Below are 144,179 nucleotides of genomic sequence, written 5' to 3'. Positions count from 1 at the left end.
TGAGTGGTTAGGATGTAGTAATGAGTGGCTAGGATGTAGTAATGAGTGGTTAGGGTGTAGTAATGAGTGGTTAGGATGTAGTAATGAGTGGTTAGGAGGTAGTAATGAGTGGTTAGGTGTAGTAATGAGTGGTTAGGATGTAGTAATCAGTGGTTAGGATGTAGTAATGAGTGGTTAGGATGTAGTAATGAGTGGTTAGGATGTAGTAATGAGTAGTTATGATGTGTAGTAATGAGTGGTTAGCATGTAGTAATGAGTGATTAGGATGTAGTAATGAGTGGTTAGGATCTAGTAATGGGTGGTTAGGGTGTAGTAATGAGTGGTTAGGATGTAGTAATGAGTGGTTAGGATGTAGTAATGAGGGGTTAGGATCTAGTAATGGGTGGTTAGGGTGTAGTAATGAGTGGTTAGGATGTAGTAATGAGTGGTTAGGATGTAGTAATGAGGGGTTAGGATCTAGTAATGGGTGGTTAGGGTGTAGTAATGAGTGGTGAGGATGTAGTAATGAGTGGTTAGGTGTAGTAATGAGTGGTTAGGATGTAGTAATGAGTGGTTAGGGTGTAGTAATGAGTAGTTATGATGTGTAGTAATGAGTGATTAGGATGTATTAATGAGTGGTTAGGATGTAGTAATGAGTGGTTAGGATGTAGTAATGAGTAGTTATGATGTGTAGTAATGAGTGGTTAGCATGTAGTAATGAGTGATTAGGATGTAGTAATGAGTGGTTAGGATCTAGTAATGGGTGGTTAGGGTGTAGTAATGAGTGGTTAGGATGTAGTAATGAGTGGTTAGGATGTAGTAATGAGGGGTTAGGATCTAGTAATGGGTGGTTAGGATGTAGTAATGAGTGGTGAGGATGTAGTAATGAGTGGTTAGGTGTAGTAATGAGTGGTTAGGATGTAGTAATGAGTGGTTAGGGTGTAGTAATGAGTGGTTAGGATGTAGTAATGGGTGGTTAGCATGTAGTAATGAGTGGTTAGGATGTAATAATGAGTGATTAGGATGTAGTAATGAGTGGTTAGGTGTAGTAATGAGTGGTTAGGATGTAGTAATGAGTGATTAGGATGTAGTAATGAGTAGTTATGATGTGTAGTAATGAGTGGTTAGCATGTAGTAATGAGTGGTTAGGATGTAGTAATGGGTGGTTAGCATGTAGTAATGAGTGATTAGGATGTAGTAATGAGTGATTAGGATGTAGTAATGAGTGATTAGGATGTAGTAATGAGTAGTTATGATGTGTAGTAATGAGTGGTTAGCATGTAGTAATGAGTGGTTGTGATGTAGTAATGAGTGGTTAGCATGTAGTAATGAGTGATTAGGATGTAGTAATGAGTGATTAGGATGTATTAATGAGTGGTTAGGATGTAGTAATGAGTGGTTAGGATGTAGTAATGAGTAGTTAGGATGTAGTAATGAGTGGTTAGGGTGTAGTAATGGGTGGTTACGATGTAGTAATGAGAGGTTATGATGTAGTAATGAGTGGTTAGGATGTAGTAATGAGTGGTTGCGATGTAATAATGAGTGGTTATGATGTAGTAATGAGTGGTTAGGATGTAGTAATGAGTGGTGAGGATGTAGTAATGAGTGGTTAGGTGTAGTAATGAATGGTTAGATGTAGTAATGAGTGGTTGGGTGTAGTAATGAGTGGTTAGGATGTAGTAATGAGTGGCTAGGTGTAGTAATGAGTGGCTAGGATGTAGTAATGAGTGATTAGGGTGTAGTAATGAGTGGTTAGGTGTAGTAATGAGTGGTTAGGATGTAGTAATGAGTGGTTAGGTGTAGTAATGAGTGGTTAGGATGTAGTAATGAGTGATTAGGATGTAGTAATGAGTAGTTATGATGTGTAGTAATGAGTGGTTAGCATGTAGTAATGAGTGGTTAGGATGTAGTAATGGGTGGTTAGCATGTAGTAATGAGTGATTAGGATGTAGTAATTAGTGATTAGGATGTAGTAATGAGTGATTAGGATGTAGTAATGAGTAGTTATGATGTGTAGTAATGAGTGGTTAGCATGTAGTAATGAGTGGTTGTGATGTAGTAATGAGTGGTTAGCATGTAGTAATGAGTGATTAGGATGTAGTAATGAGTGATTAGGATGTATTAATGAGTGGTTAGGATGTAGTAATGAGTGGTTAGGATGTAGTAATGAGTAGTTATGATGTGTAGTAATGAGTGGTTAGCATGTAGTAATGAGTGATTAGGATGTAGTAATGAGTGGTTAGGATCTAGTAATGGGTGGTTAGGGTGTAGTAATGAGTGGTTAGGTGTAGTAATGAGTGGTTAGGATGTAGTAATGAGTGGTTAGGTGTAGTAATGAGTGGTTAGGATGTAGTAATCAGTGGTTAGGTGTAGTAATGAGTGGTTAGGATGTAGTAATGAGTGGTTAGGGTGTAGTAATGAGTGGTTAGGTGTAGTAATGAGTGGTTAGGATGTAGTAATCAGTGGTTAGGATGTAGTAATGAGTGGTTAGGATGTAGTAATGAGTGGTTAGGATGTAGTAATGAGAGGTTAGGTGTAGTAATGAGTGGTGAGGATGTAGTAATGAGTGGTTAGGTGTAGTAATGAGTGGTTAGGATGTAGTAATGAGTGGTTAGGGTGTAGTAATGAGTGGTTAGGATGTAGTAATGAGTGGCTAGGATGTAGTAATGAGTGGTTAGGATGTAGTAATGAGTGGTTAGGATGTAGTAATGAGGGGTTAGGATCTAGTAATGGGTGGTTAGGGTGTAGTAATGAGTGGTTATGATGTGTAGTAATGAGTGGTTAGCATGTAGTAATGAGTGATTAGGATGTAGTAATGAGTGGTTAGGATCTAGTAATGGGTGGTTAGGGTGTAGTAATGAGTGGTTAGGATGTAGTAATGAGTGGTTAGGATGTAGTAATGAGGGGTTAGGATCTAGTAATGGGTGGTTAGGGTGTAGTAATGAGTAGTTATGATGTGTAGTAATGAGTGGTTAGCATGTAGTAATGAGTGATTAGGATGTAGTAATGAGTGGTTAGGATCTAGTAATGGGTGGTTAGGGTGTAGTAATGAGTGGTTAGGATGTAGTAATGAGTGGTTAGGATGTAGTAATGAGGGGTTAGGATCTAGTAATGGGTGGTTAGGGTGTAGTAATGAGTGGTGAGGATGTAGTAATGAGTGGTTAGGTGTAGTAATGAGTGGTTAGGATGTAGTAATGAGTGGTTAGGGTGTAGTAATGAGTGGTTAGGATGTAGTAATGAGTGGCTAGGATGTAGTAATGAGTGGTTAGGGTGTAGTAATGAGTGGTTAGGATGTAGTAATGAGTGGTTAGGAGGTAGTAATGAGTGGTTAGGTGTAGTAATGAGTGGTTAGGATGTAGTAATCAGTGGTTAGGATGTAGTAATGAGTGGTTAGGATGTAGTAATGAGTGGTTAGGATGTAGTAATGAGTAGTTATGATGTGTAGTAATGAGTGGTTAGCATGTAGTAATGAGTGATTAGGATGTAGTAATGAGTGGTTAGGATCTAGTAATGGGTGGTTAGGGTGTAGTAATGAGTGGTTAGGATGTAGTAATGAGTGGTTAGGATGTAGTAATGAGGGGTTAGGATCTAGTAATGGGTGGTTAGGGTGTAGTAATGAGTGGTTAGGATGTAGTAATGAGTGGTTAGGATGTAGTAATGAGGGGTTAGGATCTAGTAATGGGTGGTTAGGGTGTAGTAATGAGTGGTGAGGATGTAGTAATGAGTGGTTAGGTGTAGTAATGAGTGGTTAGGATGTAGTAATGAGTGGTTAGGGTGTAGTAATGAGTAGTTATGATGTGTAGTAATGAGTGATTAGGATGTATTAATGAGTGGTTAGGATGTAGTAATGAGTGGTTAGGATGTAGTAATGAGTAGTTATGATGTGTAGTAATGAGTGGTTAGCATGTAGTAATGAGTGATTAGGATGTAGTAATGAGTGGTTAGGATCTAGTAATGGGTGGTTAGGGTGTAGTAATGAGTGGTTAGGATGTAGTAATGAGTGGTTAGGATGTAGTAATGAGGGGTTAGGATCTAGTAATGGGTGGTTAGGATGTAGTAATGAGTGGTGAGGATGTAGTAATGAGTGGTTAGGTGTAGTAATGAGTGGTTAGGATGTAGTAATGAGTGGTTAGGGTGTAGTAATGAGTGGTTAGGATGTAGTAATGAGTGGCTAGGATGTAGTAATGAGTGGTTAGGGTGTAGTAATGAGTGGTTAGGATGTAGTAATGAGTGGTTAGGAGGTAGTAATGAGTGGTTAGGTGTAGTAATGAGTGGTTAGGATGTAGTAATCAGTGGTTAGGATGTAGTAATGAGTGGTTAGGATGTAGTAATGAGTGGTTAGGATGTAGTAATGAGTGGCTAGAATGTAGTAATGAGTGGTTAGGGTGTAGTAATGGGTGGTTACGATGTAGTAATGAGAGGTTATGATGTAGTAATGAGTGGTTAGGATGTAGTAATGAGTGGTTGCGATGTAATAATGAGTGGTTATGATGTAGTAATGAGTGGTTAGGATGTAGTAATGAGTGGTGAGGATGTAGTAATGAGTGGTTAAGTGTAGTAATGAATGGTTAGATGTAGTAATGAGTGGTTGGGTGTAGTAATGAGTGGTTAGGATGTAGTAATGAGTGGCTAGGTGTAGTAATGAGTGGCTAGGATGTAGTAATGAGTGATTAGGGTGTAGTAATGAGTGGTTAGGTGTAGTAATGAGTGGTTAGGATGTAGTAATGAGTGGTTAGGTGTAGTAATGAGTGGTTAGGATGTAGTAATGAGTGATTAGGATGTAGTAATGAGTGATTAGGATGTAGTAATTAGTGATTAGGATGTAGTAATGAGTGATTAGGATGTAGTAATGATTAGTTATGATGTGTAGTAATGAGTGGTTAGCATGTAGTAATGAGTGGTTAGGATGTAGTAATGGGTGGTTAGCATGTAGTAATGAGTGATTAGGATGTAGTAATTAGTGATTAGGATGTAGTAATGAGTGATTAGGATGTAGTAATGATTAGTTATGATGTGTAGTAATGAGTGGTTAGCATGTAGTAATGAGTGGTTGTGATGTAGTAATGAGTGGTTAGCATGTAGTAATGAGTGATTAGGATGTAGTAATGAGTGATTAGGATGTATTAATGAGTGGTTAGGATGTAGTAATGAGTGGTTAGGATGTAGTAATGAGTAGTTATGATGTGTAGTAATGAGTGGTTAGCATGTAGTAATGAGTGATTAGGATGTAGTAATGAGTGGTTAGGATCTAGTAATGGGTGGTTAGGGTGTAGTAATGAGTGGTTAGGTGTAGTAATGAGTGGTTAGGATGTAGTAATCAGTGGTTAGGTGTAGTAATGAGTGGTTAGGATGTAGTAATCAGTGGTTAGGTGTAGTAATGAGTGGTTAGGATGTAGTAATGAGTGGTTAGGGTGTAGTAATGAGTGGTTAGCTGTAGTAATGAGTGGTTAGGATGTAGTAATCAGTGGTTAGGATGTAGTAATGAGTGGTTAGGATGTAGTAATGAGTGGTTAGGATGTAGTAATGAGAGGTTAGGTGTAGTAATGAGTGGTGAGGATGTAGTAATGAGTGGTTAGGTGTAGTAATGAGTGGTTAGGATGTAGTAATGAGTGGTTAGGGTGTAGTAATGAGTGGTTAGGATGTAGTAATGAGTGGCTAGGATGTAGTAATGAGTGGTTAGGATGTAGTAATGAGTGGTTAGGATGTAGTAATGAGGGGTTAGGATCTAGTAATGGGTGGTTAGGGTGTAGTAATGAGTGGTTATGATGTGTAGTAATGAGTGGTTAGCATGTAGTAATGAGTGATTAGGATGTAGTAATGAGTGGTTAGGATCTAGTAATGGGTGGTTAGGGTGTAGTAATGAGTGGTTAGGATGTAGTAATGAGTGGTTAGGATGTAGGAATGAGGGGTTAGGATCTAGTAATGGGTGGTTAGGGTGTAGTAATGAGTAGTTATGATGTGTAGTAATGAGTGGTTAGCATGTAGTAATGAGTGATTAGGATGTAGTATTGAGTGGTTAGGATCTAGTAATGGGTGGTTAGGGTGTAGTAATGAGTGGTGAGGATGTAGTAATGAGTGGTTAGGTGTAGTAATGAGTGGTTAGGATGTAGTAATGAGTGGTTAGGGTGTAGTAATGAGTGGTTAGGATGTAGTAATGAGTGGCTAGGATGTAGTAATGAGTGGTTAGGGTGTAGTAATGAGTGGTTAGGATGTAGTAATGAGTGGTTAGGAGGTAGTAATGAGTGGTTAGGTGTAGTAATGAGTGGTTAGGATGTAGTAATCAGTGGTTAGGATGTAGTAATGAGTGGTTAGGATGTAGTAATGAGTGGTTAGGATGTAGTAATGAGTAGTTATGATGTGTAGTAATGAGTGGTTAGGATGTAGTAATGAGTGATTAGGATGTAGTAATGAGTGGTTAGGATGTAGTAATCAGTGGTTAGGTGTAGTAATGAGTGGTTAGGATGTAGTAATGAGTGGTTAGGATGTAGTAATGAGGGGTTAGGATCTAGTAATGGGTGGTTAGGGTGTAGTAATGAGTGGTTAGGATGTAGTAATGAGTGGTTAGGATGTAGTAATGAGGGGTTAGGATCTAGTAATGGGTGGTTAGGGTGTAGTAATGAGTGGTGAGGATGTAGTAATGAGTGGTTAGGTGTAGTAATGAGTGGTTAGGATGTAGTAATGAGTGGTTAGGGTGTAGTAATGAGTAGTTATGATGTGTAGTAATGAGTGATTAGGATGTATTAATGAGTGGTTAGGATGTAGTAATGAGTGGTTAGGATGTAGTAATGAGTAGTTATGATGTGTAGTAATGAGTGGTTAGCATGTAGTAATGAGTGATTAGGATCTAGTAATGAGTGGTTAGGATCTAGTAATGGGTGGTTAGGGTGTAGTAATGAGTGGTTAGGATGTAGTAATGAGTGGTTAGGATGTAGTAATGAGGGGTTAGGATCTAGTAATGGGTGGTTAGGGTGTAGTAATGAGTGGTGAGGATGTAGTAATGAGTGGTTAGGTGTAGTAATGAGTGGTTAGGATGTAGTAATGAGTGGCTAGGTGTAGTAATGAATGGTTAGATGTAGTAATGAGTGGTTGGGTGTAGTAATGAGTGGTTAGGATGTAGTAATGAGTGGCTAGGTGTAGTAATGAGTGGCTAGGATGTAGTAATGAGTGATTAGGGTGTAGTAATGAGTGGTTAGGTGTAGTAATGAGTGGTTAGGATGTAGTAATGAGTGGTTAGGTGTAGTAATGAGTGGTTAGGATGTAGTAATGAGTGATTAGGATGTAGTAATGAGTGATTAGGATGTAGTAATTAGTGATTAGGATGTAGTAATGAGTGATTAGGATGTAGTAATGATTAGTTATGATGTGTAGTAATGAGTGGTTAGCATGTAGTAATGAGTGGTTAGGATGTAGTAATGGGTGGTTAGCATGTAGTAATGAGTGATTAGGATGTAGTAATTAGTGATTAGGATGTAGTAATGAGTGATTAGGATGTAGTAATGATTAGTTATGATGTGTAGTAATGAGTGGTTAGCATGTAGTAATGAGTGGTTGTGATGTAGTAATGAGTGGTTAGCATGTAGTAATGAGTGATTAGGATGTAGTAATGAGTGATTAGGATGTATTAATGAGTGGTTAGGATGTAGTAATGAGTGGTTAGTATGTAGTAATGAGTAGTTATGATGTGTAGTAATGAGTGGTTAGCATGTAGTAATGAGTGATTAGGATGTAGTAATGAGTGGTTAGGATCTAGTAATGGGTGGTTAGGGTGTAGTAATGAGTGGTTAGGTGTAGTAATGAGTGGTTAGGATGTAGTAATGAGTGGTTAGGTGTAGTAATGAGTGGTTAGGATGTAGTAATCAGTGGTTAGGTGTAGTAATGAGTGGTTAGGATGTAGTAATGAGTGGTTAGGGTGTAGTAATGAGTGGTTAGCTGTAGTAATGAGTGGTTAGGATGTAGTAATCAGTGGTTAGGATGTAGTAATGAGTGGTTAGGATGTAGTAATGAGTGGTTAGGATGTAGTAATGAGAGGTTAGGTGTAGTAATGAGTGGTTAGGATGTAGTAATGAGTAGTTATGATGTGTAGTAATGAGTGGTTAGCATGTAGTAATGAGTGATTAGGATGTAGTAATGAGTGGTTAGGATCTAGTAATGGGTGGTTAGGGTGTAGTAATGAGTGGTTAGGATGTAGTAATGAGTGGTTAGGATGTAGTAATGAGGGGTTAGGATCTAGTAATGGGTGGTTAGGGTGTAGTAATGAGTGGTGAGGATGTAGTAATGAGTGGTTAGGTGTAGTAATGAGTGGTTAGGATGTAGTAATGAGTGGTTAGGGTGTAGAAATGAGTGGTTAGGATGTAGTAATGAGTGGCTAGGATGTAGTAATGAGTGGTTAGGGTGTAGTAATGAGTGGTTAGGATGTAGTAATGAGTGGTTAGGAGGTAGTAATGAGTGGTTAGGTGTAGTAATGAGTGGTTAGGATGTAGTAATCAGTGGTTAGGATGTAGTAATCAGTGGTTAGGATGTAGTAATGAGTGGTTAGGATGTAGTAATGAGTGGCTAGAATGTAGTAATGAGTGGTTAGGGTGTAGTAATGGGTGGTTACGATGTAGTAATGAGAGGTTATGATGTAGTAATGAGTGGTTAGGATGTAGTAATGAGTGGTTAGGATGTAGTAATGAGTGGCTAGAATGTAGTAATGAGTGGTTAGGATGTAGTAATGAGTGGTTGCGATGTAATAATGAGTGGTTATGATGTAGTAATGAGTGGTTAGGATGTAGTAATGCGTGGTGAGGATGTAGTAATGAGTGGTTAGGTGTAGTAATGAATGGTTAGATGTAGTAATGAGTGGTTGGGTGTAGTAATGAGTGGTTAGGATGTAGTAATGAGTGGCTAGGATGTAGTAATCAGTGGTTAGGTGTAGTAATGAGTGGTTAGGATGTAGTAATGAGTGGTTAGGGTGTAGTAATGAGTGGTTAGCTGTAGTAATGAGTGGTTAGGATGTAGTAATCAGTGGTTAGGATGTAGTAATGAGTGGTTAGGATGTAGTAATGAGTGGTTAGGATGTAGTAATGAGAGGTTAGGTGTAGTAATGAGTGGTGAGGATGTAGTAATGAGTGGTTAGGTGTAGTAATGAGTGGTTAGGATGTAGTAATGAGTGGTTAGGGTGTAGTAATGAGTGGTTAGGATGTAGTAATGAGTGGCTAGGATGTAGTAATGAGTGTTTAGGATGTAGTAATGAGTGGTTAGGATGTAGTAATGAGGTGTTAGGATCTAGTAATGGGTGGTTAGGGTGTAGTAATGAGTGGTTATGATGTGTAGTAATGAGTGGTTAGCATGTAGTAATGAGTGATTAGGATGTAGTAATGAGTGGTTAGGATCTAGTAATGGGTGGTTAGGGTGTAGTAATGAGTGGTTAGGATGTAGTAATGAGTGGTTAGGATGTAGGAATGAGGGGTTAGGATCTAGTAATGGGTGGTTAGGGTGTAGTAATGAGTAGTTATGATGTGTAGTAATGAGTGGTTAGCATGTAGTAATGAGTGATTAGGATGTAGTAATGAGTGGTTAGGATCTAGTAATGGGTGGTTAGGGTGTAGTAATGAGTGGTGAGGATGTAGTAATGAGTGGTTAGGTGTAGTAATGAGTGGTTAGGATGTAGTAATGAGTGGTTAGGGTGTAGTAATGAGTGGTTAGGATGTAGTAATGAGTGGCTAGGATGTAGTAATGAGTGGTTAGGGTGTAGTAATGAGTGGTTAGGATGTAGTAATGAGTGGTTAGGAGGTAGTAATGAGTGGTTAGGTGTAGTAATGAGTGGTTAGGATGTAGTAATCAGTGGTTAGGATGTAGTAATGAGTGGTTAGGATGTAGTAATGAGTGGTTAGGATGTAGTAATGAGTAGTTATGATGTGTAGTAATGAGTGGTTAGGATGTAGTAATGAGTGATTAGGATGTAGTAATGAGTGGTTAGGATGTAGTAATCAGTGGTTAGGTGTAGTAATGAGTGGTTAGGATGTAGTAATGAGTGGTTAGGATGTAGTAATGAGGGGTTAGGATCTAGTAATGGGTGGTTAGGGTGTAGTAATGAGTGGTTAGGATGTAGTAATGAGTGGTTAGGATGTAGTAATGAGGGGTTAGGATCTAGTAATGGGTGGTTAGGGTGTAGTAATGAGTGGTGAGGATGTAGTAATGAGTGGTTAGGTGTAGTAATGAGTGGTTAGGATGTAGTAATGAGTGGTTAGGGTGTAGTAATGAGTAGTTATGATGTGTAGTAATGAGTGATTAGGATGTATTAATGAGTGGTTAGGATGTAGTAATGAGTGGTTAGGATGTAGTAATGAGTAGTTATGATGTGTAGTAATGAGTGGTTAGCATGTAGTAATGAGTGATTAGGATCTAGTAATGAGTGGTTAGGATCTAGTAATGGGTGGTTAGGGTGTAGTAATGAGTGGTTAGGATGTAGTAATGAGTGGTTAGGATGTAGTAATGAGGGGTTAGGATCTAGTAATGGGTGGTTAGGGTGTAGTAATGAGTGGTGAGGATGTAGTAATGAGTGGTTAGGTGTAGTAATGAGTGGTTAGGATGTAGTAATGAGTGGCTAGGTGTAGTAATGAATGGTTAGATGTAGTAATGAGTGGTTGGGTGTAGTAATGAGTGGTTAGGATGTAGTAATGAGTGGCTAGGTGTAGTAATGAGTGGCTAGGATGTAGTAATGAGTGATTAGGGTGTAGTAATGAGTGGTTAGGTGTAGTAATGAGTGGTTAGGATGTAGTAATGAGTGGTTAGGTGTAGTAATGAGTGGTTAGGATGTAGTAATGAGTGATTAGGATGTAGTAATGAGTGATTAGGATGTAGTAATTAGTGATTAGGATGTAGTAATGAGTGATTAGGATGTAGTAATGATTAGTTATGATGTGTAGTAATGAGTGGTTAGCATGTAGTAATGAGTGGTTAGGATGTAGTAATGGGTGGTTAGCATGTAGTAATGAGTGATTAGGATGTAGTAATTAGTGATTAGGATGTAGTAATGAGTGATTAGGATGTAGTAATGAGTAGTTATGATGTGTAGTAATGAGTGGCTAGGATGTAGTAATGAGTGGTTAGGTGTAATAATGAATGGTTAGATGTAGTAATGAGTGGTTGGGTGTAGTAATGAGTGGTTAGGTTGTAGTAATGAGTGGTTAGGTGTAGTAATGAGTGGTTAGGGTGTAGTATTGAGTGGTTAGGATGTAGTAATGAGTAGTTATGATGTGTAGTAATGAGTGGTTAGGATGTAGTAATGAGTAGTTATGATGTGTAGTAATGAGTGGCTAGGATGTAGTAATGAGTGGTTAGGTGTAATAATGAGTGGTTAGGATGTAGTAATGAGTGGTTAGGGTGTAGTAATGAGTGGTTAGGATGTAGTAATGAGTGGTTAGGATGTAGTAATGAGTGGTTACGATGTATTAATGAGTGGTTAGGATGTAGTAATGAGTGGTTAGGATGTAGTAATGAGTGGTTAGGATGTAGTAATGAGTGGTTAGGGTGTAGTAATGAGTGGTTAAGATGTAGTAATGAGTGGTTAGGTGTAGTAATGAGTGGTTAGGATGTAGTAATGAGTGGTTAGGATGTAGTAATGAGGGGTTAGGTGTAGTAATGAGTGGTTAGAATGTAGTAATGAGTGATTAGGATGTAGTAATGAGTGGTTGCGATGTAGTAATGAGTGGTTGGGATGTAGTAATGAGTGGTTAGGATCTAGTAACGAGTGGTTAGGATGTAGTAATGAGTGGTTAGGATATAGTAATGAATGGTTAGATGTAGTAATGAGTGGTTAGGATCTAGTAACGAGTGGTTAGGATGTAGTAATGAGTGGTTAGGATCTAGCAATGGGTGGTTAGATGTAGTAATGAATGGTTAGATGTAGTAACGAGTGGTTAGGGTGTAGTATTGAGTAGTTATGATGTGTAATAATGAGTGGTTAGTATGTAGTAATGAATGGTTAGATGTAGTAACGAGTGGTTAGGGTGTAGTATTGAGTAGCTATGATGTGTAATAATGAGTGGTTAGTATGTAGTAATGAGTGGTTAGGATGTAGTAATGAGTGGTTAGGATGTAGTAATGAGTGGTTAGGATGTAGTAATGAGTGGTTAGGATGTAGTAATGAGGGGTTAGGTGTAGTAATGAGTGGTTAGAATGTAGTAATGAGTGATTAGGATGTAGTAATGAGTGGTTGCGATGTAGTAATGAGTGGTTGGGATGTAGTAATGAGTGGTTAGGATCTAGTAACGAGTGGTTAAGATGTAGTAATGAGTGGTTAGGATATAGTAATGAATGGTTAGATGTAGTAATGAGTGGTTAGGATCTAGTAATGAGTGGTTAGGATCTAGCAATGGGTGGTTAGATGTAGTAATGAATGGTTAGATGTAGTAATGAGTGGTTAGGGTGTAGTATTGAGTAGTTATGATGTAGTAATGAGTGGTTAGGATGTAGTAATGAGTGGTTACGATGTAGTAATGTGTGGTTAGGATGTAGTAATGAGTGGTTAGGATGTGTAGTAATGAGTGGTTAGGATGTAGTAATGAGTGGTTAGGATGTATTAATGAGTGGTTAGGATGTATTAATGAGTGGTTAGGATGTAGTAATGATTGGTTAGGATGTGTAGTAATGAGTGGTTAGGATGTAGTAATGAGTGGTTAGGATGTAAGCTTGAATGAACTGATGAATTTAAAGGACGCACCGAGACATCCCACCCCTTCCCCTCCCTCAAATTTAAAAATATGAAGTTTGGGCTCAAGTTTCGTTTCTGCTTGTCAACAATTTCAACGATGCTGGTATCTATGAATGACTCTAAACTCTTGTAAAAAAATAAATAAATAAATAACTCAGCAGTACGTAAATTGGCAGCCGCCATATATGAAATAAATTATAGTCGCCAGTAAAATCTGTGTTGATTTTATATTCTGCCGGCTACCTTCTTCCATAGTATATATGTGGAATTGATCACGTGAACAGATATTTCAAGCACGGGATTACACGGAAGGTCGAACAATCACGGAAGCCATGTTGGATTTTTAGGTGAGACAAAATTATATACACATTGCAGTGTCACCACATTGTTTTGAATACACAATATAATTTATTGAATGATCAAACGCATCGGTAAAACAGTACTTTTGCTTACAATGATGGTTGTATTATCTCAGTGAATTTTAGAATTCAGGGGGAAGGGTATATTTAACGATCCTGGCGTCATTCTAGTATGTAAATTGTTTTAACCTGTTACATGTAACTTGATTATTGAAATTCACATCTAAATAATTTATTTTAAAAGTTTATTTTATATCATGTCATTCAATCGATAACTTGATCCTAAAATTAATTTCTTTTAGTGACAACCCAGAAAGCAAAAATGCTGCAGCCCCGGCGCAGTGTCCAGGACGTCCTGCTGTGTGACTCCTGTGAAACTTTCCCCCTACAGTGTCTCTGTGAACTTTGTCAAATCAATCTCTGTACTAACTGTGTAGGAAAACATCTCTTGGATTCGTCAAAACGACACAACGTTGTGCCCTTTAAACAAAAACAGTCTACCCCTAACTACCCAGAATGCCCGACACATGCCGACAAACACTGTGAAGTTTACTGCGAGGAATGTGACGTTCCTGTCTGCATTAACTGCGTCACTACGGATAAACACAGAGGTCACAAAATATCGGATATTTTAGAAAAACTCGGCTCTAAAACGCAAGGATTACAAAATGATTTAGTAGACCTCCAGACCAGAATTTATCCCCGATATGAAGAAATGGCGTCCAATGTCCAAACTAAGAAAACCGAGTTAAAAACGCATTACAAGAAATTGACAACAACTGTTGACCAACAAGAAGAAATCTGGCACCGAGAGATCACCGCCATTGTCAACCAACGGAAAGCTTACATTGCGGAGATGAAAACTAAACATATGGCTGCCTTAGATAAAAACACAGATGAAATCACGCACAGTATTACTGAACTCAAACAAATCATTCTAAACCTGAAGGCAATATTAGAATCCAATGATATCTCTCTAATCTCTACCTACAAATCTAGGAATAACGAGTTCAGAAGATTGCCTCCTAAAGTCCGAGTTATGTTACCAAGTTTCTCTCCTCAGAAAATAAACACAGACCAGCTCCGTGAAATGTTTGGTTCTCTGTCACCATTATCCATTAACACAGAAGAACATGGCGACACAATGAAGTCACCAGAAGCTGTATCATCTCCTCCAGTCAAACCACTGCTTGATGAACCCCGACTCACCTTCACCACAGACACTGGGTATGAATATCTACGCAGTGTTAGATATCTCAATGAAGAACAAATCTGGACGTGTGGGAATAACAAAACCATGAAGCTCCTCAACCTCGCGGGTAACAAAATCATGCAGTTCCTCAACCTCCAGAGTAAACTACTGACATCAATACAAACCGAGTCAGGGAAATCACCAGAGGACATAGCAGTGACACGGGACGGAGATCTTGTTTATACTGACTATATAAAACACACTGTAAACCTAGTTAAGAATAAACAGATACAGACCATGATCACACTACAGGGGTGGGTACCTCTTTTTGTCTGCAGCACCACCTCCGATGATCTCCTGGTCACCATGATCAGTGATGATCATACACAATACAAAGTTGTGCGTTACTCTGGCTCCACAGAGACACAAAGCATTCAGTTCGATGATCAGGGTCGTCCTCTCTATTCATCTGATCCTTACACTAAATACATCAGTGAAAACAGGAACCTGGATATCTGTGTGGCTGACCAGTCAGCTAAAGCAGTAGTGGTGGTCAATCAGTCAGGAAAACTCCGATTTAGATACACTGCTCATCCCTCTAATACCGAGCAATCATTTACTCCAGTCGGCCTCACTACAGACAGCCAGAGTCACATCCTGACAGCAGACCGTTACAATAACCGTATCCACATCCTAGATCAGGACGGACAGTTCCTCCGTTACATTCACTGTGATTTACACCGTCCATATGGTTTATGTGTGGACATCAGAGACAACCTCTTTGTGGCCGAGTATTTCACTGCTAAAGTGAAGAAAATCCAATATCTATGAAGACAGTGTTAATTACACATCTTAACACTGTTAATTATATCTACCAACACCATGTTAATTATAGCTCTGTGTAGATTAAATATATTAAACAGTGTTAAGTACAGCTCTGTAGATTACAGCTATTAAACAGTGTTAATTACATTTACAAAAATGGTCAATTACACATCTAAACACTGTCAATTACAGTTCTTTGTGTTAATTACAGTTCTTTGTGTTAATTACAGTTCTTTGTGTTAATTACAGCTCTGTGTGTTAATTACAGTTCTGTGTGTTAATTACAGCAGTGATTGTGATGTGTAACTAACCTGTGTATTGACACAGTAGATTTGTGGTTGTTTGTGTCTGATTGAACATTATTCTGTTTGTTTATTATATCTTTTAATATCTGCTTTATGTTTGAATGTATATAGATTCTAGATAAACATTTAGATTTGTAGTACATCTGATCTTACATTATTACTGAGTACTTAGATTTGTAGTACATCTGATCTTACATTATTACTGAATACTTAGATTTGTAGTACATCTGATCTTACATTATTACTGAGTACTTACATTTGTAGTACATCTGATCTTACATTATTACTGAGTACTTACTTAGATTTGTAGTACATCTGATCTTACATTATTACTGGGTACTTAGATTTGTAGTACATCTGATCTTACAATATTACTGAATACTTAGATTTGTAGTACATCTGATCTTACATTATTACTGAGTACTTAGATTTGTAGTACATCTGATCTTACATTATTACTGAGTACTTACTTTGATTTGTAGTACATCTGATCTTACATTATTACTGAGTACTTAGATTTGTGGTACATCTGATCTTACATTATTACTGAGTACTTAGATTTGTAGTACATCTGATCTTACATTATTACTGAATACTTAGATTTGTAGTACATCTGATCTTACATTATTACTGAGTACTTAGATTGTAGAACATCTGATCTTACATTATTACTGAGTACTTACTTAGATTTGTAGTACATCTGATCTTACATTATTACTGAGTACTTAATTAGATTTATAGTACATCTGATCTTACATTATTACTGAATACTTAAATTTGTAGTACATCTGATCTTACATTATTACTGAGTACTTAGATTTGTAGTACATCTGATCTTACATTATGACTGAGTACTTAGATTTGTAGTACACCTGATCTTACATTATTACCGAGAACTTAGATTTGTAGTACATCTGATCTTACATTATTACTGAGTACTTACATTTGTAGTACATCTGATCTTACATTATTACTGAGTACTTATATTTGTAGTACATCTGATCTTACATTATTACTGAGTACTTAGGTTTTTAGTACATCTGATCTTACATTATTACTGAGTACTTAGATTTGTAGTACTTCTGATCTTACATTATTACTGAGTACTTATTTAGATTTGTAGTACATCTGAGTTTTATAGTACAGTGAGAGTAAATGGCCTCAAAATCCATTCTTCTTCACAGAACTCCAGGTTCAAGGTCACAGTCTTCTGTTTATCATCAATAACATCACAACAGTTAGACAGTCCTACAAAATCAAAACAGATAAATAGAAATCATATCAAACTGAATTGTCAAGAATTTAACTATAGTCATTGATAAAATTAAAACTAAGTTCAAGATTTTATCAAAATAAAAGATTTCGGTTCATTTGAATATATAGCATTATATGGAAATAAATGTTTGTACGGAAATACAATAATGTAATTTTTAAACTTCGTTCAGAGCCTCTGGATAGGTTTACTAACACAGATATTGATAAAAGTATAGAAACCTTATTCTTTCTGTCACTGAAATAGTAAATCACAATTTTGAAACCCACATTTTCGACACCAAAATGAGAGCTACTTTAACAATTGAACATTTTTGACTTCTTCTTAACTATCTTTCCGATTCTTTTCAAATTTGGTATGAAGCATATTTGAGACATAAATTGTAAATTTTTGGACCCCTGTATGCCAAGGGCCTAAGGGGCGGAGGAAACACTGACCAATTTTCAAAAAATTTCTTCTTTACAACTGCACATGTGTAAGAAAAACTATATGCATAGTAATGTAGAGCAGAAAGGCCCCTACCAAAATTGTAAATTCACGATTCCCAGGATAGAGGTTTTGACGTCAGACCAAACAGCAGGGCCGTAAATTACATGGAGGCGGAGGAGGCAGCTGCCTCCTCCAACTTTTGAGCCAAAACAAAAATTAAAATTTAAAGTTCATTAGAATTTATGTTGTTTCCAATAACTAAGAACATGATACCTCCCTTAAAAAGCATTCCAAATCTTTCTTTTAGAATGAGTTAGTCAAGTAACATCTTAGAAGGCCCTAGAATCAAGGATTTTGCACGAAACGTGTTCAGTGTGCACAAAATGTGCTCAGCGTCTGGGGGCCTGGGCGGCCCCCAGACCCCCGCCTAATTTCCTGCCTCCTCCAAATTGAAGGTTAATTTACGGCCCTGAACAGTATAATATATAATGTAATATATGTGTAAAACATTTAAAAACATCTTCTTTAATGTCATTGATACTAAATGGATATTTAGAATGTGAACATAGCCCTTTATCAATATCGTAAATTTCATGATCCCAGGGGTAGTGGTTTTGATATGAAGGTGGGACCAAAATGGTCAGTGATTAAACATTTCTACCTTCTTGATAATCACCATTCCAATTCTTTTCAAATTTGGCATGAAGCATATTTGGGACAAAATTGTGAATTTCAGGACTTCTGAATTCCCACGGCCTTAGGGGTGGGGCAAAAAAAATTGCCTAAATTTGACCATTTTTTTCACTTCTCTACAGTTGCACATGTGTAAGAAAAACTGAATAAATAGTGATGCAGAGCAAGAAGGCCAAAATTGTAAATTTCATGATGTTTTTAAATGTTTTACACATGTATACATTATATATACAGAGTTTGGTTCCGCACTAGGTCAGAACCTTTACCAAAATTGTAAATTTCATGATCCTAGAGGTCAGAGGTTTGGTACGTATGTATCGCGGTGGGGTCAAATTGGTCAGTTATTAAATGTGTAAACAATAGAACATTTATAACTTCTTGATAATTACCATTCCAATTATTTTAAAATTTGGTATGAAGCATATTTGGGACAAGGTGGAGATAAATTTTAAATTTCAGGACTCCTGTACCCTGGGGTAGGTAAAAAATTGTCCAATTTTCAAAATTCTTCTCTACAACTGCATATCTTTAAGAAAAACTAAATGCATGGTGATGTAGAGCAGGGGAGCCTCTATCAAAATTGGTTCATGATCCCCGGGGGTAGAGGTGCTGGGCAGGGCCAAACTTGGTATATATAACTGTTTGTAGTAGAACATTTAAATATTAATGTTTTCTTTAATGTTATTGATAGTAAATTGAAACTAAATAGATATTGAAAAGGAGTAGTAAATCTTTTTATACCAATATTGTAAATTCCATGATCCTATGGGGAAAGACTTTGGTTCCAGGGTGGAGCTAAAACTATTATAGTGATTATTGTCTTTATCACTTGAAATACTTCTTTAAAGGTTTTTAATACAGCATAAAAACTAAATGCATATTTAGAGCAAGAGGCCCTTGGGCCACATCGCTCACTTAAGTCATATTGGCCCATATCTGAAGACTTTCCATATATATTTGCATGTAAAACCTTAGTCCCTATTGTGGCCCCCAACCTACCCCTGGAGGCCATGATTTTTTACAAACTTGAATCTGCACTATGTCAGAAAGAAAGTTTTCATGTAAATATCAGCTTTTCTGGCTCAGTGGTTCTTGAGAAGAAATTTTTTAAAGATTTTCCCTATACAATGTATATTTGTATGTAAAACTGTGGCCCCATCCAACCCCGGGGGTCATGATTGGAACAAACGTAAATCTGCACTATGTTAGGAAGCTTTCATGAAAATATCACTTTTTCTGGCTCAGCGGTTTTTGAGAAGAAGATTTTCCCTATATATTTGTATGCAAAATTTTGATCCTCTATTGTGTCCCCATCCTACCCCCCGGAGGGCATGATTTGAACAAACTTAAATCTGCACTATGTCAGGAAGCTTTCATGTAAATATCAGCTTTTCTGGATCAGTGGTTCTTGAGAATATTTTTCAAAATTTTCCCTATCTATTTGTATGTAAAGCTTTGATCCCCTATTGTGGCCCTATCATACCCCCGGGGGGCATGATTTTAATAAACCTGAATCTGCACTATGTCAGGATGATTTCATGTAAATATCAGCTTTTCTGGATCAGTGATTCTTGAGAAGAAGATTTTTAAAGATGTTTCCTATATATTTGTATGTAAACTTTTGATCCCCTATTGTGGCCCCATCATACCCCGGGAGGTCATAATTTGAACAAACTTGAATCTGAACTAGATCAGGAAGTTTTCATGTATATATCAGTTTTCTGACTCAGTGGTTCTTGGGATGAAGATTTTAAAAGATTTTTGCTATATATTTGTATGTAAAACTTTGTTCCCCTAGTGTGGCCACATCGTACCCCCCGGGGTGGGGGTATCATTTGAACAAACCTGAATCTGCACCATGTCAGAAAGCTTTTATGTAAATATCAGCTTTTCTGGCTCAGTGGTCCTTGAGAAAAAGATTTTTAAAGATTTCCCCATTATACATGCATTTATATGCAAAACTTTGTTCCCCTATTGTGGCCTTATCGTACACCGGGGGCCATGATTTTACCAAACCTGAATCTGCACTATGTCAGGAAGCTTTCATGTAAATATCAACTTTTCTGGATCAGTGGTTCTTGAGAAGAAGATTTTTAAAGAGTTTCCCTATATATTTGTATGTAAACTTCGATCCCCTATTGTGGCCCCATCCAATCCCCGGGGGCCATGATTTGAACAAACTTAAATCTTCACTATGTCAGAAAGCTTTCATGTAAATATCAGCTTTTCTGGCTCAGTGGTTCTTGAGAAGATTTTTAAAGATTTTTCCTATATATTTCTATGTAAAACTTTGATCCCCTTTGATCCCCTATTGTGGCCCCATCATACCCCGGGAGGCCATGATTTTAACAAACTTGAATCTGCATTATGTCAGAAAGCTTTCATGTAAACCTCAGCTTTCCTGGATCAGTGGTTCTTGAGAAGAAGATTTTTAAAGATGTTTCCTATATATTTGTATGTAAAACTTTGATCCCTTATTGTGGCCCCATCATACCCCGGGAGGTCATAATTTGAACAAACTTGAACTATGTAGATTTCGAATTAGTGCACATGACCTTCGAATTGAAAGAGGAAGATATGAATTTACAAAAACCAATTCTGGCCAGAAGATTTCTTTAGAAAGAAACAAAAGAATATGTGAATTATGTAACCTTAATTGTGTTGAAGATTGAATTTAATTTCCTTACTGATTGTCCATTCTATGTTGAAGAGAGAAAAATGTTTTTAAGGGTATATACAAGCTCAACAAAAAATTTATCTATCTAACAAATAAGGACAAATTTACTTGGTTGATGATTAATGAAGACAAACCAGTAATTGTCAAATTGAGTGAATATTTAGTGCAAGCTTTCAGAAAAAGAAGTGATGCTTTAAAACTGCAAAAATCATTATAGTTTATTATTCATATATTAGTATAATACTGATACTGTCCATCTACTTGTATATATACATGATTAGCAATTCATATATGTATGTACTTGTTTCCCCAACATGCTGCATCCACATGCAGTTTGCAGTCTATGTAACCTGTAGTTAATGTTGTAAACTTTCTTTCTTTTTTGAATTTCCTTCTTTATAAACTGTCTTACTGTTATGCCCTCTGGGCCCAAAATTGGAATAAATTTATCTTATCTTATCTTATATTTGCACGGGCACTGGAAGTTATTGTAAATATATAGTTTGTGCATGTATTTATACATGCACATACTATATATTTACATTAACTTCCAGTGCCCGTGTATATTTGTAATGAAGTTGTCTTTTCACTGCTGTAATTGAATTTTAGGTGGACTTTTCTGTTTTCTAAGAATATGAAGGAAACGAACGACAGAGACCAAATTACACGAAATTTTCTAACTGTGTTGAAATATTTGAGCAAATGGTAGGGGATCTGACCGAATGCTATATATCATTCGAACCAGAATTCATTGCTTCACCTGATAGGCTATATAATTCTTAAGAATTGTCTTGTCTAAAGAAAACTATGGGCCACTTTGTAACCCCTCCTCACGGACATCTACACTCTCCATGGTAAATTGCCTTAAGGGTTGGTTGTACTCTGCGTTAAAAACACGATTATATCCTGCGTAGGAATGGTTGTATCCAAATGACGTTTAGCCACGGTCATTTAGGTAGAGGCTTCCTGCTCTACATGAGTATGCATTTAGTTTCTGTTACAGATGTACAGTTGTGTATAAGAAGATTTGAAATGTGACCTAAACATTTTTCATCAGTGTACAATAACCTTTCGGCAGGTAGACATGCATGTACCTCTATACCACACTACTGGCTTGCAAGGGGGGGGGGGGGGGTTAACCCTCGTCACACCCGAGTCGAATTCTCACTTCCGTAGCAAACAATATAAATCTGTCTTTACCTCGTTTGGATTAATGTGAAGACAAGTCAATGATAATGCAATAACAATTCATTTATTCTCGAAAAGACAAATTCAGAGCACGATGAAAACAATACTGTCCCAGGTGCAGTAAAAATCGGATAATAATGTTTCCCGGAACGAAGTGAAGATAACGAACAGTGATTAATCTCGTAATTCCTGTAAAGAATACAAAATTAAGAGCATCCTGAACACACCAGAGGTGGAATCAGGTGCCTGGTAGTAAGCATCTCCTGTCCTCCCGTCACACCCGCCGTGAGCCCTATATTTTGATCATTTAGACGTTGTAAGCTTTTTAAATTAAAAAAAAATATTTATGAAAATTATAAACGTTATTCGTTTATAAATTTTAAATGTGCGACTAAAGAATTGAAGAAACATTTCCTTTGGGGAAAATTATATTAGACAAATGTAGCAATAATTTACGTAACAGTACATTGTTCACAAATCATTGCCCCAGTTGAGCAATGGGTATTTGTTTACATTGCATTACTCTACGAGAACAATGGATTTAGAGTAACTTCAGTTAGTGGGTCAGTCTGTTTTATATGTGGATACGTTCTGCTGTTAGGAGATTTTTGTTGTTGTTTTTTTTAAATTTATTTATCATTTTTATTTTATCTATTTATTTTTTATTTTATTTTTTTAAAATTATATTTATCTAATGTGCTGTGCTTACGTGGATTTTTAAACTTTGAATAAACCATAACCTTTATTTCTCACGGAGACGGAAAATACTGTGAGTTATCCCTCTTAGACCGTCATTGGGGAAAACGTTACAAAATTTAGTAAGTGAGAGTTTCCCAGTTTACTTTCGGAAGGTTGGTGGTCTCTTCCCAGGTACATTGTATCTGGGTTCTGTCTTCCACCAATAAAAACTGGGCGCCACCAGATAACTGAAAAATTGTTGAGTGTGGCGGAAAACATCAAAACAATCAATCATATAAAGGAAAATGAAATAAAATAACGCTATATTTTTCAGATTTGAACAAAACCAGAGAAAAAAAGTAACGATCCCGAGAAAATCTTGAAAGAAAATATTGAAATTTTATGTACTTTTCATCGTGAAATTAGTTCACTTTATGTATACATCATACCAGTGTTTAGAATTCATATAAATTTAACAGGCGGCCGCCACTCAATTTATCAGACAATTGCCAGTAATTCTCTCTCTCATTCTCTCTCTCTCTCTCTCTCTCTCTCTCTCTCTCTCTCTCTCTCTCCAAAAATGAAAGGGGTACAAATGAGTTTTATGAGCATCATCATTTGTGCTACTAAATTACACCGTCATTGATAACAACTGTACTTAATATACATGTACCAACGTGTCAGGTATGTAGAACCACCCCACCCCCTACTTTTCTGACAATATTCTCTTTATTTTTCCAAATTAAGTTATTTTCAGCGGAAGATAAGATATTGATGGATTGGCTCCCCACCTCCCGCTTTTGGTGGTAGTAATGAGTGGTTAGGGTGTAGTAACGAGTGGTTAAGATGTAGTAACGAGTGGTTAGGATGTAGTAATGAGTGGCTAGGTGTAGTAATGAGTGGTTAAGATGTAGTAATGTGTGGTTAGGATGTAGTAATGAGTGGTTAGGGTGTAGTAATGAGTGGTTAGGATGTAGTAATGAGTGGTTAGGATGTAGTAATGAGTGGTTAGGATGTAGTAATGAGTGGTTAGGATGTAGTAATGAGTGGTTAGGATGTAGTAATGAGTGCCTAGGATGTAGTAATGAGTGGTTAGGTGTAGTAATGAGTAGTTAGGATGTAGTAATGAGTGGTTAGGATGTAGTAATGAGTGGCTAGGTGTAGTAATGAGTAGTTAGGATGTAGTAATGAGTGGTTAGGATGTAGTAATGAGTGGTTAGGATGTAGTAATGAGTGGTTAGGATGTAGTAATGAGTGGTTAGGATGGAGTAATGAGTGGTTAGGATGTAGTAATGAGTCGTTCGGATGTAGTAATGTGTGGTTAGGATGTAGTAACGAGTGGTTAGTATGTAGCAATGAGTGGTTAGGATGTAGTAATGAGTGCCTAGGATGTAGTAATGAGTGCCTAGGATGTAGTAATGAGTGGTTAGGATGTAGTAATGTGTGGTTCGGATGTAGTAATGAGTGGTTGGGATGTAGTAATGAGTGGTTAGGATGTAGTAATGAGTGGTTTGGATGTAGTAATGTGTGGTTAGGGTGTAGTAATGAGTGGTTAGGATGTAGTAATGAGTGGTTAGGATGTAGTAATCAGTGGTTAGGATGTAGTAATGAGTCGTTCGGATGTAGTAATGAGTGGTTATGATGTAGTAATGAGTGGTTAGGATGTAGTAATGAGTGGTTAGGATGTAGTAATGTGTGGTTAGGGTGTAGTAATGAGTTGTTAGGATGTAGTAATGAGTGGTTAGGATGTAGTAATGAGTGGTTAGGATGTAGTAATGAGTGGCTAGGTGTAGTAATGAGTGGTTAGGATGTAGTAATGAGTGGTTAGGTGTAGTAATGACTGGTTAGGATGTAGTAATGAGTGGTTAGGGTGTAGTAATGAGTCGTTCGGATGTAGTAATGAGTGGTTAGGATGGTACCTTGAATGGACTGATCAATTTAAAGGACGAACTGAGACATCCTAGCCCCTTTCCCTCCCTAAAATTTAAAAATATGAAGTTTGGGCAAGTTTCGTTTCTGCTTGTCAGCAATTTTAGAAGAGAAGTTCTCCTCCTCCTCCTTCCTCCCTCCCCCCTTCCCAGAAAAACGATGCTGGTGTCTATGAACAACTCTAAACTCTTGTAAAAAAAAAAAATTACTAAGCAGTATGAAGTAAATTGATTTTTGAATTGGCAGCCACCATATATGAAATAAATGATAGCCGCCAGTAAAATTTGTGTTGATTTTATATTCTGCCGGCTATCGCCTTCCGTAGTATATATGTAGAATTGATCACGCGAACAGATAGTAAAGCACGGGACTACACTGAAAGTCGAACAATCACGGAAGCCATGTTGGATTTTTAGGTGAGACAAAATTATATACACACTGCAGTGTCACCAAATTGTTATGGATGCACAATATAATTTTTTGAATGATCAAATAAATAGGTAAAATAATTTTTCTTACAATGATTGTTGTATTATCTTGAATTTTAGAATGGGGGGGGGGGGGGTATATTTAACGATCCCGGCGTCATGCTAGTGTATAATTTGTTTAACCTGTTACATGTAACTTGTCAACTGAAATTCACAATTAAATAGTTTATTTAAAGAGTTTATTTCATGTCATTCAATCGATAATAATTTCTTTTAGTGAAAGCGCCGTGACACAGAAAGCAAAAATGCTGCACCCCCGGCGCAGTGGCCAGGACGTCCTGCTGTGTGACTCCTGTGAAACTTCCCCCCTACAGTGTCACTGTGAACTTTGTCAAATCAATCTCTGTACTAACTGTGTAGGAAAACATCTTTTGGATTCGTCTAAAAGACACAACGTTGTGCCTTTTAAACAAAAAAAAGTCTACCCCTAATTACCCAGAATGCCCGACACATGCCGACAAACAGTGTGAACTTTACTGCGAGAATTGTGACGTTCCTGTCTGTTCTACCTGCATCTCCTCAGATAAACACAGAGGTCACAAAATATCAGATATTCTAGAAAAACTCGGCTCTAAAATACAAGGATTGCAAAACGATTTGGAGGAACTAGAGACCAGAGTTTATCCCCGCTATGAAGAAATGGCATCCAATGTCCAAGCTGAGAAAACTGAGTTAAAAACGCATTACGAGAAATTGACAAAGCTGCCGACCAACAAGAAGAAATCTGGCACCGAGAGATCACCGCCATTGTCAACCAACGGAAATCCGACATTGCGGAGATGAAAACTAAGCATATGGCTGCCTTAGATAAAAACACAGATGAAATCAAACACAGTATTACTGAACTCAAACAAATCATTCTAAACCTGAAGGCAATATTAGACTCCAATGATATCTCTCTAATCTCTACCTACAACTCTAGGAATAACGAGTTCAGAAGATTGCCTCCTTAAGTCCGAGTTACATTACCGACTTTCTCTCCTCAGAAAATAAACACAGACCAGCTCCGTGAAATGTTTGGTTCTCTGTCACCATTATCCATTAACACAGAAGAACATGGCGACACAATGAAGTCACAAGAAGCTGTATCTTCTCCTCCAGTCAAACCAATGAAGTCACCAGAAGCTGTATCATCTCCTCCAGTCAAACCATTGCTTGATGAACCGCGCCTCACCGCCACCATAGACACTAGGTATGGATACGGACTAGGCAGTGTTAGCTGTCTCAATGAAGATCAAGTCTGGACATGTGGAGATAACGAAACCATGAAGCTCCTCAACCTCGCGGGTAACAAAATCATGCAGTTCCTCAACCTCCAGAGTAAACTACTGACATCAATACAAACCGAGTCAGGGAACTCACCGCGGGACATAGCAGTGACACGGGACGGAGATCTTGTTTATACTGACTATCATGATAACACTATAAACATTGTTAAGAATAAACAGATACAGACCCTGATCACACTACAGGGGTGGAGACCTCTCTCTGTCTGCAGTACCACCTCTGATGACCTCCTGGTTACCATGATCAGTGATGATGAAACACAATCCAAAGTTGTGCGTTACTCTGGCTCCACAGAGACACAAAGCATTCAGTTTGATGATCAGGGTCGTCCTCTCTATTCATCTGATTATAACCATAAATACATCAGTGAGAACAGGAACCTGGATATCTGTGTGGCGGACTGGTCAGCTGAAGCAGTAGTGGTGGTCAATCAGTCAGGAAAACTCCGCTTTAGATACACTGGTCATCCCTCTAATACCGAGCAATCATTTACTCCAGTCGGCATCACTACAGACAGCCAGAGTCACATCCTGACAGCAGACTGGATACATTACTGTATCCACATCCTAGATCAGGACGGACAGTTCCTCCGTTACATTCACTGTGGTTTACGCTATCCTCGCGGTTTATGTGTGGACATCAGAGACAACCTCTTTGTGGCTGAATTTGTCACTGCTAAAGTGAAGAAAATTCAATATCTATTATAAACACAGTGTTAATTACACATCTCAACACTGTTAATTACATCTACCAACACAGTGTTAATTACAGCTCTGTGTAGATTACAGATATTAAACAGTGTTAATTATATCTACCAAAAAAAATGTCAATTACACATCTAAACACTGTTAATTACAGTTCTGTGTATTAATTACAGTTCTGTGTGTTAATTACAGGTCTGTGTGTTAATTCCAGCAGTGTTTGTGATGTGTGACTAACCTGTGTATTGACACTGTAGATTTGTGGTTGTTTGTGTCTGATTGAACGTTATTCTGTTTGTTTATTATATCTTTTAATATCTGTTTTAAGTTTGAATGTATATAGATTCTAGATAAACTTTATCTAAAGCACAGTCTTACATTGTTACTGAGTACTTACTTAGATTTGTAGTACATCTGAGTTTTATAGTACAGTAAGAGTAAATGGCCTCAAAGTACAGTCTTTATCACAGATCTTCAGGTTCAAGGTCACAGTCTTCTGTTTACCATCAATACACAACACAATCCTACAAAATCAACACAGATAAATAGAAATCATATCAAACTGATGTTGTCAAGGATTGCCTCCATTTATTAATTTAACCATAGTCATTGATAAAATTAAAACTATTAAAGTTAAAGATTTTATCAAAATAAAAGACTTCTTTTCAATGAAAATAAATTTTTGTACGGGAAGACAATAATGTAATTTAACTTCATTCAGAGCTGGTTAACACATCAGATAGGTTTACTAACACAGATATTGATAAAGTATAGAAACTTTATTCTTTCTGTCACTGAAATAGTAAATCACAATTTTGCAACCCACATTTTCGACACCAAAATGAGAGCTACTTTACAATCGAACATTTTTGACTTCTTAACTATCTTTCCAATTCTTTTCAAATTTGGTATGAAGCATATTTGAGACAAGAGAGACATAAATTGTAAATTATAGGACTCCTGCATGCCTAGGGCCTAAGGGGAGGAGCAAAAACTGACCAATTTTCAAAAAATTTCTTCTTTACTACTGCACGTATAAGAAAAACTAAATGCATAGTAATGTAGAGCAGAAAGGCCTCTACCAAAATTGTAAATTTCACGATTCCCGGGATAGAGGTTCTGACTTCAGACCAAACATGGTATAATATATAATGTAATATATGTGTAAAACATTTAAAAACATCTTTAATGTCATTGATACTAAATGGATCATATGCATTGCAGCATTAAGTACACAATTTTCAGACTGCTATAGTTTAACCAAACCTTGAATTTAACATTCTCAAAATACGAACATGATACAATGGTAAATGCCCTGTTTCAAAATATATCATGGTTGTATTAATGTTTTTACGAACACCAAGTGCAAATTTTTTTTTTAAAAATCCAGTTAAACTTTTTCAATATCAGGTCCTTTGTGTATTCCCCACATTCAAAATATGCTAGACATAAGTATCGAAATGGAGAATAAGGTACAGTGATTTGAATACAATTAATTGTTTTATTGTTGACTTTGGGGCAAATAATGCTTTGCGACCTTGTGATGCTAACTGTTTCTGCGTTACCAAAAATTTACCATTAAAATCAAATAAAACACCCAAGTAAACAAATTGATCTAACATTTCTATACTTTTACCCTTATACCCCCATTTTTCATCTGTACGAATCTTCCCACCAATTCTAAATGCAACAATTCAATTTTTGCTATACATGTATTAACAACTAAAACTCCATTTATCTGTTTAATGTTAAGGTGCAGCGTATTTAACATATTTTGTGGTTCAATAACGCAAACTGGTCCTGCAAGCAACACCATGTCATCAGCATACATCAAAATATAAAAACTTATTAATTGTAAATCACTCGGTTGATTACCTTTTTTGATAAATTCAGTTTCAAGGTATAATTTACATGTAATACAAAAAATAAATAAAAAATAAAACAACAACAAAAAACAAACAAACAAACAAAAAAACCAGGGGAATCAACACCTCTCCTTGTAATAGACCATTGTAATTTTCAAAACATTTTGAAATGTGACCAGAGGATTTTACACAAGTTCTAATCCTAACATACATGGAGCGAAGAATGGTAAGCAGATTCCATTGTATACCGTAAGGTTTTAATTTTCTATACAAAATTTCCCTGTCAACCGAGTCGAACGCCTTCTTATAATAATCCACGAAACAACAATATAAGTGTTTTTTGGACTAGTCACACCCGTCCTGAGTATCTTTATTGAATATCTCAAGTGAGGTATGTCGGCGTGAAGCGTTGCAATTCATGCCTACTCCATGTGTTTCAAAACATTCTTATATTTATATTTCACTTTCATTTCTTTCGAAATTCCCGTTGTTAAGATAGACGCATTTCAGTTACATGTATATTCATCAAGATTCAAACACGCATGGTTCACAACTACATCGATCGCAGTCATGAGAAAATGTCCATCAGTATGAGTTGTAGAGATACATGTATCAATTGAAAGCGAAAACATTGGAAATGTAATATTCGTCCTATTATTAAAAAATATCATCTGCATTTTAATGAGTTCTGTCATAAATTGTGAGGTTAGACATCATTAATTAAATATATAGTTATAGTATTTTTATTTTCAGTATATACGGGTGCGGATTCTGGCGGGAACCCACGTCCCCAGAGAGAGAGAGAGAGAGAGAGAGAGAGAGAGAGAGAACTTGTAAAGTGAAGACAATTTTTAACCATTTGACGAAAGTTTTGAGGACAGAATTACTCTACGAGAACAAAAACTCAGTCCTCACAGTTATGTCAACATAAATGTGACTCACAAAATGTGAAAGTTTTAGATACAAGATATTAGATTAGTGACCCACAGAATGTAAAAGATTTAGATATTAGATTAGTGGGGACAAGTAGTGTGGGGACATGTAATAACCAGTTTTGTAGTTGATATTCTTTCACAAAACCAGTTTTCCACAATTCGATCGAAAGATACTTTTTGTAAAACTTTATAGGTGTCGGCTTATGCCGCGCCTAATATATGCCTTTACAATAACGTGCATGTTTATTGTGAGAACGGGTTGAGAGAGAGAGAGAGAGAGAGAGAGAGAGAGAGAGAGAGAGAGAGTTACATGTATTCAATTTCATTCAACCTTTAAAAGGAAGTCAGTAATGATGTATCATTCCTCCTTGATTCTGTACTTTGGTTATTTAAAAAAAATTGCTGGAATGCGTTGAAGAAGATGAAAAATAAATCCGAGAGTTGAACACGACGACTTCCAAACAAATTTTATGAACATATTACGTAAAAAAAAAAAAATCATACAACAATGGTTCAGCCATTGTTTCTATATAAACAAGATGTATAGATTACAATACATGTATATAAGTCAGTGGTGATTTTTATGTACTGTAAAGCTGTTTTAAAACATTTTGGTAACAATCGGCAAACACATGTACATGACTTGAGCTAACGCCCCCTCCAAACACATATCTCGCCTCTAGATATGAATGGATATATCATTCACGTATCAGTGTTGCTTTTCTTTCACCAATATTCACTCCAAGCATGAATTGTGGGCAAAATTTGGTTCTGGTTGGATGATATAGAGCTGCTTGTCTTGGTGAATATCTCCTCGGCGTAGATTGGATATATTGAGGTGTCTATCTCGTATATATTTAAGTTAATAACTATTTTCCGATTCGAGGTGAGCATGTGTCCCAGCTGCAGGCACGGCTAGGAGCTTGCTCCCGTTTTAAAAAAATGTAAACGATACTATATTTTACGAAAGCCGGATAGGTTCATTTTTGAAAGAGTAAAAAATATCTTAACTCGGTATAACCAGTTAATTATCTCGTTATAACAAGTTAGTATTTCGATATAACGAGTTATTTATCTCGTTATCACGAGTTAATATCTCGTTATAACGAGTTAATATCTCGTTACAACGAGTTTACTATCTCGTTATAACTAATTAGTATCTCATTATATAACGAGTTAATTATCTTGTTATAACGAGTTAATTATCTCGTTATAATGAGTTAATTATCTCGTTATAATGAGTTAATTATCTCGTTATCACGAGTTAATTATCTCGTTATAACGAGTTAATTATCTCGCTATAACGAGTTAGTATCTATAGAAATGTTATGGACTAATCCGAGATTCCTCTGACTCCAATCTAATTAAAATTAGATCTTTGATCCGCTCATGCAATCGCTACACAAATTAGCGATTGCATGAGCGGATCAAAGATCTAATTTTAATTAGATTGCTCTGACTCTCACCCCCGCTTTTATATTGTGACATGTGCTCCCCCGCACAATATAAAAGCGGGGGTAAAATTTAGAGGAATCTCGGATTAAAAGATGACATGAACATGTTTATTTCTACTTGCGAACAAATGAATGTGACGATATATGAAGGATGTTCGATATGTAATGTGTATTGTACGATATCTCGACAGCATTCGACTCAAATAGTGAAATGAACATTACATCCCTTCAAAGTATTCTCCGCGGTTTGAAATACTCTGAATCCATTTCTGAAATGCGTCACGGTACGCTGATTTAGGTAGACCTCTGAAGCACTGACTGATGGCTGAGCCAAGGATTTGTTGGGACTTGTAACGACGACCAGGTAAGAACTTTTTAAGTTTTGGAAAAAGGAAAAAGTCGCATGGGGCTAGATCTCGAGAACATGGTGGGTGTGGCAAAACGGTAACCTTCTCTGACTTCAAATATTGCTTCACAAGCTCAGATGTATGTGATGAAGCATTATCATGAAGTAGACGAACATGTCTAAATCCTGACACAGGGCGTCGTTTATGATAATATTTCTTGAGCTTTTTTTAGTACATCTCGGTAATACCGACCTGTAACACTTTTGCCCTTCGGCACCGTTTGTACGGCTATACCATCACATGAGGAGAATATGCAATAAAGAACCTTTGTGCTTATGGTTCTTTTTAACCAACTACAGGCCTTCTACCGTGTTTAGTTATCCATATTTTGTTTCCAATTTTTCTTACTGGTTCGAAATAGTGAACCCATGTTTCGTCACCAGTAACAATGTTTGCAAATTTTCTTTGATTGAATTTGGGAAGCATTTTTAATAATTGCTTAACGGTTTGTACCCGTACCCGTTTTTGGTCATCTGTCAATATATGCGGTATCCATCTGGCAGAAATCTTTCGTACTTTCAAAATACGCTTCAAAATGAAATGCACCCGCGATAGTGATATGCCAACAGCTTTGGCAATATCAAGAATCGTGTATCTGCCATCACTTTCAATTATTTCCCTGACTTTTTAAACATTTGCCTTGCCTGTTACAGTCACACTCCACCTACGAACTGTCTCATACATTTGTAAGATACCTTATCAGACCCATAAACTTCCCCCAAATCAGTAAAAATCTGCATCACCGAATGACCGAGTTTTGTACGAACCTCAATATCAGCTCCAATTTCTTCAATATTCTCAACCCGTTTTCCAACCATTTTTACAACACACAGGCACTTATATCGCTTTAAAAATGTTTCCTATACATTTGCATGTAAAACTTTGATCCCCTGTTGTGGACCTACCCTATCTACGGGAGCCATGATTTTAATAAACTTGAATCTGCATCATGTCAGAAAGCTGGCAGGAAAATTTGAACTTTTTTCCCTTTCCCCTTCCTTTCTTGAGGGGAAGATTTTTAAAGATTCTCTATAGATATTTGTACATAAAACTTTGATCCCCCCTTGTGGCCCCACCCTACCCCTAGGGCCATGATGTTAACAAACTTGAATCTGTACTATATCAGAAGCTTTCATGCAAATGTGAACTTTTCTGGTACAGTGGTTCTTCATAAGATTTTTAAATGACCCACCCTATTTTTGCATTTTCATTGATTATCTCCCCTTTGAAAGAGGCATGACCTTCCTTTGAACAAACTTGCATCCCCATTACCCAAGGATGATTTTTACCAAGTTTGATTGGAATTGGCCCAATGGTTCTGGAGAGGACGAAAATGTGAAAAGTTTATGGACAGACAGACAAAAGGTTATCAGAATAACTCGCTCGAGTTTTCAGTTCAGTTGAGCTAAAAATTACATGGTAGTTGTAACATCATCATGTCAGCCCCCAAATGAACCCACTTCTGTCAGCCAGCACAATTTTTTTTTTCTTTTGCATTTTTTAAAAATGTAATCATGTTTACATGGAACCTCTAAACTTCGTTGTGGGGTGTCAAAAGAATAGAAAATGAAAAAAAAAAAAAAAAAAAAAAAATGAACTAGAAACACCCCAACATGATTTTCCCCAACATCACACACTAATATTACTGTTTCAATAGATTTATTTTTATAATTCAGCTTACACAATAACAGTAGCAATAGAACTCTTTCTCATACAGGACATGCAACATCTAGTGGTAAAAAAAGTGGAAAGGGCAGCTCAATTATGACCACGTGACAATCATGCGAAAGGGGGTGGGGCTAAGCCTAACTATAGGTGTAAATTTAAAAAATAAAATACACGAGAAAAAATATGTACTCGTTCCTAGTCAATAAATGCCACGTTTTTCAACCGTTACATATGTAAACTAATTGAACTACATTTTAAATTTAAATCTGTATCAAAATAAATTGGTACATTGTGTAGAACTGGGTCTACAATTCTGAAGGTCACGAACAGGAATTGTGACAGATCTCGATAACCATGGTAACTAAAACTTGTGTATCTTAATATTGTATATCAAACTGAATCAACAATAAGGCTGCGTTATGAAATAATAATATTATGATAATTTAAAATATAATTAATTATACTTAAATAACAAGAAACAGTAATAAAATTACACCTAACAAAGAAAATTAATATAACAAAAAATGACGAAAAACAAATTTTTTTCTTCTTGTTATCTTGCAATGTAATAATTGCACATGAAGATTTTTGAGTAACAATCCATTAAAACATTAGTATTGCATTTGTTAACATGTTATATTACATACCTATGATAGTAACAAGACAAGATAGCAATCACATATTATCATACAGCGTATATATACATAAACTCAACCACTTAATACGCCCGTAATTCACGCCAAATATTGGGAAGCTCGTGTAGAGTTTGATGGAAGGGTATTGCAAAATATGATTTCTAAAATTCATACAAAATGACACAAAATAAAATCATTGGACCAAGTCCAAATGTACAATGTCTAACTCATGTCACCTTGCAGGTCATTAAATGGCAAGATGCACACATAGCACAATTCATATATAGTGCACTGCATATTAATTCGAACAATGCCCTCGACTCCCAAACATATAAATTTCTAGATTTATATAAATATTTGAGCATTTGATATGGATCAAGCATAACTGATAGAGCAGGCATGGAAATAAAAAAAAAATTCCCCACTCATTAAATTTGGGTAATAAGTATATATCCTTCCTACATCAGACACGGTGCACAGTATACTAAAATATTACCAACCTACCTAAAGACTGAGCACGCGCAGATCTAGTGTCTCGATTCGTAAATACTAGTATGCACCTAGCAATTATCAATCCTATGAAAACATATTAACATTTGTTTCAGCACCATTTTGAAATAGGAACTTGTTCTGTGGCTTTCAGATCTGTTGACATTCTTATGAAAATGTTACACATGAGATAAAAAAAAAATGTTTGTCATGTGATGAAAATAAATGAATATATATAATATATATTTTACGCCACACATAATTTGAAAAACCTAGAGAAATCCTCACACACTCTAATCAACATGTACACAAAATGGGCTGCCAGGGATTTGCTGGTCGCCCCACTTGACTATGAGCATGTAATCTCCACGCTCGCGGACGATGTAGTTAATTTTGTACACATAGCCTCCTTGATTTTTGACACATAGTTCTTCACATGGTCCTTTGGGGCCCATCATTCCAACAAACATCATGTTGTTACCTAGGAAACAATTAGCAGTGGGTATTACTAATTATTTACATACAGATGATAATTTTATACACAGAGATTGATGGCCTATCATCAAATGTTACAAGCAATCTGAGCATAAAACAAGATTTTACGTTTCAAAATCTTCTTTCCCAGATTTAACTCCCTGATGTGATGTATAGTGAAACACGGTTAAGTTTCGTTATTTTTTTATCATGGTGGAATAAACATCACATTGCAATAAACATGAATTCATTATAAGTATGAATTTGCTATAAGTGTGTTCGTTATAAGTATGAATTCGCTTTAAGAGTGTTCATTATAAGTGAAGTACTGTGCTTACCAGCTTGTGAGGTGTCCACACTAAACGTGGCCTGTTTTCCTCTGAATGCCTTCTTCAGACCCATTCCTTCAGCCGTGCATCGATTGGCATCTGACTGGAACTTCTGAAGACCACTAAACTTGGACATAACACTGGTCTTAGTGACTGTTTCCACGACAACGGAGGCTTGTTCATGGTATCCACTTGGTTTTCCTGGACCTGAGAAAAATGTCAAACATCTGGTCAATATCATGAATTGTTACACAGCTGACAATACAGTGTTCCCTTCTGTCTATCTGGTCAATATCATGAATTGTTACACAGCTGATAATACAGTGTTCACTTCTGTCTATCTGGTCAATATCATGAATTGTTACACAGCTGATAATACAGTGTTACTTTCTGTCTATCTGGTCAATATCACGAATTGTTACACAGCTGATAATACAGTATTACCTTGTGTGTATCTGGTCAATATCACGAATTGTTACAGTTGATAATACAGTGTTACCTCGTGTCTATGGACAATAACACCAAACAGAAAACATGAACAGTATAACAGAATGTGAATTCATACCTTCAATCTTGGCTTTGAATGGACTGCCAGCTATGTTGACTCCAGAATATCTGATGGTGATCATGTAATCTCCTGGGGCGGTGGGGCTGTACGTGAATTCATAACCCTCATCAACCTCTTTACACTCCAGTTTCACCTTAGAGGGACCCTCCACTGTGACAGCTAAAGCACCTGCTCCAGCATTACAGGTGTTCACCATGAATTTACAGGTCTGTCCTAAATACAGGAGCAAGGAAATCAGTCTCATATACTAAATTCAATTCTCTCTAAACTCAGTCATTTTATGTTGTGAAGGAAATAGTGTAACCACTATAAAGTATTGATATCTACCCCTAAAGAAATAACACTGTTCATTAATAGAAAAAACACAAGGTAGTACAATATCATCACTAGGGAGTATATTTCATGGCTGATTAAATATCAAAACCAGTAATATTCCATTTCCCTGTAGAGTTCTGAATCTGCTGTTGGTCCTACCTGTCTGTCCGGTGCGGAGACCGTCCCCTGAAGCAGTGACCATGCCTGGGTCAGCGTCCACTTTGCCGACCAGGATTCTGAAAGGACTGTCTGGGATATCGCACCCATCAAATGTTACAAACACATTGTGGACTCCATTTTCTCGGGGGATAAATCGGACTGCATACTCTCCTGATAACAAACATAGTTACTGTTACTAAATTGTCATTTTTTTAATTAGTTTACTATTAACGTAAGTAAAGAATTTATAGCAAAAAACAACCCGAGGAAACAAGTGAATTACAAAACGCACTAGACCAGACAGAGTTAGTCTTACCATCATCGATTTCCTGAATCAGAGCCTCTTCCTCAGTTCCTGATGGGGAGACAACTCTAGCTCTGAGTTTACCCTTCGAAGCACCATTATAGTTAACAACAAAAGCTGCTGGTTTTCCAACCTGGAAGTAAAAGTATTTAGGGCTTAAATAAAATCCTTGTCCAGCACTTCAGCATCATACTAAACATCCAGCACACATTTACAAGCCAAGTCTCTGATTCAATGAGAGAAAGCAAAGCAGACATTTGGGATGTCAAGATGATTTCCGCATTGCTCAATTATATCAATGCATTATACAGGAGCTGATGCACTACTTGGTGTAATCATGATTTGTCGTTTTGTTCTGTTTGATAATGGACGAATAGAGATTTTTGTATTTCTAGTGCAACCATAAATCATAGTATTCCTGCTTCACCACTAAATCCACTGACATAAGTACACTAACTCAAACTTAAGTAAAGTTTTAGGATAACAGGATATTTTTATTGGGTGGTTGAAAGTAATAGATATATGTATAATCGTCAGATAATGGTGAGAATGTTTAAGGCTCAAAGTGTATGGAATGATATTACCTGTTTAAAAATTCAGTTTGTACATTTATTGAAACCCCACTCAAACAATGAGAAGTAACTCCATCATGCTACAGCTGAGAGAAAATGGATTTTAAAAACACCTGCCTGACACATTCAATTTCATTTTCAAAAACATTTGGCCTGAGAATCAAACAGCTAATTTTGCCTAGCATTTAACTTATTTTCTACAATTTTCATCCTAATATTTCATAAATCTAAAAAAAAATGTTGAGCAGATCAAGGCACAAAAACATTTCTACTAGCTGACACCAACAACACCTAGCTACCATGTACAGCAAATGGGTAACTAAAATTAGATCCCATTTACTGCAGCAGTTGATTATTGTTCCAAAATTGCGATATTATGCAGACAGAACCTACCTGCAATCCCTTCTGTTGCAGAGCTGCCACGGACAATTTTCGAGCATCCCCAATGCTGGGTGTGACGTACACCTTGAATGGAGACTCGGGGATGTGCTCGTCGTTGAATTTAACTGACACCAGATACTCTCCTGGCTCAGTGACAACGTACTTCACACCACAAGAACCGTCCTTACGGTCATCAAAGTCCAGTTCAGCCTTAGAGGGACCCTCCACGGCGATGGACAAGCCTCCAGCTCCAGCCTCTCTTGTGTAGATGTTAAATTCACCTGGGAATTGAAAATAATTCTTTATGCAAGGCTTCATTATTTACCATTAGAAATCACTTCAAAGTTAAATACATTTAACAAATAGCACACCAAAAACCACTTGAACCCAGTCTGAAAATTCCCATTTCATCTCTGTCATTCTATCAGCAAAATTTTACATGATTACTTTTTACTACAACCGAGAAAATCCTTGATCCACCATAAAAACTTACATGGTTGGTTGATTTCTCCTTTATCCAGACCTGGACCAGCAGCATGGACTTTGTGTGATCCACCTCCAGTGATGGGGCCAACAGTGAACTCAAACGGACTTCCTGTAAAACAAAGCAACAGTGAACTCAAACGGCCTCTTACAAAACCTAGCAACAGTAAAATCAAACAGACTTCCTGTAAAACAAAGCAACAGTGAACTCAAATGGGTTTCCTACAAAATCTAGCAACTGTTACGCAGAGAACTCAAACAGACTTTTTGCAAAGCATTACAACAGTGGTCTTCCATTGAGTCACAATACTAAACATGAATAATATAGACTTTTTTTGGTGGCAAGTCATTCGACATAACTGAGTTAGTCTTACAAAAAACATTATAAAACACCAACAAATTTTGAACTGACAACAATCTCAACAATTTTAGACCTTCAATCTTCTTCGTATTAACGCTTTGGTTAATTCTGATTCTTAGTATAAATGTAAATTGCTAATGATTGGGTGACCTTTGACCTACCTGGGATGTGCATGTCCTTGTGTTTTACACTAACTGTGTGGACACCCATCTCCTTGGGAACAAACTTGATGCTATATTGGTTATCGTCCAGGCTGACTATGTCACACAACTCGGTCACACCAGAGGGACTAGTGACCGAAGCAGTCATATCGAAAGGACTGGTTCCTACAAAGATAGACAAGAATGCATCACTAGATGTATTCATAAAGATCTTGAGTGGTCAAGTTATGAACAAAACACATGTAAATACATGTAGTTCTGTGTCGTCAAGCTATAAACAAAACACACATGGAGTTCTATCAGATCAAGCACTTGCACATAGTGCATTTATTATACAGACAAATAAGTTTGTAACAGGAATATACACCAAATGCAGAATAAAACAAACACTGTCAGAATTCACACCTGTAAATGTAAGGTCAAAATTCACACCTGGAAAGACTAAAATAAGTGGATAAAACTAAACTAAACTAAAAATGGATGACATTATACTCTGCTTTTAACAAAACAAGCACATTGGGTTTCATACCAACAAAATTTGTTTCAGTGCTGGGTTTGAATGGGTTTGATCAGAATTTTTTGTTCCATAGGAGTCTGTATAATTATCTGAATATTGAATTTATCTTTTTTATGTTTCTTTAGTACTCAGGTATTTAGGGTAATTGTTGTCTCAGAGGAAGGAAAACTCCACAAGCATCTCCATGGTAACAACAACAAACTTTACCATGGCAACTAGTTTACCTGATGTAGTTTGAATTTCCTCTTGATAATGAGCGAATCTCGCAAAGAATGCGACTAAAAATAAATAATGCAGAACAGATTTTAACAACTCCTTTATGACAGTTATTTATATCAAATCATCTTCAAATTAGACAAGAAAAGTACTTTGATATGAAAAGAAATGAAATTTGCAGAAGTGCTTTACAAGGCACATAAAAGATTTCAATGAAGATTAACGAGGTTGTCTATGAATATCAGGGTCTGCATCAAAGCCTGCACGTAAATCAGATATGAATGGAATGTTTGCAAAATGAAAGTTAATCCAGGGGGAAGCTGCAAGTAGAGCCAGGCTTCTGATCCTCTGCCAACTTCCTGTGTAGTGCATCATGTAGAAGATCACTACAGCAGACAAAATGTTTGGACGAGATTCTGAACAAACATGCCTGTTCTCCCGCCATCAGTCTGTAGCACACTTAAAGAATTACATTAATTTCCTGATTCCAGATTCGAGGCCCTAAATTAGCGTGCGATTGGTGTTTATTTGATCTCACTTCTCAGCTTGTACACACTTTTAATTAAATTTTCAAATCTGTAGAACTAATGTTTGTAAACAACAAATGTTTCCAATAAAATGTCAATATACATCAGTCTGTCAGGGATTAGTGGAGGCTATACTAAAATACTGTATCTAATGAAACTACCAATCAACACATTATTTTTTCTGATGGACAATTTATCACTAATTATTGACGGTGTACATTTAATATAATTGCAGTATTTCAGATTTATATGTTGTATGTTTAACGTGTGGGATGTTGTATCACATCTTTATCAAAAACAAAGCTACAAAATTCACTTTCTTTAATTAGCTCATAAAGACATAAAATGAAGCATGGCTGCTATTTCTCATATAATATATACGATCTATAAAAATATAAATAGCCCAAGACTGCTGTGTTGCATAATTTGTTTCTCCTCTTCATTTATTCACTAATTTACAATTCTACTTATGCTTTCAACAAAACTGCTCCTCTCCTGACCCAAACAAGATAAAAATCTAAGCTCCACTTTAACCACTTATTTCCAGAATCTCTCGTGTCTTCATTTAAAAGAGAGCATCTCAACACTGCCAGTATCTACCCATTAATGAAATATTGATACCATTTTTCAAAAGAATGTGAACAAGGCAAAGGAACTTCATAGAGAAGACCCAGACTGAGTGAGCAGTTGTGTGAGTCTTTGCGAGTAATACTCGAGTACGGCCATTTATTTACACACAAATCATACATTGACACAAGTCTACGTAAGAACGTGAAGAACGACGTATCTTGTAGAGAAAACTGAGACTGATTCTACTGTATCGTGAGTACTTGTTTGAGTCTTTGTGAGCACGCTCGAGTACCCACCTGGAATCTTGAGACTGAGCTCACACTGACTTCCGATGTGAGTGATGTCGGCTGCCTCACGGTGGCGTGTAATTCTCTCCGTCATTCTGGAAGATGGTTCCCCACCGACGGCGACATTGAAAGGAGAACCTGTTAGAAACAAACAAATCTGGTCAGGACAGTTCTTATCAGCCAATCAAATCTGGTCAAGATAGTTCTTAACAGCCAATCAAATCTGTAAAGACAGTTCTTAACAGCCAATCAAACTTAGTCAGGACAGTTCTTAACAATCAATCACATCTGGTAAAGAAAGTTCTTAATAACCAATCAAATCTGATCAGGACAGTTCTTATCAGCCAATCAAATCTGATCAGGACAGTTCTTAACAGCCATTCAACAAAACAAAAAATATAGAAAATGTGTCATTGCACCTCTATGTGTATTGTCAAATACTGGTTTTCAAATAGATGACTTCCTTTATAATAAGAAATGTCTGCAAATTGTTATAAATTAGTGAGAAAGACAAAATACTCCTATGATTTTAATTTAAAATCAAGAAAAGAATCAACCTTTAATTTTTCAATAGTTGTTTCAAAAGTTCCAGAACAAATTGTCAATGAATAATTTCATTCACCAGAGAGTACCTGGTATATTGCTCACCAGAGAGTACCTGGTACATTTTCATCAAAACTTTATACCTAGTGCGGGTTCATAAGAACTTTATACCTAGTGCGGGTTCATAAGAACTTTATACCTAGTGCGGGTTCATAAGAACTTTATACCTAGTGTGGGTTCATAAGAACTTTATACCTAGTGCGGGTTCATGAGAACTTGATACCTAGTGCGGGTTCATGAGAACTTGATATCTAGTGCAGGTTCATAAGAACTTAATACCTAGTGCGGGTTCATAAGAACTTTATACCTAGTGTGGGTTCATAAGAACTTTATACCTAGTGTGGGTTCATAAGAACTTTATACCTAGTGCGGGTTCATGAAAACTTACCTGGTACGTGTTCATCTGAGAATTTGATGTTGACGATGTAGTTTCCGGGTTCTGTGGGTTTGTAAGTGACACGACATGAACCGTCTTCGTTGTCCAAACATTCGATGTCAGCTTTACTGGGGCCTTCAATGGACAGGCTTAGTCCACCATATCCTGTCACAAGACCAATGGTCAATTTAATCAAAGTCGATAATCAACCCTCTAATCCAAAATCTTTATTTGGTTTAATGTACATGCATGTACCCATTAAAAATAATGTGAATATTTTCATAAAGTCAAATTTTCTTTGTATGAGAAGAAATAGTGTATTGTTTGAATGACATCACCTTTAAAAAGTAGTGATTTAACAAATAGTTAGATTCTTGTGGTAATCTTGTAAACCTAATGTTTCTTTAACAGACCACTGGTCAGCCCCATTCCTTACTAAGCCTAACGTTTCTGTAACAGACCACTGGCCAGTCCCATTCCTTACCAAGCCTAATATTTCTGTAACAGACCACTGGTCAGCCCCATTCTTTACCTAGCCTAATATTTCTATAACAGACCACTCCTTACTAAGTCTAATATTTCTGTAACAGACCACTGGTCAGCCCCATTCTTTACCTGCATCTCTGGTATCCACCATGAATTCGTTCACTTCATTGGCCATGCCATTCTGCAGACCTTGTCCAGCCACCCTGACCTTGCTGGCATTGCCCAGTTCACTTTCTCCAACGATGATCTTGAAGGGGCTGCCATTAATATGTTGTCCATTTCTGAAGACATTGACTAAGTGTTCTCCTACCTCACGGGGTGTGAAAGAAATTCCTGAAATGTACACGTATGCACTATATGTCATGCTTTGATATAAAGAGAGACAGACAGACAGAGAGAGAAAGACAATAGACAAAGTGAGAGACAAAGAAAAAGACAGTGAGAGAAAAACAGAGAGAGAAAGACAGACAGAGACATGCTTCAACAGGAGAGAAACAGAGAGATGGGCAGTGAGAGAGACAGATACACGGAGAGAGATCGTACACGTTTATCCCACGAGTTGACATGGCGAATATGTTTGTCACAGTATGGAAAATAACACAGGTATATTTCATTTCGATGAGTCATACATTTAGCTATAAAACAACACATACGTATTCTAATTGATGTACAGTATACACATATACATTATATTTGTTATATTTCATGTTTTCATTATATGCTGTTGCACAATCTTTTTTAAACTTTCAGTTGCTACTGACAGCATACTCTACCGAACATACCCGAAAATACGCATCCTGAAAATTGTAAATAAACAACACAAAATCAGCACACGTTTTACAGTGCAAATCATCATCACACAATAGCCGTCATAACGGCACTACGGTCATTCCTTACCTAAATGTCCATTGGCTAGTCGTTTCAGCAGACATGGCTCCTCACGTCCAGACGGTGATCGGATGCTGGCCGTCAAGTTGTTGATGTCTTGTTCCATGACCTTCAGAGACACCTCACTGCTGCGGCCGATTTGGGCCTTTCTACGGGGCTCACCAGAAGTCGCTATAAAAAGAGAATGGCAAGGTGTTAATTGAAACTCAGTGAAGTTTACCAAATCAAATGTCAAGATTGTTGTGAATGAACAATTGGCAAATTACCACAATAGTAATAAAACAAAAATCAATATAGCGAACATTTCCTTACTATTTACTTTTTCAATCTTAGAACAGTACTACAGACTACATATATCACATGAACACCTAAACATGTTAACCCTGCATTAACTGCATTACACAAAGACAAAAATCATATTATCCTTTCAGATATTGTACAGCCTATGAGTTTTTAACTTATGATAAAAAATTTGATGGAAATTTCCTCTCCCTACCTGATTTAAGACTAATGTATGAAATATTGAGATGAAAAATTCAATTCCTTCAAAAACAAAACATGGCTCTCCTTCATGGGGGGGCTGTGTGCATGTGTGTGTGTGTGTGTGTGTGTGTGTGTACATGTAAATAGAATATCATGGTGTCATATCCACCCTCTCCTAAATCCCCATGAACAGTTATGCCTAACACTATCACAGTGTTGGAGTGATGATAAAAACTTACGACTGATCTTGGCAGTGAATGGTGACCCTGAGATGTGGCTATCTGCGAATTTGACGGTGATGTTGTACTCTCCTGGGGCGGTGGGGATGTAGCTGACGGTACAGGTTCCATCTCCATTGTCCACACATTTGATCTCAGTCTTAGAGGGGCCCTCAATAGCCAGGGAAAGTCCACCTAACGATTCACACAACAAAAGGTATTCACTAAATAGAGTCTGACATTAAACAAGGAAAGTCAATCTAACGATTCACACAAAAGGTATTCACTAAATTAAGTCCCAAATCAAATTCCTGCAAGGTATCCGTCTTTTAATCCAGCTAAATTGCAAAGGCTTTCAGAAATAAGCTGTTAATATTACACCTCCAGAAATCTCTACAAATATCATTCTAACATGGATGCTAATTTTAAGATCTGTGACAAACTCAATTACAAACCTAATTAAATGTTCATTCTTTAAATAAACATTCATATAAAAAGAAATGTTAAATAAAATCTCCTTTAGAAGTCCTTCTTGTGCAGAAATTCAAAACAAACAAAAGCAATACCCCCATACACCTACATCTATGCCTTTATCTATTGCATGTCAAAGCTTAATATCACTAAATGTCAGGGTGATTAGAGGGCAAATATGCTTCTCCTCAATAGAAAGCATTACATAACTGTTAGATTTCACACAAGAATTCCTCCCTCTCTCTACATCTATAAACCACCAACTTTTTTAAAACTACAATATTTTATGAAATATGGAAAATTTTGGTGAATTTTCTATGCTTTGTTGCTATGACCCCACATGACTTACCTGCACCAGCATCCTTGGTTACTATGGTGAATTCTGCTGGCTCGTTGACAATTCCATGACAAAGTCCTGGTCCATAAGCGGTCACATGACCACTATTAACTGCGTCCACGTGGAACTTGAATGGACTTCCTGTGAGAAACATCATACGCAATCAAGAAAAATATTAAGCAAACTAGAAAAAATATACGTAATCAACAAACCTTATACATAATGAACAAACATCATGCATCATCAGTTTTCAAGGAAAGAAACAAGTGTCTACTCATACTAGTGTTAAATCTAAAGAATTCATGAAAGCAGGTCAATTGAAAATCTTTTGGAACAAGTCACTGGATGAAGTACTAAGCCCATCCGTAAACTTCAACCACGATCAAACTATCACACAATGAACAGTTGAAACTCCCAAGATGGTGGGATGGACACCCCAACACAACATCAAGCATTGCTTGTGACAGAGAACCTGGAAGATGATCCAGCGTGAAACTAAACCGTTGTCTTCTCTTCCTGGAATCCATTTATCCTTCCTCTCCCTACACACAGTCAGAGACTCAGCAAACCTTTCCTCTCCCTACACACAGTCAGAGACCCAGCAAACCTTTCCTCTCCCTACACAGTCAGAGACTCAGCAAACCCTTCTATAGCCTTATCAGTATCATTTGGCAGCTAGCTCTCCCCCCTCCCTCCCTCTTTGTTTCCCTAGTTAGCCAGCAGCCACTGCTAGAGAGATAATGCAGAGGTGAGAAGTAAATTGTATGAATTCTGGGCATTCTGATGAGATATCTGCTTTATCAATAAATTTCTCTTGATCCGGTCATCCAATCTTCTGGAGAATGCGTTAATTGCATAATTACCCTCCTCCTATCTGGTCTACCTCCACAGGATAAAGTTATCTCAAAAGAATTGGACCTCCCTCAAAACACACTTGCAGCAAACTCTTTCAAATAATAATAGTACTCACTTCTGTTAGAGCTATAACACTTCTTTCAGCATTCAAAAAATGAAGTATTGAAGAGCAACCCCGATATTTCACTTCAGTTTAGTGCCCGATCACTTTTTCTATACACACAGTTCTCCAGAAAATAAACCCGACACCAGGAACACAATTTCCAATGACACGTCACAAAATTTCAGTTGATGGCCGTACCTTCAATGTCGTCATTGTTGTACTTGACGAAGAGTTCGTGAAGTCCAGTCTCCGTGGGCTGGTATCTAACGGTTACCGTGCCGTCCTTGTTGTCCTGTATTTTAGGATAAGCCTTCTTACCAGAGGGCATGACTACATATGCTGCAAATAACCAAACAAAATATGAAGGACGCAAATGAAGTGGCAGACTTATATGATATATTACTGTAACATACGAAAACAAAAATGTTTATTGATGGACCACTTTTTTTCCATTCTCCAGGTGTAACATTAACTAAAGTGTCTATCTGTTCTTTTAAAAAACTTTTTCCCCAGTTAATCTCACGAGTCAGAATTAAACACAGATCAATAACTATGTTGTACAGTAAAGCACGCTCATAGTGAAGTACTAGGGATGAACAAATTTTGATTCCTTGTAAACTTAATGCGTTATATCCAAAATTATTGTTTTAAAACTACAGGGGATGAGAATCACTTTGCTGTAAGTGTGAATTCATTATAAATGTTCACTGTCACTGTGTTTCACTATACAGTGTAATCAGGGAATTCTCTGTTTTCAGGATCACAATAAGTAGGTCTGACTGTAACAAAGCGAGTTTGCCAACTTACCAGATACGAAGTTGAAGATAGGTCCAACAGGAATACGGATATCTACAGGTTGGAACAGCCCTGCCCCCGGGGCACCTGCGTGCACAGCGTCAACAGTGTCTGGGCTAATCAAATCTTCAGTGGCACCCACCTGTCAAAAGGGGAAGATAACTCTGTAACATCTGACAAAATTTTAATTACATGTACCTCCCTTTGTTGAATGTCAACCATGCATCAAATATGCAAATAAAATCACTTGTTTCAAACTAATAGAAATCACAAATCTTTGCTACCTTTAAGACATTGTCACTATAGATTTTAAATATTATGTTTGAATGAGAACATTTCATGCTTTCATCTCGCAGTTGCTAATATCATGCTGCTGTCAGTCTGTTCCAGTAGATTTATTAAACACTGGTGTTATACTCACTTGATCCTCTAGGTATTTCTCATATTCCTCAGGACTAACAGCCTAAATAACACAAGAAAGGCAAGTCAACAAACACATGCAACAAATTCATGCAGTCTGGCAGTACAAACAATAAAAGGTTGTATCATCCCATTCCCAATTTCAATTCATATAAATTTACCACCAATTTCAATCAAAATGGCTAATTTAGCTGCAATTTACAAATTTTTCTTGAATTTTTTTTTTCATAATAGTAAAATCAGATTTCGATTTAATATTTTCCCTATGATCCAGTTAAAACAGTCATCTATCAATAAATCAGATAAATTATTCTTTTGGCCTAATTGTCCCACTCATACTGCCAGACATTCAAAGTGAAAGATAAGCCAGCTGTCAAAGAGTGATGTCATAAACACAGCATGTTTATAATGTATTAGATCAGCCAAAAAATATGTTAATTGTATTGTATGATTGACATTTTTTACAACTAAAACATCAGCAGGCGAACATCATCTCAGATTGATAGCTATCTAATTCTCGTAAACATTTATATTTATCACGCTGGCTACTGTAGTAACTTGTTATCTATAACGCCTTCATTCTCAGAGCCCTCAAAATCTTGAAAGATTCCAAACTCCACATTCAATTTTTGACTGCAAACAATTCTGTATTCAAAGCATATAATGACTAGTTAACTCCACAGAACAGCATTCACTGACCCGTATTGCATATCATATTTTCGCTCCTTTTCAAAATATTTTTAAAAAGCATCTACCATTTAAAAAAATGTTTATTATCATAGTAATACACAATATTGGTTTAACTCCATGGGAGCACACAATTATTGGCATCCCATATTTTTCAAAATAAATGTGCCCTGGCTCTTTTAAAGATGATTAAATGAAACGTAAACACTGTTATCACAAATCTTATTGTTTTTATCAGACCTGGTTTACCTTGTTTTGCATTAAATTGCCACATGCATACAAAAGTTGCCTGTTTATCAATCATTTAAACCCTTTTCTTAATGGCTTCATGTTCACTCAAAATAAAACTTTGAAAATTCCTTAATTATGTTCACACTTTGTAAACAGTCACACCTATGTAAAAAACAAAAGCCGAATTGATTAAATTGTGAGATAAATATCGAAACGCCAGAGACAGGAGAGTAATTCTACCAAAAAATACGACACCACGTTACCTCGAGATAACCTCATTATTTGGAGTCCTGTTACGTAAGTGAACCTATTAGTGGTGAACCAGTTTCACATAGAGACTCGAAGACCACCAAACAATCTTCATTTTCAGGAATGTAGAGCTCAATCTTGACCGAGATCTCTCTCTCATCAGAAGACTGTTCTCTGAAGCCCAATGTTGTACAAAAGGGGACATAATTCAGTACAGCTCTCTCCAGAGGCCAAGTACCGGTATGCCAAATATTTTGATAATCCCCCATAGACTTATAGACAAGATGGTATCTGCTTTAATAACCTTATCATACTCTTCATCTTTTTTTTATGTTTCTTTAATGCATCCAACTTATGAACCATATTGATATGAAAATGTAACGCAAGTATAAGGGGGGGCCTCTACATAGAGAGGATTCCTCACTAAGCAGACAGACCATGCCTTATCAGATGGGGGGAAAAGTGTAGCATTATGAAAATGAGAAGGGTTTCACTTCCGTGTGTGTGTGTATCTATCAAAACTCTTTACAGAAGATAAAGGCTTGTTGATGAATGGTTTAGAAAGAGAGCTGTGGCTGATAAACAGCGTCCATGTAGAGACCTAGAGGGGCTGTAAAAACAGAACCCTACCACCACCATAGAAAACATCTTCATACCGAGGGTAATTGCAAAGAGAATGTTACTGCATTCTCTCTCTCTCTCTCTCTCTCTCTCTGCAAATATTATTACAAGATGAAATTATTACAAGATGGAATAGATGATATTATTACAAGATGGAAAAGATGATTATATATTATGACAAGATGGAAAAAAAGAACAAATTTGTACATGCACCTCCTTCAGTGGTCATGTCCATTTGTGACCATTTGACCTTTGACATTGAACTTTATCTGTCATTGTTAAGCTGACCATTTAGTTGACCAAGTTTGACCATCTTACATGGCTCAATAGTAAGGACCAAAGTTTTGGTTAATTAAGATGCAATGCAGGATACATATCACATATATAAGCAAAATTAAGTTATACTTATTTAAGTTGATGGACAAAACACAAACTATATAGCATTAACAAGTTCCTCATTATCTGAAGATCCATCTCTTCACTTAATAGAAACTTACGGCTGATCTTTATGTCCATATAAATAACTAGTCTGCTTAGAGATGTCTGACATGGTGGGGGGACATGGTAGGGGGTGGTGGGAGAGAGGATATCTCAGGGCCCCTGTGGTCTTCATGACCCAGTCAGATTAAACAAGCTCTCAAGGCATATTGAACTACCATTCCAAAATCATCAATCAATCAGACCCCAAAACCTTCAACCCATTTAGATAACGTTTTTAAGTTAATGATATATCTAAGTAGTCTGCAAGCACTATATCATCTTTTATCAGAATGGCTTTAGATGTGTTCGTGATTTTAAGTCATTCTACATTTAAAAAATTTTTCACTCAAGACATAATACAAAACTGTTCAATAACAAATCAATTCAAATTAAGAATGGTGACCCCCCCCCCCCCACCCCACCCTTCCTCAGGTACTTTGGCTGCAAGTTTGATCACTCATTCTGATAACAACATGACATACAGTTGCTTTGTATGCAAGGGTTTTGTCACAAGGAAAACTGAATATAGCCCCGAAGTTAGCTCCTTTTTGCATTGGGGTAAAGTTATTGTCACAAGGGGTTAAATACAGCCCTATAATATAAAGTGAAAAATGTTTGCAATATAAACAGCAGTAATACTAATTATAGACTTAACATACTGAATGAAAAACAAATGATACCATGGTACCTGTCTATCAAATTACTTTCTTATACAGCTGTACCCTGATATATAAACATGTTTGAAAACATCAGCCATACTGTTTCACTATCAAGTGACTTTCATTAGCAGCTCTGAAGTGATTTTATGCATGTGCAGCTCTGATAACTTCTGAATCAGCCATTAAAATGATTGCCATCTTGATTATAGAAGTCTGTATCCACCATCAGAGAGATAACTTAATACAGAGCATATCTCCATCACTAGTTGAAGTTTCATGTTGGGGAGAAAACACACTTGCTGAAGCCGGACTTTTGCATGTCTTTAATAAAAGTGTAATTCTCTTATCTTAGCCAAGTCATGCCAAAACCACGTTAAATCTGACAGAATACTAGAATTCATTTTATATACCTATTCCGTAACTTATTACCTCACCTTAATAAAAAAACAAACTTCCAAGTCTCCTCTCTAATCCAATATGTCCAATTTAGAGAAGAATAAATTTCTAAATCCATTGAAACTCTCAGAACTACATGTAACTCCTCAGGATACCGTTGAACCAAAAAGATTATTCAAAATTAAAAACATATCGTTCCAACACCATCTGAACTTTCCAATTTTTTTTTTTTCATAAAGAAAATATCACCAAAAATAATTAAAGGGAGATAATCCAAGCAATAAAGGGTTACTTACAATCACTTCTGACTAGCACTGTGGAATTTCTGAAGTATCTCAGGAGTAGTTGTGTTACGAAACACCAACCTTGAATTTTACAAATTGAGTAAAATGGTTGAAATGGTTTGGCTGGGAATCTCAGAGTCTGTCAGTCAATTACTAGGGAGGTGTGTTTCATTTCACTGCACTTCAAATATGCAGACCTTTTAAAGCTAGTCTGTGATTGGTTAATATTTAACATGACATGGAACACCCACTAGAGGGCACTACAACTTGATCTGGTCAGCCTCTGTACCAGCAGAGAAACATGCCCCTCAGGTACTTCTGCTTCTGTCATTAAATGATTTAATGGGGTTTGCAAGTACCTTTCTCCCCTACCTCACAGAAGAATTCCCCAAATCTTTGTGAAGTGTATGATCAACATATTTCAGGTGAAAAGTAAAATGTTGATGAGGAGGCAACAAACAATCCCTATTATTTGAATTATACTCCAACAGAAAAGGATTGTATGCCAGAAAATATTGACATGGTTCTGTATCAAAACGAACACATGTATGGTACTTACTAAAAGCATGACCATGGAAACACATAACAAACTTAAACTCAAGTCAAAATTTCTATCATTTGTCTGAAGCTCATTCATTTAATACTGAAATTCAAAATTTGTAATTATAACAGCAATCTGATCATATAATCTAATGAAACACTTAATTATATTTGGACTGCTTAATTACAAATGTACTATACCATTTTAACATGATTTTCAGTTTCTGATGCAAGATGCATGATCCCGGGGCATGAAGATTTAAGTTATACTCAAGTTTTAATCAATGCTTTTTAAATTAACAAATTTAACCTTTATAACACAAAATTCTCAAAAATTTAGAACAAGCAGGTTAAACTTATTAAGAGAATCAACCAATAGATTAGGAATTATCATTGCAAAAATGATGTAATAAACATAAGGTAGTCATAATGCAGCCCATTGGGGTAATTTACTTCAAATCATTTACCGAGACTCAGGCAACAACTAAAATGCAGGAGTCCTGATTGGAGAATTTGATTTTCTGCTGTGAAATATCTCTCTGTAATACCACAACTAGCTGAGATAGGCATTTGCAGCTTTTATTTCCATCATCCACCAGGTGTTCTCTGTTTGTTTTAATCTCTCTTCTGGATTCCAAAAAACTTAATTACCATCAATAATTCTGATCACTGGGGGAGTGCTCATCAGAAGTGCAGGTCTACTGGGTTAGACTGGTGGTCCAAAGGTTTGCTGGTTCTAGCCCCCAAATGTATGATTATGCATTGACAACATAAGGTAATGTATCTGCACTGTCTCACTGTTGGTCTGGTTTTCATGGTTGTGATAGACTATAGGTACATTATTTAAAGTTTCCATTTGCAAGAGGGGGAGGGGGTATATATCACTCTTATCTACCTAAGTACGGCAGAAGCATAATTTTTAACATCTGTATAAAATATTAACTATATCCATTATTACTATTGTTTTGGGGTCTTATGTTCTTCACATTTTAAAATCAAAATTTACATTGCTGTAACATTTATTTCATCATACATGTATATTAGATATTTTCATCATCATATATATCACAGATTATGCTCCTAACTAACTAACACAGACAAATATCTCCCTGAGCAAACGGCAATATGAGGATGAGGTTAATCCTGACGCGTGGTTAGATACAGTGACAATCTGCTTTATATAGATATATATACTTGAGAAGTGGACATCAGTAGAAGCAGTGTATACAAATATATACTGAATTTGTTAGACTCATTCAAGATCAGCAACTGTGAAAAAATGAAATGTAAATGCATCATCAGAAGAGACGTGTATTTTTTTTTCATTTCCAGCCCAACCTCTCCCTTCATGGCGCTTCCCATCTTGTGAATGCAAAGAGATTTTTCCATGCATAAAGCTGACAATGTCCAGATGCATGTACAGGTATAATTTGAATATATACATAATCTCGACAGTTGTAAAAATATTTCTGAACATCTTACCGAAATTTCCCAATCGCTACTAGTAAGGACCTAATCAAAAATACAAATGAAATATGAGCACAGTTTCAACAATAAAACAGCATGCAAACATATAATGATGATGATGAGGAAATAATATTCTACGACATGTCTATATCTACATATGTAAAAGGTTATGTATATGATTATAAGCATGCCCCCCCCCCCCCCCCCCCCCCCCCATATTTTGCATCCTTTCACCAATCCCTCAGCATCAAGTAGGACATCATAACTTTACTTATAAATCCTGGCTCCAGCTGACGTAATGACTGTTGGAAAACAGAGGTCACGTCATGCAGACCATTGACTAGAAACCTTGTTCACAAAACATCAGATAAACGCTGTCCTTTGATCCACATACTATCAACGTGTGCTTCACCAAAAATATCTCATTGACTACTAAATCTATCCCTGTATCTTACAACAGGTACGCCAGAAAAAACCCTTCATCCCTGTATGCCTTCTATCTCTGACAGCAAAACACCTACTACATTCTCCTACCGCAGACCGTGTGAAAGAATTTACGAACATGTCAGCGAGGGTCATTTTGCATTGGATTTCATCAAATACTGGAATCTCATCAAGCTGAAGGGCAAATATCATTTGATATCGGGTTATATTAACTTGTTCCGTGCAGTAGAAACATATATAGGTCCTAGCTTCACACCACAACAGTTCCTTCCTCAACAGTACACTTCTTAACCCCGAACAATACAGGTAGTATCATCACTCTGTACGTCTACTACACACTCACAAAGCAGACAGATTAAGGGTTTATAATGGAATAAAGTGATCGTGATCAAGTGAAACGAACCCTTCACTGACAAAAGAAATCAACGGCCAAAACAAAATTTCCATCCCAAAAAAGTTTGAGGTGCAGACCATGAACTTTCCATGATCTTTAGAAAAGTCCTAATAAGACTATCTTGTTATGTCTCAACTTGACATCAACAAATGAAATTCTGAGTTGAAATTTAAGTTGAAAAAAGGTGGAAATTCGAAGTGTCGTTCATCAGGCATGCCACTCATTAAACTTCTGACAGTGGTGCAAATAGTTAAAGTTTCTTTTTTCATGTAGATGCTCAGGAAATCCTACAGACAGCATGTGTTGTACATTAATCTGTTTCATTAGGCACTTCATAAGACACAATCATCCACGACAATGAAGCAGACAAAAATATCATAATTTCTTTCTCTAGATACTTTCTCACAAATGTCAGGACAGGCTTGATAGACTAACTTGCACAGAAACTTTTTACACTAAAAAAACCCAGAAGATATGATAGCAGCCTATTCACTGCAATATGCCAGAGAATTCACATGATTCATCTATCAACTTGAAAAGCAATGAATTAAATTTTATCAACATGGAGACATACACTTATTTCTGAAAAAGCATGTACCATTTTTCTTTTAGACAAAAAGGCATCCAAACTTAAACAAATTAGCATTTATCTTTAGTGAATTAAAACTATAAAGAAAACTGGTTAGGAATTATAATGCAGTGTCTTCAATTTGAACTTGATACGGCTGAGATGAAGAATATAAGTTCTTCTCTCATTAGGCAAACAGGAAATTCCGGATCTGCAGGTGAACATCATTTCCTCAAACTTTAAAAAGTAACTTGTCATTCCACAGCTCTGCAGATTCATGTTGAAAAATTCCAAGAAATTCTAATGCTTAATATAATTGTATGGGCAAGCCCATCTGTGATTTAAGTTCATGATTGCATTCTTTCCTTGCTGAAGTTACTGATATTTCTACAGTATCAATCTCATTGCATAATGTGAATAACAATGTCCTCACATTTTTCTTAAACCTATCAAGATTTCCGAAAGAATTAAGATTCCAAGTTGTTTCTTTGTTTTGTATAGCAAATTTCAAGATCATTTTGAATCCGTCAAGAAATACAGTCAGACATGGAGGGAAAATTTGGCTGTCTTTTACCACCAACAGTATCAAATACCAGCATCTATCTTCGTCTCATAGATCATTTACAGCACTCCCAAAATAAGCTGTCGTGCTATTTATAGCAGCATACTCTGGAACTCATCCTAAAAGCATGTTTTCATAAAAAAAAATCCTCCTCTTCTCCACGAAAAAATCTCATTTTCTCCCATCCTATATCTTATCTTGATACAATGTTTTCACTTCATCTTATTTCTTTCCCCAAGACAATGAATACAAAAACCTAATTAGCAGTCTGCTTTAATTAGCAAATCCTTCAATGAAAAAGTTAGCTGATGGAATACACCATGCATTCTATAATTAATACATCTTGAGCTCTCTGATAAATCTTTATCTATTATATTAATGTGCATGGGAAACGAAATCCATGAAAAACACCTTTGATTAAATAACGGAATTGCCTCTTTAAGAGGAAGATGCTGTAATTTTAGGCATTTAATTAACGTGCTTTGAAAATCAGGAAAATTAAAACCTCGACAAATCATGCTGGGAATTCTTCTGTATCCCAAATCAAATAGTGTAAAGCCTATCCAATTCTGTCAAACAGTCAACTCGACTCAACACTCTGTTAGTTATCCCCAACCACAACTATTTCATGTTTGAATATTTTTTTTCTGTGTTTGTAAGGAGCTTTGAATAACCATCTGTTTCACTACGGTGCTAATACTCTGTCTCTGCTCTTCAAATTTTCCTCATCATAAATGATATGAATCACCTCTCCATTTTTACACTCAGACTTGCTCATACCTGGCAGTGAGTCTTAAAAACCAATTTATAAAAAACTTTATCACTGTCAGAAAACACCTTTCATCACTTGTTCTCAAAGCAATTAACAAGAACGTTTATGTATTTTCTCTTTGTTTCATTACACCTACAATTGTGCAAGAGCAGTTAACTTATTCCAAAAAGTTTGTCCTAAAAAGTACAGTGCTGTTTTCTACGCCCACGTAAGATTTCCAGTGGTATAAATCTCTTCATAAACAGTGACTCTTAAAACTCTGTTTTAACATTCCATAGCCTTGTTAGACCGATTCTCTTGGCATTTTTACCAGCAATCACTAATTCTAAGTTTATGCTGATTATCTAAAACATCTAACATTCTTTGGTTTACGAGGAATTGACCTCCAAACACCATCCCTAGTCGTGTAAAATTGAATGGAAATATGTTCAGTAAAAATAAATGATCTACTTGCTTATCTCATGCAAGGTCGCAAGAAGAGTTCACTTTCCTAACATGCAACAGCATGCACAACAAAACCAAGTGTTATCTCTCCCAGAAATACACAATATTGGATCTTAGAAATAATACTGTATTGAGACTATTGGATGTCTGTCTTAGAAATAATACAGTATCGGGGCCATTGGATGTTTGTCATAGAAATAATACAGTACTGGGGCCATTGGATGTTTGTCTTAGAAATAAAACAGTATCGGGGCCATTGGATCTTAGAAATAAAACAGTATTGGGGCCATTGGATCTTAGAAATAAAACAGTATTGGGGTCATTGGATCTTAGAAATAAAACAGTATTGGGGCCATTGGATCTTAGAAATAATACAGTATTGGGGCCATTGGATGTCTATCCTTGTTACAGAATAATTGTCTATGAACAATAGATAGCAAATAAGCCAAGTCTCCTAAACTGTTTCACATGGATAACACTGGTGTTTCTGTCAATACCGATACAAAAACTCAGAAATTCACAATATTTCTCTGTTTGTGGCAAGAGAAGAAGTATGACTTCCACTGTTCATTGTCGTTCATCACATGTCGCGTGCTTTACCATTCCTATAGCTCTAAGTTTTGTCTAGTGAATGAGGCAATTCCTGATCCTACCAAATCTAACAGTTCTTATCAGATTACATCATCTTGTGCCAATTAATAATTGCTAATTAAAAACAAATAGCAAATTTTCACAACTCTTTATCTGTCCATCACCTTCTAACCTTGAAGTGTCATGTAATGGGCATTAAAAAAAACCTGTTTCTTCTGTGTATTCAAAAATAATAACCACTGATGTTAACAGTGTCCACTTTCTAAATGGACAGCCACAACAAACTGATCTCTAAATGACCACTGTCCACTCATTACATACCTGGATGTCGTATTCTCCACCCGGCACGCTCTGTCCACCAAACTTGATGTTAATGGTGTAGGCACCCATCATCTGTGGTGTGAACAGGATGCTGAAAGTTCCATCTGGATTCTCCACAATGTCGATGTCAATGTCATTTCCGCTTGGACTGCGGATGCGACAGGTCACCTTTCCATCGCCGGCCTGAGAGGCGTCCACACAGATGACTGTTTCCTTGTTGATGGGGACAGTGGTATTCTCCAGACCCTCTATGAATAAGAGCAACAAATTTCAGGAAAACTTATTAATATCATAAATCAGTGTTCTATAATTACTTCACAATTATCTTCTCATTAATACAACTTCGAATTTTTCCATTGCATTGTTCTTTATGAAATACGATGAAACACTATACCCATCCATCATATTACATTCCTCCTCTATATATTTTCATCTACCTATACACTTTTCTATAAATTTTTCTCTGCATCAAACATGCATTTCTTGTAAGGTTCCAAACAAAATGCAGAGTAGCTGTCTACGAGTCGGGACCATAGACAGTTCTGATCGAGTCACAAGTTACCTGTAATTCGGCATTTAGTGGCGTCACCCACAGGGTAGGTATTGACTTTGAATGGCGTGCTCGGTACAACTTGTCCTCCGAATCGGATCAGGATCTCGTAGGTTCCAAGGTCATCTGGAACGTAGGACACGGTGAAAGTTCCATCGCCATTGTCCACAATATGGGGGTGAGCATAGGTTCCATCAGGCCTCTGTAACCACATCATTACATAATTATAATGACCAATGAATAAAATACCTACTACGTAATATCTCTTTTCATTAAATCATACAGTATTTATCCTTAATTAAACATAAAAAATGGAAGACTGCATTAATTACAAGAGTACACTGCACTCAATTACAACCTCTTTACTTATGAGAGCAGTGCCCCTTCTATAAATGTGAAACACTTAGAATTGTGAAGGTTAATGAACTGTTTCTACAAGTGGGCCAATCCATATTAATTATCATGCTAGTTCTGTACTTCATTACAAATTATATGTCCCTCCTCCATCTCCTTCAAATTGCTTTAGCTACAATATCTTAATCATGCTGTCTGCATAGTTCTGCTGGACCAATGACCAAGAAGTCAACTTTCATTTTAAAATATTATTATTCACACTGTCTGATTTGCAGTAATTACCACATACTTTAAAAAGACAATCAATACAACTTTCAATATCAGTAATTTTTTAAATTTTCAGTTGTAGTATATTTTCTTTCTATATTATATCCCAATTAAATCTGTTTATAAATCTTGTAGTTGAAATAAGTTTAGAATCAATTTACAAACTTTGCAACACTTTCATCAGTCTGAATTCACCCACAAGCTTTTGTATGCAATAGTTGAATTTCTCCATATTCAAAATGGGTTTTTTTTTCCTATTTGTGTCAAGGATATGTCTTATTTCAATGTTAATGTGCAAGTTACCAAAATACAATAACCTACATTTTGTACATTTATACCAGGATCAGAGATTTCCCAGAAGACCTTTATTTCTACTTCCTGTCACTATTAGGTGTTACCATGAGATATCCTGATTTTAATGGACAATAAATCTTTCTCTGACAAGAGACGAGTGTTATGAATTAGGAGAGGCGGGGAGATTTTTTATTTGGGGCTGAGAGCTGAGAGATCCCAGACACTAACAATACAAACACAAGTGTTTAAGTCAAGTTCAGATGAGTTATCTCCCTTGTAAACAACAGCCTATCCATGCACTTTTGTAGATTATGCACTATTCAGGGACAAGTTCATACATTCTCTTCATTCTCACAACAAATTTAGTGCACCTAGTTACTAAATCATTACTGAACAAACACATTGTTTCCCCATAAAATTTACTCATCTTATACAAATCATTAGATCTATCAACGCGAAGTAAATTTTTGTGATTTTTCAGAAGAGTTATTCTTGTATTTTTTTAAAACTAAAGAGTGCAAATGTAAAAGCACTGAGAGTACTGCGTCTAAACGTACGATCTTCATCACCACACTTTTGAACTTTGAGTCTTACCTTGATGAGAACCTCCAGATCAGCAATGCCTGCCTCCCTGGTGTCAATGAAGAAGGTGACCGGTAAGCTGGCAGGGATGTTGTCTTGAACACCGGGACCAGACACTCGGACACGACTGGCATCCACTCCAGGCTCAACAACAGTTGTGAAGGGACTGGTAAACAGAGACAATCTCCAATGAATTCGATTGCCCTCAGTAAGTTTCAATATTGAGGATAAAACTTGTTAATGAGCTGTAAAATCTCTTTTTGCATGGACCTTCACAAGGGGTGTCAATTAAATCCATAATTTTCCTCATTTTTTTAGTACCTTACTTTTTTCTATTAATATTGAATATACTCCACTAATCACTACAGAATAAAAACAAAACTTAATACGGTCACAAGAACACAGAAAGATTATGTTCCAGAAATGCGTTTTGAATCAAAAAAGGAATTCACAGTACTGTCAGAAAAATCTTTTATGGCAGGAAATAATGCATACATAGATAACCAATATAAACTCAGCCTGCTGCCTCATCCTTATCATATACTTACACAATAAAATACTGATTAAATAAAACTTCTCTCTGAACTAGATTTCTAATTCCAAACATTTCACTGACCTTCCTGGTACATGCTGGTTGGCATATTTGACATCGACTTTACATGGTCCTTCCTCCACTGGATAGTAGGTAGCATCGACCACACCCTCTGCTACAGGGGTCAGCTGGGCAGGCTGGACACGACCTCTCTGGTCTGTGCAGGTCACTTCCAATGGTGCCTCTCCTGCCTCGGTGGTGTCCACGGTGAAGGTTGCAGGAGCACCAGTCTTCACGCCCATTGGCTCTATACCAGCTCCGTAACATTTCACTTTCTTGGCATCTACTGGATTCTTCACACCGACACGGAAAGGAGAGTCTGATATCAAAGAAAAATTATCAATAACTTCCAGATACTTTTAGAAGTGGGATGAAAATTGGGATATTGGCAATTTGATTTTCTTTCATAAAAATGACAACAAAGTTTAGAATATTTTTGTAGTGAAAGTCATTTGTGATAAGTAAGTAGATGAAATTCTCTTTGCAATGTTGTACTTTATAAATAAAACATTTGAATGATTGAATGAAAGAAATGTCGACACATTCCCTCAAACACAATCAATATTGTAAGCTTAATATTGGAGCAGTTTTTATATTCGGTACTGATCTAGTTCCCTAAACTTACTAGGAATTTCCTGGTCTGCAAATTTGACTGACACGTCATAATCGCCTGGTTTACTGGGCAGATACTCCACAGTGCAGGTTCCGTCCCGGTTGTCCTTGCAGTTGATGGGGACTTCGGATGGACCATCGATGGACAGTCCCAGTCCTCCTTGTCCAGCTCCCTTAATGTCGATGGTGAAGAGCTGCGGCTTGTTGGTGATTCCTCCCTGGAGACCAGGACCATAGGCCTTCACGCGGCTGGCGTCACAGCCCGGTACCGCAGACACTTTGAAGGGACTGTCAGGAATGGCCATATTGTCGTATGTGACATCCAGGGACATGTTTCCTATGAATACAGAATAAGTACAATAAGAGCACACGTCTGAATAATGTCACAGAAAAAGTACAATAAGGGCACACATCTGTTCATGAATTTATCTTGTCTACAAATAGATTTGTTTAATTTCTTAAAATTTTTCATTTTCAAACCACAGAACCAACTTGTTTATATCTTTTTCCTGTGTAGTAAATTTTTACATCCATACCTAAATTATATTTGTCAGTCATACATCAAGCTGTAAATTATCATAGAAGTGGAAACTGTTAAACATATCAATGTATTTTAAAATATTATATTGCTTCATTATCATTATATAACTTTATCTGTGTGACCTTGACCATGTATTTGTATGGAGAGGGCTTATATAGGCAACGCCTGTTGTCCAATCCTTTTATGTATTATACATAATAAAATATTGTTAAAAAACACGTCTGTTACTGGGATTACAGAATAAGTACCATAAGGGCACACATCTGAATAATGTCAGAGTTAAGACACTGTGTTTACAATGCAATCACTAAATAATATTTGACTAATTTATAAAATTGTAGGTTGCAATGACCTAGACCCTACATGTGGCTTCGAACCAAATACTGAAGGATTTCACGCCTTTCAAAATGTTTCCATGCAGTTTCACAAAGATGTGATACTCCATCTATGCTTAGGTTCCATAACCTGTGCCCACCCACTTACTGGTTTCTCTTTAGAGTGAAGTTTGTTTATTTCATAATTTCTTAAAAAAAAAAAACCAGAACGGTGAATGTCCATTTTCTTTTCCCTTGCTTAGAGTTATTCCCCTTATTTTGAAGAAATGTTTTCAATTATTGGATTTTAAATCCACAGAAGCTATCAGTGTCCCCACCTTCTTCAACCGGTGTGTACAGAACATCGTATGTGCCGTCGCCTTTGTTGGTGACCGTGGTGTCGTTCTTGGTACCGGACGGGTTGTTGACGATGGCGCGGACGTTACCCTCCCCACTGGGGGTGACGGAGGAAGCATCCACGGTGAACTCTGTGGGCGAATCCAGGAACACTCCTAAAAACAGAACAGAGAGACAGTGAGCACCTGCTCGAGTCATTACGAGATTCATTCTCCGAGATGTTAAGATATATATGGAAAATTAATCACTAAACAGTAGAGGTTCGGATAGAATAATTTCTACTAAGTATGTGAAATGTTAAATGCAATAAATCTAGTGATATGATATTTTATAGAAATTCAGGTTGAAATTAAATTGTCTTCACATTAATTACTGGAATGTTAGATAATAACTGTTAGCATACAATTAGTGTACCACTCAAATTCTTTCAAAAGAAAACTTCTCTACCAGTTCGCTAACAAATTAAACTGTCACGATGACATCTAGGGTTTAGGGGAATCATTTCTACAGAATTCATGTCAGTGTATTAATAATTTCATCATGCTTATCAGCTGGAACATTTAGTACGTGTATGTTATAATATTGGTGACATGATACTTACTGAATTTGATATGACGATTATATAATGGAAGACTATATTGACAATGCACAGCTAAATACTATATCATTCTTTAAACTGAAATTCATCTGAATGCAGAGTGGGTGCATATATCTATGTTGGTATAAATTACACATATACCTATGTAGAAGTGTATACATATTGAAAATGCAAACAAAGCTGAAGTATGAATCAATAAGCAAAACCTGCAAAACAGAATTTGATAAAAAATTATCAAGTCAAAGCATGATTAGAATAAAACAGAGAAGGGTAAAATGAAAGTACAGCCATTCAAAGTGAAAGTTCAAAGTCATGCCCACACAGACGTCATAGAAAAGCCACAACACAAGCCGGCTCAAGTTGAGAGTTAATATAAGCCATCAGTCCTGTCAAGCGCCACCTGTTAGATAAAAAAGAAAACAGGGGTGACTGACAACTCGTGTGTATTTTGTTCAGCCATTCTCCATGCTGAGAGAGCTAGATATAAATTACCCTCAGGGTTAAGGCCAGGTCCATACACTTTGACCCCGCTAAGGTCCGACTCTGCGACTGGTTTCTTCTCACCAGCGGATGGTCTGACCCGACATTTAAACGGGGACTCTTTGATGGGCTTCTCGTCGTACGTGACATTGATGGTGTATTCTCCCTGTTCTTTCGGAAAGTACGTCACGGCCACAGTGCCATCAGGATTTGCCTTAGTATCAATGGTTGCCTCCTTAGGCCCTTCAATTCCAACTCCAATGGCTCCAGGATATTTAGCATTTCTTGCATCCACTGTGAAAACAGCTGGTTTCTCGGTGACGGCGTTCTTCAGACCGGGGCCATAAGCCTTGACACCACTGTCAGTTGTGTCAACTGGTTCTCCAGTAGGAGGACCAATCTTGACCTTGAATGGCGATTCTTCCAAAGGTTTGTCATTATGAGTGACATCCACAGTGTATTCGCCTGGCATTGTGGGAAGGTAACTTGCTCCAAAGGTTCCATCTGGGTTCTGTTTGATGTCAATCTTGGCCTCTTTAGGTCCATGAACTTTGACTCCCACAGGTCCAGGGACTGTTGCTTTTCTGGCATCAATGGTGAAGCTACACGTCTGCTGTGCATTTCCTTTCTCCAGACCTGGTCCGTAGGCACGGACACGGGAATCAGCCGCGTCCTTGGAAATCTTGGCTTTGAATGGAGAATCTTTGATGGGTTTCTCTCCATACGTGACATCGATAGTGTAGTCACCTGGTGCAGTAGCGGTGTAGTCCACGTCAATTGTGCCATCTGCTTTTGGTTTCAGGTTTGGTTTGACAGAAGCTGGGCCTTTGACTTTTACGTCCACCTTCTGGCCCTGGGCGGGAGCATTTCTGGTGTCCACAGTGAAAGTGGCAGGAGCATTGGCATTGCCATTTGTAAGTCCGGGGCCGTAAGCAATGACCTTGGTGGCAGAGTCATCAGGCACGATCTTGGCCTTGAATGGAGAGTCCTTGATGGGCTTATCTCCATATTTGACATCGATAAAGTAGTCTCCAGGCTTAGTAGCAGTATAGTCCACATCTACTGTTCCGTCCGGTTTCTTGGTCAGTTTCGGTGTAACCGGTGCTGGTCCATTAACCTTGACATCCACATTCTTGGTGGGAGCTGGTGCTTCCTTTGCATCCACAGTGAATGTAGCGTTGACATTAGCATTACCTCCAGTAAGCCCCGGTCCATAGGCCTTGACCTTGTTAGCTGCATCCTCTGGTTTGATGGTGGCCTTGAAAGGCGAGTCCTTGACCTGCTTGCCACCATAGGTGACATCAATGAAGTAATCTCCGGGTTTGGTGGGGTGATAGGTGACCTCTGTAGTGGTGTCCGGCTTCTTCTTCATCTCTACCTTGGCGTGACCTGGACCATTCACCTTCACATCAATATTCTTCTCAGGCTTAGGTGCCTCTCTGGTGTCCACGGTGAACACTGCTGGCTGCATCGAACATCCAGTGGTCAAACCATCACCGTAACATTTAACCTTATTGGCTGCTTCCTCTGGCAAGATCTTAGCCTTGAATGGAGAGTCCTTGATGTGTGCATTAGCGTAGGTCACATTAATCTTGTATTCACCTGGTACTTCAGGATAGTATGTCACCCCAACAGTTCCATCAGGATTCTGCTTAGTCTCAATCTTAGCCTCCTTAGGTCCTTCAATTGTGACCCCAAGTTCTCCTGGGGAGGTGGCAGCACGAGAGTCGATGGTGAATTGGGCAGGAGTTTTAGCATTTCCTCCTTTGAGACCCGGGCCATATGCCTTAACTTTACTGGCAGAGTCGGGCAGAACATCAACAGTGAAGGGTGACTTGGGCACTGCGGTGCCACCGTAGGTAACCTCCACTTTGTGGGGACCCACTTCTGTGGGGGTGAAGAAAGTCTGGTAGCCCTCAGGAATGGGTTTGTCTTTGAGTTCCACCCTCTTTTTGCTGGGCGTTATCACAATGACGCGGGGCGGTGCAGTGGATTTACCAGCAGCCTTTGTGAGAACCTGAATTTCTCTTTCTTTATTGACCGTCATGGCTACAGAAAAATAGTTGCTATGACAACACAAACATTTATGTGAAGAATAAAAAACACAAACGACAGCAAAAATTAAAAATTCACTTCCATTTAGAAAAGGAAAACAAGCTTATCAATGGAAAAAAAATGTTAAAAATTTCAAAGGCAGATCCAAAGAGTAGGAGTGGATATTGACAGTTACAAAATTGGGTTAAATTTCAAGTTGATTTGCAATCAGGTTCTATTCAAGTCTACAAACTCAATTTTATTTTCAACAATTCATAAGAAACATTGAAATGGAAAGTTGAGATGAAATACGAAACCGCCACCAACCAACTCTAAAACAATATACAAAAACCAGCCCTACACACTTACGTTTATCAAGTCCTACGACCTTGACCTTGCTGAGGTCAACACTGGCCTCCACGGGAACTTTGATTGGACTGCTGGGAATCTCTTTCCCTCCAAAGTACACTGCCACTACATAAGTACCGGGGTTGACCGGTTCGTATTCCACTTTAAAGGTTCCATCCTTCTGGTCAGTGGTCTTCACTGGGACGTCTCGTCCATTTCCATCAGTCAGAGCAATACCGATATCGCCTGGACCAGCGGTGGTACAGTCCACGATAAAGTAGGTCTTAACATGGGTCTTGACGCCCTTCTCAACACCTGGTCCGTAAACCTTGACATTGGCTGGTTTGCTGGGCTCTCCAACTTGTACCTATACAGAAAAAAAATTTGAATTGAAATTTTCTAGTTTAAAACAACCAAAATCTATCCTATATTTTTGATTTACTTACTTTTAAGAATACCATTTAGATGACCGTTTCTTATATACCACCTATATACATTCACATAATATTACATTGTCATAATCAGTGCATGACTTTTTTTAATTCTTCCTGTCAGAATTTGCCACTTTCAATGTCGGTTGGTCAGTTTACAATTTGTAATTCAGAGTGTTCAGTCTTACAATATCTACGCTAGACATTACACAAACCACTACCGTAAAACACGCTTATAGCGGAGCGCTGAGGGCAAACAACTTCAATTCATTATCAACATAATTCATTGAATTGAGCATATCTTATTGACAAAAACATCGAAAGGATTAGGCTCAAGTTATTATCTCCCATAATTTCATTATATCCATTGAGTTTATGATATATGTTTAAAAACAACCGGGAATGAAAATCACTTCACTGTAAGTGTAAATTCATTATATTTGTGTTCACTGTAACCGTCTTTCACTGTAAGTGTAACTTCATTACAAGTGTGTTCACGGTGACCGTGTTTCACTGTACTTACTCTGAACGGTGAGTTAGGGATCTGGACTCCTCCCCAAGTAATGGTGATGGTGTGTTTACAGCTTTTTTTGGGCATGTATTTACACTGGAAGGTACCATCCTTCTTGTCCAAGATTTCTATTGGGACTGGTTTCAGGTCTACGTCCAGACAGCTGACATTCAGGGTGGCCTTGCCGGCCTTTTTGGCGTCCACTGTGAACTCTGTCCACTTGTTCTGGACGACCCCTGTCTTTTCAAGACCTGGGCCAAAGGCTGTCACCTGTTGATATTAACATCAATTGTAAAATTAAAAACCTTCTGTACGTGAACCAAGATTTCACAGATCTATTAAATCAATGTCATAAGAGACCAATATCTTTCATGGTCGGGAAACTTATTAGCTACCCATTATTACAACCAATGAATGGTCCGAGTCTCATACATCCTATCCGTCATTTAGTCTTTACCAGTTCATTTTCCGTATTTATTTTCATTATGTTAGGCTTTGAAATAAGGATATGAAAATTGCTATGTACATATATCTACCAAAGGAACTCTTGTTCTAGATAAAAAAAAAAATTAATAGTTGATCCACTTCTACAACAGTTATGGCCCTTCAGGTGAACTTTATTTTCTGGTCATTCATGCATAACATAACAAGTCAATATTGAGCGTCTCTGACCTTGGAGGCATTGAATGCCTTGGTCTCTGGTTGGATTTGGACCATGTATGGAGACTTAGGAATGTCGTCTTCGTTGCACAGAATGTGGACGGCATACTCTCCAGGAGCTGTTGGGAAGTAGGTCACATCAGCTGACCCGTCCCCATTGTCCTTACAGTCAATCTTAGCCTGAGAGGGTCCCTCGATGGAAAATCCTACAACACAACCAAATTCAACATCAATGCCAGCAGGATGCCAAGAATTTTCATCTATCAAGTATTTTGAGGTTTTTTTTAAATTTCTTTTCCACTAGTAGGTAACATTTTGGAGGATTCAAACAGAAGGCTGCCAAAAATCTGGTCTACACAGACCCTACGAATTGTTCCCTTACCTAAGGCACCGGTCTCTCCCTGGGTCTCCACAGTGAAGCGAGCTGGCTGATTGACCACGCCCCCTTCCAGACCGGGTCCGTAAGCTCGGATCTTTGATGTTTTTGATGGACCCACCTCCACTTTGAATGGACTCTTGGCGATGTGCTGGTCTCCAAATGTGATATTGATGATGTACTGACCTTGCTTCAGGGGGACATACACACATTCATAAACACCTTCTTCTTTCTTGCTCTTGCTACAGGTGCATTTCACTTCTATTCCACCTATCATAAAGGGAACAAAAAAATGTTACTAAAACTTCCATGCCAGGTTTCAGTATCACAGTCAGCACTCTCAAGAAGATGTATGATCTATTTGAGGAGCCTGTACACTGTCAATAAAGCATTGTCTATAGTATAGGGATATGTGTCAGGTCCTATCCTAGTTTTTTAATTTGCACTCTACTTGATTATCACATTTTTCAGCAACATTGATGATTTTCCCTGTCACAACTGTATGAGTTGTAATTCAAAACAAAGATCCCCAGATAACAATTCCTACAAATTTCAGTACAGTCACAGGAGTTACCCATCCATTAATATGGTGCACACAGTGACAAGAATTGTCTGCCCTTTAATTTGGTGCCCAGTGACAAGAGTTATCTGCTCTTTATGATGGCTTACATAGTAAAGAGATAAAACATAAATAGATATTTTTTATTTTCAAAGTCAAACATACAAACAACACTGAACATTAGCGATATACTAGCTATTCACGGACTTCCATGGATTTTGGCATGAGGGGGCATTTTGTGGGACCCAGATGAAACTCACGTGACCAAGTGGGCAACCACCATACTCTCTCACATATAACTACTGCTGATCACAGAGATTGAACTCAAGTCGCAGTGGTGAGAAAAGTGTGTTAACCTCTACGCTACCCGGACACGCAATATAGTGACTTTAATGGGATATTATAGCCAACATAAGTGTACTGATGAGAAATAAATATCATGCGCCAAAACATAGGTCAAATTTAAATTTCTATTCTATATTTCAAATATTACATGAGTATATAATTCTAAATTTATTATAATAAGAAATCTGCCATATATTTCTATGAACGACTTCTTGAATTCACAAAAAAGAAGCAATTAATTCATATAATGCAGTTTTTAAAAGTACTGTCCAAACGAACAGCGTAAAAATTACCCTTCAATAGTAGTTGGATTTAAAACCTTACCTGGACCTATAATGTGAACTTTGACCTCTGCTGCTCCTGCTCCCTTGGTGTAGACTTTGAAGTCGGCATTCTCATTCACTCTAACTCCCTTGGGCTGAATACCTCTGCCTGTGGCATAGCACATCTTGGCATTGGAAGCTGCAATTCATTAATATCCAATGATATTATTAGATGTACATCATCACCGAACGGTAGAGTTGGTCATTTCAAACAACTTCTGTAAAAGGTCATTCACGCTGGGAGTTCAGTACGCATTTTTCCATGTTTAACATTACGTGTGGGTGGAAAATACGCGATAACTCAATATAATATATAACAAACACTTATAACTATGTGCTGGATTTACGCACTCATCTGTAATTAGTGTAAATTACCCGTGCACGTAAATAACCAGTTTTACAGTACTTTAATTATTCACAACTGGTTTTCGATACATCACAGACAACAAGCAATCTATGCACACCTACCAGGTGACACATTGACTCCGTAAGGACTCTTGGGAATTTGGTGCCCAGCGAACATGATGTTGATGGAGTGGAGACCCTGCTCGTGGGGGATGTACTCCACAAGGTATGTACCCTCCTTACCGGGCACAGGGGCAATACTGGGGCGAATTGTGTCCTTCCTGCCATGGGGGTCAAGGATATTCACATCAATGCTGCCTTTGCCTGCCTCTGTCAAGGTTAAATGTCAAAAAATGAAACAAAGGTCAAAGTTCACCATCAGTTTTCAAATAGGCATGCAAGTTGTTACTGATATGCATATATGATATGGATTTATTTCAAAATTATGCTGAGCGAATTCTAGATTAATTAACATTCACTAAAACAATGTTTCTAAAGTTAATTGCACTAGTTTTTTTTATGATCAATTCATGAGAACAAACTTTTGCAAAATCATCCTAATGATAATGAATTTTTTTCTACTCAAGCTCTTCTACATGTATAACTAATTGATGAATATGCTTTTCTGTTTCATCGTATTTCTAGAATAATTTAGTCACCATCCTCCGAATACACATTCCTCTACCAAAACATCTAGGTGAATATTCTAATTCCTTCTAAGTATAAATACAACACCAAATGTTGGATCATGCAAATTTAATCAAGACACTGACTTGTAAGTCTGACCAATTCTGAAATTTTGGAACTAAAACAAAAATTTGAGGAAAATTTAAACAGGTTTTAAAAAAGAATACTTTTTGTTTGTTATTTACACGAGGTACATGTAGTTTAGAAATTTGAACTTTTATGGTCATCAAGGGAAGCATGTATGACATATAAAGCCAAAATGACAACAAAAAAATGAACTAAACGACAAATGTGTTAGTCATACAAAAATGTTTTGCATGCTATTCTGAGCTTGGCACAAAGACTTTACCAATCCAATTTTAATGTTAAATGCTAAAATGAAAATAAATTAAGACAAATGAGAGAATTAGAACAAAGTTCCTCTGGTATGCCTTTGTGCAAACTGAGACATTGGGTGAACAGATTTTCTCAGGAGTTGCTTCCCCTGGGTTGACATGGAGCGTAATTGTGATTCATCCCTCAAAGTAAGGAGTGCAAAGGTCTGGGATTCCAGTGCCGTGTTAAAGGGATCCCCATTCCTCATGGAAGCCTGAAAAATACCCTCATGTCTATCTCTCATTGATGTAATCCGATTATACATATTTTCAGACATGAGAGTATTTTTTCTTTGCCGTGAGCCAAATAGGAGTTGCCGCAGTTATACAGGTGCATTGTGGGAACACTTACCTTTCTTCCCTGGGGCTACTACTATTTTAACTGCATCTATAGTAATGTGAAGTAGGGTATAATGCTGGAGAGTGCTAATATATATCATAGAACTGACCAATCAAAACAGATTTTATGTGAATAGTGGGAGTATACATGTATATCATAGAACTGACCAATCAAAATAGATTTTACATGAAGAGAATGAATGGTACATAAAAGCAGAATTATGTCTGTAGCTAAAGATTACTTATTATCATTTAAATTATTTTCACACTTCGCTGTTAAATTGCTGATGATGTTATATAACATTACAATAGAAAAAACAGACAACAGTTTTCCCAAAATTGATTAAATTAATGCTAAAAATTAATAATTAAAAGCTATCCTGCAGTCTAACACCAAAGTCACCACGTAGCTACACATACCCACTACTCCGACTAAAATTATAATCTGGACACAAATAAAGATCTAAAACACTTTAAATCAATAATCATTTCTTTCAAATTCAATTTTCTACACGTGTAGAGAGGTGTCATCTAAATCCTGAGCTTTTATAGTTCGTAAGCAGAAGTTTAGAGGCAGTGATAGGCTGATAATTTAGTGAGAGATATATTCCCAGTATAGACCGATGTTAGAGAGATTATGTAATGTTACCTATGTCACTTAATAATTCAGCTGGAACTGCATCTAACAAAACAAGTCAGTACACACTCAAAATCTACTCTATCAATTCAGTTACATTCCATCAACACAATGCAGTATGATTGAGTTAACTCCCTTTAACTGTTAACATACACAGTGAAATATCAGAATTCTTTGATATTTATAAATTACTGAATGCTTACAGAGGTTGAATTTACTTATCATTAATTAGAAATACCTGATCATTAATTAGAAATACCTGAATGTAAATAAACATGGAGGCATAATTTAGTTGATATTCATGAAATTATTAAAATCATCCTTACTCTTCGTGAAGACTTCAAAGTAGGTTCTCTTGGTTGCTATGACACCTGTCTTCTCCAGACCAGGGCCTGATGCGGTGACCTTGGTGGGGTCGCCAGCTGCTCCTTCAACCTTGACCGTAAATGGTGACTTGTTGATCTCTTTATCTCCAAATTTGATGATAACCTGCAAAAATTACCAAACTTATCAACAGACATTTTAAAACAGTCACTGTGATAATTCATACTGCGGAGTTCCAAGGAAAATTTTAAGTATGTTGTCGACAGGTGCTTTATTGTAAATGTGGGAATCTATCCTGATAGGTGCGCAAGTTGTCGGATGGACGGACACCAGGGATAATGATTTCTGAAACACGGTTTATGAATTAAGATCAATAATACATGATTTTTTGTGATTTCAGGTACAATTTACTTGCATCCATCTTTTTTTTCTACATAAAAACTTTGAGTACACCATCAGGTCTGTTTTACAGTTAGCATATTTAATAGTTCCTGGTTGTGGCAAGTAAAAAATGTAAACTCAACCCTGACATAACACAGAAGGTTGTTTATATGGATATTTCTGAGTTATTGTAACAAAAAGTATTGAGGAGATGAAAAAACAGTTTAGAAAAAACTGGCAGAAACGTCACTGATGACCACTTCCTGTCCAAATCCGTGAAACACACCCAGGTCAAGCCATGGTCATTATAGCATTTAAACATCAAAATTAAACATAACTAATCAATTTTAACATTATCACATTGTAAATTTTTCTTTTTACGTTTTCTCTTTACTAAGGTAACGTTATATCTCTATGATATTATAACATTAATTATGAAAAGAAAAAAAACAGCGTCACCTTGTCCCTTTTGCTTCTCTTCATATTGACACTAAATTCAAAATGCATTTATTTTGCCAGGAATTTAAAACTACCCTTAGCTGTGTATCTACCTTACATTCTATATCAACTTAAGACCACTTCAGGCTCCAGGATATTGATTTAAAGGTGATTTTATGGCAATAAACAGATTGATGTCAAAACTGCACGGGCGTCTCAGGTCGATAGGTCACAATATATTGATGGACCTTTTATACAACTACCAGGGTCAAGTATTTTCATTATTTAAAAAAGGGAAACCCCTTTAAAATTTTGACAGATCCCTACACTAATAATACCTTGCATAATCTTCTAGATTTTCAAACTATAATAATTGTAAACATTTTCTAATTTAAGATAATTCCTTTCCAAAGAATTTTTCACCCTCTTATAATCTTATGATTAACTACCCCCAACAACTCAAGGAAATGTTCAAGATACAAATACCCAGCGTTATTGTCTCAATTCAAAACACACTGATACAGAGTGCACATACAATAAATGCAGAAGAGAGAGCTGGCACCTCCCACCCCCTTAGGTCCACCCCGATCCCGTTTACATGCACTATTTTCTACAATACTATTAGGCGAGCCTCCTTACCTTGTATTCACCCTCCATACTGGGAACATACACGCACGAGTACGTCAGGTTTCTGTCATTGTTAAACACACTCTCACACTGAAAATACAATACAAGTTATCAGCAATACTCCTCAGTACTGCAGTAATACATCCAGTTTATATATCAGTCTTACTATCACTATACTTTCTTTGGAGGTTCAGGACAGCAATTTACAGAACACCACCTCTCCCCCTTCCCCATTTACTTAGTTTTCTTCTTTCCTTTGGGGTTCAGGACTGATTTACAGAACACCCCCCTTCCCCGTTTACTTAACAGTTTCCTTCTTTCCTTTGGGGTTCAGGACAGTGATTTACAGAACACCCCCCCCCCCCCTCCCCTTCCCCGTTTACTTACAGTTTCCTTCTTTCCTTTGGAGTTCAGGACAGTGATTTACAGAACACCCCCCTCCCCCTTCCCCGTTTACTTACAGTTTCCTTCTTTCCTTTGGGGTTCAGGACTGATTTACATAACACCCCCTCTCCCCCTTCCCCGTTTACTTACAGTTTCCTTCTTTCCTTTGGGGTTCAGGACAGTGATTTCCAGAGTGGCTTTTCCGGCACTGAAGGTTTCCACAGTAAAGCGAGCTGGTGCCCCGACCTGGTTCCCCTTGGGCTCCAGACCTGGTCCGTAGGCACGGACACGGTTTGGGTTAAGGCGTGGTCTGACTGGAGCTCCGGGCTTTAGTTTGGCCTTGGGGAATTGTGACAGATAGGTCATCATGGACATCTCATCCACCTTGGGGTTGGTGATTTCCTCAGGCTTGATGAGCTGTGGAGTTAAAAAATGTTTATGTGAAACAGTCATTTCATTGTTATCAAGTACACATCACATAATGAACATATCATCAACATGTACACAGTATCAACATGTACACATTATCAACATTTACACATCATCAACATGTACACATCATCAACATGTACACATTATCAACATGCACACATCATCAACATGTACACATCATCAACATGTACACATTACAAGATATTGGTCAGTCCTTGTACCAACAGTTGTAGACATAAAATAAGATTTCCCAGGCACAAATTCATACATACACACTATAAATAGTTTTCATCTACGCTACAAGTAATCTGAGATTCCTCCGACTCTTACCCCCGCTTTTATATTGTGACATGTGCGGGGAGAGTCAGAGCGGACTCCATATTGAAAAGTGGGAATTCAGCGACACCAGCTGGTGTCGCTGCTTTACCTACCTCTTACAACTTTATTTCGCAGATCTATTGTCCAAGTCGCAAGAATTCCGTAATTGGAAGATTATTCTACAAATAGATCACGATTAATGTGATGCTATCGCCGTTTAAATGGCCCTAACACCGACAAATGCAGCATCACTTGAATTAGGTCACCGACTCGCCATTCGATTTCTTTGCGATAGCATCGTATTAATCATGATCTATTTGTAGAATAATCTTCCAATAACAGAATCCTCGCGTTTTGGAAGATAGATCCGTGAAATAAAGTTGTAAGAGGTAGGTAAAGCAGCGACACCAGCTGGTGTCGCTGAATTCCCACTTTTCAATATGGAGTCCGCTCTGACTCTCCCCGCACATGTCACAATATAAAAGCGGGTGTAAGAGTCAGAGGAATCTCGAATTACACTACAAGTCTGATCTTCACATTAAGTCCTCATTAACTTCTCATCTAATCTAACATTTTGTACATAAAACAACCTGCTTTGAAATACTGTATGGCTATGTGATCAACAGAGCTCATGTGCTGGAAGTTTTAAGCGATTCAAGCGATCTCCTATGAAATCAAATTTATCATGTAATTTGACAAGATTTCTAATGGTAAAAAAGAATCATTTATCATCTTGTGGTCTATTTTCTTCTTTTATAGACTATGTGTATGTAAACTAAATTGTTTTAATTATTGATTTTATGTGCACATCTTGACCGAGGCTTTTAATAATATCTAACTGATCTTTTGTCACCCCACTCGAAGTGATGTGTTAGAGTTATTCCCCTTTACACACGCCAGACGTAAAGTTTATGAAAACATAAAAACTATAATTGTGTCAGCACATCAAGCTACGATTCATACATCTATATCCGATTATCAATAAAGAATGTGTGTGGCAGAAAAAAATCTAACTTTCTATACAATATTATCAGAATTTAATATTAGACATTCCGCATCATTCAAATTGAGAAGACTGATGGGGTTTTAGTTTTTCTGTTTTTATAAAGGCCTGGAGGGTTTATAACAAGTATGTTATCTTTTGCTGGAGACATTTTCCACAGCAGACAGATATTTATTTCTGTCTTCGCCTATCTGCAGTCCATCGACTGATGAGAAAGTCCCGATAACACTGCCTGCACATCTCTCCACAATTTAAATGTGCCCCAGAACATGTTTTAAAAACATGAAAATCTACTTCAAATTTTGAAAATTATTCAAATCCTTACCAACTCTTTTTTTTTTTAAATATTGCCTAAGAATTTTTTTTCCTTAATCCTTTCTAGGTGATGTTTATCTCGAATTTGGTGCAGATCATTCATTGCTTTCAGTGCCTACACTTGTGCGTGTAAAACTTACTGAGATTTTTTCCCTGCACTAGTAATATGAGCAAGCATAATTTTGTTTTCTATGTCACTTGAGAAAAAACCTTTTTCATTTTTGTCTACCAAATACCAACATTTGAGAGAATTTCACCCCTTACAATAATCACAGTCAGTTTACTCTGTGTCCTTCATTATAAATGGACTCTGGGAACTGAAATACTACCCTGAAATTATCTTCCCCAGGAAAAACATGTGTATATCTACCAATTCTTACATCATCAGAATTCTTACATGTTATTTTAAGTTAACATCTGTTTATGTGATACATTGGAAGATGCTCAAAGCTAACGCAAATGCGCTGCTAATTTTCAAAATGTTAACTAATTTTAGTCTCTCGTATCTCAAAACTAGCTACTTGTTCCCCATTGCATCCTCATTTAGATGAATGCATGCAGAGTTGTGATAGGGAGATGTATTTTGTTGACCCCTGACCCCAAGCTGGAACTGTACCTGAGGAATGTCCAGCCATTTCTCAGCATTGTCCATGGCTTCTTTGGCATTTTTCTTGGCATTCTTGGGATTCCAATCCTCCCAGTCTGGGCACAGACCTGCAACACAGAAGAGAGTGTGATTAAAGAAAGATAACTCTGTCAGACTTGGTGACAGCAACAAGCTGTTGCACACACCAGCATCCTCGAAGTGTCAAGCTAGCTACAGTTATAAAGACAAATTAATGATCCAGAATAATAGTCACCTTGGATCTATATATTACATATTGCATAAATACTAGTGTGAGTAATGTATCTCACAATTAATTCAATTGATTTTGTTTATTAAAATACTCCTGTTAATGCTAATATCAACTGTGGAGTTCGGTTGACAGGACAACAATGATCTTGTAATCCAGCCTTAAAAGGGGACATTTGTACAAAGCCTCATTCTGACACCTGACATTGGGGGGTCGGCTCACGTAAATCAAAGCCTCCATTTATTACTACACATTAACAAACCTGTCAGGGCCTAAAAGTTGTCGTGGCATTCTCAGTTAATTAAATCTATAGTCACGTCATTAAACACACACATTATAATTAATATCAGAGCAAAGTTTCAGCATTAATGTTTTGGGGGGCAAGATTAGTCATATCACCCTTGTCTGTTCTTGCCATGTACTCCTAAACCTTTAAAGCCAGATTCCCAAAAATTCTGTACAGTTTAATAAAGCCAGGTTCCCAAAAATTCTGTACAGTTTAATGGAGTTCAATCTCTGTATCTGAGAAACATTTGAGTTATTTGTGTTTGATTTATCAGGAAACACCCACCCAAAAGATTAAAAGCATTGATACCGAGATTCCTTCCAACTCCCCCCAAAAATTCTGCAGTGGTTCATTTGCACCCATTAGTAAAATCTGTCTTCTGAATCTTAAAAAAAAAAACTTGTGTAAACTTTTTCTTAAATCTGGCCAACCCTTAAAACGTGTGCGTGTCATCTTGTTTCCCCATCTTTTAGACAGTCATACGAGACACATCTTTATGAAGTATTTTATGAATATCAAGTTACATATTTAAGGATTTCTTCTCTGGTAAACCAGGTTACAATGAAGGCATTCTGTCTTCTCTTGTCATATCCGAAGCCTTGAGCAATATTCAGACTGACATTTAAATGCTACTGTGAATAGAATTTGAATCGAGAATGTTAACCCCTTGTTAAACATCTAATGATAATCTTTGCATTACATGGTAAAAAAGTATTTTTCCACTACATTTCCTATCATAATCACCTATCCTAACACAAACACCTACCCACCAACCTGAAACTGGTACCTGTGAACTGAAAAATGCAAATGGCTTGCTAAAGGTAAAACTGCTTGCACAGCATTTCAAGGTAAAGTGTTGGCAAGGCAGATTTTCATAAATACCTTAAAGTGCATTTTAAACATTTATTTTGTAAGCTACCCTGGACTGCAATTATTAAAGTTCAAATGTGATGGAAGAGCCAGGGAGATTATTATAGACATTCTTCCATCATACGGCATTTTGTAGCACCTTAAGAAGTAATTTCTCTACAGGTAATTTCTGAATATTACAGGTAATTTCTGAGAGAGGGCCTACATAAGCTATGCCTGTTGCCTGATCCTCTTGAGTTTCTCAATAGAATATATTTAAATCAAAGTAATTTCTTTACCTTAACAATTTTTCTACCAAACAGTAATTTCTCTACCATAAAAGTAATTTTCCTACCACACAAGTAATTTTCCTACCATACAGGTAATTTCTCTGACTACTATACAGGTAATTTATCTACTTTACAGGTAATTTCTCTACCATACAGGTAATTTCTCTACCTTTAAATTAGTACACAGAAATATAAATTTTACCAGGTCCGACAGCATCCACTAAAGCTCCGATGGCACGTCCGTCGTTCCAATCTGTGGTGAAGTTTTTGATTGGCTGGTCTGGGACCTTGCTCTGTACCCAGTTCAGCAGTCTCTGTTTGGGGGTGGGGCCACCTTCTGAGGGAGTGGGCTCCTCTCCCTCCCACATTGGCATGGAGATAGAATAGTGCAAAATGAGGGTCCATATCAAACCCAGGATAAGCTTGAGCTTGCAGTCCACTATATCTGTACTGTCTGGGGAAGAGAGAGAAAAATCATTACAAAATGTATACCAGTACATTAATACAATGATGTACAGTTTTAATACTGGCAATAGGAAATACATACACTGCAAATACAGGTGCTGATTCTACAATTCAGGTTTTTATGACGTGTTTTCAAGGTGCAGATTCTACAATTCAGATTTTTATGATGTGTTTTTAGGTGCAGATTCTAGAATCCAGGTTTTTATGATGTGTTTTCAAGGTGCAGATTCTACATTTTTATGATGTGTTTTCAGGTGCATATTCTAGAATTCAGGTTTTTGTGATGTGTTTTCAGGTGCAGATTCTAGAATTCAGATTTTTATGATGTATTGTGATTTCAGGTGCATATTCTACAATTCAGATTTTTATGATGTGTTTTCAAGGTGCAGATTCTACAATTCAGATTTCCATGATCTGTTGTTAGGTGCAGATTCTAGACTCCAGGTTTTTATGATGTGTTTTAGATGCAGATTCTACAATTCAGGTTTTTATGATGTATTTACAGGTGCAGATTCTACAATTCAGGTTTTTGTGATGTATTTACAGGTGCAGATTCTACAATTCAGGTTTATTTTATGATGTGTTTACAGATGCCGTCTCATTTTTCACCACTTGGAATAGATTGCATAATAGAGTCAATGATTGCACTGTGTTTTATTATGATACAGACTGCAGTCTGTAAAATGCTGAACAGACAAAGTTTAATTATATAGAATAATAAACCACTGTACAGTTCTGCACTAAATCATGATATCAGCTGATTCTAAATACCAAACTAAACCATAATAATGCAATTATCTATTCAGGATGACATTGTTTTTGAAACAGTCCTGCATAGCTTCAGTACTGCACTAAATCAGATCCCCAACACCCCCTCCGATCTGTTTGACCAGGCTCTCCCTTGGTGTTTGAGCCTGTAATCTCTCAATCTTCATGCAGCATGTTCTTACTGAGATCGGGTTATATTTGTAAACAGTACCGATACTGATCTTCTAAAGAGTCAGAGTCTGGTCGCTCTCTGTTGATCACAACTCGGATAACAACAGATCTGAACATCAGTTTTTCACAAGAACTGCCAACTTAATGTTTCTCTAAAACAATAGATGCTTTTGATATCCTGAGCCTTGATATAATTACGATAACATACAAAAGCTGTTTGGTTATGCACAGTGCTGCCGTATTACGCTTGCAGGAACAATCAAATACGAGTAAACTTCTCATTTAAACTTCTCAATAATGAGTAGATGTTGACCTCATTACAAGACGCATACAGCCCCTGCGCCAATATTTGTCCAGAATTAGCTTTTTAAAATGTGTGTTTACTTTTCAAATAAATAACGATCAATTAATTCATCATTATATATTTTTCATCAGATTCATGAGGAATGAATAAAAAAAAAAACAACAATTGCCTGAATCATTGAAATTTAAAGGTAAATTCTCTATGTGTAAGCACACTTTCAATTAATCAAACCCTTCCCTTAAAATTCAATAAGATAATTCACCAATGTTGTTTTTTTAAAAAGCATGCGACGAATTTTCGTCTGCATTCCACAGGCACACTATGTATGCAGAAACTGTGGTTTATACCATTCCCCAAACCAAATAAGGCAAGAAATCAAATAGGCGTAAAACGTCGTAAACATTTTACGCTATCGCTGGTTCTCTTACATGAGGCATTTCCGATCAGGCTTGCAATAACTATAGTAAACACATTGTTCAAGCCTCTACTCGGACATTCAAGCATGTGGAAAACAATTCTACACAGTAGGTATACAGCTACTTGTGGACACTTGAAATACTATTATAATGAGTCAAATACTCCACTGCCCTGACCTTATGAGTCGTAAGGGGGATAAAACCTGATTACACAGCATATTATTGACATTCTCTTTCTCATTTACTAATACCTAAGGTACAACCTTCATTATGATCAGCTGATTGCTACACAGATACCTGTGTTACTATTCAGGTGTGAAGATTTTACCTGATGGTATCACTTATGTCAAACTTTGAAGGGAGAGTTGAGACACCTTAGAACTGTTAATCATCGACAAAAGCAAAAATAAGCTTGATAAATGAAATATGATTGTGGGCAGGTAATTTCCAAAAATTTCTTAATTGAAACCCATTTAACAAATGGAGCGAATAATTTGGAGAATTTATCTGCAAATTAAGTTAGAAGACAATTTCTGATTTGCGACACTCAGCTTGTAACTCTAAGCTATGTATGCCCCGGTATTACATTCGTTCATGCTGAATTTCTATTAAATAATATCCTCCATTAGGTTCCCTCTATAATGAAGCTTCTTCCCTGTACAGTGATGTCTGCCGTGCAGCTCTAACTATGATCATGTCTGTGCATCAACTTATGCCTATTAACCTGTGTGATCATCCAACCAAACTTCCTAAGAACTCTCTCTCTCTTCCTCCTTCCCTTTCTCTTAATTTCTCTTTCTGTCTCCCCCTCCCTCTTTCTTCTCTGTCTCTCTCTCCAACTTTCTCCCCGAGTATCTCTCTCTCACTCTCACTCTCTCTATATATATTTCTCTATATATATTTCTCTCTCTCTGACTCTCTCTCTGTCTCCCTCCCTCTCTCACCTGTCTCTCTCTCTCTCACTCTGACTCTCTCTTTGAGTCTCTCTCTCTCTCTCTCTTTTAATGACTGTCTCCCTTCCCTCCCTCCCTCTCCCTCCCCCCCCCCTCTCTCTCTCTCTATTTCTCCCTCCCTCTTTCTTTCTCTTTCTGTCTCTCTCCTTTCTCTCTGTCTCCCTCCCTCCCCCTCTCTCTTTCCTCTTTATCTCTGATTTCCAATCAAGTTGTCAAGTGAAGGTTACCTTCTGGCTGAGCTCGTAATGAGGTATACAATTGTACACTGTAAATACCAGTGACATCTCATAACAGTGATTGTGCTTCAGCATTCCTTGGGCTACAACAGGTCTATTGATAATTTAACACACTGAAATAGATTAATATTGATGGCCGCTGTTTACCCCTTACAAAACACCTTTGGTCATTGATAAATTACCGTTTTACTGAGCTCGGTAACAGTGGACATGTACTTTTACAATGCCACTAACATACCAAACAGAGATAGTCATTATTTTTTAACAAACACAGCAATACCTGATCAAGGTTAGATCCATTCATACAAACTGGTTTGTACCTAAACGAGTAACAATTTGTGTCTCTAGTTTCAGCTATAACTGTGTCATATATTTAATTCCACCCCAAAAAAATTCCAGTTACATTAAAAATCTTTTTAAAAATTTGAAAGTTGAAAAACAAACTGCACTGCAGCGTGACTCACACCCTGCTATCAAAAACAGGTATATATAGTGTATACTAGAATTTCATTTGCAATGCATGTAGGTAAGAAATTATCATATTACGTCTGTGTGTTGAATGAAATTCTTGCATGATGTTTCACCATAAAAATATTCTACACACACATTAGAATATAATGTTGATCAGCCAGAAACCGAATTTACAACGTCTGACGTAGGCGGACAGGTACGCTTTACTATGTTATTGCACAACGTGGGCTGACAAAAAAATTCTTATCTCTGCTAAGAGTCTAAGAATGTACCTAATAAATTCTGGAAAACAATTTCAATGTTTTTTGGTGAATCATTGCTAGCATCAGCACTTTTGTGTGCTGTCCTCCTATCGTCTGTTTACTTCATTCCTGCATATTGTTGATTTCACCCTGCAGATTAAAATTCCAGCACTTCCATGTGGGAGAAATTAAACCTATTCTTGAACCAGAATTCACTTAATCAGATTTCAAGTACCTGCAGAATTACCAAAGTTGTTTAGATTATAGCAAGTATAACAATCAAGACTATACAAAGCAGAATTTCATGAAGGTATAAAACTTCATTAAAACCCATCTCTGTCTCTCTTTCTCTCTCTCTTTGTCTCATCTCTATCATCTCTCTCTTTCTCTCATCTCTCCCTCTCTTTCTCTCATCTCGCCCTCTCTCTCACATAAAAAACAGAGCTAGCAGATTGAAGACTGAAATTTAATGGCACCTGCATCCAGTAGGTCCTGCCTCCATCTTGCATTATCCAACACATGACGAGATAGAGACTTATGGTGTAACTGTGGTGTTATGTCTACACATTCCCACTGCAATCAGTAAGGAAGTGGCTGTACTTCAAGATGAACTTTTCCACTGGCTGCGAGCGAGACTGCAGATCAGGAAATCAACCCATTGTACAGTACTTGAGACCTGTGAAATTGTGCCCCGTACTTATATAACACACCACGAGTTCCTATAATAAGCATGGTATTTTGGTCGTGTTGCCTCCGTACATGTAGAAATTGTTTATTTACATGCAACTAACTGTAATTTCAACACTTTAAACATTTTACTGTGCCCTTACTGTTTATTAATGATTATGATAATTTCATTAACATTGAGGCAATTAAATATGGTGGGTGCTATTTATGTCGGAGAAATTTTTTGTGACATTCTGATGAGAACGAACTTTCCTCTATGCATTCTTTACATTATGCAATGAGCAAGAAAAGAAAATATAATGGAAAGCAAAGTCTCGAAAAAGAAAAGTGCAAAAGCTCCAAAATCTGCAGGTAAAAGTGACAGTAACTTCTGATTAACTGCCTTTGTACATGCACCCACCAGTACAATGAACAGGTCAAGGACTCCTTCTGCCCACTAACAACCACAATGAACAGGTCAAGGACTCCTTCTGCCCACTAACAACCACAATGAACAGGTCAAGGACTCCTTTTGATGAAAAATCTCACACTTCTTATGGTTATAATATAAAGGGAAGATTTAACTGCTGATACTTGGGCAGACTAAATGGTGGGTGTAGAGAGGCAGTTAATCAGAAGACGTCAAGGAGATGCTGGACTTCATGCAGTTACTGGTCAACATTGTCTTAATTAGGTTGTGTTGTCTTTAGCAAACTGGGTTTCAATGTCTGAGGTCACTACCTGGGTCATCATGTGCTCTACCAACTGACCAGAGGTTACCATGTACCAACTGTTCTAACCAATAGACATCCCTTCTCCTTAAATTTAACCCCCCCCCCCCTCCCACCCCAAACCCCACCCTCCAAAAACAACCACATGCTCTCCCTTGCAGCAGACATTAAATTCATGTGCAGTTTTAGTGACAACATACAGTACCAAATGATAGAAAAAATACCAGGATTTAAATCAGTTAGGGACCCTCAATTTACCACCCTAGGTATATCTCTTATCACCTTGTAATCAAACTGGTCCAACCACTTCACGACAGTAAATATGAGCATTTATTAACTATACACATATTTTACATGTAGGAGCACATCTCTGTCTAAATTGACTTTTTCCCCCTAAATAAATACTGCACTCCATTTCAAAGTATAAAAGATTTTGAATGGGGTAGTGGGATAATTAACTGTAAATCATGTGGCTGACATTTTCACCAGCAGAGAGACCTACCTGTCAAACACACATTTATTGCCCCTTAAAGGTCTAATCAGTAATTCTTCTGATACTCATCAAACTCAAATGATTTCCCCCTGTTGTCCATCAACTCTCCATTGGGCAATTCATTTGGACAGAAAGTTATCTTCCCCAGATAAAAAAAAAAAATGTTCCTTTCACTGTCTTTGGTGAATAGCAGCCTGTCATTCAAGAGGGATATGGGTCGTTGACCATTCATTCAATTGATTTTTCAGGTAGTTTATTGCCCTCACAATCATATGCCAAAAGATATATTGGGCTATAAAAACAGACCAATAGTTTCATGCATGTTTCTCCTCATTGATTTCAGTTTTTTTTTATTTCCATTCCAATCTGATACAAATATATACATAAAACCACTGAAGTTTGATATTTCAATATTATTCAACAGCATTCCAACTGCAAGTCAATGAACTTCAAACGATGGAAGTTTTTTGGCAAACATATAAACTACTGTAGTTCTGGCTGAAGTTGAATGCTTCTTGCATGGCTAGATGTTCCTATTATTTCTCTCTGCTAGTCTAAGAAAGACTAATGATCAAATCCTTCAGAAATGAATCTTCCAATTTAGTGAAAGCATAACAGCATTTGCAAAACATTAACAACCAACTGTTCGGTTGTTTGGTGTTTTTTTTTCTTCATCATCGTGAAAGCTTTTGAATATAGCTGCAGTTCCTTGAGAAACTGCTGACAGAATGATTTTACTCCGACACTTATCTTCTAGAATGTTTAGAGTTATTTGATATTTTTGTAATACACATGAATAAATATGTTCATCTCTTCATTTGCAACAGTGTTGAAAACAATTTACACTGAGACTTGATCAACTCAATCTGCACCCACAAATATTATTTGAAAAATCTAAAGAACTCATGTTAACTCAGGATTAATTAATAATTATAGTCATGTTCATTAACTTACAGCACATCATTTCCATGGAAACAGGAAGATGCTACAAACCAGTAAAAAACAGATTTGTTTTACTGTGTAAATTCTCTCTATAGGAGATGATCGAAAGCCATCAAATGTACTACATAATGTTTGATGTGCAATTCAGTGTAGATTCGATTTAAACAATAAAATCTCATGACAATTTTTTTAAACTGGAAACTTTCATGACATTTCCAATAAATATTTCATGTGTAAGGGATGGAGGGGTGTGTGTGTCCGTATGTCTGTATCGTTAATTGCTTTAAGGCAAGGACAGTGCACTGAGTGACAGTGTCTGAAATAAGCATGTGCTATGTGACTGAATTCCTATATACTATATATGGTCAAGTCAGTCAGTTGGAATTGAAAATAGAAAACTGGTTGACCAACATTTTTAGTTTATTCTAGTTAAACAAATATTATTCTCTGTGATGTCAACCACCATTGTCACTACAGGACTCTGAATTTGATCTGTTTACCCTATTATTAAGAGTCATAAAAAAGTAATAATTTGACCTCTGAGACACCTTTAATTCTGTGATCTTTCAAAAGGGGGCTATCTCAAAAGTCTCAGTAGATATTCCACAGTCATTATGGATCAAAGTCTTTCTTAATTCACCACTTCACCCTCCCTGTTCAAACACTTGTAGGGGGTTGTCTATTTAATCTGAAGGTGGGAATCTCTGACTGACCTGACCAGGATAAGGGACCTCAGCTGACCTTTCCATGTCTTCTTTAATGCCTGGTATAGACAGGTGTATATTTGTAAATTGAAGATCCATGTCCAAGAGGGATACTTACTGTGAGAAGTCTAGACCGGTTAATTAGTTTGCTATGCAAATGTACAGTCCAAGGTAAATATGTACATGTACACATATGGAAATGTATACAACCAGACATGTTCACTTTTAAAGATCCAGGTCTCCATAAATAAAACAGACGTCGAGACCGATTTCCATATATCAAATGCATGTACATATATCGGCCACAATTGTTACAAGGACAGCAGTTGTAAATGATTCTGTTTAGTGCACTTAATGCACCTGACATCTACCCCCCACTATGATGTTCTCATGGACTCGTAAATTCTCTGCATTACACACAATAGAAATTGTCAACCAATTTCAAATGCTCTGGATCCAGTTTACATGAGGTATTTTTAGTGGTAAAAACCTTGTGAGTGATCTGTCACTAGCCACCCCGCCCACCCTGAATCATAATTCACTTTTGGTGTGATCACATAAACATGTCATTGTTTACATTGAGACACTGTCATGAAATCAATGCATAATTACATCAAGTATTTCCAATAAATTTCGGAGAATTGGAGAATGAAAAACAAAAACCATAATGATATAATCCCATTAATTCTCTATGCTTCTAAGAAATCAGCAAGTTTAATGAAAGATGGCGAGGAAGATGTACAGGCAGCAACAATCAGGATGGACATAGAGCTCACAAATGTGGTGATGTACACATGTAGTTCCACCCTTCCCAATCAATACACCCTTAAGCTTGCAAAATTCTCTTCAACCCCTGATTCACTGAATTTCCTCAAAATCTTCATGTTCAAAACAAATTTCCCTGCATGCCCACACTAATAGGATTTTCGAAGACCCTACATGATACAAGTATTAGGCATTTCTGGCCTTCGATTTTTCTTCTCCTCTTCATTTACTTCAACAGTTCTGAATCAACATACTTTTGACTGCCCTCGGGCTACTAGCCCAACTGTCAACAGACTGCGACTGTGCGAGTGCACCGTATCACCTGAACAACGACATGCTAAAGAACCGCAATTAAATGCAGTCTTGATGCATTTCTTATCCCAGTTGAAATCACTCAGAAGTAGATTTAGAAGTGCATTTAATCTCGATGTTCAGGGTCACACAAGCTGTGGATATAATTCTTTGCCATCCCATCAGGGATCCAGCATTTTATAATCCCCAACAGATAACAGGCCTACCGATCTTTTAATGCATTTTAATGTCCCCATGAACATCATGTTTTCTGCACTCCAGCCTGATTTATCAAAGATCCGGTGTGTTCTTACGCATTAAAACAAGGTCTTCAAGAAATAGTTAAATCTAGAATGTAGCCCTCTTGGGGATAAAAAAAGCTGGAGAGGGCTTAACATTGTTGCAGTTAGTCTATCTCCCTGAAATTATTGAGCAGTGTTTAGAAATTTATCGAAGTAAAAAACAAATTGAGTAGCAACCTTATATTAGAGTGCAATTTTTAGCTTCCAGATTTTAGCTCTTCACTGGAGTGCAATGTAATTTGTCTAGCAATTTGCTGTACCATTTACTTCCCTGCATTCTTGGCCAAGGTTGCACATGCTGTATGTGCACGACTTTCACTCTGCAGTGGCAGGTAAAGAACGGTAGCCATTGTCTGCACACTCACCAACAGAAACAGATGGGCAACGCAGACTAAATAAATAATAAATAAGTAGTGTGTGTAATTAGTGTGAATCTTAAGTACAAGACGGGAGATGCCATGGTTTCCATGATTATGTTAGTACCGGGGAGTTTCCTCAGTCAGCCCTGACTTTGGGAAGACTGGGTATCAATCCAGGCAGATTGTGATTAATGAGTAGATGAGCAATTAGTCACTGATAATCAACACCCATCATCTGGTGGCCCTCAGCAACCTCCTAAAATGCTCCCTGCTGGGCTCGTGTCTCACAATGTCAGACAGGTTTAGCCCCTCCAATCATCAATGATATTGCTATAAAAACAACACTCTGTATCTTGTTAATAGCATGCTTCATCACAATACCAGTGTGTGTTGGTTTGATTAATTGATTGATGTGACTAATTGTACAGATGCAATGCATATCAATTAAACATTCCTCACAGAATATGAGGGGGGAAAATCGTACACTGTAGAAAGTTGTGGTTTGTACATCAACCAATTTCTGGTTCAGCTTTCTCCTTTAATGTCTGTTTCCTCTCATTTTGAACACCCATTGCAATTTCTATATTGCCCTCTAGTCTGCAGTATGAAGGTACTTAGTGGGTCTAAGGTTTGGAAAACATGCTGATGATGCATACTCAAATAGCTGCAGAAACTCAACACATGTTTCAGCAGGCATCCCAATCCTCTAGACACTTGATAGGGCACATTTTGACAGCCCCAGATGTTTATAGCATGCTTCATTGGCATGCACCCCATACACCCCGACATTCAGCATTATGTTCAACGCTCCAGAAAATGAGCAACACCCCCAGAACAACCCTATACCTAACCTCTGTAATATACAAGTAGATATTTCTGCAGTTCTGTTTACTCAGTTACTCAAAATACAATCCACCCGCTAAAACACAATATTCACCCCAACACAACTTGACCGTTTTGTTTACTCAGATGCTTAATGATCACATTTCTATAAGTAAAATCAGCAAACCAGAATCGCAATCCTGACTGTCATTTTTCTCTAGCTTTTTAAGTGAAGTGTTTGTTTAATGTGTGCTATTTTTCAGATGATTAAATTTCACTCAGTGAATTGAGGCAATGAGCCCCCAACCTGCAGGACGATGTAGTTGCTTGCAGTTCCCACCCAGGAGCATTGTGGGAAGTCTTAAATCCTTCAATGAAATAATGATCGAGAGTATAGAGACACATTGTGGGAAGACTTAGACACTTTATTAACACAACAAGAGTAGAGACCAGAGAAAACAGTTGGGTCAGAAAACACCTAATAAAGACCATGCAGACAAAAATAACATAAACTCAAAGCACACGTTATCACAAGAGTGATCACACAAGAGTTGATTTGAACCTAGATCCCTTGAGCTCTATGCTGTACTGTGTAAGACACTTCAACAACCAAGTTAAATGGTAGCTTGGAATGTTAATTCAACCCTCTTTGATTATTTCTTTATATGTCTTCATACTTCATATAATCGCTTGCAAGTCTGAATTACTCTACGTTTGACAAGTGGTACCCCCCCCCCCCCCACCCCATCCCCCAAAGAAACTGCCCGGGGAATTTTAATCACCAATGAGAATAGGATAAATTGGTATCAATATTTAGGTATTTATTCATACCTCTTATTCAATTTTTTTAAATGCTAACTATTTATACATACATGTATAAATACAATTATTATATGATATAATACAAGTTAATAATTATCAAGTTTATCATTTCAATATTGTTGCAGGAATGAGAATAAAATAATGATATTAAAATGTAGACGTGAAACTTTGATCTAAATCATATCTATAAACACTACCCTCCCATATGTATACAAGTAAACCGCTTTATGTCTGAACCAATATCTTTTTTAAAAATCCTTTCTAACCCCTCTCAGCAAGATTAAATAATGCTTTCTCTCATTCACTCGAAGTGTACTTTGATAAAATATTCAGTTGTTCAACAAGTCAATCCATCATTTTCTTTGTACATCCCACTGAATTATCAAACACTTGAGCCATTTCATCAATAACATCAGGCAGTTTTCATTATTTAAACTGTATGCCACACCAAAAAGCACAAATTTTATCATAAACAACTCATGTTTCAAACATATTCAAGGAGGGTGTGTGAGCAACCATACTTAAGGTGACTCAGCCCTGAAATCGACAAGTCGCAGGAAAAAATAAAAACAACAGGCTATTCACTTTTCACAAGAGTTGACTCAGTCCAACAACCCACATGCTGCCGATTTTTTGGCACTGCAAGATATTGAAAATCCTGTGTAAACAACTAACCACGAAGGTATGATTAACCTGTTATTAGACTCAACCCCAAATAAATCTACCCGTCCCTTTAATATCTGCTGAAAGGTAGCTTTGTTAAATTTCAAATTAAAAACTTTTTATTTAGATCATGTTCAAGTCAACTTTGAACAATAGGTATCAGTTTTAATGGTTAAATGTACAATATTTAATTTCTGACAATAGCGTTCTTTCACCTCATTCATTTATAAGTCTTGTTACACACCAAATATTTGCTTGGTTGTCTGTATTCCGAGATCTGTTCCTTATCAGTCTGGGTCAGGCTGCCTATAAAGCTGCCCCGCATGCCACTTTGACAACTATATATGCACATGACATACATTGCCAGGTTTCTGGCAGATTCACACACCCTTAATAATGTCCTCTGTACAAGTTACTTAATAATGTCCTCTGTACAAGTTACTTAATAATGACTGTACAAGTTACTTAATAATGACTGTACAAGTTACTTGATAACATCTGTACAAGTTACTTTCTAACATATGTACAGGTTACATGATAACATCTGTACAAGTTACTAGATAATGACTGTACAAATTACTTAATAACATCTATACAAGTTACTTAGATAACGACTGTACAAGTTACTTGATAACATCTGTACAATTACTAGATAATGTCATCTGTACAAGTTACTAGATAATGGCATCTGTACAAGTTACTAGGTAATGTCATCTGTTCAAGTTACTAGATAATGTCATCTGTACAAGTTACTAGATAATGTCATCTGTACAAGTTACTAGATAATGTCATCTGTACAATTACTAGATAATGTCATCTGTACAAGTTACTAGATAATGCCATCTGTACAAGTTACTAGGTAATGTCATCTGTACAAGTTACTAGGTAATGTCATCTGTACAAGTTACTTGATAATGTCATCTGTACAAGTTACTTGATAATGGCATCTGTACAAGTTACTAGATAATGTCCTCTCTATGTTACTTGAAGATCTCTATATGTCATTTCTCTACATGCCATGTTACCATTACTTTCAATTCTCAAACTGTAAGTGAATCAAATGAAAATCTATCAACAGCTAAAAGTCCTGTCTTAAGCGAGCTTTGGACTTCCAGAATGACAACACTTCTATCAACAGCTATCAGTACTGTCTAAGCGAGTTTTGGACTTCCAGAATACTAACATCAAAAGTTATCAGCAATCAGTCACCTAAATGTTTTGTCATTCAAGCAGAAATTCTAAACAATTGGACAAGAACATCTGGTTCAGACAAGAAGAAATAGAAAAAAACATGTTACTGAGGAGATCAACATACTCAATGGTTAAAATAATGGCGTAGAAGTCAATCCTCTTAAGTTAGAGGGCTATAATCTCCTGTCACAGGACAACACTACACAGGAAGGGGCCCTGTTCGGACAGTTTTGTTATTTTATGTGTGGAACCGGTGAAGATTATAGTCACCACAATTATTCAACATAATCCAGGCCAAGGACACATCGCCGAATACCAAAAATAATGCATGCACGGGGAAATTTCCTCCCAACACATTCTCGGTGCAATTAAATTCATACCTGTACCATGTTACTGTGGAATATTGGTTTGGGAAATAGAATATCTAGAATTACTCTGATGTGCTTGCTGTGAAGAAATTCAATCCTGTATTTTATAAATGCTTTAATAACTATCTGAATAGCAATTTTTGGGATGGTCATGGCAAAAGCCAAACAATATTTTTTTACCATTGCAGAGGACAAATTTGCAATTTCAATATCTTTTTTATTATCAAACTTTAAAGCTGGAGAAAGACATTAAACCTTGGTGGTCTTTAAAATGAATGGCTCCATTGCCACTCCATTGATAATATTTTTCACAATTTAACACTCTTTTGACAATCACAAACCCCTGCTGCTTTCTCCATTACATTGTTTTGAATTAACAGAGACATGAGAAGGTACAATATTTCTATTTGAACTGCAATTCAGAAAACTTCAAACAAAGAGAGAAAGATGAGGCTAATCACCTCTTGGACATCTCTTTTCTGTCCATAAACAATCCTCAACCTTTTTTAGTCAAAAGGAAAACAATATGCATGTATACTCCCAAACTTCAGAGACTCTGCTGATGTGTTTTACGGTTGTTAATTGATTGATGGTGATTTTAGTGTCTTGTTCCAGATAAGATGAGAAACAGCTAAATAACGCATATGCCTTCACCTTTTTCAGACTTCAACCATATCTACCTTCAGGTCATGTTCAGTGAAATTGGTGATGAAATAACACATCACTCATGCAGCACTCGGCAAATTAGATAAAATCGAGCTCCTCTTGCTACCATATAAGGTATTGAAACAAAAGCATTTGCTTAAATTCCCATAACAGTTGTTTTTGTGATAGGGAGATAAAATTAACTGTACCTAGAACTTAGGGAAAGAAAACTATCAAAATATTTTCCTTATTGTTTTCTCCATATAAATCATTTGACTGAACTCATTATGAACTAATGATGTATAAATAGACAGCACTACATGATATTAATCAACTTTGATAAAGCATGCTTTATTTTAAATCCCTTCCTTCATTATGTGTATATATAACTCTGGGTGGATATTTTTAGTAGTGATATATGTTGGGGGGGGGGGGGTTGATGATGATCAAGATCCTTATCACCACCAAATCATAAAACTATCAATGCTAATTGATTCCAAACCACTGCTCCCCCCCCCCCCACCCCACCCCAGCTACCACAACTTAAATCTGCCACTTTCTAAATCATGTTTACTCAAGCTGCATGGTTTAGATGGTGGGCTAACAAATACCCACACTGGTCAGTTAATCCCCTCCCCCTCTGTGTGTTGACCAAGTTTAGACCAGCTGGTCAGTTCCTACATGTGACCCCATCCCTTGTTTATCCTTCATTCAGAAGAATCTTGTTGACCAATAACAATATCAGTTACACACACTAGTACAGGACAGATGTCAGTTTCATCCTATGTTGTGTTGAACATCCTTGTAATTTTTCGCTCCGCCTTCTGAATTAACAGGAATGTTCGCTAATTAATTGGCCACTAGACAGGATGATGGCCCTGCCCTACTTACGCCTTGTCACCTGTAGGTATACTGTATACTAATAAACAGGCTAAATGGGATTCTAAAATGTTGCGGGGGAGCAACAATCCCAGAAACTCTGCTGCGGGGGAGCAACAACATTTGAAAGGTTGCAAAAAAAGAAATTTGACTTATCCACCATTTTTTCGTAACCAAGGACCCTCCTCTCCTGAAGCTCTTTTATCAATCATACGAACAAACAAGGAACATAAATTGATTTTTACAGGGCTACGCCCACTTTCACTTTTCCTAACTCTTGAAATGCTTAAAATAGACAAATATGCACAGTGTATGATTTTCAGGTTTGAAATTGCATGCTCGGGTTAGACACACCTGAGACAGGTACACTAAGCCGGTTCTACAGGTGATTGTAATCAACAGGTGTGAATTGCGCCGACGATCGCCATGTTTGTTTATATTTTTATTTTCCCGGATTTTGTGTACACGTGGGTTTGTGATGACACTTAAAACTCCTCGTTGTGTCAGGCTTTGTCTATGAGACTCAAAATACCTGAGCAGGTAAATAATGATATTTATTGGTCTCTATCTGCACCTGGAAACGCATGTGTCATGTGCACATGTTTGGCTTTCACTTTAACTATGTACTACAGTAAATGACCTAGTTCAGGGAAATTTCGGATAAATGCACACAAAAAATGATCAATACACAAAATATGATTAATGATCTCTTTACTTACCAATGTTGACAATTCGAATCCCCTCATCCCGTTCCAAAAATTCCAGCACCATGGTAACATTTTCCAATTTCTGGGTTCTAAAATTGGGTCGTTTGTTGACATGTTTGAATTTTTTGCCAGATAAAACCTCCACTAGTGCAATTAATCGTAATCCATCCGAAAAATCCGCTTCTAAGTTATGAATATTCTTGCTGACCGTTTTCAGGTGTTCGTTAGCCCACCTGGTAAAGGTATTTTTCTGAATTACCTTCCATTGCGCGTCGTCCGCTAAATCTCGTTCAGTGAGAGGCATTTCCTCGTCCTCCTCGTCTCCGTGCAAGTGTGACTCGCTATCGGCCATGGTGTCGCTTTTATACTACGCTGTCACGCTTGAGTGATTCTCGTGAACTAAAAGTTTGATTATGAATCAGTTTAAATGAATTTGTGAATGTATATTTTCAAGAGTTTATTTACGTGTGGGGAAACCTTTCCTAGGGTTGGTATTCTATATCTCCACTATTCCAAACTAGCTGACCCTGGCAAATAGAAATAAAAAACAAACAATAATCAGTTGTTTAGTACATAATATCACATTGCAACTGCATAAAGGCATACTGTTTAGGTTAGTATTTATTTCCTGAATGAAATATGCAATGAAGAATGTTCAAACAATATGATATATAATGATTAATTTAAAGACTTGCTATTAAGTGCAAAGTAATTAATAAATATGTAGGCTCCATGCATTCAAACTTTACACTAAATTTTGAAGTTGGTACCTGTATTATACGCACATGTATCTAGATCTACATGTAGGGAATTACATAATTATGTTAAATTGCAATCAATGGGCATAACAATCTCTGAACAGATTAAAAACAGTGTAAAAACAGTAATAATAGGAGGTGGAACTTCTACCTATTTTCCGTCCTCCCCCTTTTCTTTTCTCCCTTCCCCCTACCTTTCCTCATCTTTCCTCCCTCCCTCCTATATATACACATATAACAGAGTCAAGTATATACCTCTGCTGAGGATCGAACTCGAAACCTCTAGCACAACAGTCCAGTGATGTACCGATTGAGCTAAAGGATTAACTCACTACACAGAGCTAGTAGGAAAGTCATATATCTGACACTATCACATGGTCCCCAGAGAGAGAGAGAGGGGGGGGGGGGGAGAGAGAAGCGTCCCAAATCTCCCGGAGTGTCAGCGCCTCTGGTGACAATCACTCTCACCCGCCCGATATTAACCAGGTCTTAACGCGGGCGCCAAATGTAACGGAGTCTACTGAGGATCGAACCCGGAACCCCTGGTACCCTCGTCGGAACCCACGGGTTTTCTCTCAAATGAATGCAGTTTAACGGAGAGAAAACTCGTGGGTTCCGACGATGCTCTGGTACAACAGTTCAACTCTACCGACCGAGCTATCAAAAGGTTAAACCACTAACACGACAGTCCAACTCTCTACCGACCGAGCTATCAAAAGGTTAACCCACTAACACGACAGTCCAGTGTTCTACCGACCGAGCTATCAAAAGGTGAACCCACTAACACGACAGTCCAGCGCTCTACCAATCGAGATATCGAAAGGTTAACCCACTAACACGACAGTCCAGTGTTCTACCGACCGAGCTATTAAAAGGTGAACCCACTAACACGACAGTCCAGTGTTCTACCGACCGAGCTATTAAAAGGTTAACCCACTAACACGACAGTCCAGCGCTCTATCGACCGTTAAAAGGTTAACTCACCTGCCAGAGCTAGCTATAGTTCACCTCACAGATTGGTCAGGAACGAAAAGAAGCAGGAAACACTTACGAAATCAGTCTGATGCTTTGAACATATCTCATGTGTAAATACACTAAATTCTAATATTCTCGAAATGTTAAATATTACATGTAATAATGTGACCTTTTGCGTCTTTGATGACATTTGCAACTTGCTTAATTTTTTTTTAAAAAGTTGATATTTATAATTATATAGACACTTTGTAGAACCTTACAAAATCTAGAGTTTAAAAATTTTTGAAAGTGACGATACCCTTTCTCTTATATCACATTGTTTTCGACCTCAAATTACAGGGGTTTTTTTGGGGGGGGGGGGGGTAAATGTAATACTAAATTGAAATGCAATGAAGGGGTGGGTCTCAGATCACTATTACAAAGTTACGTTTTCTTTTGAGCGTTTCATTTTTATCGGAGGCAACACAATTATGACATGACATTGAAAGAGTGGGGAAAAAAAGTGGCGGATCTAAAGGGAGGGGCTGCGAATGTTGCAACCATCTCTTTGGTTGCATATTCTTGACAGAAATTGTCGTTTCTGGCCAATCTTGGTGTCCACAACCCTCTTTTTTTTGGGGGGGGGGGACGGTAAATGTCCAATTTTGAGTTGCATTCTCTTTGAAATTTTCAGGATCCGCCCCACAGGAACCACATGCCATGCTCATTGTATCTGCATTGTCATAGGAACAGAAAGGTTTAGATATACGTCATACGATGTACCATTGAACTATCAGGTATCAACGCTAGCAGTTAATTGGAAGGAAAAGATACAAACTTGCCCCCCCCCCCCCTCCCCTTGAATTTTTGTTTTTAGACCCGCCTCTGTTAGGGGATAACTTGATACTACAAGCAGGGGTCTAGCCGGGTGGCCCCAGAGACTCTGGGTTTACCGTAGCAAACTCTACATGAGACATCTGTATATGTTTAAGCATGTTGATATACAGAATCGTAACGCTTCTTCGTCATGAATCGAATCTATTGTTACAGTAAGAATAAATCTCGATTTTTATGCTGTTGGAGGGATTGGACAAATACTTGCTGATTTTAAAAAGACGGGCCAAGAACATTAACTCGTTTGGTCCTTGTTTGACCTGTGGTACCAATAGATATAATTGAAGTGGGCTGTACGTCATAACCTGAATTGATCATTATATTTGAATCCCGGCTGATTCCATGACATATAGTTATCTCGATGAAGACGGTTGAAATGAATTTATTCATTTCAGTAATTAGTTTTTATAAAGTTTCGTTTATTCCACATACATCCATTCATAAATTTGATATTTAAGAAATAAAATATGATGATATGAACTCCACACCGGCATACTTCACGAAGCGCGTTATATTTAGATTCTACTTTCATTTCTGTTGGAATTCCCAGCTACTATATATAATTTTTTTTATCAAGATTCATACGCGCATTGTTCACAACTGCAATACATGCATTCATGGGGAAATGTGGCGCTATTATTACAATTTGCAAATATATCAAAGGCTAAAAATTATGGGAATGTAAATATATTGATAATAAGAAGACATTTCATGTATATATTGATGCATACAAAAGGATAAGAACAAGTTCTAAAAGCTTACGGGTTCCTCTGTTGCTTGTCTCCGAATCGAGAAATCAGTTACATGTACTCACCAGCGAGGGTGGAGGGTGGTGAGAGAGAGAGAGAGAGAGAGAGAGAGAGAGAGAGAGAGAGAGAGATCTGGCAAGGGCAAGATAATAAAACTAAAGCGATTATCGATGACTTTTTAAAATGTTAGAAAACAGTAACCCGGAAAAACTAAAACAAGAGATATACAATGGAGAAAGAATCGTCGGAAGCTTTTAATCTGCCAACTCGTCGCATGATTGAAGTGAAGAGGCTTCTACTGGATAACGACTCTTGAAAACACATGTTCTGTAGACAAACACAGTCTCAACAATATAGTGTGACGTATACGACTTATGTTACATATATGGGTTGTGTGTATAAAAAAGAAAAACTTTTCCATTTACCACCAGACATATTATTTGCCATGTAAATGGCAGTTATTTCCCCTTCTTTCCCTTCCGCGTATCGACTACATTCGTTCATTCTACCAACAGCGTGTACTACATGTACATAATCGACCTAGCCAGATAAATTTTGCAACCATGCTCTTTTTTTGTCGCAAATACTACAGTTCAATTTGGAATACTTGCTATGCTTGAATATTGTTTAAAATTTCAGTCACATACGAATGTTTGAAAGGCAATTCTTGATGAGATTTGGCCCAAAGAGTCTGCGGTCAGATTGTATGTAGCTGGAATTGCAATAAAACTTGAAAATACCACTTTCAGAATATTTTCGAGGCATTTCAATTTTCACGCGAGACTTCATTTCGTAGAACTAGAGATTATCCTAGCTTTGGATCATGTAATGATTTTGCTGTGATGCGTGACAAATAAGGCAGGGCGGACTTCGCGGCATGTGCTTCCTATATACCTCACGTCGCTACGTGTTTCTTGTTTATCTTGTTGTCGACAAAGACTGTCAGTTTTGACTAACACTGAAAAGCTTGGCAACCACGCAAGGTACATAACTCCGCCTGACAACGATTTGCCAAAGACGGTTGTCGTAAAAGATGGAATCTTCTACCAGAATATGTGGCATCAGCAATTCTCTGTTAACACATTTATACACAATAGAAATAAGTGAAAAATATCAAATCTTCTTTCAACTTATGCTCCAATCTCTCATCATCCACACAATGTTTAACAAATACTGTTTTGTACTCACGAACCCTATTCTCAATTTTTCTTTAAATAAACGTGTAATCGACAAATGGCAATAACTGGACTCGCCAGTGTCATGACAGCGGGTACATCAGAGGAAGGGGGTACATCAACAGACACGATATTCTATTCCACTTATTAAGGACAACTACAGTGTAAAATGTCCTGAGCTCTTAACCTCAACATGCGACGCATTCCAGTGGTAACAGCAAGACCACCGACTTAAAATAGTACTAACGCCTCTTGATATTACTTATAACAACACATATTTCTCACACTATCGGGTTAGTCAGTACAGTGAAAATTGTCTAACATTAAACGAGAATAGTTTGACCAAAATGTCATGAAATCTGGACCAAACAAAATTGGTAAAAAGAAGCTTACGGAGACAGTCCCCGGTCCGGAAGTAGGCAAAGAAAATCCCAAGTGAGCCAATATCCTCAGCAGCCAGAACTACAGTATAAACTTTCCCAGCAAAAGAAGGAACTACTTGTGTTTCGCGTGTGTTTCGCGAAACTTTTTTTCTCACTTGTGCCAAACTGGATCGAGTTTATAAATATACGGCTGAAGAGTGCATAGGATGAACCCGGAGGAGTTCCTAACAGAGCCCCCGTTGATTTTCATGATAAACTCGCGAATCTTCCTCTACGAGCCGGTGTTTCCATATATGGGGGATGGTCGTAAGATGAGATGTTTGATGCGCCCAGCGAAGAAGTTACGTTCAGATACCATAATGTTCGGGTGCCCTCGCCTGTTTTCTTATGGTTTTCATGAAAAGTTCCACTGTTTCTATGAGTTCGATAAAATGTATTTTATGTGAGTGTGTATATTTACTGCATTGTAAACAGATGAATGCAGCGTTGTGGTATGCGCAGCAGCCGTGGTCAATGTGTTTCGTACAGTCATTTTCTGATAAGTGTTGAATTTTTGCGAGATAGTATCATAGAGGGATTGGATTAATCAGATATATGTTCGGATTACAACACAAGCGAGTAAAACTGGGAAACCTAAGAAATGGTGATGTGCTGATCTGTAGAGGGGGTATGAAACCATCTGCTCCTAACCGCCGCCCCCTTGTGGCGCGTGCGCTATTGGGAATTGTTATACGTCGAAGAACGACGATACTGATGATTTTATTAACGGTATCGGAAACAGATGACCGATGTTCATCATCTGATCAAACTCCTGTTTTGTTTTGTCATGGCTTACAACTGATAATAAAACTTTCCATCTGGAAGAGAGGTTAATGCAATAAACATCTTCCGAGAGGAGAACAGCTTTATTACGTAATACTGATCACACGACAAAACCACCATTTTACATCTATCTGAGGCGAACTGTTCTGTTATATCAGTTCGGTTTGAAACAAACCTGGTTCTGTTTTAAGAGTTATTTACCATCTGAACAGAACTTGACGTCACAGAGCAATGTTTGAAACGGGAACCTTACAATTTTGTATACACATACAAAATATAACAATCAGGCTTGAATTTCTCTTAAAAACACTTACTCTGAAACTTTACACAAATTTTGACTGCTCAAATAAAAAAAAGTGAAGATAGCGAATAGTGATCAATTAATCCCGTATTAAAGAAAAGAATTCAAGAAAACTCAAACTTTTAAACTATGAAATAAATTTTCGAGAAATGCAAGTCAGAATTATGAAATGAGGTTACACTGACAATTACAGGTACTTCTGCAGTTTATGTAGTTTGATGTCGTTTATCGTCTACATGTGCTCAGACTAGAAATGTTTACCAGAAACGCACGCTTAGCACATATTTGTACGAATTGTATATCGATGTGGAGTTCATTTTGGAAACCTTGTGAGAAATACATATTTCTAACAGATTCCTTAGATAATGGCGAGGTTCCTTCCACACACTTATTCAAAACTGTTCTTTTTTACCAATCAAATGTGTTCTCTCCGCCAATAAAAAACGATTTTCTTTGCCAATTAAACTCGTTTTCTTTGCTAATCAAATTTATTCTTTTTGCCAACCAAACACCATTTACTTTGCCGATTAAATTCGTTTTCTTTGTATATCAAATTTATTCTTTTTTGCTAATGGAACTATTTTCTATGCCAGTCAAATTTGTTCCCTTTACCAATCAGAATTTATTCACTTTGTTAAGAGCTGCTGAGGACAGAGGACTGACAGAATACGGCCAATGTGATATCTAACCTGTGGGTTGTTGGCTTCTGTGTGCTTGTTGCTTGCTATGTTGACGAGATGGTGTTTATTTCTTGTGACATCGATAGTGGCGCGTGCGGAGGAGACTGGCGCTGTTTGACGTAACATGTCACGTTACTGAACCCTAACACAAAACCACATCTGCTGTTTTTATTGTCTTTATGCTTTATTTTCTAGTGCTGGAAGATCAGTTTGCCCCTCTGCACTTCTGCAGTAAGCTCATGATCTACCCAGAACCTGTCGTCTGATCAGAGTCAGGACAACTACTTTGGCCAATCTAATTAAAATTGATTCTTCCATCCGCTCCCCAGTTTTCAATACGTCGCGAATTTTAATTAGATTATTACTTTGGTCATCATACATTGGTGATCAGCAGAATGGAGATAAAAAAATTCAACTTGAAAAAAAAGAAGAAAGATCGAGTAAACTTTTCATTTGCCTTCATCACATGTATGCCCGGACATGCATAACCTGACGGCAAGTGGATAACAAAACCAAGTCTTTTTTATCTCCATTTTAAAATAGTTTACGAGGTAACCAGCACATGTACTTAAAACTGAATTTGCACAATGCATACAAAACGCACGAGGCACATTATCTAATGCATGTGCTCAAGCAATCAAAGGGAAAGCGAGCTATACTTTCTATCAACAATTTTTTTTATTGTTGACGAAGTCCTATATCTGAAGGCAACAACGTGATTGCTCCATTACCCGAAAAAGATATAGGGTTCACGGCGGGTGTGGCCGGTCAACAGGGGATGCTTATACTCCTCCCAGGCATCTGATCTCACCTCTGATATGTCCAGAGGTTCATGTCTGTCCAACTCTTAATTTATAGGATTTATGAGATTGATCACCGTTCTTTATCTTCACTTGTTCATCACGACATTTGAGGAAGTACATTTAAAGTGTGTGAACAAAATTTAAATATGTGCATCGATCATACTGACTTGCCTAGCACAGAGAGATAGACGGACAGGCGGAAGTAATGGATGAATACTGCTCTTCAGTAGCCCGGTCTGTTAAAATTCATGAAACACTTATCCAGAATACTAAGCAATCACACTCGTATAGGTGTATTTGTAATGCGAGTACGTGTAATTGTAATGTGAGTACGTGTATTTGTAAAGTGATTACGCGTATTTGTAATGTGAGTACATGTATTTGTAATGTGAGTACGTGTATTTGTTAATATGAGTACTTGTATTTTTAAATGTGAATACGTGTATTTGTAATGTGAGTACATGTATTTGTAATGTGAGTACGTGTATTTGTAATATGAGTACGTGTATTTGTAATGTGAGTACATGTATTTGTAATGTGAGAACGTGTATTTGTAATATGAGTACGTGTATTTTTAAATGTGAGTACGTGTATTTGTAATGTGAGTACATGTAATTGTAATGTGAGTACATGTATTTGTAATGTAAGTATGTGTATTTGTAATGTCTGTATATTTATTTGCAATGTGAGTACGAGTACTTGTAATGTGAGTGCGTGTATTTGTAATGTGGGTGTTTGTGTTTGTAATGTGTGTACGTGTATTTGAGATGTGTACGTGTACTTGTAATATGTGTATTTGTACTTGTAATGTGAGTACGTGTATTTGTAATATGAGTACGTGTATTTATAATGTGAGTACGTGTAATTGTATTGTGTGTATTGTAATGTGTGTACGTGTATTTGTAATGTGAATACGTGTAATTGTAATGTGAATATTTGTATTTGTAATGTGAGTATGTGTATTTCTAATGTTAGTACGTGTATTTGTAATGTGTGTATTTGTATAAACGTGAGTACGTGTATTTGTAATGTGAGTGTGTGTGTTTGTAATGTGTGTACGTGTATTTGTAATGTAAGTATGTGTACTTGTAATGTGAGTATTTGTATTTGTAATATGAATACGTGTATTTCTAATGTGAGTACATGTACTTCTAATGTGAGTACGTGTATTTGTAATGTGAGTACGTGTACTTGTAATGTGTGTATTTGTATAAACGTGAGTACGTGTATTTGTAATGTGAGTGTGTCGTGTTTGTAATGTGTGTACGTGTATTTGTAATATGAGTACGTGTACTTGTAATGTGAGTGTGTCGTGTTTGTAATGTGTGTACGTTTATTTGTAATGTGTGTTTTTGTATAAACGTGTGTACGTGTATTTGTAATGTGAGTGTGTTTGTTTGTAATGTGTGTACGTGTATTTGTATTGTGTGTACTTGTAATGTGTGTATTTGTATAAACGTGTGTACGTGTATTTGTAATGTGAGTGTGTGTGTTTGTAATGTGTGTACGTGTATTTGTATTGTGTGTATTTGTAATGTGTGTATTATCCCAGGAAACGAAAAACTCCCAAACATGTACGTTCAAACGATGGAAGGACGGTTTTGACACATATGAAAAAAGAATTGGCGAAAATGTCCTTAATTGATAGTACAAGATGTATTTAACAAAAAGTCTAGCTAGTTTCATTTCAGCATGTACGCGGAATATTTTGGCTTACATGATTACATAACAAGCACACTTGGGAATTTAAATAAAATGGAAAACACATTTATAAAACCTTTAAAAAGTGACACTCCTGGATTTTTCCTCTATTTTTTTACGCAACAATGCAGTTTATGTATCATCGTTAATTACGAAAATAAGGCATTAAAATTGTGCACATTACGTAACATTTACGTGGAGAATAATGTAATCATCCGATTGTCCAGACGTACTGCGCGATCTCAAAACTTATTTACAAATGCTTGCAATATTTCACGACCAAAATTACTGCGTAGTCTCAAACCCACCTCATTCGTAACTATCACAGAGTTCATAAAATGCTTACAATTTCGCGGTGGAAAAACAATCTCTGACAAATTCCTTTCACGGTCGATGTCGGTAGATAATATTCTAACATCAGTACAGTATTGGGAGTATTTTGTCGACAGATTCTGAGGAAACATTATATTAAACAGCGGTAGAACACCACATTTAAAAGTATTTTTTCTCCTGAATTTGCGGTGAAATATGCTGAAAAGTCTCTGAATAAAACCGATTTAGAACATAACTTTTCTTCACGAAATCGCTCTATGTTGTTGAAAATACCCTTTAAAAAACAGATGATGATTCATTTCTGACGTCATTTTACTACAAATGCTGCGAACTGGTGGTGAAAATATAGTCCCAAGTTTGTCTCATTCGAATTAAAATGGTTTGGAAAATTTTAAAATCTCAAAAAAAGGAGAAAAGATCACGTTAATTGTAACGTTCTAGGGGTGGGGAGGGGTGGGGGCGTCTAATTGGTCAAAATCATATACATGTATACAGTCCTTTTATGGTGATTTCTAGATTCTTCCAAACAATAATATATTATAATCAATCAATTTGGTCCCGAGTAGTATTAGAATTGTTTTCAATTTCAAAGTAACCGCAACTCTGAAGAATTCAAGCCTAGATTAGAATATCGTTTGTTCCCCCTTGCAATCTATCATTTTGCCTTGTGGGTACATTGGTAGCAGGATATTTATTTATTTTGGGGGCCAATAAACAAGCACAAGAGGTCCCTGGGTCTCACTGTTCTTCTGAGTAGCATACAACGAACACGTGACTTGTGCATCTTGTCAGACTTTCAGAACTGGAGATTAATAGTTGTTGGGTGGGTTTTTTTCCTGATCGAAGTGATATTCTTTAATCTTTGTTCTAATGTTGATTCTTTCCAACAGTATAGCATAGATAGATAATCTAAACTTTTTCATTGATATTGATCTTGGTCAAATGACTTCGGTACAAGGTTGCAGCACACTGTATGGTTACAAGCAACCTTTGTGCTAATTAAAAACGTCTACTGTATCTAGATACCCATTATAAGTTACGACTTGAAATATTTTATTCTTGACCTTGACTAAATGACCAAGGTGCGACTTGACCTAGACCAAATGACCAAGGTGCGACTTGACCTAGACGAAATGACCAAGGATGCGCCTTGACCTTGACTAAATGACCAAGGTGCGACTTGACCTAGACCAAATTACCAAGGTGCGACTTGACCTAGACGACATGACCAAGGTGCGACTTGACCTTGACGAAATGACCAAGGTGCGACTTGACTTTGACTAAATGACCATGGTGCGATTTGATCTTGACGAAATGACCAAGGTGCGACTTGACCTTGACTAAATGACCATGGTGCGACTTGACCTTGACGAAATGATTAAGGTGCGACTTGATTTTGACTAAATGACCATGGTGCGATTTGACCTTGACGAAATGACCAAGGTACGACTTGACCTTGACTAAATGACCATGGTGTGACTTGACCTTGACGAAATGATTAAGGTACGACTTTATATTGACTATATGACCATGATGCATGGTCATAACACACTGTCTGGACAGCAATCTTTGTATCAGAGATGCTTCTACTGCCTCCCAATTACAAAATCATGGCCAAGAACAAAAATATGTTTGCTTTCGATTAGCAGTGACGTTGATTTTAGACAAATAACCTTGAGTCCAAATCTTGCCACATTATCTGGGTATACTAAGACAATCTTTGCTCCAAGTATTAACTTTAAATACTCATGCGCTACATGTACATGTATATATGTATAACTCTTACAAAAGTTTAAACAGTTTGTTTTACCTTGAAATTAACCAAATGACCATATTGTGGCGGATCTTGGATTTTCCGAAGGGAGGGGTGTACAAACCACGGGACGAGTGCTAGATGATCTGGGGGGGGGGGGGGGGGGGGGGTCCAGTCATGACCCCTCCCCAGATCAGACAGCTTTATAACATATTGTCTGCTATATGCAATCTTTGTGCCAATTATGAGCTTCTGGTTTCTCTTCATAACAATACATTTCTACACTTTTTACTAGTCATCTTGGGCTTAACCTGATGGCCTCGATCCAGATTCATTCTATACTGACAGATCAGAAGTAACCTAGCTTTGTGCCAAGCAGGAACTTCTAACTTCGATCTTCATAGTTACGTCAAAATCAAGCGTTTCACTGGTGACCTTGATCTCGTCAATTTGACCTTGGGTCGGAGTCCTGACACATTGTATGTTCATAAGTAAAATATTTGTGTTAGGTATCTACACAGTTTTGACTTAGTTTTGTTTTACTATATGACCTTGGTGAGGGTCACGACGCACTATCGGGTCTCAAGGCACGATTGTGCTAAGAATGAACGTATGAAGTCTTTAAAAGTTTGAGATTTTACTCAAAGTCTGATTGCTCAAATAAAAGAAAACTCAAACTAAATTTGAGATTTTTTTTCGAGAAATCCAAGAAAGCCAAATTTACTGCATTTCGTGGTTCCTGTTTGCCGCCCAGTTTCTGTTTCCACGCAAGAGCTATCTATATATGCACCGTGTTTGAAGATTTAATGCTGTTTTAGTTTATGTCGCCTACCTTGCGGTCTGAACCCCTGATCCAGCGACCATGAATTGCACGTCAATTAGGCAATTAGGTACCAAAGATCATTCTGACTCAAATGTTCTTAAAAACGTAAAACTTTGACAGCTCATTTTTACCAAGCTTTTAATTAGAATTTACGTTTAAATTTTAATCAATGATAGGACTAAAAAAATCCAAGAAAAATTTCGTACTAGGTGGAAATTTAAAAACAAGCATCTATAGTAGATGCTTATATTCATGTTTGGTTGTATAGCCTTGGTCACACACGTTGTTTGACACCCCCCACCCCCACCCCCCACCCCCGCCTTAAACCTTTGGGATGAGAGCCTATTCAGATGATCTAGACTAAACTGGTCAGGAGACTTTGCACAAGTATGAACAATGAAAGACGGGTTTATTTTCTCTATCATCACGTAACGACTGCGTAAATCATGGGAGGCAGATATTCATGTACTGCACTGGTGTAGATTTCAGGAGGATGCTATCACACGTATTCCTACACTCTACAATGAGAGAGAGAGAGAGAGAGAGAGAGAGAGAGAGAGAGAGAGAGAGTTCTAACGAAAACTAAGTGGCCGTGATCTGAACTTCTACGTCAATGACAAATATTAGTGAACATTTCAGCAGACATGTTGTCCTTGACTGATTTTCACACAAGGATACCCCTACATACCACAGAAATAGTCCAGACACGGATAAGGATGTACACATACATAGCGATCAAAGAAGAGGAATATTAATGGGGGAAACGAATCAAATCATATGACACCGTGCAATTAGTTGTTCCAAGGGCTTTCAAACCTTCCAGTTTATTTTCCTTCACCAGCAATTAACTTCCAGTCAACATAATTAACTTCCAGTTAACATAATTAACTTTCAGTCAACATAATCAACTTTCAGTCAACATAATCAACTTGCAGTCAACATAATCAACTTCCAGTCAAATAATCAACTTCCAGTCAACATAATTAACTTCCAGACAACATAATTAACTTCCAATCCACACAGACACACCCCTAATGATATTAACTAAGGACACAATCCTAATCATATCAAGATCGCGGAACATTTTAAAAACTGGCCAGCTTGAAAAATGTAGCATTCCTGGTTGTTTTAAAAATTTGCAAGATTTGCCCAAAGAATGCATTTTAATTTATGAATACCTGCAAGCAGTAAACCCTGTGCGAGATCTGAAATAATTGATTTTGCAATGTGGATTCAAATTCACTTCAATAACTACAATTTCGATACATTATTTTCACGGTCGTCCACGCTAAATCGTACCTGTCCCTTTTCATACTTTGACTGTAACAAATAACAATCATGAACGCTGTGCTCTAGGAAATTAAAGCCTTTAAAGGTCATATTACCTACACACCCTGTACGTGAAGGCTAAAATAAATATTTTGCGATTACATTTGAAAAAATAAGATATCACGTAATGGATTAGAAGTGGATGGCATCACGTAATACCTGCATATTTTTGTTTATTACTGACAGACGGACGGACAGATATGTCCTGTGATTGCGCTCTGCTATGCGTACTATTCCTACGATATCGGAATTTTTATCAATAAATATTTAAAGAATTAAACCTCTCGTCCAATATCGAAAAGTCCTTTTTTTTCCTTCACAAATACGACTTGAAATTCTTATGAAACTTCGATGCGGAAACAAGAATTTGATTATGATTTGGGAAAAAATATTTCAAAAGTGACAATTTAATGTGGACAAAGATACATAACTCGAGGCTGTTTCATTTCTATATATACCACACCCCATGAGATTCTGTTTGAAATGATACATTTATACTTCCAGTGCTGAGATAAAAATTAATGCCCCTTAATCCCCCTTATTATTTTTTTACCGCAGACGATTGAGCTAGCCATAAAATTCACGTATCCCAACACAAATTGATAAGAGTACGTATGCACTTTTTACTGGGTTGGGAAAAAAATCATCGTTAGCGAATGAAACTAAACAGATGTGTCTACTTCCATAAGTGTTTATAAATTAAAGCGTTACATATTTATAGGTTATAGACTTTGTATGGGAAAATATGACGACCGAGTTTTTTGGCGCGTAGACGGACCGAGCTTGCGAGGTCCGTTCGCGACAAAAAACGAGGTCGTCATATTTCCCATACAAAGTGTATAACCTTTTTATTATATACTTTCAATTTCATTTAGAAACTAACAATAATTTTATTTTTAACAATAACTTTATCGGTTTATCTGAGTAAAAGATGAAAAACACGAAAAATTTGAAAATTAACGGCGTAGAAATTTGATTGTGACGTAATGTTTGCGGGCCGGAATGTTTCCGGGCATATATCGTGTGATATATGCCCGCAAACTTTTAAAGAAAAAAGAAGAGATGAAATTGAAAGTATATAATAAGTCAATATACTTACTCAGTTGTATCAAAATTATTCGCCGAAAGTGAGTAGCGATCCCAAAAGCACGACCGAGCGAAATACATTGCACCCTTATACTTCCAAGTTTGTTTTATTTATTATTATTTTTACTTCTCTTCCATCTGCATATCTAAGTATATTCAATTACATTAATTACGGTCCCAAGGCCTCGATAATTGGTTGTACTGGCTATTGTTTGTCAGCCTTGGTGCATGAACAGTGTATGCGCATTAAGAACGATAACTCTATATTTCGGAACCCCTTGTCCTTGACTAAAGATGGTGAATTCGGTTAAACACAATTTGTGTCCCTGACACGAGAGACAGACGTCATAATTTGGTGTCTGTTTTTAGTAACTGGACAGACTGTGAATACCTTGACCCTTTAACGATTTTGCTTTAAAATTTTAACACAGAAAATTAATCCCCAATATGTTTTTGTTATGGAAAGGACTAAGATTTTATGCATAGGTACTTAAAACCATCATAAAATAAACATATGTTCTAGTTTATAACAATCCAAAGAAAGCAATTTAACCTTGAATGGTTGAAATATCTTGTATATTTCAGAGATACATGCAAGCCCTATCAGGGAAGTGCATTTACTGTGTTTATAAGTTCCTGGTCCATTAAAGTAGTAATGCTTAATCTCATATCAAACAATTTTGTTTTTTTAATATTCACTTTATATAGTTTGATATTCAGCACCTTTTTTATGACCGGTCTCTCTGAATTTATAGCAGAATTTTCAGCGTCACAGAAGAAATTATATTCTAAATTTTTATATACTCAGAGGTCATCAATAATTTTTTCTTCCCTCTTGCTTCATCGAAAACTTGAAACACAAAAACTTCGTTGTTGAATATAGATAATCTACTCATGATCATATAACGAGAACAGAGACCATTTTGACGGAGTTAATGGCACAGCTAAAATTTATCGTGATAAACACAACCTTTAGCTACATGTGTATCGTATGGCGCGGCATGTCGGATGAAATGCGTTCGGTATAGAAGGGGCGGGTCCCCGTTCATTCATAAGACCGCGGTGACTCAATAACGACGGACGTACAGGCATTGTGTATTAACTGACATGTCATTGTTTAATTACAGGATATTCACGAATACACCTTGATAACCTCGAAATTCCGGAGGGTCGGATGAACGTCAAACATGGCATCTTCACGTTAGTTTAAATTTTGTAAATCTTGCAAAAATAATATAATTATTCACTTCATATGCATTTGTGGTAGTCTTCATACTTCTGCGGCGCCCCCCCCCCCCCCTATTTTTAACATTCAAACTTATTTTTCCACGAGAGAGAGAAAGGTAGATAGAGAGATAGAGAGAAAAGATGCTATATGAAATGCATCCATGAGATAAACAAACAGTGTAATAAACTTTTTAACGTATATCAAATATGAAATAACCAGCAAAATGCAAATTTAAATGGAAATACCACAAAATAATTATTTAACTTATAACGAGCATTCCATGCAAGCTCTTTGCTAATGATGCATTGCCAAAGCACAGCAAATTAATACATACCTTTAATCTGACGGAAACCTTATCATCATAAGACGTGGCCAGGCCTAGCTCTGTACAAACTAATGTGCAGTTTGTCAATGTAAAGTCAAATTAAAATCACCGGTAACGGAGATGGCTTTAATAAGTTTTTCATTACAGGTGCGCTATTAAACAACAATCCGTGCGCGCGCTTTTCTAACACAGCTCTCTATGTCGTAGGTGTTCCGTATCTGGAAGAAGAAAAAAAACTCTTCTTCAAGCTTGTCAATATTTTTCAAAGGAATTCTAAATAAGGATACTTTCAGCACAAAATAAATGTGCAATCTCCAACATAATCTAAAACAAACATTAAAAGGATATACCCCGAGTCTTATATATGCGGTCGTCATTTTCGCAAGGTGATCCAAACGTTTTCGGACCCTCAGGGGCGTTTGAATAAGTGTGTCACCTTTAAATTGTGCCTGCCCGGGGACTAAACAAAAGGACACGGGTCACATATTGATCTGGAGGCAGACAGGGAAATTTTAAGTGTGATTTTATATAGATGTTGGACATACTGATAAATAACGACGTGTTATTGGGTAAACATACCAAATTAGAAATAAATGGAGCGTGTAGTTTGTACTTGTCTCTCATTTGACAGGAAACAGGGATTCATTTCATAACTCAACAAGAAAGTTTTGAAACAGTGAGAAAAATGATCATTCAAAAGGAAATAAGCATTAAAATAACACACACGCAGAGAGAGAGAGAGAGAGAGAGAGAGAGAGAGAGAGAGAGAGAGAACACCTACACAAAAAATAACAAAAATAAAATTAAGCAGCAACAACAAAAGTCCAACAAAGGACGTAACTCTGTAACTCTATTATCATTACATGCAATTAATTTTGATATATTCATTGAGTACACGAATTGCATTTAAAATGACTAATTTTCTTCTATACTGTATTGCATTCACGTATTTGTCCCAATAAGCGCCCTAGAGAAAATCATTGAACATTTGTCTGTCTCTTTCACTTGCTAAAGTTTTCCTCTTATCTTGGATGCACTTTTCTTTTCATGGTCATATACAGCTACATGTGATGTACATGTATATACGCAATGCGTCATCTAGAGCACACAAAAAAAAGACCGATGTAAAAAACAAAACAAACTACAACTTACACAATACCCTAAGTGTGGTCACGATCAACTTGTGTATACTAGATAATAACATTGAGGAATGACCTTGAAGGATGACCTTGACAATTGCAGTAACATAACAATGATCCTTCGTTTAACCAACTATGAATTCTATTCATATTTTTAACTTCGTGATCCAGGCTAAAGTTGCAGACAGACAGCGAGTCAGACAAAACAGAAACAAACCCCCCTCTTCAATTTCAGAGGCATAAAATCAAAACATGGAACCTGCATACAATATAAGTTTTATAAAAACCTACATCTCCTCTTTATCACAGCCTTATGAAATGTGTCTGGTAAATGTTTTCACGAATTGACAAAGGCCCGTTAAGACAATCTCAAAGTGCAGGCAGGGGCGGCTCCAGGAATTGTGGTTAAAGGGGGCAGCTTTATGAGGGAAGGGGTCTGGGGGCCGCCTTGAGGCCTCCAGTGGGTACAGGGCGAAGCCCTGGTGGGGGCCCAAGGTTCGAAGCCCCCGGAAGCTCCTGGATTTTACAGATTTTATGCCTCCTATGTAGTAATTTTTACTATTTTCTGTCATTTTTGATAAGGTGAAATTAATAAAATGACGCAAATTTTTAAGGGTTTTGAAAAAATGCAAGTTCTTCCAATAAAAGTAATTCAATAAATCAAAATATTTTGTCATTTATTTTTCTGAAAGTTGAAGAATTATTGCTTCTTTTATCGTTTACATTTTTCTAAACAAGAGACCACGATTCACCTTAAATTTGAAAATTTTAGGGGGGAGGGTAACTGCGACCCCTTAATCCGCCACTGACAGGTGCGCAGGGAAATCTTGGGAAGGCATACTCATGGACAAATGTTCACTGATTTTCTGTAGGTATTCTTTTTAAAATAAATCTAAAGTTATAAGGACCACCCTCCCTGTTACACTCGGATTTACAGTGGGGTATGTATCATAGCTAAGGATAAAATCGGTAAAAATTATTCAGATATTTACTGTTTTATTCATAAATCGGTCACATATATTTTGATACAATGAGTCATTTGAAACAGAACTCAGCATTAATCACAAGGACTTCCCTTTTCATTGAATACAGCTTTGTATTTGGACTGTACACTTGTAGTATATGCTTGATATTCTAACTAGTGGATAAACGAATCTGTGCTTTCTCACCAGCATTACTGGTATCTACAAGCGAGGTAAGATTTTAAATCTAATCAAAATTTCTCAGTATTTTTAGACGGAGGTTTTCACTTTCATGTGCTCCTGGGTTTGTTTACACTTTTCAGCTGCCGCTATTGATAGCGTCTAACACATACAAATAAGCTCACCCCCTTCTAAAAATTGTAAATTGAAATAAAATGGAATTTGTTTATTACGTTTTCTTCTAATATCGCCATCCTAGACAAATCTGTTCCTGTAATGTACAACTGCATTGTAAAATTGAAGTTTTTCACCTCCTGTGACATCATGAGTTATTTAATTCAACTTTGTGATGATAGAAATACATATTTTGCTGAAATATTTCATTCACTGGCAGTGGTGGACTTAAGGGGGGCGCAGCCGGCGCCCCCCCCCCCCCTCCTAAATTTTCAAATTTAAGGTAAATCGTGGTATCTTGTTTAAAAAATGTACTAACCGATAAAAGAAGCAATGATTTCATCCACTCCCGGAGAAATAAATAACAAAATCTTTTGTTTTCTTGAAATACTGTATTGGGAGAACTTAATTTTTTCCAAAAACTCTTAAAATTTGCGTCCTTTTTATTAATTTCACCTTTAAAAAAATGATAGAAAATAGTACAAATGACTAACTAGAAGACATATTTCAGGCTCTATAAAACCTGTAAAATCCAGAAGCTTCCGGGGGCTTAGCCCCCTGGGCCCCCACCAGGGCTTCGCCCTGGACCCCCTGCCTCATATAGTGGCCCCCCCCCCCCCCCCGTAACCACAATTCCTGGATCTACCCCTGACTGGGTATGATAAAAGTAATGGTGAAAAAGTTCATATTTTCTAAAATGTTGTCAAGGGCAATAACTCCTATGCTGGTATTGTTTATTGTACAATGATTTCCTTAGTATTTTCTGTTGTATATATCTATTGTATAATGATATCCTTGATATCACCAATTAATTTATATATATTCATAAAGTATTTTTTTTAAACGGTTGGAATTAAAATTCTGCCATTTTAAACTTTAAGATGCAGTTGAGAATGAAACTGTGCGACTTTCTTTGTTTATTGATTAAGGTAACTCCATACTCGCAGTTTTATCTGATACAAGTTTGAAAAATGTATTTATTTCCATTCATTAGAGTTAAAACTAACCAATTATCAAATAAAATACATATGTCATCACACTTTTTAAGATACGAGACGTACATAAACAGAATCATATATCACTGTCAGAAAATTGCAATTTTCCTTAAACAGCGTTATCAAAATTTCATACAAACTGGTTATGACGATATAGTAGCATTCATAACAATTTCATGAAACTGTATCTTCACAAAAATATACAAAATGTCTGTAAAAACTAAAGGAAATCTATCGCATAATAGACTTGATAAAGAAATCAATAGAAACAGAGTTATTGCCCTTGGATTCAATATTTTGAAACGTATCATAGATTATTCATCTATAACTTACACTTTTAAAATAGTTTATTTTTAACAAGATTTTATACAATAACTATCGGAAAAGATTCCAACAAAATTAATTTATGTTCCTATCACGCATAAATCTAAATAAATCATTGATTTTGCAAAATCTGATGACATCACAGGAGGGTGGAATTACTTTAAATCAAACTATATTGAGAGCGCCTCATCGCAAGCCACGACTGAAACGTAGGATCTTTACAACATGCAAGCATCTCGATGTGTTTATGGAGTGCGCAATGACCGCCCTTGCCATTTTCAACCTCGTAAACTAAGCTGACAGATACATGTATAACATCTCGGTTTAATTTGATCGAGGTGTTCGAATTCTCATTTCGATTCCTATAATGGGGTTGGCTGTACGCGCTCTCTGATTGTCTTCTAATAGAGAATTGTTTATGTTTTAGTGAGCGTAACCGTTACCATGCCAATAGACGGGTCCTGTAGATGCGGACCTGCGTGCAAATGCGAACAGGAAATATGCAATTGCGGAAACTGTAAGGTCAAATATAAAGCAACAGGTCAGTTTAAATGTTATAATATATATATTTATTTATTTATTTACCGTCGAAAATTATTTTTAAAATACGTATTTTAGATAACTACATGTATCTCAATATATGCTGCAATATGATTAATTATCGTGATCGGATTTCCTGAGTTGGGAGAATCGCGTGTTATTTGTGGACCTCCCCCTCTCAATTGCTTACTCATTTTCTTGATTTTTTACACACTCAGTGTGTTGTTATACTGTCTTTAAAAATGATAATTTTTACATTGTACATGTACATACATGTATATACGGAGACAACTTAGATGAATAATGTAAATCCAGTATCTTTGCAGGAAAGAAATGTCAGTGCGATCCCGTGGCTTGTGCCTGCAGCAGAAACAGCCAGGCTGCAAACGTGAACGTGACTAAAAGAGGAAAATGAAAGTTCGAAAGAGGGCGTTACTTTCTGTTTCTCTCTAATTCAAGCTTAGTCTTTGTCTCAGAAATAATTGAACAATGGCAATCATTGCCAACAACATACTTGTTTACTAACAATTGATGAGAGTTAATTATCTGTTTGTCTCTCTTTATTCTTATATTTGTTCTGATGTGTTATATTTATATCCAGTATAAATATTGATATTTTATTTAGTGGCGGTTTTTTTAAAGTACTATCTTTCAATTCCTGAAATCGTAAAGAATATATTATTTATAAAAGAAGTTAATTAATCTTATCATTAATGCAGATTTACTATACAATGTAAAAATTGTAATCTATATTTTAAGACATTTACATTTCCAATTGTTTTCTCTGTGATGACTGTGGGTTAATTTTTCAAACTTGCTTGCAAACAAATGACGTCAGTGGGCTGAAGTATCGAAATTAACATAGAATCACAGGGGCTAAGCCCGTTTTGACCCGAAACTCACAGGTGCTTGGGTCATAATATATGAATACACATCTAACCTTATGCATATGTAAATTATCAATGATTATTTATATATGTATAAGGTTAGATGTGTATTCATATATTATGACCCAAGCACCTGTGCCGAAACTCATTGTAACCATAAATATAGAATTTTCAATTCTATTTCAAATATGAATATATGGAATCGCTGTCTAATGTGTTGAGTTTACGCGAGGTGATATTAATATACCTACAATGGAAAAGGTGTTAATTTGCTAAAGCGAAATCATAATTGTCATGATAAAGGTTCCATTTACTTTTCTAGTGCCATATACTCACGGAATTCAAAATCTCCACTAGGGAATCTGAACAACAATAAACAACGACAACACCTCTACCCACAACCACAAACATGCCAATTCTACAGTACACCCCCCTCCCTTACACAAATTAAGTGACTTCTATAACTTATAGTAAAGGGTTTCGGTACATGCATGTATATATTGAAAGAATCGCGTATCCGCCTGCATAGTGGACATAGGAAATAGCTGCATTTTAGTTATCTATACTTTTTACCTTTCGATGGTGGGCATACATGTGGGTGCGAAGGGACTCCAAAGAGCGATGGTGTGACACGCCAAAGTGTGATATTGTGAGATGAATGCGCCAAACTACGATGGTTCATACTCATGTGCCATTGAAGTGTGATGGTGTGACCACAGGCATCTGAATTTTAATCAAGAAATTGATAGATATAAATAGAAAGAAAAAAAACCTCTATCTATATAATGCAAATACATCAGGTGTGCAACAACATTTTTACCCACTCCTCGATTCGGGTCCGATTTTATTATTAAGGTGGAATTTTTTCCTGTACCAATTCACCATACATTTATAGAAACATCTCTTATAGCCCCTGATCACAAGTATTTGTCGTTAATTTTTCACAATTTTTTATTCACTGTTTAAAGAAAACTGAATTTCATCAACTCCTCATTTTGTCTTTTGAGATATTCCTGTTTACGATGTTTGAATAGAAATACAACAAAACAGTATTTTTAGTCATAATGTTTTTTTGTATTGTTTCAGGGAAAAGGTTTTTTTTTTTTAAACATCAAAATTCAATTTCTTGAAAACTGGTGGTTAAATCTGTACCAACTTCTGTAAATAGAAAATACACATGTATATTAATGATATGAAAAGATGAAATTGAAAAAAGTTTCTATACAACCATATGAAAAAAAAAAAACTTTATAAAAATGTTGGTTTTGAAATTCCAGGTGGAAGAACTATCTTTCCTAAAATAGCAAGATCTAAACAACATAGTACTTTTTGTAAGAAAATTCGTCCAACAGCCATTAAATTTTTCTCAGATATCATTAGCCCAGGCGGTATCTCTACGAGTTAACAAATTTAGTGCGGAGAGACGTAGAGCATCCGACGATCCTACGAACCGCAGCAATGCTGTTTTTTTTTTTTTTTTTTTAGTTTAAATCTATTTAGGAATAGGCACATATAATACAATATGAATACAAGATAATATCACAGAGGAACACATAGTTAAAACAAAAGTTGTTGTTAAATACATAAGATAAAAGGCTAAACTTTAACAGCTATTTGACTTTAAGAGCACAGTCAATAAATTATGTAGGCCTATGTATAGGGCCTATGCCTATGCCAAGGATTAACCCATAAAAGCCATATATGGCTTATTTCCAATGGGGTCCTTCGATTTCCAATGGGTACCTGTTGTGCCAGCTGTAATTCAAATACGTACCATGATTCATTATTGTGTGCATACACATATCTTAGGTCGTAGGCCTATCTTGCCACCTGCTTGCCACCTTTGTTTACTAAAAATGCGTCACTTCCTCTGATGACTTCGTCAGACAAAATGTGGTTACGTACACGTATATTTTCGTCAGTGTGCGGATCAAACAAATGTGGTAGGTGTGTACTATAAGATCCATTGCATTTTTGTATATTCCCGCATAGACCACACTTTTTCCCAATGATGTTGACTACTTCAAATATTTTCAGGGGTGGATCCAGGAATTGCGGTTACGGGGGGCGCCACTTTATGAGGCAGGGGGTCGGGGAGCCGCCTTGACGCCCCCAGTGGGGTCCAGGGGGCGAAGCCCCAGGAAGCTCCTGGATTTTATAGGGCTTGAAATATGTCTCCTATTTAGTCATTTGTACTATTTTCTATCATTTTTGATATGGAGAATTTAATAAAATGACGCAAACTTTAAGGGTTTTTGGATAAAATTAAAAAGTTCTCCCAATAAAGTAATTCAAGAAATCAAAAGATTTTGGCATTTATATCTCCAGGAGTGGAAGAAATTATTGCTTCTTTTATCATTTAGTATATTTTTCCGAACAAGACACCACGATTTACCTTAAATTTGAAAATTTTAGGGGGGGGGCGCCGGCTGCGCCTCCCCCCCCCCCCCCCCCTTAAATCCGCCACTGTTATTTCGACACACCCATCCACACGTCATATGTAGATGGTCTGGAGGCTTTAAAAAAAAATTGAGCACGTTTTCATGCTCGAAGCTCTAGATCGTACTCAAGAGTTTTCGTACATGCTGGGAGCTTACTCGGAGTTGTACTCAAAACAAACGTGGAATTTCAAGAGTTAGAGTTCGCTAAACGTTTCATAACTTCGGGTTCCATGTCTGGTGTATTCATATGCACATGTAATATAGAGAGAGTGGTTTTTTCTTCTTCTTTTTTTTTTTTTTTTTATCTATAGGCCTATCTCTAGATTGATTCAAATTCAGATACCTGTGGCGTGACACGCGACACGCGAAATCCGTTGTGTGCAAAATTAAATGGATACAAAGTTTAGACCTGTGTATAGACTGTACCAACGTTCTTTCGCCAAAATATTTTAAAATGCAAATACAAAATTTTCAAACACGAAATCGTGAAGAAAGACGTCATGATTAAACAATGCGACATTTAATTTTATTATACTTTCATTTAAAATACTCGAACCTGATTGGTCGAGAAGCATTTGAAAAAACATATTGTTACCCTCTGAGAACAAAAAAACACGCGCCCCAGGGTGATAGTATCTAGCAACGGGTAACAGTACTTGACAATAGGTGATATTATCAAAAATTATCACATGCGTCAAATTTATGCGCGTACGGTTCGCCGTAGATTGCTAGACGACGTCGTTTGAGCGTTTGTAATAAACGCGAGTACCCGCATCGAAATACGAAATATCACATGACAGTGATTGATCAAATGTCAACAGACGTAAGTTTTTCTGCTTTCCAGTTTACATAACATTCAGTATAATAAAACAAATATTGCATGTAGTTGAGGGTAACATTGAAATTTTCACCCCTCGAGAAACCATTGTCAACCTCGGCTACGCCTCGGTTGACAATGGTTTTCTCGGGGTGAAAATTTTCAATGTTACCCTCAACTACATGCAATATTTATATATTATTATACTTTCATGTAAAATACTCGAATCTGATTGGTCGAGAAGCATTTGAAAAAACATATTGTTACCCTCTGAGAACAGAAAGCACGCGCTCCAGGGTGATAGTATCTAGCAACGGGTAACAGTACTTGACAACGGGTGATATTATAAAAAATTATCACATGCGTCAAATTCATGCGCGTACGGTTCGCCGTAGATTGTTAGACGACGTCGTTTGAACACGAATACACGCATAAATATACGAATTATCGCATGACCGTGATTAATCAAATGTCAACAGACGTACGTTTTTCTGCTTCGTTGTGTATATAACATTCAGTATAATAAAACAAATATTGCATGTAGTTGAGGGTAACATTGAAAATTTTCACTCCTCGAGAAACCATTGTCAACCGAGGCGTAGCCTCGGTTGACAATGGTTTTCTCGGGGAGAAAATTTTCAATGTTACCCTCAACTAAATGCAATATTTATATTTTGGACACGAGAAAGTCCGAACTTTTCGCTACCCTTTTGAGATACATCATACAGAAAACAAGTAAAATGTATCTGGTGGGATTTCTTTGTACAATCTCCCTTATCAAGGCTGAACTTATTACATCTTGTACAATAAGAAATATATACACCTCTGATGTGTCCAGGGGTCCGTCTTTGCTCAACTATCTATTTTGTATTGCTTGTAGGAGTTATGAGATTGATCACTGTTCGTTATTTTCACCTTTCATAAGCACCTAAAGACAAAAATCATGTAACAGTATGAGAATGGGATATTTTTCGTCCTATAAAAATCCTATCATTATCCTAGGGGAGAAAAAAGCCTAATAGGCGGCATTATTTTCAATAGGAAAAACATCCCTACATAAAATGTATTATAAAATGTATTAGGATTATATAAATATTCCAGATAAAAATTGAAAGGATAGAATATCCCAACTTTAAAATATTCATGGGATATTAAATCCCATCAACTGTTTTGATAGTTCATGTCGCCTCATGTTTTATAAATAGCATTGATTTACCTATCAACTTGCATATATGAAAACTGTTCAAAAGGATCACTCCCAAGAGGCTTGTTATCCGATATATCTATTATACATATACATGTATTATATTATCGAGATATATACAGTATTTGGCCATAAGTAAGTTCCCAAAGAAAATTTTCTCTAAACATATCATACAAAATCATACATCAAGGAGAACCAAGGGAGATAAATAAGAGTTTTACATGAAATATATATACAAGTGTGTGTGTGGGGTGGGAGGGGGGGGGGGGGGGCAATGGACTCGCGTATTGCCAAGTACTGACACCATGAAGCCACATCTCGATAAAGTAATTATGTCAGATGGCCGCTGTGATACATTTTTTGACGTATTCATGGTGAGATAAAACTAAGTCAGCTGGTGGCACCATGCTAAAACCCACTCGTATGGTCACATTGTAATGTAGTTATTTGACGGATATTAAAGAAAATGTCCAATACACGACCAACAATAATACGTAAACTGACTATCTCTATAGGTTAGTGTTGACACAAACTGCATAATATCAAATACCCATCATCCATTTTATGTAAGAAAGTACACCGAACCAATTCATCAGCCAGTAATTCAATAGCACAAACCCATTCCAGATGAAAAAGGTTACTTGAAGGTACCTTTTCAGAATAAATAGGTAGTGTATAAGTATATGTATTTATAAGCAGTTTGGTATTTACTGGCCAATGACATAAACAATCCATGATCAATTTTATACAGTAGAAACGAAAGTACACACACCATTTTCAAATCGACAGAAATACATGTAATTTACTAGTGATAGGATAAATCATCCTACCAAAAACATAGGATAATCTATCCCTTCAATCGTATGATACATGGGATTACTCCCATGCTTGACTGATTAGGATTATTTATCCTATACAACAACACACTGGAGAAATCTATCTAGCAGGAGAATGTATCCCAAGGCATTTTTCCTCATAGGATAATGATAGAATCACTGGGCCAGAAAAGTTTACATTTAAATCATTTAATGACTTTTAAAGTGATGACTTAACTACGATGCTGATTGTTTGAAAAATTCGTTTGATTTCTGTCTCAAAATTTCGTTCGGAGTTCATCTGCACTAAGCACGCGGGACTACTTTTCTCTACGGGCATTGATGAAGTTTTCCGTCCAATGTTTCGTTTGATACATGCATCAAACAAAGAATTATAAGTTTGATTTTTTAAATGAAAGTTTCCTGACATAGCGCAGATTCAAGTTTGTCAAAATCATGATCCCTGGGGGTAGGTTGGGCCAAAATAGGGATCGAAGTTTCACATGCGAATATATAAGGAAAATCCTTAGATATGGGCCTAGGTGACTCATGTGAGCAATGTGGCCCATGGGCTTCTTGTTGATATATTTGTCGAATTTTCGTGGTGCATGATATTTGTTTATGTAATATATGTCTCTTAATAAAGAGGCGAAAAATTGAGGTCAAAATAACCAACAGTGTTGTGGCCTTTTCAGTGCTTTTATGAATTTCTTATATGGCCTTATATCTGTGTAGAGAGGGGGGGAGGGGGGGGGGCTTATATCTGTGTAGAGGGGGGGGGGGGTATGTTGGAGAAAAGAACACAGCACAACTCCCGCGCGCGGACAAGATATCAAAGACAGTTGATACTGAATAAATCAGATGTCAGATCCGCTCGCGTACGCGCCTTGTTTAGCGAACTGCGAAGAAGAATCAAAGAGTTTTTAAATTCACTGAGAACAGAAAGGTTCGTCATATAGTCTTTAGAAATCTATTGTACTGTTTATTCATAATAGTTAAGCGTTAAATGTTCTAAATATGATACTATCTTATACTTATTCAGAAATGAAAATTTGGCATATTATGTAGGACATATGTACATGTATATGCATTTAACATTAACTTTCGCTATCCCGAATCCACCATTGGTACCTTATATATTTTGCACACGGTACCATGTACATTTTAATAGACTGTATACAATCGAATTTTTGCGCTCGATACTGAATATTTTGCATATCGTGTGCATCGCCAATTATTTGTATAACGTGTGCACACGTACTATTGCAAAATATCTTATTCACCCTATATTCTTTGCGCGTGGAATTGTATATTTTTAATCCAAGTTATGATCTATGTATCATTTCTATGTCCATTTCCTCATGATATGATTAGCATAACATAAAATTGTCAGCAGGGCCGAGTTATACATATGTACTAGACGTAAACGTAGGCTTTACGACTGATAAATCATTAATTACGTGCGCGAAAGCTATAGATACGTTTTACGAAAGAGTGTACGTGTGTTCGTAAACATAGTACTAATCGTAGGTTTTGATTTATCTTACGACTGGATTTTTTTTCATATAGGCCTATTTTTGACCCCAAAAATAATAAAAAATAAAGAAATAATTTTTGACATACATAACTGTAAAGGTCATAAAAGTCGCGCTTTATCTATTGGCAGTTTTTCGAAACAACAAAGGTGCATAAAATTGTTCCTTGTTACAAAAAGACGTTAATGAAGCAAGACAAAATGATTATAAACATTTTATTACATATGCAAAATTCATACTTCAGGTGCCTGTGCAAAAACCATATTGCGCAGCAAATTGCATGTACAAAACAACAACAACAAAAAAGGGGGGGGGGGGGGGGGGGTCCGTTACCGTGCATTGTGTCTTGGTGATTTTAAGCGATGTAGGACAGAAAATCACATGACAAAAAGTCACGGACAAAAAGTCACGTTTAGAAATTTTGTGAAATTGGGACAAAATGTCACGGGACAAAAGGTCACAGTTCATAGGAAAATAAAAAAAATATATTCATTTTTATAAAAAAAAAAAAAAAAAAAAAAAGTTCTTTTTGTAAAGTTTAAGAAAATATATGTGTAAAATGATATATTTTCTAAGAGAATTTATTTGAATTTCAAACTTTGAATTTTAATACTGATAATACAATACTTATTATTGAATTTTTATTCGGTTGTTAAATATGAATTAGATTTAAAAAAAAGAAAAAAAAAAGAATTTATTGATATCGAATAAATATAAGCTTTGTGATTAGGTTTACAATACTACATGTACATCCTAATCAAAGGCATGTTTTTGTTATATGTTATCTTTGTGTTGCATACTGCTATAAAATTTTACACATCATAATGAATGTTTGGAGAACGTGTGCACACACATACAATAATTCAGTATCATGCGCAAAAGTCGTCATTTGTGCATAGTAACTTACACATTGTACTTTATTCAATCTGGTTTAATATGTTTGCAGCAAACACTTGCATATTTCATCTTACAAATTTCATTGTTATCTGAATGTGAGATATTTCTGTTTATGATCTACTGTCTAATGCTGTAAAATGCAAAATAACCTCTTACTGATTTTGAAAATGCGTGATTTTTAAAGTCTTTTAAAGAAAAAAATATGTCTTTAGCAATTTTTTTATTTTGTCATTAGTCGATCTCGACGATCATTAAATATCAAAATTTATATCAATTGCAGTTGCAAGTACTAAAATAATCAAATCCTTGCTTATCTGATGCACCCGTCTACAAGAAATTATTTTGCTTTAATTATTCATTCAATTTCAAAACCATTTGACAGCAAGAAAATGTACTTTTATTAAAATGCTACCTATCACCGTAAGTCCCAATACATCTGAATTTCGGTTATTTCATTTCAATTTAAAGATTTTTGTATAATATATATATCGTTTTGAAATAATTTGTTTCTTACTTATATTGATTGTAGACTTAAAAATATTTACAAATAACGTATTTATTTTTCTTAGATATCGCTTAATTCAAATAATTAGAACGTCTATCGGAATCTTCAAGTCAGGTTTTATCGGATATTCACACCAGCATCAAATCATAGGAAAATCTGTTTTCCACAATGTTTTATTTACAAATAAATTTTACTTGGTTTTAATGACCCCCTGTACTGTATATTCTTTTCGTCATTTACTAAATAAATGATATTTTATATTCTCAAACTTGTTCTGATTTGCGAGCTTTGAGCAAAAAACGAGTGCAGTCCACTTGGCTAGTGCTTATGAGCTAAGGATCAAAAAACATATTTTATGTCTCTTACTGTGTTCTCCTCACTAACAACAGCTCACTATAAACATTGTTTTGCTTTAACTGACAGAACATCATGACGTAACACTGTGAGAATGAAATATGCCATTCAATAAACGTAACAAAGATTCAGAAACAAAGGAAATAAAATTGTTTTCATTTTTAAAATCATAGCAGTTAATACATAATTGAAATCTTGTATCAGCCATTTGAATTGTGAAATCTTACTTCACATGAACTGCTTTACGAGCCATTAGTTAAATTAATCTTGGAGTTAAAAACCACCTTAAATCTTTTTAAGATTCACACTGAGTTCATATGCAATTTTGCACACGACACTGTATACTGCTATAGAGGTTTTGAATATGACAATGGATATTTGAAGAACGTGTGCATACATATATAATTATTTTGTGACGTGCGCAAAAGTCGTCGTCTGTGCATATACATTTAAATAGTAGTATTGAATCTGGTTTAAAAAATTTGCACCAAACAGGTGCTTCAGTCTGAAATTTATTGTCATATGAATGTAGGAGAAATTTCCGTTTTTATATGCTGTGTAATGCAGTAAAATACACAAATAATCTCTTCCTTCTTTAGAAGATGCATGATTATTTAAATACTTTTTAAACATCTTTCTTTAGAATATTCGTTATTCTGTTGTCCGTCGTTCCGGGTGATCATTAACTATCGTTACCAGTCGCTGTATTAGGTTTAGGGAGTTGCGTTACGCACGTTGACCTGCGGACTTTTCTTGAACCCTATACATTTTGCACACGGTATTGTTTACTTAATTGAATATTTGCACTAGGTACTGAATAGTTGTATATCGTGTGCAAAAGAGCTATATATATACTTTATTCATCTTGCCTTGAACACAAACACTCTTTGTGAAGCAGATTGTACAACCTTCCTAATCAAAGGTATGTTTTTGTTTTTATCTTCGTGTTGTATACTGCTATACAATATTACACATCATAATGAATATTTGGAGAACTTGTGCATACACATAAAATTATTCAGTATTGAAAGGAAAAGTCGTTATTTGTGAATTTAGATGTAGTATATTCAATCTGGTTTAACATTTTTGCAGCAAAGGTGTGCTTAACTGCATATTTTATTGTTATCTCAGTGTGAGAAAAATTTTCATTTATAATCTGCTTTTTACCGTAATGCAGTAAAATAAACAAATAATCTCTTTTTGATTTAGAAAAAGTATGATTTTTAAAAATAGTTTTACATTTAAAGAAACTATTTCTTTAACAAATGTGTTATTCTTATCCGCCGATCTCAAAGAAGATAAAATATCGTTACCAGTCGCTGTATTGTGTTTGATAAATTGTCTTGTGTTTGTTGACATATGCGTTCTTTTCCTGAATCCGCCCCTTTAAAGCTATACATTTTGCACACGGAACTGTATACTCAATCGATTATTTGCACACGGTACTGAATAGTTGTATATTGTGTGCAAACGAACTAAACATATTTTATTCATCTTGTTTTGAGCACAAACACCACTTTCCTCAAGGAATTATTTGCACTTCGTAATCAAAGGGAAATGTCCTTTCGGTATGTATTATCTTTGTGTTCAATTGGTGGAATAAGATGTAAAACTTATACGGTACCAATTTTGATGCACGAGATGCGCATTTCGACAAATAATGTCTCTTCAGTGATGCTCAATCGAAATTTTTGAAATCCGAAATAATAAACTTAGAAGAGCTATGTTAGGGAAAAACAGATACTAGACTAAATGTGAAATATATTGCTGCCATACCACAATTAACAAAATTCTAGTGACTGAATCTTAATATCATTTTTATTGAAATTTGATTTTAAAAAATTCTTTCAGAATTCCACTTTAAGAAAAATGTCTGACCCATGCAACTGCCAAAAAAGTAAGTAATTATTAATTTTAATGATTAATCCAGTTATCGCTATCCATTGTGAGACTGAATGTACAATGTGATACACTTTTCTTTGTAGCAGGAAATTGTCAGTGTTCAGGCATCTGTCCCTCCACTGGGTGTAATTGTGCTTCTGGGTGTAAATGTGTAGCCGGCTGTAAATGTCCCGGATGTAAGATTGTAAATACAGTGGTAAGTTTTTACACAACTATTTATTTTCAATTTCTTACCGAAAAGATGAAATTCCGATAATTTTCATAACTCTGTTTACAGTATATTTATAATCTTTTCAGCAGGTTTCTGTGCATACGGAATAGACTGTATCCGACCTGACACGTGTAAATGTGCTGCGGGGTGTAGCTGCAAATAGTGAATAAATGTTTGCATGAAAAGACATCATTCATTTGTAAATAGTGTACATAACAGTAAATGCATAATGTTGATCATTATCCAGATTTTCATATTTTTTTTTTTATACATTCTGTGTTTTGTTCATGAAATAAATAATTGAAATTACAAGTACAGAGTTTTTGTGTGTTGTTATTTAATGATACATGTGGTTGGCGCCAGTAGATAAAATATACTTGAAAAGACAAACAATTGGAATTCAACCAGATTCTTCCTTGCTGAGTTCAATAAGAGAGTAAAAAATATTGAAAATTGTTGGTTGGTTTCTTGTATGATAATTAATGTCGCAATCAAGAATATTTTTTCGCTCAGTCATGTGGAGACGTCAGCATTGCCGATAAAGGGCTGCAAAATTTAGGTTTATGCTCGGCGCTTACGACTTTGGAGCAGAGATGGATCTTTCAGGTGCTTAGGTGTATATTTTATTGTAATTGAATGCAAAAGAAATTTTCGTTCATAATCTGCTGTTTAATGTTGCACAGAGAACCTCTTTCTACTTTTAAAGATGTATGAAATAGAGGTCACAATACGTAAAAGGTGTTGTCATGTGGTCAAATATTGGGCTATCTCATTCATGTAATAATGTTTTGTGATGCATGCGTGCGTAAAAAAAAACACTTCAAAATATAAAAACAGTCCATTTCTTAAATGAAAGTTTCAATTATGTATTTATGATACCGTATTTTTCTTATATAAAATTAAAAATTCTGTTTCTTAGAACGTTACATGAATAGAAAATATTTTGATACTGTATTTGAATTGCTTGCCCCTATCTGGACGAGATCATGTATGGCAATATATGGATGATTCCTTTCCAGACATGTAGGTAAAAGAGGTTTGTTTCTCGTCATGGATGAGTCAAGGAGAAAAAACATCTGTTTCAACAATAGAAACTGGCTGTAGCACAGTTTCACAAAACGCTTTGAACATATTTCATATTGTGAGGTTGATCACTGTTCGATGATTTCACCTTTCATTAAGAAACCTTTTTATATTACAATAATCACTCTTGTATTTTCTTAATTAGGTTCATACTGTACAATAATAGGGAACAAGGAATAAAGGGTTTACCTACAGGCATTTACAAATAAAAATTAATTCTTTAAAAACTGTTTTATCTATCAACTGTTTCGTATTTAATGGATAAATTAAATGAATTAGGAAATATTTCTTTCATGATATCCCCCTCCCCTTATAATAAAAAAATTTTGAGGAAATTGTCGTTTATAAATTGGACAAGGGACGATTACTTCTCTGAAAACATAATTCGGTTTAATGTCATTTCTACGGTATAATATTAATAGCGTCTTCTCCAGAAAATCAATTAAGTGATCATCTCTCTTAGTTAACGCTGAGACATCCGTGTACATGTATATAACAAATATGTCTCTGGTTAATGCAAACGAGAAGATGATGTCCAACAGACTTTCTCACAGAGACACTTTAACAAACTACAGTTGACTTTTGCGAAGTACATGTTCTGATAAACATCACTGATTAAATACTTATCACTCTTAGGCAAGGTGTTGTGAAAGCTATCAATTGTTACAATGTATATATTATGCTTGATTGATTGAAGAAGATATTCTAAGTGTGAAATATATTACTGTGATGCAACAATTGACATACTTTTAGTGACGAAACCGTAACGTAATTTTTGTTGTTGAAATCTATTGTAAGAAAAATTCTTTCAAAATTACGCTTTACAGAAAAATGTCTGACTCTGCAACCCCAAGACAGGTTCTATGGCTACTCCGAGTTATCGCTCTTTGACTGTTAGATTATTTAGATATACACATGCAAAATGTAGGCCTTGATAACGGTAAATTATAACTATACAGTGTTCAGACCTCTGTCCTTCCACTTAGTTCAGAATATACATGTGAATCCGACTGTAAATGCCAGTGATCACTCTCTTACAATCAATTAACTTGTATCGCTGTGCTTACAATATGTCTTTACCCCTTTCAACAGATTCTTGCGCATGCAGAATAGGGTGTTACAGACCTGGTTCCAAATGGGTGGTTGGTTGTTTGGATATTTTTTCACCTTCCCGCTTGAGAATTCTTAACTCATATGGAGACGTCACCATTGCCGATGAAGGGCTGCAAAATATGTTCAGCGCTTACGGCTATTGAGCAGGGATGGATCTTCATCGTGCCACACCTGCTGTGACACGGGAATCCGATTTCTGCGGTCTCATCCGAATGACCGTCCCATTTAATCGCCTCTCACGACAAACAAGGGACACTGACGACCTATTCTCACCCGGATCCCCACGGAATGTGGTGCTGGTTGTAGCTGGAAATAATGAACTAATTATCGCATTAAAAGACAATATTCATTGGTATATAGACAACAATAGCCGCATAACATTGACAGTAATCCTGATCTTCATGTTTTAGTTACATTACGTGATTTTGTTCATGAAATAAACAAATTACAAGTAGACGGTTCTAATGTTATAATCAAAGATTCATGTGGTTGGTGCGAACGATGAAATATACGTCAAAAATGAAACAATGGAGACAAAATCGGTTTCTTTTTTCTTGTTGAGTTTCATTAAAAGCTCAAAAATGTCGAAAATAAAAATACACCATAGGATTTGCTAATCAATAATTAAATACCATGGCGGACTTTGTACTTGAAATAGAAATTATGGCTGAATCAAACATGTTTGAATCTGGGAAAGAATTCATACAAACATATGTGATGAGGATGACAATTAAAGTGTATACTTATCCCAATCAAAATTAATGTCTATCGCTGTAGTAAACACTAAGATAATCAAATTGTTACTTATCTGATGTACCTGTCATTAGGAATTTAATTTGCTTGAAACATTCACTCTATTTGATATAGCAATTTTATTTATATCATTTGATGAATCAGATTGAATTGACCATATTCAATTTGCACACGACACTGTATACTGCTATATATAAACATTTTGCACATGATAATGAATATTTGAAGAACGTGTGCATAGTTATACAATTATTCAGTATCGTGTGCAAAAGTCATTCTTTGAGCGTATACCTGTACATTATTGTTTATCTAACCCGGTTTAACATATTCGCTGTGAAAAAGGCCTAGGATGATTTTATAAAAGTAAATCTTTTCTTTTTGTCTGTATGTAGGAAAAATGTCCACTTATCTTCAGCTGTGTCAATGCAGTAATATGTACCAATAATCTCTTCCTGATTAAAAAGACGTGTGTGTGCATACATGTTATCGGAGTAAATTTACGTTATTTTCTTGAGATTAGGAATAATGACGAGGCATCGTAAATCATTGGGCGATTGAGTCGGATTTACACTCGGATAATGTCGACCAATCATTGCTCCTGATCAGTGTAATTAGCCCTTCTTCATCCGAATCCTCGTCATATGCACCTTTTTTGACCGACTGCATGTTGATATGAACACAATGTCAATAAAAAGCCAAATTAAACCTTGTGTATGAATATTAGTACTCTTCGTGAACCCTACACATTTTGCACACGGTACTGTATACTTAATTGAATATTTGCACACGGTACTGAATAGTTGTATATCGTGTGCAAAGGCGCTATATATATACTTTATTCATCTTGAACACAAACACTACATTGCGCAGTGAATTGTATACGCATCATAATTAAAGGTATGTTTTTGTTTTATATTATCTTCGTGTTGTATACTGCTATATCATTTTACACATTAAAATGGATGTTTGGAAAACGTTTGCATACACATACAATTATTCAGTATCGTAAGCAAAAGTCGTTATTTGTGAATATAGATGTACATTGTTGTATATTCAATCTGGTTTAACATTTTTCAGCAAACATGTGCTGAACTCCATATGTTATTGTTATCTCAGAGTCAGAAAACTTCCATTTATAATCTGCTATTTAATGCAATAAAATAAACAAATAATCTCTGTTTGATTTAGAAAAAGTATGATTTTTAAAAGATTGTTTAATGTTAAAGAACATATTTCTTGAACAAATGTGTTATTCTTATCCGTCAGTCTCAAAGAAGATAAATATTGTTACCAGTCGCTGTATTGCGTTTGATAAATTCTCTTGTGTTTGTTGACATGTGTTCTTTTCCTGAATCCGCCCCTTTAAAGCTATACATTTTGCACACGGAACTGTATACTCAATCGATTATTTGCACACGGTACTGAATAGTTGTATATCGTGTGCAAACGAACTAGATATACTTTATTCATATTGTTTTGAAAACAAACACCACTTTGCTCAAGGAATTATTTGCACTTCCTAATCAAAGGTAAATGTCCTTTCGCTATGTATTATTTTTAATTTCAGTTAGTGGAAGAAGATGCTACACTAAATGTGAAATATATTGCTGTCATACCACAATTAACAAAATTCTAGTGGCTCAGTCTTAACATCATTTTTATTGAAATTTGATTTTAAAAATTCTTTCAGAATTCCACTTTAAGAAAAATGTCTGACCCATGCAACTGCCAAAAAAGTAAGTAATTATTAATTTTAATGATTAATCCAGTTATTGCTATCCATTGTGAGACTGAATGTACAATGTGATACATTTTTCTTTCTAGCGGGAAATTGTCAGTGTTCAGGCATCTGTCCCTCCACTGGGTGTAATTGTGCTTCTGGGTGTAAATGTGTAGCCGGCTGTAAATGTCCCGGATGTAAGATTGTAAATACAGTGGTAAGTTTTTACACGACTATTTGTTTTCAATTTCTTACCGAAAAGATGAAATTCCGTAATTTTCATAACTGTGTTTACAGTATATTTATATTCCTTTCAGCAGGTTTCTGCGCATACGGAATAGAGTGTATCCCACCCGACACGTGTAAATGTTCTGCGGGATGTAGCTGCAAATAGTGAATAAATGGTTGCATGAATAGACATCATTCATTTGTAAATAGTGTACATAACAGTAAATGCATAATGTTGATCATTATCCAGATTTTCATTTGTTCGTTTTTTTTTTATATACATTCTGTGTTTCTGTTTATGAAATAAATAATTAAAATTACAAGTACAGAGTTTGTACGTGTTGTTATTCAAAGATACATGTGGTTGGTGACAATAGATGAAATATATTTGAAAAGTCAAACAATTGGAATTCAACCAGATTCTTCCTTGCTGAGTTTTATAAAAGTAAAAATTATTGAAAATTGTTGGTTGGTTTCTTGTACAGTGCTCCCACTGGACCAGAATTCCCTTTCGCCACTTTTTTGGGGAGTGGCGCGGCACAAATAATCACATGCTTTACAATTATTTCCATCATATTATATATTATTTTATTCATTACACTTATTTTAGCATTTTGAATCAGTTACATTACTTAATCATATCCAACTACCGTACCTAAACATTTCTTTCTGAAATAATAAGAAGTTGATTTGTTTGATAAATTCTATTATGAAAATCAAAATTCAGATAATAAATCATATAAATATAAACTTCATGATGCTACACCCCTCAGTGAAAACATTGTGTACATTGGGCGAAATGCAGATGTCACAAAACATCAAGCCCAATTTAGAGTCGTATCTCAACCATTCCCTATTAAATTTCCGTTTTTGTATGGAAGATTTTGCAATTTGGACAGAATCAGATGTTTGAGGAGGTGGGGTTGACTGTAAAGCCAAACATAGATATTTTTTTAATTTTAGACTGACTAGGGTCAGAAGCTACAAGTTTAGTGTCAAAATAGAATGGGGTGCATAGTCTTATGAGATTAGCATTTTTATACTGTTGCGCACCGAACTTCAAAGAACATTATTTATTAAAATTGCCATGTCCATATCAATGGTGACCGACCGCATTGTTTATGAAATATTCGAACTAAAATCAAACACATCAAAATCAAAATCTTGTAATCAACGAGTTTGGCCGCAAAAACAAACAATTGATGTATTCAGATATACATTATACACAATAATACGGCCAATTTAATTACCGGTCGGTTCTCTGGTTAAGAATTGACATTAATGTGGAGATGATAACACGATAATGAATAAGACTTTAAATGTTAAACAATTGACCACAGCAGGTTAAACAGCTGTCCGATGTACTTTATTACATAATCACCGACTTTTTTGCAGCCATAAATTACCTGAGGCTGTGACCAGCTCTGTGTGCACTGGAGCGACGCGAGATTTCCGGTCGCACGCGTTGACTGAATAAACAGATTTTGACTGCATAAACAAACAGGCGATAATGTGTCACTGACAAAGGGTTAAAAATACAATTTATTGCAAAAAGGGATTTTCGCCACTTTCAATTTTTTTTCGCCATTTTTGAAAAAAATTCGCCATTGGCGAAAATGGCGAAGCCCAGATCGAGCACTGTTCTTGTATAATAATTAAAGTCGCAATCAAGAATGTTTTCACTCAGTCATGTTGAGACGTCAGCATTGTCGAAAAGGGGCTGCAAAATTTAGGCTTAAGCTCAGCGTTTACGGCTTTTGAAGCAGGGATGGATCTCTCAGGTGCTTAAGTGTATATTTTATTGTAATTGAATGCAAAAGAAATTTTCGTTCATAATCTGCTGTTTAAGGTTGCACAGAGAACCTCTTTCTACTTTTAAAGATGTATGAAATAGAGGTCACAATACGTAAAAGGTGTTGTCATGTGGTCAAATATTGGGCTATCTCATTCATGTAATAATGTTTTGTGATGCATGCATGCGTAAAAAAAACTTCAAAATATAGAAACAGTCCATTTCTTAAATGAAAGTTTCAATTATGTATTTATGATACCGTATTTTTCTTATATAAAATTAAAAATTCTGTTTCTTAGAACGTTACATGAATAGAAAATATTTTGATACTGTATTTGAACTGCTTGCCCCTATCTCGACGAGATCATGTATGACAATAAATGGATGATTCCTTTCCAAACATGTAGGTAAAAGAGGTTTGTTTCTCGTCATGGATGAGTCAAGGAGAAAAACATCTGTTTCAACGATAGAAACTGGCTGTAGCACAGTTTCACAAAACGCTTTGGACATATTTCATATTGTGAGGTTGATCACTGTTTGATGATTTCACCTTTCATTAAGAATCCTTTTTATAAGACAATAATCACTCTTGTATTTTATAAATTAGGTTCATACTGTACAATAATAGAAAACAAGGAATAAAAGGTTTACCTACACACATACACAAATAAAAATTAATTCTTTAAAAACTGTTTTATCTATCAACTGTTTCATATTTAATGGATAAATTAAATGAATTAGGAAATATTTCTTTCATGATACCCACCTCCCCTTATAATAAAAGAATATTGAGGAAATTGTCGTTTATAAATTGGACAAGGGACGATTACTTCTCTGAAAACATAATTCGGTTTATTGTCATATTTCTACGGTATAATATTAATAGCGTCTTCTCCAGAAAATTAATTAAGTGATCATCTCTCTTAATTAATGCTGAGACATCCATGTACATATAACAAATATGTCTCTGGTTAATGCAAATGATAAGATGATGTCCAACATACTTTCTCACAGAGACACTTTAAAAAACTACAGTTGACTTTTGCGGAGTACATGTTCTGATAAACATCACTGATTAAATACTTATCACTCTTAGGCAAGGTGTTGTGAAAGCTATCAATTGTTACAATGTATATATCATATTTATGCTTGATTGATTGAAGAAGATATCCTAAGTGTGAAATATATTGCTGTGATGCAACAAGTAACATACTTTTAGTGACGAAACCGTAACATAATTCTTTTTGAAATTTAATGTAAGAAATATTCTTTCAAAATTACGCTTTACAGAAAAATGTCTGACTCTGCAACCCCAAGACGGGTTCTCTGGCTACTTCGAGTTATCGCTCTTTGACTGTTAAACTATGTAGATATACACATGCAAAATGTTGGCCTTGATAACGGTAAATTATAACTATACAGTGTTCAGACCTCTGTTCTTCCACTCAGTTCAGAATATACATTCTTTTACCGAACTTACAATCAATTAACTTGTATCAGTGTGCTTACAATATGTCTTTACTCCTTTCAACAGATTCTTGCGCATGCAGAATAGGGTGTTACAGACCTGGTTCCAAATGGGTGGTTGGTTGTTTGGATATTGTTTCACCTTCCCGCTTGAGAATTCTTCACTCATATGGAGACGTCACCATTGCCGATGAAGGACTGGAAAATGTGTTCAGCGCTTACGGCTATTGAGCAGGGATGGATCTTTATCTGCCACACCTGCTGTGACACAGGAATTCGATTTCTGCGGTCTCATTCGAATGACCGTCCCATTTAATCGCCTCTCACGACAAACAAGGGACACTGACGACCTATTCTCACCCGGATACCCACGGAATGTGGTGCTGGTTGTAGCTGGAAATAATGAACTAATTATCACATTAAAAGACAATATTCATTGGTATATAGACAACAATACCCACATAACATTGACAGTAATCCTGATCTTCTTGTTTTAGTTACATTACGTGATTTTGTTCAGGAAATAAACAAATTACAAGTAGACGGTTCTAATGTTATAATCAAAGATTCATGTGGTTGGTGCGAACGATGAAATATACGTCAAAAATGAAACAATGGAGACAAAATCGGTTTCTTTTTTCTTGTTGAGTTTCATTAAAAGCTCAAAAATGTCGAAAATAAAAATACACCATAGGATTTGCTAATCAATAATTAAATACCATGGCGGACTTTGTACTTGAAATAGAAATTATGGCTGAATCAAACATGTTTGAATCTGGGAACGAATTCATACAGACCTATGTGATGAGGATGACAATTAAAGTGTATACTTATCCCAATGAAATTTAATATCTATCGCTGTAGTAAACACTAAGATAATCAAACTGTTGCTTATCTGATGCACCTGTCATATAGAATTTCATTTGCTTGAAACATTCATTTTATTTGGTGTGGCAAATTTCTTTATATCATTTGATGAATCAGACTGAATTGACCATATTCAATTTGCACACGACACTTTATACTGCAATATATAAACATTTTGAGCATGACAATGAATATTTGAAGAACGTGTGCATAGATATACAATTATTCAGTACAGTGCGCAAAAGTCATCCTTTGAGCATATACCTGTACATTGTAGTTTATTTAACCTGGTTTAAAATTTTTGCTGTGAAAAAATGTGATTTGATAAACGTAAATCTTTTATTATTGTCTGTATGTCGGAAAAATGTCCGTTTATCATCTGCTGTGTAAATGTGATTAAAAATGCGTGTGTGTGCATACATGTTATCAGAGTAGACTTACGTTATTTTTTTTTTGTTGAGATTAGGAATAATGACGAGGTGTCGTAAATTATTGGGCGATTGAGTCGGATTTACACTCGGATAATGTCGACCAATCATCGCTCCCGATCTGTGTAATTAGCCCTTCTTCATCCGAGTCCTCGTCATATGCACCTTTTCTGACCGACTGCATGTTGATATGAACACAAAGTAGATAAACGGACAAAATTAAACATTGTGTATTAATATTAGTATGTCAAGATACCATATGATATCTTTTAAATCTTAGCTATACCTTTCATTGTCAGCTTATGTACAGGTAGCATAAAGTTCATTTCTGGCAAGGAGGTTATATGATTAATTAAAATTACAGATAATTAAAATCAATGCATTTGAAGTGACTGGGACTTCATTGAATTCTGTAGTGCACAAGATTTTCATTAACTTTCAGAAGGGAAATTTTACAAAAAACTCAAATGAACCTACCAATTAAAATGGTTAATTTCACGTTCTATTCAGTGCAAAATAGAGCCTATGATTATCACTCTGTGGACGGATTCTATATAAAATTTAATGTATTTTTAAAACTATTTCTACATTTTTGAACCACAATTCATCAAATTCACTATTAGATTTTACATTTCCAAATTCTTTTTAATAATATTAAAAAAGAATAACGTAATATCAATAATTTTTACTTATTATCTTTTCTCCTTCGTAGTTTTACTGAATATATACATTGTTTTTTTCTGAATCCGCCACTAGAATTTATTTACGACATTGCACATGATACTGTGTACGGTCAATGCTTTGCACCCGACACTGATCATTTGTATAATGTGTGTATAAGTTCTATATTATATGTTATTCATCCCACCTTGGCACATGAGATACATTAAGTAAACATACGAAGGTCCGAGTATATAGAAATATTCAATTCAAATGTAGTGAAAAACTGTTTACAAAACATAGGTTTCAGTGTGTTAAGGAAAACGGATTAACTCATTGAAATTTTAAAATAAACATACAAAGCTTTTAAATGTTTTAACCTTACAGGTTTGCATAACACAAACACTTCATTGAACGAGGAATTGTATATTTTTCTGATCAAAAGTATGCCTACATGTATTGGTTTTTTCACAATTATTATCGTAACCTAGTTACATATACACATTTATACCTATTAAGTCGGATAAATAACTGTGAAATACTGTCAATGTAATGAATATAATTGAGTAAATTACGTGACCAAAGCAAAACATCAATTTAATCGGATTACCTAAAAACATTTAACAGTAATGATGGCTGGCTGTTTCTTGTTAAATGTCCCGCACAAGATTTTTTCATCCATATCGAGACGTTTTGAAGTTGATGAATTTTATTAAAATATCAAAAAATGTTGAAAATGGAAATACGCCATAGTATCTTTTAATATATAATTAGCAACCATGGCAAACTTTGAAGTTCAAATTGAAATTCGGGTTGGGATAAACCTTTTTCAATCCGGAGACGAATTCATGCAAACCTACTTGATGTGGACGAAACTAAAGAGCAGGTTTTATTGATAAAGTACTCAACCGATCAAAATGGATCTCATGTGCTGTTGCAATTATAATTACTACTATAATCAAATCCTTGCTTATCTGATCCACCCGTCTTAAAGAAATTGGTTTTCTTTAATTATTCATTTAATTTGATAACCATATGACAACAGGAAAATGTAGTTTTCTTATTAAAATATTACCTATTACCGTTGATGATTCAGATCGGCCTTGATTCAAATTTGAAAAGTCCCAATATTTCTGAATTTCGATCATTTCATCTCAATGTAAAAATAAGTCTGTCTAATATATATTATTTTAAATGATTTGTTTCTTGGTGATATTAATTGTAGACTTACAAATATAAATAAATAACATAATTACCTTTCTTAGATATCGTTTATTTCAAATAATTAGAACGTCTATCGGAATCTTCAAGTCAGGTTTTATCGGATATTCACACCAGCATCAAATCACAGGAAAATTTGTTCTACACAATCTTTTATTTGGAAATAAAACATTTTTTATGTCTCTTACTGTGTTCTCCTCACTAGCAACAACTCAATATAAAGATTGTTTTGCTTTAACTGACAGAACATCAAGACGTAACACTGTGAGAATGAAATATGCCATTCAATAAACGTAACAAAGATTCAGAAACAAAGGAAATAACATTTTTCATTTTTAAAATCATAGTAGTCAATGTATAAATGAAATCTTGTATCACCCATTCGAATTGTGAAATCATACTTCGCGTGAACTGCTTTAACGAGCCATTAGTTATATTAGTTTTGGAGTAGGAATCCACCTTAAATCATTTTAAGATTCACACTGAGTTCATGATATGCAATTTTGCACACGACACTGTATACTGCTACATGTATAGAGGTTTTGAATATGACAATGGATATTTGAAGAACGTGTGCATACATATATCATTATTTTGTGTCGTGCGCAAAAGTCGTCGTCTGTGCATATACATGTAAATGGTAGTATTGAATCTGGTTTTAAAAAAATTGCACCAAACAGGTGCTTCAGTCTGAATTTTATTGTGATATGAATGTAGGAGAAATTTCCGTTATTATATGCTGTGTAATGCAGTAAAATACACAAATAATTTCTTCCTTCTTTAGAAGATTTATGATTATTTAAATACTTTTTAAAAATCTTTCTTTAGCATATTTGTTAGGTTGTTATCCGTCGTTCCGGGTGATCATTAACTATCGTTACCAGTCGCTGTATTACTTTTAGGGAGTTGCGTTGCGCTTGTTGACCTGCGTACTTTTCTTGAACCCTATACATTTTGCACACGATACTGTTTACTTAATTGAATATTTGCACACGGTACTGAATAGTTGTATATCGTGTGCAAAAGAGCTATATATATACTTTATTCATCTTGCCTTGAACACAAACACTCTTTGTGAAGCAGATTGTACAACCTTCCTAATCAAAGGTATGTTTTTGTTTTTATCTTCGTGTTGTATACTGCTATACATTATTACACATCATAATGAATATTTGGAGAACGTGTGCATACACATAAAAATATTCAATATCGGAAGGAAACGTGGTTATTTGTGAATTTAGATGTAGTATATTCAATCTGGTTTAACATTTTTGCAGCAAAGAGGTGCTTAACTGCATATTTTATTGTTATCTCAGTGTCAGAAAATTTTTCATTTATTATCTGCTGTTTAATGCAGTAAATTAAACAAATAATCTCTTTTTGATTTAGAAAAAGTATGATTTTTTAAAATAGTTTTACTATTAAAGAAAATATTTCTTTAACAAATGTGTTATTCTTATCCGTCAATCTCAAAGAAGATAAAATATCGTTACCAGTCGCTGTATTGAGTTTGATAAATTCTTTTGTGTTTGTTGACATGCGTTCTTTTCCTGAATCCGCCCCTTTAAAGCTATACATTTTGCACACGGAACTGTATACTCAATCGATTATTTGCACACGGTACTGAATAGTTGTCTATCGTGTGCAAACGAACTAAATAAACTTCATTCATCTTGTTTTGAAAACAAACACCACTTTCCTCAAGGAATTATTTGCACTTCTAATTAAAGGTCCCTTCGCTATGTATTATTTTTATGCTCAATTAGTGGAAGAAGATACTACACTAAATGTTAAATATATTGCTGTCATACCACAATTAACAAAATTCTAGTGACTGAATCATTTTTATTGAAATTTAATTTTTAAAATTCTTTCAGAATTCCACTTTAAGAAAAATGTCTGACCCATGCAACTGTCAAAAAAGTAAGTAATTATTAATTTTAATGATTAATCCAGTTATCGCTATCCATTGTGAGACTGAATGTACAATGTGATACATTTTTCTTTCTAGCGGGAAATTGCCAGTGTTCAGGCATCTGTCCATCCACTGGGTGTAATTGTGCTTCTGGGTGTAAATGTGTAGCCGGCTGTAAATGTCCCGGATGTAAGATTGTAAATGCAGTGGTAAGTTTTTAAACGACTATTTGTTTTCTATTTCTTACCGAAATGATGAAATTCCATTAATTCTCCTAACTCTGTTTACAGTATATAATTACACTCCTTTCAGCAGGTTTCTGCGCATACGGAATAGAGTGTATCCGACCTGACATGTGTAAATGTGCTGCGGGGTGTACCTGCAAATAGTGAATAAATGGTTGCATGAAAAGACATCATTCATTTGTAAATAGTGTACATAACAATAAATGCATAATGTTGATCATTATCCAGATTTTCATGAGTTTGTTTTTACATTCCGTGTTTCTGTTTATGAAATAAATAATTAAAATTACAAGTACAGAGTTTTTACCCGTTGTTATTCAAAGATACATGTGGTTGGCGCCAGTAGATGAAATATACTTGAAAAGTCAAACAATTGGAATTCAACCAGATTCTTCCTTGCTGAGTTTAATATTCTTGTATAATAATTAACGTCGCAATCAAGAATGTTTTCACTCAGTCATGTTGAGACGTCCGCATTGCCGAAAAAGGGCTGCAAAATTTAGGTTTATGCTCGGCGCTTACAGCTTTGGAGCAGGGATGGATCTCTCAGGTGCTTAAGTGTATATTTTATTGTAATTGAATGCAAAAGAAATTTTCGTTCATAATCTGCTGTTTAATGTTGTACAGATAACCTCTTTCTGCTTTTAAAGATATATGAAATAAGAGGTCAAAATATGTAAAAGGTGCTGCCATGTGGTCAAATATTGGGTTATCTCATTCATGTAATAAAGTGGAGTTTTGTGATGCATGCGTGCGTAAAAAAAACCTTCAAAATATAGAAACAGTCCATTTCTTAGATGAAAGTTTAAATTATGTATTTATGATACCGTATTTTTTTAAATATATCTTAGAACGTTACATGTATAGAAAATGTTTTACTACTGTATTTGAACTGTTTGCCCCTATCTCGACGAGATCATGTATGACAATAAATGGATGATTCCTTTCCAAACATGTAGGTAAAAGAGCTTTGTTTCTCGTCATGGATGGGTCAAGGAGAAAAACATCTGTTTCAACGATAGAAACTGGCTGTAGTACAGTTTCACAAAACGCTTTGAACATATTTCATATTGTGAGGTTGATCACTGTTCGTTGTTTTCACCTTTCTTTAAGAAGCCTTTTTATGATACAATAATCACTCTTGTATTTTCTTAAGTAGGTTCATACCGTACAATAATAGAGAACAAGGAATAAAGGGTTTACTTACACACATATACAAATAAAAATCTATTTTTTAAAAACTGTTTTATATATCAACTGTTTCATATTTAATGGATAAATTAAATGAATTAGGAAATATTTCTTCCATGATACCCCCTCCCTCAATAATAAAAGAATTTTGAGGAAATTGTCATTTATCAATTGGACAAGAGACGATTACTTCTCTGAAAACAAAATTCAGTTTAATGTGTATATTTCTTCGGTATAATATTAATAGCGTCTTCTCCAGAAAATCAATTAAGGGATCATATCTCTTAGTTACTGCTGAGACATACATGTTTATAACATATAAGTCTCTGGTTAATGCAAATGACAAAATGATGTCCGATAGACTTTTTCTCACGGAGAAACTAACAAAGTACAGTTGACTTTTTTAGAGTACATGTTCTGATAAACATCACTGATTAAATACTTATTACTCATAGGCAGTTGTGAAAGCTATTAATTGTTACAATGTCTACAGTATATTTATGCTTGATTGATTGAAGAAGATATCCTAAGTGTGAAATATATTGCTGCGATACAACAATTGACATACAGGACGAAACCGTAACGTACTTCTTATTGAAATTTAATGTAAGAAAAAATTCTTTCAGAATTACGCTTTACAGAAAAATGTCTGACGCTGCTACCCCAAGACAGGTTCTCTGGCTACTCCGAGTTATCGCTCTTTGACTGTGTACACATACAAAATGTTGGCCTTGATAACGGTAAATTATAACTCTTTAGTGTTCAGATATCTGTCCCTCCATGTAGCTTAGAATATACACGTGAATCCGACTGTAAATGTCAGTGGTCACTCTTTTACACAACTTACAATGAATAAACTTGTATCACTGTGCTTACAATATGTCTTTACTCCTTTCAACAGATTCTTGCGCACGCAGAATAGGCTGTTTCAGACCTGCCATATGCAAATGGGTGGTTGGTTGTTTGGATATTGTTTCACGTCCTGCTTGAGAATTCTTCACTCATATGGAGACGTCACCATTGCCTATGAAGTGCTGCAAAATGTGCTCGGCGCTTACGGCCTTTGAACTTGGAGGGATCTTTATCGTGCCACACCTGCCGTGACACGGGAATCCGGTTTCTGCGGTCTGATCCGAAGGACCGTCCCATTGAGTCGCCTCTCACGACAAACTAGGGACACTGACGACCTATTCTAACCCGGATCTCCACGGAATGCGGTGCTGGTTGTAGCTGCAAATAGTGAAATAATTGTCGCATTCTAAGACAATATTCATTTGTGTATAGATAACAATACCTGCATAACATTGACAATAATCCTGATCTTCATGTTTTAGTTACATTACGTGATTTTGTTCAGGAAATAAACAAATTACAAATAGAGGAGTTCTAATGTGTTGTTAAAATTCATTTGGTTGGTGCAAACGATGAAATATACTTACAAAATAAAACAATTGAGAAAATATCGGGGGTTTTTTCTTGCTGAGTTTCATTAAAACCTCAATAATGTCGAAAATAAAAATACATCATAGGATTTGCTAATCAATAGTTAGAAACATGGAGGACTTTGCACTTGAAATTCAAATTATAGCTGAAATAAACATGTTTCAATCTGGGAACCTACGTGATGAGGATGACAATTAATACAAGTTTCAATGAAAAAGTATACCCATCCCAATCAAAATTGATATCTATCGCTGTAGTAAACACTAAGATAATCAAACTGTTGCTTATCTGATGCACCTGTCATTAAGAATTTAATTTGCCTGAAACATTCATTTTATTTGGTGTGGCAATTATCTTTACATCATTTGATGAATCAGACTGAATTGACCATATTCAATTTGCACACGACACTGTCTACTGCTATATATAAACATTTTGCACATGACCATGAATATTTGAAAAACGTCATTCATATTTCTTTCCAAAAGATATATATCATATATCTAATATTTTGTTTGAAAGTGATATGGTTTTTGATGATTTTAGCCGTAGATTTAAAACGTAGCAACAAATAACATGTGTCTACTTTTCAAAAATATTTTCATTTCAAAGAATTAGAATGTCGATAGGGGTGTTCAATATATATGCTGATATATTCACACAGTGCACCAAACCAGAGGAATACTTGAACTCTGATATATCTTATTTGCACACAAAACACCTTTTATTTCTCATACTCTTATTTTTACAGGAAACAATTTACCGATGCTTGTTTGTGCTTTAAATGACAAAACAACAAGACAAAACAGTGAGAATAAAATCTTTATTAATCGTAACAAATGATGAAAACAAAGGTTCACAAACGAAGGAAGCTGGTTCAGTTTTTATCAACTATTCTATACTAAAACCATGCTTCCCATAAACTGCTTTAACCAACCTGATTAAAACCAGATCTTTGATCCGTTTAGACTTACATTAGCGACATCAGAATATTGGAGCGGAATCATAGATCTAGCTTTAATAACATTGCTGCTTTAACGAGCCAATTATTAGATTCATTTTAGTGAGGCAATGTTCTTTACATGATTTTATGATTCAGATTGTGTTGACCATATTCAGTTTGCACACCACACTGTATACATGTATTCTGATAAACATTTTGAATATGACTATTTGAAGAACGTATGCACATACATAATATTATATACAACTACTCAGTATCGTGAGCAAAAGTCGCCCTTTGTGCATACTTATATGTACATTATACTTTGTTCAATTTGCACACGACACTGTATATTCTTATAAACATGTTGCACATGACTATTTCAAGAACGTGTGCATACATATATACAATTACTCAGTATTGTGAGTAAAAGTCGCCCTTTGTGCATACTTATATGTACATTATACTTTGTTCAATCTGGTTTAACATTTGCGCAGTAAAAAAAGATAAAAGTCATGTTTTAATAATCTCTGTATGTAGGAGAAATTTCCATTTAACGTATCCTGTGTAATGCTGTAGAATGCGCAAATAATATCTTCCTGATTTAAAAGAGATAACTAGGCCTACATGCTATCGGACAAAATTTAGTTTTTTTTATCGAACATAGGAAGAATGACGATTTGTGTCGTACATTTTTCGGAGATTAACCTGGATTCACACTAGGATAATATTGATCAACCATAGCTTATCCCGATCAGTATAATTATTCCTGCATCCGAGTCCTCGTTATAGGCACCTGTTACGGGGACTTTAACCGACTGCATGTTGATAATAAGATAATAAAATTCAATGTAGTATTAAACTTTGTGTTTAAATATTACTATGGCAAAATACCATATATTACTACAATGTATATCTGTATCATGTTAATTACGCCTCATCGTCAGTTGATGTACGGGTAGATATAGATGTATACATGTACATGTTAATTACGCCTCTCATTGTCAGTGGATGTACGGGTAGATATAGATGTATACATGTACATGTTAATTACACCTCTCATTGTCAGTGGATGTACGGGTAGATATAGATGTATACATGTACATGTTAATTACGCCTCTCATTGTCAGTTGATGTACTGGTAGATATAGATGTATACATGTACATGTTAATTACGCCTCTCATTGTCAGTTGATGTACGGGTAGATATAGATGTATACATGTACATGTTAATTACGCCTCTCATTGTCAGTTGATGTACGGGTAGCTATAGATGACAAAATGAAGTAATCGCTGACAGAGATTATTTGAATTATTAAAATTGCATATTTTTAAAATCCACCTACACAAAACCAATCATTGTGACTGACTGGAACTTTAACTCATTGTACTCTGTAGTGCACTAAGGTTTTCATCAAGTCCAGAAGAAAGGGATATTCTACATTAAAATGAAATGAATCTACCAATTAGTGTTTTAAGCCAAGTTTTGTTCCAAGGAAAATAAAGACTACGATTATCACTGTGTAGAAGGATTCTACCTACATGTGTATATATAAAACTATTTATTCCTGCACCATAATTCATAATATTCACTATCATCAGATAAGGACGCTAGATCAATGTGTGAAGAGCATAACAGACGTGAAAACCATTTTATTTCAAATTCTACATTTAAATTTTTTATTAAGATTAGAAAACAACAATGTAATATCAGAAAGTTTCTACGTGATATCTTTGCTTCGTAGTTTTACTGAATATATACATTCTTTTCTCTGAATCCGCCCCTAGAGTTTATTCACAACTTTTTTGCACACGATACTGTATATTTGTATAACGTGTGCATACGTTCTATATTATCCTTTATTCATTCCGCCTTGATCACAAACACGTCCCTGGACGAGGAATTGTATACTTTAATTGATCAAAGGTAGGCATGTGTCGGTTTTTAATTATCAAATATCTTATATAAGTTTCATTTGTATGCTTAATTAGTCGGATAACTTTCAGTGAAATATTGTAAAAGTGATCAATAAAATCAACACAATATAACGTCAACGGACCAAAACATCAATTCAATTAAAGTCATTCTTTTTCAGATTCATCTGAAAATAAAAATGTCTAATCCATGTAACTGCAAGAAAAGTAAGCCCTATTTTACAATTTCAATCTATTTTCTGTAACTATTCCGAGTTATCGCTCTTTGAGTGTTAGGCTGTATCTACAATGTATACAATGTAATCATTTTTCTGTCTAGCGGGAAATTGTCTGTGTTCAGACACCTGTCCTTCCACTGGGTGTAACTGTGCTTCTGGGTGTAAATGTGGAGCCGGCTGTAAATGTCCCGGATGCCAGATTGTTTGTAAATGCAACGGTAAGTTTTTACACAACGATTTATTTTCAAATCCTTACTGATAATAAATATGAAGATTTTGGTAACTTGTACAACTATGTTTAAATATTAAATCTGTACACTCCTTTCAACAGGTTCCTGTGCATGCGGAGTTGGGTGTACTGGACCCGACACGTGCAAATGTGCTGCTGATTCGGGATGTAGCTGCAAATAGTGAATTAATGGTCGCATGAACAGGCGATATTCATTCATACATAGACAACAATACACACATAATATTGACTATAATCCATATTTTCATATCTTTTTTCATATTCTGTTATTTTATTGACCAAATAAATATGTGAAATTAAAAGTAGAGATTCCTTATGTGTTTAAGATTCATGTGGTTGGCGCCAGTAGATAAAATATACTTGAAAAATCAAACACGTGGGACAAACCCGGTCTTTTCCACTTTGTGTACTTGATTAAAAGATCAAAAATGTTGAAAATGGAAACACCACATAGTATCTGCTAATTTATGATTAGCAACAAAGGCAGACTTTTGTCTTCAAATAGAAATTATGGCCGAGACAAACATGTTTGAATCTGGGGATGAGTTCCTACAAACGCACCTGATGTGAATAACAATTACGAGAAGCTTTCAATGAAAAGGCGCCCATCCTTACCAAGATCATTTGATATAATTGATGTGGTATGCGTAATCGGTCGGGAGGGGATGCTGACTCCTCCTGGGTACTTGATCCCACCTCTGGTGTACTGATCCAGGGGTTCGTGTTTGCCCTTCCCTTTATTTTGTATTGCTTATAGCAGTTATGAGTTTGATCACGCTTTGTTACCTTCGCGTTTCATCATGCAATTGTTGTAGCAAAAATGTGCATGTATTATTGTTAGAATGTTTACTCTTGTCAGTATTGTTTATATAATTATAAAATCATACCTATGTACCTTGCATTCCATTGCGAATGGTTGGAGTGAATAAATGTAATGAAATGGGTCATCTACAGTGTATCTGGCTTTAATTAGTTAACTAATTAACTAAATTCATTTTCTTTGCATCAATGCATTATTCAGACTGAGTTGACGATATTCAATTTGCACACGACACTGTATACACGTACTCCTACAAAAGTGTTTGCACATGACTATTTGGAGAACATGCGCATACATATATACAATTATTCAGTATCGTGAGCAAAAGTCCCCCTTTGTGCATAGATATATGCACATTGTACTTTCTTCAATCTGGTTTAACATTTGCGCAGTAAAAAA

General features: G+C 36.2%; 2 protein-coding genes, 2 long non-coding RNA genes and 1 pseudogene across 37 annotated transcripts; 4 read left to right on the top strand and 1 right to left on the bottom strand.

Moving 5' to 3' along the window:
- The first annotated feature begins 12,682 nt into the window (after positions 1-12,682).
- Positions 12,683-27,069, top strand: LOC125656513 (uncharacterized; annotated as a pseudogene).
- Positions 27,070-33,003: 5,934 nt separating this feature from the next.
- On the bottom strand, positions 33,004-107,841 carry LOC125656853 (filamin-A-like). Of its 34 annotated transcripts, none has more exons than XM_056144461.1 (41): positions 107,616-107,841; positions 91,522-92,036; positions 76,336-76,587; positions 74,471-74,568; positions 71,937-72,203; positions 71,415-71,492; positions 69,959-70,121; positions 69,645-69,677; positions 69,009-69,044; positions 67,719-67,925; positions 67,252-67,389; positions 66,030-66,293; positions 65,660-65,853; positions 65,000-65,257; positions 64,067-64,412; positions 61,676-63,712; positions 60,567-60,740; positions 59,387-59,710; positions 58,786-59,080; positions 58,182-58,335; positions 56,685-56,874; positions 56,123-56,370; positions 52,042-52,071; positions 46,414-46,455; positions 46,005-46,134; positions 45,396-45,536; positions 44,252-44,380; positions 43,453-43,626; positions 42,740-42,901; positions 41,972-42,175; positions 41,369-41,521; positions 40,387-40,515; positions 39,002-39,055; positions 38,261-38,425; positions 37,749-37,850; positions 37,268-37,536; positions 36,315-36,435; positions 35,999-36,169; positions 35,522-35,737; positions 34,966-35,163; positions 33,004-34,634 (listed from the first exon to the last, which is right to left on the bottom strand). In XM_056144461.1, the coding sequence occupies exons 2-41, from the start codon at positions 91,859-91,861 to the stop codon at positions 34,447-34,449; spliced, it is 8,874 nt and encodes a 2,957-aa protein (XP_056000436.1). In that variant the 5' UTR covers positions 91,862-92,036; positions 107,616-107,841; the 3' UTR covers positions 33,004-34,446. The 34 variants fall into 34 exon arrangements, with proteins under 34 accessions (XP_056000436.1, XP_048743411.2, XP_048743409.2 ...); XM_048887454.2 differs by lacking the exon at positions 107,616-107,841 and adding an exon at positions 106,067-106,173; XM_048887452.2 differs by lacking the exon at positions 107,616-107,841 and adding an exon at positions 96,433-99,330.
- Positions 107,842-109,782: 1,941 nt separating this feature from the next.
- LOC125656932 (uncharacterized) lies at positions 109,783-112,540 on the top strand. The gene is made up of 3 exons (XR_007363132.2): positions 109,783-109,940; positions 111,808-111,921; positions 112,247-112,540. It is a non-coding gene; the product is annotated as an uncharacterized LOC125656932 (long non-coding RNA).
- Positions 112,541-127,234: 14,694 nt separating this feature from the next.
- LOC125656196 (uncharacterized) lies at positions 127,235-128,718 on the top strand. Its single transcript, XR_007363047.2, has 4 exons — positions 127,235-127,334; positions 128,128-128,173; positions 128,262-128,374; positions 128,475-128,718. It is a non-coding gene; the product is annotated as an uncharacterized LOC125656196 (long non-coding RNA).
- A 13,652-nt stretch (positions 128,719-142,370) lies between these two features.
- LOC125656514 (metallothionein-like) lies at positions 142,371-143,262 on the top strand. The gene is made up of 4 exons (XM_056144505.1): positions 142,371-142,484; positions 142,654-142,699; positions 142,812-142,928; positions 143,042-143,262. The coding sequence occupies exons 2-4, from the start codon at positions 142,672-142,674 to the stop codon at positions 143,119-143,121; spliced, it is 225 nt and encodes a 74-aa protein (XP_056000480.1). The 5' UTR covers positions 142,371-142,484; positions 142,654-142,671; the 3' UTR covers positions 143,122-143,262.
- Positions 143,263-144,179: the final 917 nt, after the last annotated feature.

Source organism: Ostrea edulis, chromosome 7, assembly GCF_947568905.1.
Source record: "Ostrea edulis chromosome 7, xbOstEdul1.1, whole genome shotgun sequence".
Classification (NCBI taxonomy): Eukaryota; Metazoa; Mollusca; class Bivalvia; order Ostreida; family Ostreidae; genus Ostrea; species Ostrea edulis.
Note: the sequence above shows the minus strand (reverse complement) of the source record. Positions and strands in the feature narration are given on the sequence as shown.

Excerpts from the sequence above, each read along its gene's own strand:
- LOC125656853 (XM_056144461.1), bottom strand. The coding sequence starts at position 91,861 with ATGGCCGATAGCGAGTCACACTTGCACGGAGACGAGGAGGACGAGGAA. Across the intron at positions 60,741-61,675 it reads ACCTGGCCTTAACCCTGAGG|GAGTGTTCCTGGATTCGCCC; the intron begins GTAATTTATATC and ends TTCTGTTTTTAG. Across the intron at positions 56,875-58,181 it reads ATCTGGAGGTTCTCATCAAG|AGGCCTGATGGAACCTATGC; the intron begins GTAAGACTCAAA and ends ATGTGGTTACAG.
- LOC125656514 (XM_056144505.1), top strand. The coding sequence starts at position 142,672 with ATGTCTAATCCATGTAACTGCAAGAAAA. Across the intron at positions 142,700-142,811 it reads TCCATGTAACTGCAAGAAAA|CGGGAAATTGTCTGTGTTCA; the intron begins GTAAGCCCTATT and ends TTTTCTGTCTAG. Across the intron at positions 142,929-143,041 it reads GATTGTTTGTAAATGCAACG|GTTCCTGTGCATGCGGAGTT; the intron begins GTAAGTTTTTAC and ends TCCTTTCAACAG.